This window comes from Gigantopelta aegis, chromosome 3 (genome assembly GCF_016097555.1).
Source record: "Gigantopelta aegis isolate Gae_Host chromosome 3, Gae_host_genome, whole genome shotgun sequence".
NCBI lineage: Eukaryota > Metazoa > Mollusca > Gastropoda > Neomphalida > Peltospiridae > Gigantopelta > Gigantopelta aegis.
The window spans coordinates 5,462,009-5,574,592 of NC_054701.1; the positions used below are offsets into that span (position 1 = coordinate 5,462,009).

The 112,584-nt window shown below is 37.0% G+C and overlaps 5 protein-coding genes across 9 annotated transcripts in view; 2 read left to right on the forward strand and 3 right to left on the reverse strand.

Moving 5' to 3' along the window:
• The first annotated feature begins 4,983 nt into the window (after positions 1–4,983).
• Positions 4,984–7,049, forward strand: LOC121367274 (adhesive plaque matrix protein 2-like). The gene is made up of 5 exons (XM_041491387.1): positions 4,984–5,728; positions 6,044–6,175; positions 6,275–6,376; positions 6,575–6,753; positions 7,014–7,049. The coding sequence occupies exons 1-5, from the start codon at positions 4,984–4,986 to the stop codon at positions 7,047–7,049; spliced, it is 1,194 nt and encodes a 397-aa protein (XP_041347321.1).
• A 4,407-nt stretch (positions 7,050–11,456) lies between these two features.
• On the reverse strand, positions 11,457–28,567 carry LOC121367432. Its single transcript, XM_041491599.1, has 6 exons — positions 28,454–28,567; positions 25,424–25,598; positions 23,792–24,063; positions 20,851–20,983; positions 17,234–17,485; positions 11,457–13,936 (listed from the first exon to the last, which is right to left on the reverse strand). The coding sequence occupies exons 2-6, from the start codon at positions 25,506–25,508 to the stop codon at positions 13,578–13,580; spliced, it is 1,101 nt and encodes a 366-aa protein (XP_041347533.1). The 5' UTR covers positions 25,509–25,598; positions 28,454–28,567; the 3' UTR covers positions 11,457–13,577.
• Positions 28,568–43,164: 14,597 nt separating this feature from the next.
• On the reverse strand, positions 43,165–71,993 carry LOC121367434 (filaggrin-like). Of its 2 annotated transcripts, XM_041491601.1 has the most exons (6): positions 71,856–71,993; positions 71,076–71,416; positions 56,339–56,583; positions 52,823–52,952; positions 51,720–51,932; positions 43,165–47,651 (listed from the first exon to the last, which is right to left on the reverse strand). In XM_041491601.1, exons 2-6 carry the CDS (start codon positions 71,155–71,157, stop codon positions 46,912–46,914), a joined length of 1,410 nt encoding a protein of 469 aa, XP_041347535.1. In that variant the 5' UTR covers positions 71,158–71,416; positions 71,856–71,993; the 3' UTR covers positions 43,165–46,911. The 2 variants fall into 2 exon arrangements, with proteins under 2 accessions (XP_041347535.1, XP_041347534.1); XM_041491600.1 differs by lacking the exon at positions 43,165–47,651 and having other exon boundaries at positions 48,569–51,932.
• An 11,783-nt stretch (positions 71,994–83,776) lies between these two features.
• LOC121367435 lies at positions 83,777–97,023 on the reverse strand. Its single transcript, XM_041491602.1, has 4 exons — positions 96,934–97,023; positions 92,098–92,310; positions 90,018–90,825; positions 83,777–86,542 (listed from the first exon to the last, which is right to left on the reverse strand). Exons 2-4 carry the CDS (start codon positions 92,265–92,267, stop codon positions 86,315–86,317), a joined length of 1,206 nt encoding a protein of 401 aa, XP_041347536.1. The 5' UTR covers positions 92,268–92,310; positions 96,934–97,023; the 3' UTR covers positions 83,777–86,314.
• A 517-nt stretch (positions 97,024–97,540) lies between these two features.
• The window catches only part of LOC121367436, a 47,903-nt gene continuing 32,859 nt past the window's right edge, over positions 97,541–112,584 (forward strand). Inside the window, exon 1 of one of the 4 annotated variants that reach the window (XM_041491606.1) lies at positions 97,541–97,919. The gene's annotated coding sequence lies outside the window, so the exon portion shown is untranslated. Of the gene's footprint in view, positions 97,920–108,821; positions 108,967–110,825; positions 110,948–112,584 lie in introns of those variants that run through there. The other 3 variants (XM_041491604.1, XM_041491605.1, XM_041491603.1) reach the window with 3 other exon arrangements.

Consider the following 112,584-nt stretch of genomic DNA (forward strand, 5'->3'; position numbering starts at 1 on the left):
CAGTGGTAAAGTGCTCACTTGATGTGTGGTCGGTCTGGGATCGAACCCAGTCAGTGGGCCCATTGGGCTATTTTCGTTCCAGTCAGTGGACCACAACTGGCATATCAAAGGTCGTGGTATCTGCTATCCTGTCTGTGGGATAGTGCATATAAAAGATCCCTTGCTACTAATCAAAAACAGTAACGTGTGTCCTCTTTTAGACTATATGTCAAAATTACCAAATGTTTGACATCCAATAGCATATAATTAATAAATCAATGTGCTCTAGTGGTGTCGTTAGACAGAAGAAACTTTAACTTTAATACATTAACAACCTGTTGACAGGTACATGTTGAACCAGCAGACACTAGATAATTATGGCAGTATAGTATAATACAGTACCGTAATACTTGGTTATAAAATGTGTGTGCCCCCACTATACCAACAACTGATAAAAATTGCACTTAATATTAATTGTAAATCACTATCACAACATATGAAACAACCAGTTTACTAATAGGTACTGGTACATTATTTATCTCTATCATGTTAAATATTAGTATTTACTCTATCCACTTTAGCCTACATAAATATCTGGAGGGAGATGCAAATGTGTATTGAAGGCACAAAATATGTATTGGGTAGTTTTCATGACTACCTCAATCTTAATACAGGTTTTAACAGAACTTTATTTATAGGCCTACAGTGAAACCTTTTTAAACCGGATGATGCTGGGGACCTAATATTTATCTGATTTAGTCAGGCTCCATCGTTTAGAAGGTTGCATTTTAGAATTTATAAAATTCAAGACCATGAAACTTGGCAAGTTTTGACAGGATTCCAGTTTGTTCCGGTTTAGAAATGTTTCACTGTATCTGACAGAAGGTGAGGGTTCAGGGGAGAGGGGCAGGGGGTGTTGAGGGTAGTTTGTCTATATCAGTTTACATGATGGTTACATAATCATTTATATCCTCATTTGTTTAACCGAATCTCATGGTCCTGCCGAGACAAATGTGACTTTCAGAAAAAAAGTAGAGGAGAGCTGCTGTGAGAATACAAATATTTTAACAAATGGTAAAATTACAAAGGTATGAGCACTGCTCAGCAATGATTCAGACAAACTATAGAATACATAACTCACTGTTGGTGGGAGCCAGTACTGAGAAGTCCCAAGTCTGATCAGATGGCTTAATCACCACACAAATCAACCACGAAGGCTGGTTACATCTAAGACTAACATATTTATATATTTGCTCACCTTATATACTGCAATACCACAACATATGTATAATAATCATGGTTCCTATTTTGTATACCTAATTTTCAATATGTGCAAGTAGTTTGCAAGATGAACAGTTGTGCATGTGGAATTTTGTGCCTTATTTTCAATATGTGCAAGTAGTTTGCAAGATGAACAGTTGTGCATGTGGAATTTTGTGCCTTATTTTGCCAAGCAAGTACGGTATGTTCTCTCACAACATTAGGTGAATTAAAACAATATCTTAATTACTGAATGTAATTAAGTTATAGTCATGGTACAAACACATCATGCAACGAATCCGACTAGAACATAGATCACAATGAAATACATACATGTACTACTAAAACAAGGATTCTTAATGTACAATACATTAAATATTTACATGATGAATTTAAGATGAATTTACAAAATATTAAGATGAATTTACAAAATATGGTAAACAAAAATACCAAGCAATGCTTGATTTAAGTTCTAGTTCACAACCCATATAGCTACTTCGTTTCATACATCATTAAACTATTGTTACTTCTGACACCAGCAATCCACCAGCCAGCTGTTTTCATATTTTTTTAAATATGAAAAACAATAAAAGTTGTAGACAAATCACAGTTTATTATTTAGGAGTTCAGCCACAATGGGGGTAACTTTTTATGTAACAAGCCATGTAATAATTTGATTTAGCACTTACTAACCAATAACATGGTCAGTACTAACCAATGCTGGCAAGCTTTCTGCCAGACAATAATTTGAGGGTATGTAATACAAAAACCCAGATCATAAGTGCCCCTTCTAGGTGGTTATAAGTTTGAAATCTTTTGAAATTGGATGTTGTATTTCATGTACGATACTTTGACAGATTGTAAACAGCAGTTCTCATACTATAATCTATCTAAAAACTAAAACCACTATATACAGTATAATATATCCAATGACACCCAACAAGTCAAAATTGAAAATTAGCAATTCAAGTTAAATTTGAATTAGGATGTTGAAATCCATATTTTAGCAGAAATAACAAACGACAACTGGGTCATCAATATGTATCGAAATTTAACATCTGCTTTGAAATTAGATACAAAATATTTTTACATCTGACAACCACTTTGTTCCATTAATTAAGAGTTATAAACAATACTATAGTAAATAATAAAATATCAGTGAATTTAGCGAGGTGCTACAAAATGCTAACCTTTAAGAAACGTACAACAGACTGTTTCAAAACAATTAATTGAATGTACAATAATGGTTACATGCTACTGATTAAATCAAAAAGATAGCAAACATTAGTTAGTTAGCATGCACATTACTGCAATTTTCTACTAAAAGTTAGTTGTTTGTAAGCTGCATAACATCAAAATTGATTTGTTTGGGGGGTTTTCCCGCTGATCCTACAACTTTAGCTTAATTTTATTTTCCGATACGAAAGAAAGAAAGAAATGTTTTATTTAACGACGCACTCAACACATTTTATTTATGGTTATATGGCGTCAGACATATGGTTAAGGACCACATAGATTTTGAGAGGAAACCCGCTGTCGGCACTACATGGGCTACTCTTTCCGATTTTATGTCCCTAATATGTCACTAATTTGGTTTCGCAAAATTTTAAGGTCACTAATATTTTATGATTTACAGTATATATAAACATTGTAATGTTTTGTAAGACCTATTTCAGAAATGATGAAACATAGGTTGCAATTTTTCCTCTCTTTTTTGTAGTTGCTTTGTTGAATTTTTTTTTGATATAATTAATTAATTAATTTTATTATTAAAAAAATCCAGTCATTACATACACCGTTAAAGTATGGTAAAACTAAAAAATATTCAGAACAGTGGGTCAGCATATTCTTTTTATAATTATCTTTTGCATGGCACTGGTCCTGAATTTTCAGACCCTCTGTAAACCAGAATTCCCTCAAAACAGGATGTGTTGGGGGGTTTTCAGTCCATTTTTAAATAACAGTAAAGGATATAACCCCTTAAAACCAGACCTTTTACCTGGACCTGTGGGTGTGTGGTTTAGAAAGGGTTTCATTGTAATATAATAGAAATGAGCATTAACAATTATACTTATAATAATTTAATACACACAAAACTACAATTATCATAATACTAATGAGCAATCAATTAATGGTTTTTTTGGTTTTTAAAAAAATCATTAGATGTATATGAATATATTTGTTCTTTTACATAAAGAATAAAATTGTAATAAAAAACCCCACCTAATTGAGCAGATACAATATTTCAAATGATTTATATATAATCCAAGAATCAATGGCAAATAAATCTCACTGAAATTTGTTTTAATCTGTTTTAATTTGCAAACTAAAACATTTGAGCAGTGGAAAATTATATTAGTAATGTGTCTGCTAAAATATTATACTTCTTAAAAATGTGTTTGTGTTTTTATCTAATTCAGGTTCAAGCACTGTATCCTCTACCATCTATGTAGGACAGGTTAATCAGGGATTGAATTCCACCAGAATCATAAACATTATGTAATGTATTAATCAGGCATTGAATTCCACCAGAATCATAAACATTATGTAATGTATTAATCAGGCATTGAATTCCACCAGAATCAAAAACATTATGTAATGTATTAATCAGGCATTGAATTCCACCAGAATCATAAACATTATGTAATGTAAGTATTCTGGGGTTCCATCTCATAATCTTCAATTTCTGATCCAAAATCTGGGATTGGCAGAAGCATGGAATCATGTTAAAAGTCTCCACCTGTTAATGGTTAGTGAGACAGAATGAAATCAGTGTAGTGGCCTTACACCTATTTACTGAGCTGTTAAAACTCACTTTGAGTTGAAGCTGGTACCAAGATGTGAGCTCAGAACATAACAATAATAAAGCAATGATGTAGCCAGTATGCCACAAAATGTTTTACAATGTAATTTATTATATTTAGTGATGTTCTTTCAAACATTACTATCTTGTTTAGTACGGTATAACCAATGATACAAATGTACCACAAATATAACCTTATTCTTGTAAATGTCCTCCAGGCTATAGTGGGAATACCTGTACGACAACCCCATGTACTCATAACACTTGTCGAAATAGAGGAACTTGTAAAATTAGTGGATCAACGTCTAGTTGTGCGTGTCCCACCGGTTTCACAGGCTCCCATTGTGAAGACACGCCATCTTCCAAGAACCCCTGTCAAAACCACGGCACATGTTCTGTTAAAAATGGAAATTATTCTTGTAAATGTCCTCCAGGCTATAGTGGGAATACCTGTACGACAACCCCATGTACTCATAACACTTGTCGAAATAGAGGAACTTGTAAAATTAGTGGATCAACGTCTAGTTGTGCGTGTCCCACGGTTTGACAGGCTCCCATTGTGAAGTTACGCCATGTTCCAAGAACCCCTGTCAAAACCACGGCACATGTTCTGTTAAAAATGGAAATTATTCTTGTAAATGTCCTCCAGGCTATAGTGGGAATACCTGTACGATGTACTCATAACACTTGTCGAAATCTTGTCTATGTCCCACCGGTTTCACAGGGCTACGCCATGTTACCCCTGTCAAAACCACGGCACATGTTCTGTTAAAAATGGAAATTATTCTTGTAAATGTCCTCCAGGCTATAGTGGGAATACCTGTACGACAACCCCATGTACTCATAACTTGTCGAAATAGAGGAACTTGTAAAATTAGTGGATCAACGTCTAGTTGTGCGTGTCCCACCGGTTTCACAGGCTCCCATTGCGAAGTTACGCCATGTTCCAAGAACCCCTGTCAAAACCACGGCAGCTATGTTCTGTTAAAAATGGAAATTATTCTTGTAAATGTCCTCCAGGCTATAGTGGGAATACCTGTACGACAACCCCATGTACTCATAACACTTGTCGAAATAGAGGAACTTGTAAAATTAGTGGATCAACGTCTAGTTGTGCGTGTCCCACCGGTTTCACAGGCTCCCATTGTGAAGTTACGCCATGTTCCAAGAACCCCTGTCAAAACCACGGCACATGTTCTGTTAAAAATGGAAATTATTCTTGTAAATGTCCTCCAGGCTATAGTGGGAATACCTGTACGACAACCCCATGTACTCATAACACTTGTCGAAATAGAGGAACTTGTAAAATTAGTGGATCAACGTCTAGTTGTGCGTGTCCCACCGGTTTCACAGGCTCCCATTGTGAAGTTATGCCATGCTCCAAGAACCCCTGTCAAAACCACGGAACATGTTCTGTTAAAAATGGAAATTATTCTTGTAAATGTCCTCCAGGCTATAGTGGGAATACCTGTACGACAACCCCATGTACTCATAACACTTGTCGAAATAGAGGAACTTGTAAAATTAGTGGATCAACGTCTAGTTGTGCGTGTCCCACCGGTTTCACAGGCTCCCATTGCGAAGTTACGCCATGCTCCAAGAACCCCTGTCAAAACCACGGCACATGTTCTGTTAAAAATGGAAATTATTCTTGTAAATGTCCTCCAGGCTATAGTGGGAATACCTGTACGACAACCCCATGTACTCATAACACTTGTCGAAATAGAGGAACTTGTAAAATTAGTGGATCAACGTCTAGTTGTGCGTGTCCCACCGGTTTCACAGGCTCCCATTGTGAAGTCACGCCATGCTCCAAGAACCCCTGTCAAAACCACGGCACATGTTCTGTTAAAAATGGAAATTATTCTTGTAAATGTCCTCTAGGCTATAGTGGGAATACCTGTACGACAACCCCATGTACTCATAACACTTGTCGAAATAGAGGAACTTGTAAAATTAGTGGATCAACGTCTAGTTGTGCGTGTCCCACCGGTTTCACAGGCTCCCATTGTGAAGTTACGCCATGTTCCAAGAACCCCTGTCAAAACCACGGCACATGTTCTGTTAAAAATGGAAATTATTCTTGTAAATGTCCTCCAGGCTATAGTGGGAATACCTGTACGACAACCCCATGTACTCATAACACTTGTCGAAATAGAGGAACTTGTAAAATTAGTGGATCAACGTCTAGTTGTGCGTGTCCCACCGGTTTCACAGGCTCCCATTGTGAAGTTACGCCATGCTCCAAGAACCCCTGTAAAAACCACGGCACATGTTCTGTTAAAAATGGAAATTATTCTTGTAAATGTCCTCCAGGCTATAGTGGGAATACCTGTACGACAACCCCATGTACTCATAACACTTGTCGAAATAGAGGAACTTGTAAAATTAGTGGATCAACGTCTAGTTGTGCGTGTCCCACCGGTTTCACAGGCTCCCATTGTGAAGTTACGCCATGCTCCAAGAACCCCTGTAAAAACCACGGCACATGTTCTGTTAAAAATGGAAATTATTCTTGTAAATGTCCTCCAGGCTATAGTGGGAATACCTGTACGACAACCCCATGTACTCATAACACTTGTCGAAATAGAGGAACTTGTAAAATTAGTGGATCAACGTCTAGTTGTGCGTGTCCCACCGGTTTCACAGGCTCCCATTGTGAAGTTACGCCATGCTCCAAGAACCCCTGTCAAAACCACGGCACATGTTCTGTTAAAAATGGAAATTATTCTTGTAAATGTCCTCCAGGCTATAGTGGGAATACCTGTACGACAACCCCATGTACTCATAACACTTGTCGAAATAGAGGAACTTGTAAAATTAGTGGATCAACGTCTAGTTGTGCGTGTCCCACCGGTTTCACAGGCTCCCATTGCGAAGTTACGCCATGCTCCAAGAACCCCTGTCAAAACCACGGCACATGTTCTGTTAAAAATGGAAATTATTCTTGTAAATGTCCTCCAGGCTATAGTGGGAATACCTGTACGACAACCCCATGTACTCATAACACTTGTCGAAATAGAGGAACTTGTAAAATTAGTGGATCAACGTCTAGTTGTGCGTGTCCCACCGGTTTCACAGGCTCCCATTGCGAAGTTACGCCATGTTCCAAGAACCCCTGTCAAAACCACGGCACATGTTCTGTTAAAAATGGAAATTATTCTTGTAAATGTCCTCCAGGCCAATGGGCCCACCAATGGATAATGATCCCTTACTGACCTCACATAAAGCGAGCGCTTTATCACTGGGCTACTCTTTATGTTTATATGGTGTCAGATAAGGGACACACAGATAACGAGAGGAAACTGCTGCTGCTACCACTCCTTGGGCTACTCTTTGCAGTTAGCAGCAAGGGATCTTTTATATGCACCATCCCACAGACAGGATAGCACATACCACAGCCTTTGTTACACCAGTTGTGGAGCACTGGCTGGAATTAGAAATAGCCCAATAGGCCCACTGTTGTTTGATCCTAGACAGACCACACGTGAGCGCTTTACTAGTGGACTACATCCCACCCCCGTCAGCCAGAGGTACTGTATAGCAGAATGTATCTTTAAATTACTGAACTTAAAATGAAAGGCAAATAATGGCAGACAAAAAAATTGAATTGGTGTATTCATAAGTCAGTCAGGATGTGATAGATACTATTTCCTTTACAGTTACAAGAAACAAACACATTGTTTAATAAACAGTACATGTATACAAATGAATAAAGTAAAAGTATTATGAATTGTTAACTCAAGCATCTTATGCATATAAGTAAACATAAAATATTATATCAATCTACATTTATACACACAGAAAAAGACTATCATTTATGATCGACCAATGATGATAATATGAATATTCAGAAAATCCTAAATGAAAATAATTAGAAAATGAACTTGTCCCCTAAAAATGTCATGTTGCATCACTAAACATACACACAAGCAAACTGGTAATAAAAATAAATACATTTGACAGGGCTTTCCAAATCCTGTTACCTGAGATACTAATTATAGATAGAGATCAAAGACTACATTATTATTCATATGGTTAAAAATAAAGTTCTCTAAATAAATTACTGACACATTGTTTCTCTATTTTCATTTATTTTCACGTTTATCTCAAACTACAATCAAAGTATCTTGTGCTTTGCATACACTGTGATTATTTGCACCATTAATAGGTTAATGGTTAGTCCTCAGTGAGAGTGAAGTATGTCCAGGATAGGTTAATGGTTAGTCCTTAGTAAGAGTGAAGTATGTCCAGGATAGGTTCATGGTTATCCTTAACCAGAGTGAAGTATGTCCAGGATAGGTTCATGGTTAGTCCTTAGAGTGAAGTATGTCCAGGATAGGTTAATGGTTAGTCCTTAGAGTGAAGTATGTCTAGGATAGGTTAATGGTTAGTCCTTAGTGAGAGTGAAGTATGTCCAGGATAGGTTAATGGTTAGTCCTCAGTGAGAGTGAAGTATGTCCAGGATAGGTTAATGGTTAGTCCTTAACCAGAGTGAAGTATGTCCAGGATAGGTTAATGGTTAGTCCTCAGTGAGAGTGAAGTATGTCCAGGATAGGTTAATGGTTAGTCCTTAACCAGAGTGAAGTATGTCTAGGATAGGTTAATGGTTAGTCCTCAGTGAGAGTGAAGTATGTCCAGGATAGGTTAATGGTTAGTCCTTAGTAAGAGTGAAGTATGTCCAGGATAGGTTCATGGTTATCCTTAACCAGAGTGAAGTATGTCCAGGATAGGTTCATGGTTAGTCCTTAGAGTGAAGTATGTCCAGGATAGGTTAATGGTTAATCCTTCGTATGAGTGAAGTATGTCCAGGATAGGTTAATGGTTAGTCCTCAGTGAGAGTGAAGTATGTCCAGGATAGGTTAATGGTTAGTCCTCAGTGAGAGTGAAGTATGTCCAGGATAGGTTAATAGTTAGTCCTTAGTGAGAGTGAAGTATGTCCAGGATAGGTTAATAGTTAGTCCTCAGTGAGAGTGAAGTATGTCCAGGATAGGTTAATAGTCCTCAGTGAGAGTGAAGTATGTCCAGGATAGGTTAATAGTCCTCAGTGAGAGTGAAGTATGTCTAGGATAGGTTAATAGTCCTCAGTGAGAGTGAAGTATGTCCAGGATAGGTTAATAGTCCTCAGTGAGAGTGAAGTATGTCCAGGATAGGTTAATGGTTAGTCCTCAGTGAGAGTGAAGTATGTCCAGGATAGGTTAATAGTCCTCAGTGAGAGTGAAGTATGTCCAGGATAGGTTAATAGTTAGTCCTTAGTGAGAGTGAAGTATGTCCAGGATAGGTTAATATGTCCAGGATAGGTTAATAGTCCTCAGTGAGAGTGAAGTAGTCTAGGATAGGTTAATAGTCCTCAGTGAGAGTGAAGTATGTCCAGGATAGGTTAGTCCTCATAGTGAAGTATGTCCAGGATAGGTTTAGTCAGTGAGAGTGAAGTATGTCCAGGATAGGTTAGTCCTCATAGTCCAGGATAGGTTAATAGTTAGTCCAGTGAGAGTGAAGTATGTCCAGGATAGGTTAATGGTTAGTCCTTAACGAGAGTGAAGTATGTCCAGGATAGGTTAATAGTTAGTCCTTAGTGAGAGTGAAGTATGTCCAGGATAGGTTAATAGTCCTCAGTGAGAGTGAAGTATGTCCAGGATAGGTTAATAGTCCTCAGTGAGAGTGAAGTATGTCCAGGATAGGTTAATAGTCCTCAGTGAGAGTGAAGTATGTCCAGGATAGGTTAATAGTCCTCAGTGAGAGTGAAGTATGTCCAGGATAGGTTAATAGTTAGTCCTTAGTGAGAGTGAAGTATGTCCAGGATAGGTTAATAGTCCTCAGTGAGAGTGAAGTATGTCCAGGATAGGTTAATGGTTAGTCCTCAGTGAGAGTGAAGTATGTCCAGGATAGGTTAATAGTTAGTCCTTAGTGAGAGTGAAGTATGTCCAGGATAGGTTAATAGTCCTCAGTGAGAGTGAAGTATGTCCAGGATAGGTTAATAGTCCTCAGTGAGAGTGAAGTATGTCCAGGATAGGTTAATAGTCCTCAGTGAGAGTGAAGTATGTCCAGGATAGGTTAATAGTCCTCAGTGAGAGTGAAGTATGTCCAGGATAGGTTAATGGTTAGTCCTCAGTGAGAGTGAAGTATGTCCAGGATAGGTTAATAGTTAGTCCTCAGTGAGAGTGAAGTATGTCTAGGATAGGTTAATAGTTAGTCCTTAGTGAGAGTGAAGTATGTCCAGGATAGGTTAATAGTTAGTCCTCAGTGAGAGTGAAGTATGTCTAGGATAGGTTAATAGTTAGTCCTCAGTGAGAGTGAAGTATGTCTAGGATAGGTTAATAGTTAGTCCTTAGTGAGAGTGAAGTATGTCCAGGATAGGTTAATAGTTAGTCCTCAGTGAGAGTGAAGTATGTCTAGGATAGGTTAATAGTTAGTCCTTAGTGAGAGTGAAGTATGTCCAGGATAGGTTAATAGTCCTCAGTGAGAGTGAAGTATGTCCAGGATAGGTTAATAGTTAGTCCTCAGTAAGGGTAAAGTATGTCCAGGATAGGTTAATAGTTAGTCCGCAGTAAGAGTGAAGTATGTCCAGGATAGGCTAATGGTTAATCCCTAATGCAAGGAAAGTGAGTGTAGCAGCTTCACACTCTCACAATCTGCTTGGAGTTGGTACCAGGATGCAAACCTAGGACTAGTAGGACCTACAAGCCTTAACAACCGTACCAGTGAGAACACGTTTTCTTTCTGTTTTGATGCACACCATACGATAAACAGATGATGTGTTGAGAAGTGAGAATATGACATGAGTGGACATTAGACATGAACTGTTTTATAACATATCTAACAAGCAAAAGCAAGATGGATGTTTTTAACAATGAGCTATAAGATAAATGGTGTCTAACAGACATGAATGTTAAATTCGGTTTCTTACATATCTTCAAAAACCAGGTTTAAAATACATTTTGCAACTAAAAATGTTTTATACAGTGCCTGCATATACAGTTAACTTACGTATCAGAGGAATCAATTAGATCATGCTTACTTTACTGGATGGCATATCACAAATAACACATGGGTTTCTCACAAACAGGGGTGTGAGAAGATATTTTATGTAACTCATTCTTAAAATGAGGAATAACATCATTCTTGATGTCACATTTCGTGAATTCTAAACAGCATGAACAGACACACACACTCTCTATCTCTCTCTCTCTCCCTCCCTCCCTCCCCCCCCCTCTCTGTATATCTCTCTCTCCATGTCTCTCTCTCCGTGTCTCTCTCTCTCTCACTCACTCAATATTTAGCACAAAATTTGGAAAGTCCTGCATATGAATTAGTATAAAAAGTTAAATAACCCCACAGGCACATCCATAAAAAATAAATTTAAGCTGCTAATCCATGTGTCATGCCCAACGATAAACTCCACACCAAAATATAATCTAAAAACATTTCTTTAATTATGCTAAGACAATAACACACTCAGGAATGTCAGTATAGTACAGAAACACTTTCACATACACTATCTACTACAAATCACAAGTCCATCCATTTTGTCACTTGGTCATCAAAAGACACCCTTTTTGTTCTGGTCAACCTTGACCTTCAAAATGAGCTACTATTATCGTCTACAGTAACACATTTGTCTCACCTACCCACTATAGCAAATAAAATGCAAAATAAATTAAGAAAAAAGTAATCCAATAAGGGACCATCACACATTCATTTCACTGCTCTCGCTTATATGTGGTCACACAAAACTATTTCCATGTGGGCGAAAAACTGTTCACCTTGTCACACACCAATATCACCAATTTATTTAATAAAAATTACTGTGAATTTGACACAGACAGCAATTGTTCTCCTACATAATTTCAGGGGAGCAGTTTTTTGCTCACTGTAAAAGTCAAAATGATCTTTTAAAAAGATGAAAACTCAATAGTCAAATAAATTTTCATCAATTCAGACCAAATCTAGTAGTGATGAAATGTTTTGTTTAGAATGAATTAATCCTTTCTCCTTTGAGCAATGACCTAACAACACATGTGGTATGTTTGCACGAGGGTTTTATAGCATGTGTACCTGTGAAATGTAAGTGAATCGTTAGTTAACTGGGTAGGAAACCATGTACACTACATCTATAGACCAGGGCTAGCTCTGGGTCCACACACAATTCCGCCTAATTACCTATCAAACTTCAAAAACATTCGCCAAATTAAAACAAAATTTGCCAGTTGTTTTTAAAATTAGCAGTTGTCAAATTTGTCGAGTGGCAGAGCTACCTCAGATAGACCCTTCCCATAATAGGGTGCTTCATATGGGACAAGAATTGAACTACAGACTTGTGATGTCAAAGGGGGACAGTGTGAATTGAAACACTATGCGGACAGAATGGTTATTTCCTGCTACACATTTATTATCATTTCTTCACCGCTACGGGTCCAGATAAAATGTTATGTATGTACTCGTTTCACCTACATATTACAAAAAAACAAGTGTCAACCCTTTTTTCTAGTTACTGTAACTTCACTTTAAATTCATTTCCTGTAAATGATACCATTTTTAAAACCGAGAGAGAAAACCATAAACTCATTTGTAATAATAAAAAAGTAAAATTATTTACACTGCTAGACTAAACAACTAGAATGCATTTGGGTGTCCATTAAGTTGTAAGTTTTATCTCTGTGCTTAAAAAGTTAAATTGTCAACATTTTGATGGTAGCAGCTAGCCACAATGCGTAGTTAATTAGATTACTTTTTACTGTGACAAATCCATTTGTCAGAAAATGTATCAATGACAGTATGTTCTAACTTTGAGCAGGATCTCACACCCTATGACATCACACACCGCAGCTGCCATCTTTATGAGAAGGGTCTTTACTCAATTTATAATCTCTATGCCCTGTAGAGAAACCTGATCTTGTGAACATGTGATCCAAATAGCACCTTGTAAACCATTCATTTAATTACATTAATTAAAACCTGATCTTGTGAACATGTGATCCAAATAGCACCTTGTAAACCATTCATTTAATTACATTAATTAAAACAAGTCTTTGCCTTAAAACTATCCACTTTAAAAAACACACAACAAAATAAAAAATAATATAAATGAAATACAATGAATATTTAAGGCAGAAAAGATTGAAAACAAATTTTCTTGTCTTGATAAGAAAAAAGTCAAAAGTTTATTTTGTTTAACTAGCGCACAATGATTTATTAATCATCTGCTATTGGATGTAATTCTGACATGTTGTCTCTGAGGAAACCTGCTACATTTTTCCATTAGAAGCTAGTGATGTTTTATAACACAGAACAACACATACCACAGCCTTTGATATACAAGTATGTTCTGATAACAAACCATGTTTGTGTGACTTAAAAATCAGTCCCATACTTCGTTTTTTTCGCATTATGGCTTTATCCATAATGTGTTAATTCCTTTGGACCGAAATTCACAGAAATCAATAAACACACACACACACACAATATCACTCAAACAGCTGCATTACGTAATAAACCATGGATCACACACAATTTACAAACATTATCCTATCCAGCATCACAGGGTGTCCACATTCATATAGTTGGGCGATTCCAAACTTTCTGGAGGTTTCGGCATCTCCAAAGCCTCTTCATACGAAGGTGGCAAATCGGATCCCTCCGATGATGACCCAACCTCTGTGACTCCCTCACTCGCTCCGCCAGGGTGGTCTGGGTGCAGGTGTGTGTGGCTGTTCAATGGTTCAAATAAAACATGACTCATCTCCTCGGGATGTGAAGATGATAAGCGTTCTTTGTTCGCCGGTAAGCGGGTCAGAAGTATGTGATGTTGACCGTGACCCTTCTTTGAAAGCAGATGTCCACCTTCCGGGTGGCTTGCGACACTTTCGTGAGAATCTTGCGAACTGTCATGATGACCTACAAGGAGAATGACAACTTGTTACAGATCCTCACTAACACAGTTAGTGATGGAAGTTAGTTTGTTTTGTTTAACAACACTACTAAAGCACATTGATTTATTCATCATCGGCTATTGGATGTCTAACATTTGGTAATTATTCTTTTGAAGAGGAAGCCCGCTACATTTTTCCATTAGTAGCAAGAGATCTTTGATATGCACATTCGCACAGACAGGATAGCACATACCGTGCCCTATGATATACCAGTGAAGGTGCACCGCAGGGCTCAAACTTAACAATTGTTGCCATTGTTGAGATATAAATTGCCATTGGTGAAGCTCAATGATGGCAAAATGTTCACACCTGGTGTACATTATCTGCCAATATATAACATTAGAACATTTAAAATATATCTACATACAGCAAAATAACCTTTCAGTCTTATTTATTTGCTGCAAAAGTCTTCTTTTTTTGCAATTGTCATGGACAGCCTTTAAATTGCTGTCGGTGGGCTGTTTTACCCACAGCCATTTGTTTTTAAACGGAGTGGGAGACAAATTCTTAAGTTCGAGCCCTGCACTGGCTGGAATGAGAAAACATAACAATCATTATCATACCCTACCACCACCATCATCATAATCACTACCACCATTATCACAACCCTGATAACCACCATCATCATCATAACAATCATTATCATAACCTACCACCACCATCATCATAATCACTACCACCATTATCACAACCATGATAACCACCATCATCATCATAACAATCTTTATCATAACCTACAACCACCATCATCATAATCATCATCAATCACTACCACCATTATCACAACCATGATAACCACCATCATCATCATAACAATCATTATCATAACCTACCACCACCATCATCATAATCACTACCACCATTATCACAACCATGATAACCACCATCATCATCATAACAATCATTATCATAACCTACCACCACCATCATCATAATCACTACCACCATTATCACAACCATGATAACCACCATCATCATCATAACAATCATTATCATAACCTACCACCACCATCATCATAATCACTACCACCATTATCACAACCATGATAACCACCATCATCATCATAACCTACCACCACCATCATCATAATCACTACCACCATTATCACAACCATGATAACCACCATCATCATCATAACAATCATTATCATAACCTACCACCACCATCATCATAATCACTACCACCATTATCACTACCACCATTATCACAACCATGATAACCACCATCATCATCATAACCTACCACCACCATCATCATAATCACTACCACCATTATCACAACCATGATAACCACCATCATCATCATAACAATCATTATCATAACCTACCACCACCATCATCATAATCACTACCACCATTATCACAACCATGATAACCACCATCATCATCATAACAATCATTATCATAACCTACCACCACCATCATAATCACTACCACCATTATCACAACCATGATAACCACCATCATCATCATAACAATCATTATCATAACCTACCACCACCATCATCATAATCACTACCACCATTATCACAACCATGATAACCACCATCATCATCATAACAATCATTATCATAACCTACCACCACCATCATCATAATCACTACCACCATTATCACAACCATGATAACCACCATCATCATCATAACAATCTTTATCATAACCTACAACCACCATCATCATAATCACTACCACCATTATCACAACCATGATAACCACCATCATCATCATAACAATCATTATCATAACCTACTACCACCATCATCATAATCACTACCACCATTATCACAACCATGATAACCACCATCATCATCATCATAACAATCATTATCATAACCTACCACCACCATCATCATAATCACTACCACCATTATCACAACCATGATAACCACCATCATCATCATAACAATCATTATCATAACCTACCACCACCATCATCATAATCACTACCACCATTATCACAACCATGATAACCACCATCATCATCATAACAATCATTATCATAACCTACCACCACCATCATCATAATCACTACCACCATTATCACAACCATGATAACCACCATCATCATCATAACAATCATTATCATAACCTACCACCACCATCATCATAATCATTACCACCGTTATCACAACCATGATAACCACCATCATCATCATAACAATCTTTATCATAACCTACAACCACCATCATCATAATCACTACCACCATTATCACATCCATGATAACCACCATCATCATCATAACAATCTTTATCATAACCTACCACCACCAACATCATAACAACCACCATTATCACAAACAAGATAACCACCACCATCATCATCATAACAATCATTATCATAACCTACCACCACCATCATCATAACAACCACCATTATCACTACCACCATTATCACAACCATGATAACCACCATCATCATCATAACAATCATTATCATAACCTACCACCACCAACATCATAACAACCACCATTATCACAACCATGATAACCACCATCATCATCATAACAATCATTATCATAACCTACCACCACCATCATCATAATCACTACCACCATTATCACAACCATGATAACCACCATCATCATCATAACAATCATTATCATAACCTACCACCACCATCATCATAACAACCACCATTATCACAACCATGATAACCATCATCATCATCATAACAATCTTTATCATAACCTACCACCACCATCATCATAACAACCACCATTATCACAACCATGATAACCATCATCATCATCATAACAATCATTATCATAACCTACCACCACCATCATCATAATCACTACCACCATTATCACAACCATGATAACCACCATCAGCATCATAACAATCATTATAACCTACAACCACCATCATCATAATCACTACCACCATTATCACAACCATGATAACCACCATCATCATCATAACAATCTTTATCATATCCTACCACCACCATTATCACAACCATGATAACCACCATCATCATCATCATCATAACAATCATTATCATAACCTACCACCACCATCATTATAATCACTACCACCATTTTCACAACCATGATAACCACCATCATCATCATAACAATCATTATCATAACCTACAACCACCATCATCATAATCACTACCACCATTATCACAACCATGATAACCACCATCATCATCATAACAATCATTATCATAACCTATCATCATTATAATCACTACCAACATCATCACAACCATGATAACCACCACCATCATCACCACTGTCATAGTTGCACGTTACCTGGATGCAGAGCACCATTACTGTCTGCCTGACATGGCAAGGTTGTGTAGGCGATCCCGTTGTGTAGTTCCTGTGAACTGTGGACGTGCAGAGCGTTCTCTATCGCGCGCTCCGCCCGGCGCTCTCTCAACACCGCACTCTTCATCCTCGTGTACTTGACCATGATGAATGCGATGATACAGATCAGGGCTAGTAACGCCGTCGCTATGCCGATGATCACTGCAACACTGGGCCCAGTTTGAGGTGGGCCATCTTTAAATAAAACAAGCATTCTGAGAATGCTGCTATAGCAATACATGTCTCCTACTGGACCTAACAAATGTTCATATCTTTTACATTCAAGAGCCATATCTGGATAAATCACTAAGAATGTCAAACTTGATCTGTAATAGGACATGGTAAAGCTATATATAAAATTTTATCTAAATATCTCAAGGCTCTTTGAAAAAAAACCATGTGGTAAACTATATGTGGGACAAATGGATGGATGGATAGATGGAGATGAAACCTGTAGTCCCCTCCATTTGGACCAGTAGGGCACTATTAACATCAAATGAAGACAGAGAGAGAGAGATCAGATGACTTCTAGAAGCTAGGTGTTGGTCTCATTATCTATATTACTCTCATGAAATAAATACTACACTATTAATGAGTTTAGGCTGACCCCAAAAAGGTATTATCAATATGGCGAATTAAATCAGAAATATGGAGTCAAATTCAAGTTTCATTTAGCCAAACAGGAAAAGTAGCTGTACATCTACAAATGACTAATTATAGGATATTAAACAAGCTTCCACTTTGTATCATGCTTATGTCCTGAGTGAAATAATTTTCAATTGTCACGAGGTTTAGCTTTAGAAATGATTTCACGAGGGACATAAACATGATATAAAATGGTAGCGAGTTTAATATCCTATTTATTAACCATAATCGATCTTAATTTATACCACTCATCTCGTGTTTTGTCGACGTAAGGTTGTAGTGTGCCAATTGATGACGTCATCATGTGACGTCCCTCTTGGCATTCTAGTGGGACGTATCACTTTGACATGTACCAAAATATTGTTAACCATATGGGCAGGGCATCTACAATTGTTTTGTTTTTAATCTAGCCACGATTAAAATTCACTAGCCCTACTTTACTTTAAAGGGACACACCCTAGTTTCAAGCCGTGAATATTAACACTAAGTTTAGTTAAAGGGACAGACCCTAGTTTCAACCCGTGAATATTAACACTAAGTTTAATTAATCTACAAACCTGTAACACATTTGGATAAAGTTACAATTGAGTGAAACATGAGTCTGTGACTTTGAAATGGTGAAATACCCTCTAAAAATAGACTAACACTTGACTCCATAACTGTTATTTCTCAGACGCACATGAGTTTTAAAAATATGAAAAATGCATTTTGTGATATTAAAAACACCAGGATGACCAAAAACACTTTGAATGTACGGAAATTGATAATCTAAACCATAAAATCTAAGTAAAGTATGATTTCAGTTATGAAAAAAGGCTATAATAGTCCTTATTGTTTAAAAACTAGGGTATGTCCCTTTAAGTTAATACAGTTTTACTAAATAATAGTAATAATCAGATATGTCACCTAAAGAGGGAGATGGAGCTTAAAAAGACTAACATTAGGGTGGAGTGGAGTCAGTATATTCATATTTACTAAATAATAGTAATAATCAGATATGTCACCTAAAGAGGGAGATGGAGCTTAAAAAGACTAACATTAGGGTGGAGTGGAGTCAGTATATTCATATTTACTAAATAATAGTAATAATCAGATATGTCACCTAAAGAGGGAGATGGAGCTTAAAAAGACTAACATTAGGGTGGAGTGGAGTCAGTATATTCATATTTACATTGAATATCACTAGCCACGGCAGTGGGGCTACGGTAATCTAGAAGCCCTCCATATGGGTAATAAATGAATATATCCACCAAGTTTATTGTCCTTTTGGTGAATAGCCTATTATATTATTAAATATTGTAAATACTATATAGTTATTTCTGTGTCTATTTAAAAACAAAAATCAATATATTATTTAACTGGCAGCAAAACACCCAATATAATTCATATATTTTCTCAATTTATTTTTATCCTATATATATTTTATTAAATGAACCTCCAGTAACTATAGACACATTGACAAAAGAATAATCAAATATAGACTTTAGTAGGATAGGCTATTAAGCAAGAAAACATAACTTTAAACCTGATGAACAGACAACATTCTTCACTATGGAAGAGTATTGTTATTTTATTTATACACTGACAATTGTTTTTACAAACTGCATTTGAAAATAGAACATTTTTGTTATTTCCAACAAACTTTCTTTTCTATTTACATGGAGCCAAACTAAAATAACTGAAAGAAAACACTAAAAAATGGAGGCTAGTACAGAGAATAAATTTAATCTTCAATAACTTTCATTGCAAGCCCAAAACAATGGGAATTATTGTGAAAAATCAATAAACGGCAAAACAAAACTGGAAACAATGAGAGAAAAAGATACAATTCTACCCTGATCAGACACTTTTTTTACAGTGTATATAAAACAAGAGGATTTTGTGACATACTAAAGCCCCATTGTGGCCACAAAATACAAAACAAAAGGAGAAAGAAAAAAACATGTATTAATTTCACAGAACATTCCTACATCATGTTAATTAAGTTAAATATAATTACAAAATTTCCATGTTTATACATTTATTTCCTCAATTCTGATTGGACGACATCGAAAAAACCCAGAATGTTATCCTGCTATAAACCTCAGAAAATGAGGTCATTACGCCAGCTGGAACGTCATTACGTAAAACAGGCCATGGAAAGGAAGCTAGAAGCTGATTTATGTGTATTTTAACTCACTATGGTGTGTCCAGGCGCTTGTGCATACATTTTAGAAGAGGGTGGGAGCTAAACTGTGGCTAGTGAAATTTATGTGTATTTTAACTAACTATGGTGTGTCCAGGCGCTTGTGCATACATTTTAGAAGAGGGTGGGAGCTAAACTGTGGCTAGTGAAATTTATGATGGGTAAAGACATGCTTCCCAGGAAAAGTATTGAAAAAAAGAGAACATTTGTTTGATCAAGAAGAGGGTTCGACTGCCGTAACCCACCCTCTGCAGAAGCTCCTGTCTTTGAAATAATATAAAATCTGTTTGTTATTTTTTAAATGAATTTATCAATGTACAACTGTCACAAACTGCATAAAATTGTGTAGTGTAGTGAAGATTTTAAACTAAACACCTCATAAAATAACGTCATTACATTAAATGGGATGTCATTACGTAACGCAGATCATGGGAAGAACGTTAGAAACTGACTGATGAATTATGAGTAGTTTTAACCAAATAAGTTTAATTGTTTGTAATTATAAAAATTGTACGTTATTTTTTGCTAATTTATTGACGTATAGCAGTCACAAATTTAGTATAAAATCGCGTAGTGTAGCGAAGCAATTTTATACAATTTGTGACTGTTATACATCGATAAAGTTGCAAAAAATAACGAACAATTCTTATATAAAAGATGTGAAAAATGTCAGTGAGTTCCGATTCATTTTGTAAGATCAGGTCAGAAACGACCCTATAAAAGTGTTTACCCGACAATGAAACATTAACTCGGAAGTTATAGTTTCTGAGATAAATATCTTCTCTAGAGAGGGTCACCCGGACACTGAAGTCACGAGATGCGTACAACACACCAGGACTAGGATCAGCACAACTCAGCTTCACCTGCAACAAAGTAACGGCCACATTTAGGAAAGAAAATGATGTGTTTCTTTAGAAACTCACCAGCACATTTTGTATACTACAAGTACAGCTTTTAGATGTCTTCATATGAAGCAACTGTGACAAAGGAAAGAAATGTTTCATATTTAATTATGGTTATATGGCACTGGATGTATCGTTTAAGGTTGACGACAGTCACTTTTCAGACTCTTGTTTTGGCTTCGTACACAATAAATAAAACATATTCTACGGTAATTTTTTGATATGATATATTTGACAAAAGGTCTTTTTATTTCTTTCATCTTTTAAAACTTCAAATTAATATTTGGTCCAGAATTATGAAAAAAACACAAAAAACCCTGTAAACAGCATTGTCTGTTTGTTATAGAAATTCGACAGGGGTCAACGTTAATAGACCAGTTTTTATTTTAATGTCGTAAAGCATTGTAATAATATAGCAGTGTTCGAAATAAGTACTTATTGTTTGTCCTGACAAGTGCAAATCTGCTGGGACAAGTAAAATGTACCTCAATGGTTGTCCAGTGGACAAGTACAAAATGTCCAATGCATTTTGTTTTGTTTGTGTTTTGAGATATTTTATTGATCAAAAAAGGAATCAAAAGGATTGCACAACAGGCAGAGCCTATATAAGTGGTCTCCCAAACAAGATGGACATCAGACAATATTCATAATCATATATATAAAACATAATAACAATGTCCAATGGCATAAAATATTTAACATAATGCATTTTCATTTCGAGTAGTCAAAAACATTGTCCTTGTACTTGAATAGAACAAACCACTTAATTGGACAAGGGAAAATATTGGTGGACAAATAGATTTCTAGATGTACTTGTCTGGTAGATGAGTGAAAAATGTTGCTCATTTCTATCAATGTATAGCTAATTTTGAATTTGAATGACATCAGTATTCCAAATGATGTCACTTTGCATCTCCTTACAATAACCATAACTGGGTACATGACGTTTTCAGTTTAAGAATGCTGGAAAAATTCCAATGCAAAATTGCTATTCAATTATTTTTTTTGGAACATTATTAATGCACCTGAATGTGTTTCAAGAAAATCCTGTGATTAAAAAAGTGTACCGTGTACGAAATATGGATTTCAAGTGAAATTACGGTAAGATATGCTATATTTATTGCGTACAAAGCCAAAACAATGGTGCAAAAAGTGACTGTCGTCGACCTTAGGACCACACAGTTAATGAGAGAGAAAACCTTCTGTGCTACACAACAAACAATCTTTTATATTCAGCATCCCGCAGACAGGATAGTTCTGGAGCACTAAAGTCCAAACCAAATTGTTAACAACTATGATAAATTACTCTCCTGCCTTCAATTACTGTTAGATTTTTTGTCTAAACAGAAATCATGAAAAAAAACATTACAGTGACATACAAGACTGTAATAATGTCATCGATATAGACTTTGCTGAGATCGCATACGGAAAACTACATAGTTTTTCACTGTGTGCCATTTAGCTTTTTTGTGGAATACTGTTCAAGAGGTGTGGAAGTATGTGACAGTTAATCTGATGTCATGATGAGTGCATTATACCCAAGCACATGTCATGACATTGTTAGATTACGTTATATCGACCCAACCCTTTTGAAGAGTATTCCATAAACAAGCAAAATGGCAGACAGCAGAAAACTGCATGTATTTTCTTCTATGCAATCTCAGCGAAGTCGATGTCGGTGACATCAGTACAGTCTTGCATGTGGAATCAGTGTCACTGTAATGTTTTTTTCACTATTTGTGTGGAAAAAATTTGGGGGAAATCTAACGTTAATTAAAGATAGAGTAATTTATCGTAGTTGTTAACAATTATGGTTCAGACTTTAGCAACTGCAACAAATGATCTCAAGAGTCAGAGAACAAACCTATTGCCACCACATAGGCTACCCTTACTGATTACAAAGGCTTGTTTATATGCAGCATCCCACAGACAGGATAGTACATACCACAGCCTTTGATACACCAGCTGTGGAGCACTAGCAACTGCGATAAATTATCTCAAGAGTCAGAGAACAAACCTATTGTCACCACATAGGCTACCCTTACTGATTACAACAAGGGCTCTTTTATGAACACTTTTCAACAGACAGGTTAGCCTGGGACCTGATTAATTAAACTCCTTCAACTTTGCGTTCTTGCAGTGCAGTACAAAAAGATATATACAGATGATGCAATGTTGGTTACGAAAGCATATGAGGGCTTGGTGAATTAAGTCCCAGTTATGCAGAAATGGTTGTGAAATAACCCAACAAGTCATCTAATTAGTCACAGTCTGCTCACTGGACAACCTAACTAGACTCATGTGTCAAAAATGGGCCTCTGTGGCATCGTGGTTAAGCCATTGAACATAAGGCTGGTAGGTACTGGGTTCGTGGCCCGGTTCCAGCTCCTACCCAAAGCGAGTTTTAACGACTTAGTGGGTAGATGTAAGGCAACTACACCCTCTTCTTTCTCACTAACCACTAACCCACTGTCCTGGACAGACAGGCCAGATAGCTCTAGGTGTGTGTCCAGGATAGCATGCTTGAACCGTACTTGGATATAAGCACAAAAATGAAACGAAAACAAATTTGTCAAATAAAAACATTTTTTAACCAATTCATTAATAGAATAATGCTTGAAAATTTAATTTTAAAAAATAAAATAAAAAATAGTTGAGAAGTTAAATAATAAATTAGGATGTCAATCTGTTTGGTGATATAAGATATGAACTGTTTTGTCTCTGTAACAAAGGATGTAGACTCAAGTATTGAAAGAGGCTGTCACTAACCAGTTGCTGAACGTCACTATTAAACAAGCTGGTAGACGACTGGGTGATGGTCAGTGTGATATCACAGTCATTGATGTAGAAGTTGTCAAACTGAAGCCGCAGCGATGAATAGCCCATGTCGGACACCGGACTGAACTGTATGGTACAGTTCTGGGCCGCTGCGGCACTGTTTGTTGGCGTTTTCTTGCCAATGATGACCATACTCTTCTGGTCCTCCACAAACACTTGGTGCACCGACTTCAACAAACACACCTTCTTGTCATCCATTCCATCTGCAAGAACCGAGCAAACGCAAATCACAGTTAATGAGAAAAATGTACAACTCGGTGAGAAAAATGTACAACTCGGTGAGAAAAATGTACAACTGTGAGAAAAATGTACAACTCACTTGTGACAAATAGGTAATTACAATGATTTACACAAAAATGAGAACAAGAATTCTATATGGCATGTTGTTAAAGAGACATTCCTAACTCTGTAGCTAATACATAGGGCTCATTCTGCCCATTGACAAATCCAATTCCTACATTTTATAAGTGGCTACAACATATATCGTTGAATTTACGAAGCCTGTATTTCATGAACACTGTCATTTATAAGCAGAAAACCCCCAATCAGCTCAATGGATCCACGGAGGTAGTTCGATCATGCTACGCAAGCACCTCAGACGAGCTCTCAACCAACTACGCTAAATCCTACCCACTGATCCTAGTTAATACAATGTGTAAAATAGTGTCGGCAATTACAACTTTTAGCATTTAATAACACATTCATTATAATGCCTAGCTTAAGTTATCACTTTTATTAAATCCAATGTATTTCTGGTCATCTTCATGTTTGTAGTACCAAATATTGTCATGTTTTAGTCGACTTTTGTCGATAGGCTGGCCCCTTAATATCTGGCACAAAAAGATTGGCAGCTGACATGATGTATACATTTTTACAATTCAATTTATTACAAATCAGATAAAAATAGTATCAAGTACTTTTCATGAGAAATACAAGTGCCTTGTAACATTGTTTCTCACAGTCTGTTCACACTTGTAAGTCCTATTGGAATTTTCTGATGTATTTGGAATTTGCCAATTGTTAACTGGTTTTGTACCATCTTTTCATTAGTTATTGATGATCATGACATTTTGTTACGCCAAACAATTATTTTCCTTTTAATAAAATGTTTTACAAAGCACAAATCTATTTTATGGTAATACATGTATGAATTTACATGTTAAAAAATAATTTTAGTTTGGCAAACATGTGGTTGTAGTCAATTTTCATAGTGACCATATTATCAATGATATAATGATTTTAATTCTGGAAAATCAAAAGCAAATGTTGAGGATTTAAACCAGGCGAAGTCTGGTGACACAAAGTCTCCATTCTGTCCATATCATGATCACTGCAAGAACATGTCACAGACTTATACACTGAGGAGAGGAGGTGGTGACAGTTGCATATACATCCCCCCAAATTACCAATGGTCCACATTTTTTCTAGCAAATTTAGATATTGATACATAAACAGGTGGGTTTTTTTTAGCAACTGTTAGTCCTATCACAGGAATTTGCACCCCCACCTCCAATTAAACACCCTGTGTACGGGCCTATGTGATCATCAGATTTCCACACTTACATGACGGCACACCCGTCCACACGTCTGTGACAACTGAATGCAGCAGGTAGACCAATGTTACGCAGGTGTTGTAGAGTTTCGTCATGTCCTCCGCTCAGTGCTTTACTTCTTACCATCTGTACAATAGTGTGGCCTCACTCTGGAACTTTGCATGATTAAACGTGCTAATTAGAGCCTACAGAAAAAATTGAAGTCGGGTTATAAAACAACTGTAACTAACAGGGTAGTCATAACCTGAAAAAAAACCCCAAAACAAACAGAATGACCAGATTCACAGTATTGTTTCTCATTGAATCACAGAAACTTTCCACCAAATTTAGTTATATTTAAAGTTTGTTTTGTTTAACTGGTACAAAATGTAATCACACCAACAATTTGCTGGGGAAAATGGGTGGAAGTTATGTCAAAAGATGGATTTGCCCATAGATATACCAAAACAATAATTACTTGGTAGAGGGCTAATCCTAAGTGCTGAAACAGTCAAAAGTCTTGCCAACTGATGATGACAGAAAAAAATCACATTTTTTACAAGTTCAGGAAAGATAAGAAATTTCTTCCTACTCCTAGGCCGAATTCTCTGCTGTTCGAGAACTAGAGGGACATTTGGACGGTTATAATTGCTCTTTGTCATCAGAGACAACTCTGAAAATGGAGGATTTTTGTCAGCTCGAGTGTCCTCTAGCTATGTCCTGTTTATGTATAAATAAACAAGCATTCTGAGAGTACTGCTAAAGCAAAACATGTCCAGGGCTAATGGGCCCAACAAATGTTCGTATCTCCCTAAGTTTAATAAAAATTTGTTTTGTTTAATGATACTGCTAGAGCACATTGATTTATTAATCATCAGCTACTGGATGTCAAACATATGCCATATAGTAATTTCGATATATAGTCTTAGAAAGGAAACCTGCTAAATTTTTCCATTAGTAGCAAGGGATCTTTTATATGCACCACCCCAGACATGATAGCACATACCACGACCTTTGATATAGCAGTCACGGTGCAGTGGTTGAAATGAGAAATAGCCCAATGGGCCAACAGGGATTGACCCTAAGTTCAAAGTACATATTTATGTAAAAAAATTAGAAATCCCCATGAAAGTTAAACTTGATCTGTAACAGTACATGATAAAATTATAAAGAAAATTTACACAAAAATGTCCAGAAAACTAATTTTTGTATCTTCTAAGTTGAAGGATGCATTTGACTTGTAGAAACCAATTTAAAATGGAGGAAGAAGAATTAACACCTGTCACATGACCTCACATGTGCCAGAACAAAATGGCCAAATCATATAATTTTTATGATTTTCATGTCCCCTTTCGTTAAATTATTTTTCATTTATTATATTCGATTTGCAAAAGGTATTCTGCATTTTTGTGCCGCTAATGTATAGCCCATTCAGAACTGTAAATAATTTTGAGTATAAATTGGTTTAATTAACAATCAGTTCATTACAAAACTGATATTTTACAAACTATTCACTGGTATGAACATATTGCCTATCTTTAATGGCGTTAAGTATTGTTAGCGAAAAGAGTGAACTGACTGTACAACAAAGTAAATTTTTCTTTTTAAAAATTATTAATCAAAGACTCATTTGAAGTGTTCACCCACTGTGCATACATATGTATTTTAAAAACATATTTTATTATCTAGCGGCTTTAAAAATCTAAACGTATATATGCCTGAACACAGTTAAAAACCAACATTCTTTTTATTTACTTGTGTTTACTAGAAAGGATTCGGATTACATCCATGTTGTTGATCGGTATATATTTTATTTAAAGCCGCACACCCTAGTTCCATCCAGCAAAAATAAATTATAATTTGGTTAATCTACAAACCTGTAACACACTTAGATCACATTTTATCAAATGGGGTGAAAAAGCAGGTTTTATATCGATAAATACCATGGGAATCCCCATTTCCCAGTTGCTTGAAATAATTTTGAAAGTTAGTATTCTGATGTCACCGGTAGATGTCGCTCGAAGCACAACAATGCCTACATCACGACAAATTTCACAGACTTGGGGTGCGTTCGTTTCACCTCTCCTGGACATGTTCCAACTGTTCTGTCCTGGTTGTATCCCCTCTCCAGATATCGTAAGACATAGCAAAATTATTGGTTTTACAGGTTTGTAACGTTTTGTATTGAGACACTTACTTGTCTGAACTTTATTGTTACTGAAAATGTTCACGAACTGTGAAGAAAAATCTCACAAATGAACAACAACAAATCGGATGTCGATTGCGCTAACCGTGCACGAGAAAACAAACCGAACCAAAATAATAACGGTCACGTGATATACCAACGTCTGTGACATTAAAAATAGATTGGACCTCGCTTGCTTAACGGTTTTTTCTCGACAACAAGTTTTGTGAAAAAATGCAAAAAATGCATTTCGTGGTTTTACAAACATCAGGATTACCAAAAAGCACTTCAGGTGAATGGAAATGTGTATTCTAAATAATAAAATGTAAGTAAAGTGCAATTTTATTTGTGAAAAATGGGGTTTAATAGCGAAAAACAACGCCGTAATGGTTAACAAATAAACGTAACTAGGGTGTGTCCCTTTAATATATTGTAACTTAAAAATATAAAATATTCTTTCAATAAGTATTAAGTATCATTATCATACTCATGTTTATGTTGTTATCGAATGCAGTTTGGGATGTTGATATTATGATTATGATATTATCACAACAGTTACACACACTACGTGACTAGACTACAGTCTTAGAGTCTACAGAAAAAAAAAAATCTTGACAGCACTACTTTTAAATAATTCTTTGGTTAAATAATAAATATATAGGTGGTAGGCAAAAATACAGCGTTTTTGTTACTGAGAGCGATTAAAACTGTCCAAACGTCAGTCTAGCTCTCGAACACAGTTCAGAACAGCAAACTACTCGGGCTACTCGCTTGGACTCAGTGGAATCGACCACCTAGCCCTTTAAATGACTCGACGTGATATTAACTCAAGAGAACGATCATAAACATTACGCCGAGGTGACCTTAATACTTCACCTGATATCCCACTGCTGATATACCTCAACTCAAAGCACTGATTTGCCGTGAAAACATAATTTACACGAGAGTCAGGTTCAGGAAAACTAATTTTGTAAACATGTAAAACACGCCACCTGTTACTGAGAAAAGGGGAATAATTCTAATTTCCGTTTTTTAAATTACAATTTTAGGAGGTTCCATTGTGCCAAATCAATTCCTACTGCCGATAAAGTTAACGTCGCTAATAAAATTAATATAATCAGCGTTATCAGCAGAATGTGTGGCATGTTATTTTTAATCTATCTGCAAGAAAATGGGAAAGGGATCATAAAAGGAAATTTACCCAGGAAAACTAGTCACATGAAAAGTTTGTTTTTGTGTTATTTCACTTATTCCTACCCCACCCCCATTTTTGTTTTGTTTTTGTTATGTTAATCAAACTTAGGTTTTGCCAAAAAAAAAATAACTTTCATTTTGGGATACCCTACACTGGTTTCAACTTCTAGTGTATACTGCATGACAACTGTATACTAACTAGGGTAGTAGTATAAGGGCCTGTCGAGTGTCATGACCTACTTTCCGTGACCTTGACCTACTGACCAGGCTTTGACCTACTTAGTCCCGCTTGGCCTGAATCCTCCTCGGCTCAGACCGTGAACTCAGTGCTCGCTTGAGGTGTTTGCGTCACAGCATCGAATCACCTCTGTGGATCCATTCAACTGATTGGGGTTTTTCTCGTTCCAACCAGTGCACCACAACTGGGCAACGGCCGCGATATGTGCTTTACTGTCTTTGGGATGGTGTACAATAGAATGTCCCTTGGGAAAGTGTTTTCTATTAATTATTAATTTATTTATAGTTAATTTATTTATTTGTTTTTATTTATATATTTGCTTATTTAATTATTTATTATGTTACGATTTTTTGTTCAAGCAGCCTCCTTTTACCATTGTACAATCAGCCTCTCTAACCTGCAGGGCGGGGCCTGTATAGGTGGTTTGTTTTGAAATTTAACATTTCATGTACGAAGTTTAAACAGCAGTTTAATTAACTTATATTAGATTTTAAGGTACATACATATATATTCACACTCCTATATATTGCCCCATATAAGGACATTTACGCTTTAAAAATGTACCATGTATACAGAGAAGATTTGATTACAACTAGTTTTAGCATGCCTTTCTAGATAGCTTTTATGTCACTGATAAAGATGTGATAAACTAACCATGCAATATCACTGCTACAGTAGTAAAAACAAAACAAAGTTGTTGGGTTTTGGGGGTTTTAAAAATTTATTTCTAAATTACAATCACTGGTCTACTGACACATATATAAAATGGACACACATTGGGTTACATCGATCCAGGAACGATACTGATTTAATTTAGAATTAATCTGTGGTTTCACATATCTTTTAGGATTCACCGACTGTAGATTTGTTTTCGTGTTGGGGCCTTTGTCAAAGTAATGTATAGAAAGCGAGAGTACGTGTCTTTAAATAACTTCCATTGCAATGTCTCCATGTTTCTTTCGATAGCTTCTTGGGACATGCTTTTTACTTCGTAGCGTTTCCTTTTGCTTTCGAAATAGTTACGATTGATGTCGAATTCACGCTCGACCATCAGAGGTACGCCTTCGTTTTCCAGATCGAGCGACGGCTCTGCTTCATTTCCCTCCTCGCACCATTAAAATTGCAGATGTCACTGCAAGTCGCTTTCGTCTTTAAAGACCAGACTACACGTATCGCAAGACTGCATCCTCTTGACTTTTTTCAGATAGGGTTTCTACCTCATCATCTTCTTCGTCGTCACTTTCGTAGGCGGGTATGCTTGGTAGTTTACACTTGAATGCGTCCCTTTGCGTGATTTGCATGTAGAGCTCTTTCTCTGACGGTGGTTGCAACTCTTCGGAGACATTCGCCGTTACGTTTGGACTTTTATATCATTCGGACGGTCCCGTCTCTAAACCATTAGGTCGAAGTCGCCAATGTTCGGGCGTGGTCGGTTTCAAATCCACCAAGAGATGTCCGTAGGGCCTGTGGGTAGCTTTCTCAAACCGTTGCATGAAATGAGTGTTTTCCAGATACAATCTGCCGTGACAACGTCAGAACTTGCTGCTTATCGATGGGGTTGTTGAACAGTGCCAAGTAATGGCAGTTTCTTCTCTGTGTCGGATCTTTGCTGTGATAGAAGTTATGGTTGATGGCAATCACTGATAGGTTTCTGTGGTGACTTCCTTCCGTGAACAGGTCGGTGATGCGAGAATCTTTATTGGCCATACACACCAAGTCGTTCAACACGATGAGATTTCTGACTAGGATCCGAATAATGATCCTTTTACAAATTCTCAGGTATGCCTTGAACGAATTTCACTCGAATGGTTGCCCCAATGATGTTGTAGAGGGGTTACCATCGTTTGTAGAGCCAGATGATGCGTTGAGGCGGTGGGAAGATTTTACCATCCCTTAGCATTTTGTATACCAAAAATGTCTTTCCACACGAAGTGGGTCCCAACACGATCATGGTGAACGGATGTAACAATCTTAGGGGATGCTGCTGCTGCTGCTGCTGCTCCTGCTGCTGCTGCTGGGAAGGTTTATTTTCAGATTCCAAGAGGCCATGTTTATTTTGTATGTGTCAAGTTAGGTCGTGGGTCCAAACATTTTTGTTTTCGCAAATGTGACACTGATTCATGATCTTGTCTGTTCATATATTCAACGTGAAATGACGTTGTCTGTCATGTCATGTCATGTCATGTCATGTCATAGGGTTTTACGTGCACATTCAGAACAAGCTGTTGTAGCGCACGCCTGTCGTGGGCACAAGAGCCGGCCTTGGCCGGCTCCTCCGTCCATGACAGGAAAGGTGGGGGGAGGGGAGATGAGGGATCGCCTGCACTGGCAGGTGCAAGGGAGCACCAGCAGCCTGATCAAATCGGTAGAAGGCGGGTGGGGGTGGTGGTGGTGCTATGGAATTTGAAAGGAGCAGTTAAATGCCAAAGAGAAAAGGGTGCGCAATTTTGATTGAGGGAATTTGGCGCAATTTTGAACGGTCGGTCGAAAGGTAAATGGCCGAGCTAATATAGGTTTTGATATTAGTGAATCGAGAGTAGCTCGTTAATTTTAGACCTTTACGATGCTGTGGTGTCTCCCTAGGTTGCCCATAGGGCCCTTATAAAGGGCCTGACCGCTTCTGGTCGAGGCATCACCAAGTACCAAGTTATTACCAGCAGCAAGTATTGGGGGTTTGGGTGGGGGAGGCCGATATTCTTTTGTTCAGCTTCCCCCGGGTGCATTGCAATTGTGTACTCGGAACGGTATTCTTTTGTCCGGTTCCTTATTCGAGTATGTGCTGGACCATTAAATGGGGGCGGGTGCATTGTTATCATTAGTCAATGCACCCTGTGTACTGATGCAGTGAGCGTGTAGTCTGTGTGTGAATCCTAGTTTTGTGTTACGGTTGTACCTATTGTCTTAAGTCCCTATTCTTGTGAGTTCAACGGTCATTCATGACCACCCATCCCCCTCCGTCCTTGTATAGCATTGAATACAATGACGGAGGGGGAGTTAAACTAGCCTAGCTATCTAATTTGAAGGGTTAAACCCTTATAGTGTAGGTATTGGTTTAAAAGCCTTGTGCTTGACATACTTAACTTTATTACCAATGCAATAAAACGAAACTAACGTTGGCAAGTAGCAATTGTATACATATATGCACCGATCTAGGTACTTAGTTGGAAGAATTTTGATTCCCGCCCCATAAATATAGGATTTTAGTAGGCTTACTTGGTTTGTCTTCAGGCTATCTGGATAGTTGGGTATCGGTTTTCCTGCATGTCTTTGCTTCTGGAACCCTAGATGACCTACCTTAGTTAGCTAGGATCGAATGCATCAGTAATAAAAAAAAATTAAAAAAAAATAAAACATGGTGCGGGTGCAAAGACAAATTCGTGCAGTTTATTTACAGACGTTGTCTGGCCCATGTGACTCCTTTTATAGTCTGTTTAGAAATTCTTCTGCCGTAGTAGCCAATTGCTAATTTTTGTATAAAGTGGCTACAGCATTTAATCTTTGGCTAATAAAATAGTTCTTTTATTAACCACATTTGAATCATTTTCAATGAAATACTCTAAATATCTGAACATTAGCTAGAGCAAAATGTGTTCCAGTGTGAGCCCTACATAAGGCATTTACATTGGGCGCCGTTTGCCAAGTTACTTTCTCATTTTGCAATAATTGTCTCCAAAAAAGTTCACAACGTACAAAACGAGTGAATATTTCCCAGGACCTCACCTCACAAAGGCGTATGAGCTCCTATTTGTGTGTGTGTGTGGGGGGGGGGGGGGGGGGGGAGGAGGCTGATTTTTGCCCGAATAAAACGAAAATCCCCGAATAAACATAACAACATTTATTCATACTAGCTTTACTGTCAAACAGCTATAGACCAAATAACTTCCGGCTGGGTAAAAGTTCGGTATAGAAGTTAATAACAAACGTCCTGTGATTGGCCATAAATGTGAGTGTGTTGGTTGTAAACAAAAAATGCATGCAGTTTTATTTCATCTAATATCACTGTGTCAAATAACCTTGTGCTTGAAACATGTATGGGGTACCTGTAAAAAACCCCAAAAAACTAGGGTAGTCACAGACGCTACCCGTTATCTCTAAAATGAGCAGCTTGACCCCATTTTTAAAAATTCACTTTATGTTTGTTAGTATTTATATCCGTGGTGTATATGTCGATTGATACGCTGCAGGTATGTTACTATTGTCGTCTATGGGATTTGATTTGGTGGTATACACCCTATAGGATCGACCGGCCTCAGTGGCGTCGTGGTTAGGCCATCGGTCTACAGGCTGGTAGGTACTGGGTTCAGATCCCAGTCGAGGCATGGAATTTTTAATCCAGATACCGACTCCAAACCCTGAGTGAGTGCTCCGCAAGGCTCAATGGGTAGGTGTAAACCACTTGCACTGACCAGTGATCCATAACTGGTTCAACAAAGGCCATGGTTTGTGCTATCCTGCCTGTGGGAAGCGCAAATAAAAGATCCCTTGCTGCTAATCGGAAAGAGTAACCCATGTAGTGGCGACAGTGGGTTTCCTCTCAAAATCTATGTGGTCCTTAACCATATGTCTGACGCCATATAACCGTAAATAAAATGTGTTGAGTGGGTCGTTAAATAAAACATTTCTTTCTTTCTTTCCCTATAGGGTCGCAAATTAATCACTACGCATTTTGACATGGATTACAACTAATATTGTAAGTATAATTATGGAAATACATGGTAAAACGGTTTCACGCCTGCTTGAATATCTCTATCGTTTTTGCCCAAATTTGAGATTTTCTCCATCACAGGGGTGAGTTGGGGATGGGGGAATGTCACTTCTATTATCGTAGCAGATCACAGTTATTTGTGTATCTTTAGCTGACATTCATACAGTACCAGCCCATGGCATCCTAAATGCCCACCTATTGTTTACAAATAAAGAAAGATACAGGTATTTTTAGTCTCAAGGAAATTACAAAAAGGGTCATAATTATAAAGAGGACTTATTTTAAATACTTTTAGTGACATGTTTGTGTTACTTTCATCATAATGTGTCCAAACCGCATGACTTTGGGTATATTTTTGATAATGTTCACACCAATACAAACCACACCCAAGCGGAAGTTGGCGGATATCACACATATGGAAACTTTGCTCATCAAACCTTACAAAAACCTTATTTGAATAACGGTTTAGCTATTCAATTTTTCACAAAATCAGCTTGTTTGAAAATTGCCCAAAATGATCACGTCCCACTTTTGTCACAAGGAAAACCCGGCGTATGAATGCCAAGTCTCATTACAGCTAAACCGTTTGCACTGCTGGTGACAAACCAATTGTTATTTTTAAAAAGAACTCATTGGCTATCAATAAGCTTAAGAATTTACTCCCTATTCCAAATAATTAGCCTTCAAACATGGATCTGTACAAAACCAAAAACCAAATTCTTTGTGCGCCGGGTACGCAAGGGAGCTAACTGTATACTGCTACCTATAGGCCCTATAACTTTTGCAAGGCGGTACCAGTCTAGCGGGCGATAGCGATTACTCGCCCTCCTGAACGTACTGCATACCTCATTCTTGGAGCATTGTCAATAAAAGAACAATGTCATGAAGGTATATTGATCCTCTTTACAAACATGTTATGAGCATAATATATGGATATCTTGAAAGAAGTGATCCGGAACCTTCTGTCGCGCTATAACCTCCTATCTGCACATTTGCTACAGAATTCCATGCCAAGCAAAATTCATAATTGAGAGAGGGGACACTTTAACAAGATATACAGCTACTGAAAAGCCAATTTGAAAGAGAAAACTGCCTTTGAATATGTTAATCTTGGGGCTTGCAAAATTGAAAACATGGGGCATTGATAACATGGACAGCACTACTGTGGCACAATATATAATAAAGGCAAACATTGAAAAATACAATCCTGTCTGGAGCATTGATAACATGGACAGCACCACTGTGGTACATTCTATAATAAAGGCAAACATTGACAGATGCAATCCTGTTTGGGGCATTGATAACATGGACAGCACCACTGTGGTACAATCTATAATAAAGGCAAACATTGAAAGATGCAATCCTGTTTGGGGCATTGATAACATGGACAGCAACACTGTGGCACAGTCTATAATAAAGGCAAACATTGAAAGATGCAATCCTGTCGAGAACATTGATAACATGGACAGCACCACTGTGGCACAATATATGACGAAGGCAAAAATTTAAAGCGGTAACCCTGTCTAGAACATTGATAACACAGACAGCCCGACTGTGGTACAATTTATGATAAAGACAATTTAAAGAGGTAACCCTGTCTAGAACATTGATAACATAGACCGCCCGACTGTGGTACAATCTATGATAAAAACAATTTAAAGAGGTAACCCTGTCTAGAACATTGATAACATAGACCGCCCGACTGTGGTACAATCTATGATAAAGACAATTTAAAGAGGCAATCCTGTCTAGAACATTGATAACATAGACCGCGCGACTGTGGTACAGTCTATGATAAAGACAATTTAAAGAGGCAATTCTGTCTAGAACATTAATAACATAGACCGCACGACTGTGGTACAGTCTATGATAAAGACAATTTAAAGAGGCAATCCTGTCTAGAACATTGATAACATAGGCCGCATCAGTGCACTGTGGCACAATTTATGATAAAGGCAAAACTTTTATGCCAGCTCTTAATAATTAGATGCACTTCGTCAACCCTTCCTTACAAAGTTAAATGTCATCATAAATGTTTCCTGTTGCAAATCGTGATACAAGAAATAGCTGACATTTTGTTATTAAGAACTACTGTATCTTGGATTGTTAATATCTTGTAACTCCAAACTAGATTTGTTAGTCCTGGAAGAAGTTATTGGGAACTTTAGATGTTAAACGTGACTGACATGACAGCTGTGGTGGAAGGATATGCTCATCTTTCGCGAACACATGATATCACTGTTTTGACAGTTATTCATGGGTACATTTTTTAAAGCTAAATTTATTACAATGAGCTCTGCCCTGTGCTAGTTTGAGTTAGTAAACTAGTCTGGGAGTGGCAGTCCTCTTTGAGTGATGCAGGAATAATGTGTTGTCCAGTAAAGGAGCTCCTCGGGAGTGGCTGTCCTCCTACAGACGAGGAACTATATAGAGATTCATGAAATCAAGCACTATTTTGGTTATTTCTCATTCAACTCATTCGAATTGTGCAAAGATAAAAAGCTTTTGACCACACATAACTGTTTTGTCGTTTAGATTCGCTAATGCTTAAAAACTAAATTTATCACTTCAGCTGTTTTCCTCGTTGTTTAAAATTATTAAAACTGTCCATGTTGAATCAGTAAGTGTTAATGTGTATTGAAAACAATATTCAGCCAAATTTTCAAAACGTTATTTGTCATAAACATGTGACAATTCTTTCATTCGGTTACTGATGGAAAAAATATTATAACTTTTTTTTGTTTGTAACTTTTGTTTTTGGTTCTGAAATTGTATGCATTATTTATTAGTCAGTTGGTCATTGATATTTTAAAACATTTCTCTGACTTTGGCCTTGAACTATTCTTATAAGTTATACTCCATATATATTATCCAAAATGTTTCATAGTCAATCAGTACTTGTTTTCCCACCGATCTTTCTGGCTTCGGGATAAAAAAAAAAAATTACCTATCCAATAAAAAGAAAACAATCTTTAGACAGAATTTCACTTGTACTGCCTTTTCTAGTTACTTGGAGCCTTTTTTTCCGTCTGGTACACTGTATATAGATGAATGCTGCTGATTGGGTGGGCACCTGTTAAGCAGCTTTCGTTTCAGCTGACATTCGTGTACCTGCTCAGACTCCTCAACGAATAAGTTGTTTTGTTAGTGTGTTAGTATTAAACGCAGTGAAAGCATGACCCAGTTACAAATTATACACTCAACATTTTAAGAACCCCACCCTAGTGAAATATGATGATATCTTGTAGAAAAATCTATTTTCAGTGTATAAAGAGTCTCTGTATAAAGTCTATGTTATTTAGAAGTATCATGTTTGTGCTCTACGACCCCCAAATTTCGTATATTGATATATTATACAGAGGTGTAAGTTCTAAAAATGCTAAATTAATTTATTTGGTGTACAAATTGTTGATATTAACTGAATCTAAGACTACTGTATTATTAAATATTAAGAGGGTCGGATACGTTTTGTAAAACTGGGTGGGGAGGTGGTGGAACATGCAGGTGAGTTTTCAGCTACTGACGTAGAGCCGATTTGGGCTATGGGACTAAAGGTTAATAACCGTGTTACGGTATAGAAATCCATGACGATACTTAACAAAAGACATGATCAACGGACTCGTTCTTGTTAGGTTTGGTGTACAGGCATTTGGTCTTGACAAATACGGATTTTAGTCTGGATTGGTTAAATGTCTTTAATTGACAAATCAACAGCCCACTAATAGAATCAATGTGGACTGTTAATTGAACATTTTAATATCTATACCCTGCCCGTCCGTTTCTCTAACGCTCAAAACTAGACATAGATCCCCCAGCCCCCCCCCCCCCCCCCATTTTCACAATTTCTACTTAAATGGTACATAAGTGGTCAATAATTTTTATAAACAAATGTCCAAGTAGACAGTACACAACCTGTATTTAGTGGACACATATATTTAGTATGCCTTTAAATAGAGATGCCCTTTTTAGTAAAAGGCTCATTTCAATACATAACTGAATAATTAATATTAGTATATTGCATACATATGTATTCATTAACGAGGATAATGTTTGATTATTATAAATGTTTTATATTGGGATAAAATACATTAAAAACATTTTTAGTATTGAAAGGAAAGGGTTAGTGAGCAATGTATATTTTATAACTAAATGATCACACATGTAAACCATTACTGCAAGGGAACAGTTGGCATTTAGCCTCTCTCTCTCTCTCTCTCAGTAGGGGATTATGGTGTGTGTCTTAATTAGCACCAACAGCTTTTGGGTTATTGCTTTAGCAGACGATCAGTTTGACACCGATATCTGGTAAATCCTCAGCTGCAACATAAACATTGGTCTCAGCTTGAAATTAATTGACTTAAGCTGAATAACCTTTGGTAATGTGTTTGTCTTTGTGGGGGAATGGCTTTCTGACTTTGTTTTTATGTGAAGGATATACATGTACACTAGAGAAGAAACACAACTTTACATAATTAGAATAGCAAAAAAAGATCATCAGGATAATATTAAAGTAAAAATGCACTTCTAATAATAGAGTGACAGTTCTTATTAAGTGTTTAGAAATAATCTATTTGGTATTATTAACTTGTTGCATTAGTGCCAGCCAAATTTATATGGGTTGAGGATTATTACAAATGTCTTATTCATGTTACTTCTTCTTGAAGCCATGGTTTAATGATATTGTGGAAGAGTGTTGATATTAATGATTATGTGTATTTGGTTTGATAGATGAAGCTTGGTTACTAATGCTGTTTAATTGATTAGCCTACACTTTTGTTGAACATGTATTTATATAACTGTTTTCTATTTTGCTAAATATTAGGACTATACGTGTGGGATATACACTACTTGTATATTGATTTATAGATCCTGGGGATAAATTATCCTATATGGAAACCCCAGTGTTCTAATTTCACTTATAATTATTTAACCCTATTATTAAAGCCCTTCAGATCCTGAACCTCGTCTTTCTTATTTATATTAATACATATTTACTATATTCATATTTGAGGGTGAAGGTAATCAATCCTTACAGAAGGAAGGAAGGAACTGTTTTATTTAACGACACACTCAACACATTTTATTTACGTTATATGGCGTCAGACAAATAGTTAAGGACCATACAGATATTGAGGGAGGGAGGGAGCAGCAAGGAAACTTTTATATGCACCATCCTACAGACAGGGTAGTACATACCACGGCCTTTGATATACCAGTCGTGGTGCTCAGTTGAAAAGCGATTTAAATATGGATTTTAATTAATATTTTGGGGTTTTATACACCGACAGTTCAAAACAATGTAGGTCATAATTCTCCATGTATGTATTTAGAAACTGTTCAAATATAAACATAAAGTTTGTTTTCATAATTCTCCCTCTCTCACACATTCACTCTGTCTCTCTCTACCTCTCTCTCTCTCTTTCTCTCTCTCTCGTCTCCCTTTTTCTCTTTCTCTCTTTCTTTCTCTGCCTCTGTCTCTCACATTCTCTCTCTCTCTCTCTCTCTCTCTCTCTCTCTCTCTCTCTCTCTCTCTCTCTCTCTCTCTCTCTGTCTCCCTTTTTTATCTCTCGATATCTTTCTTTGTCTGCCTCTGTCTCTCACATTCTCTCTCTCTCTCTCTCTCTCTCTCTCTCTCTCTCTCTCTCTCTCTCTCTCTCTCTCTCTCTCTCTCGATATATCTGTATAACTATTGGGTAGAAATAAAACTAGTAACTCAGGATGAATTTCATTTCATTATAAAAATTTATTTGATGATGTAATGATCAGTACAGCAGATAAATACAGTAAAATATGTTTGTCGTAATCAGTTAATAATCTACATATCTAGGAGTTATACTAACGAAGGGATTCTCCATTTAATGTCACTCATGTAACACGATTATCTATACATTGTAATAACTATAGTTTCAGCTCATCTTTCAAATATATTGGTTCGGTCCTTTCTAGGGGCGGATCCAACAAATATTTCGGGGACTAAGAGAAAAGGTGCACATAGATCAACTTGTGAAAAGGGTTCTCCAATAAAAGGCTCAGCATTACCCCTGAGAGAAAAAAAGAGAGAGAGAGAGAGAGAGAGAGAGAGAGAGAGAGAGAGAGAGAGAGAGAGGAGAGAGAGAGAGAGAGAGAGAGATTTAGAGAGAGAGAGAGAGAGAGAGAGAGAGAGAGAGAGAGAGAGAGAGAGAGAGAGAAATAGATGGAGAGACAGTGAGAAAAGAGGAAACATGCTGCCACCTGTGTTTGTATAGCTGCAGGAGAATTTTTAAAAACTCTTTCACATTATTCTGCCAAAAGTATATAACTCAACTGAAATCTGCAGTAAAACTATGAGATTCAACACTGTGAGTCGAATACATACTACAATGGAATCAAAGTGAGCTGTGTTCCATTAACATGGTCATTACCTGTGTTCTGCTGCTGGGATGGAGAATCCCGCCATGGGACAACCGTAGTACGTTCTGGCTGTCGTGATGCTTGCAATAGTGTCCGTGCCCATGAAGTTAACAAGGTGAGACATTCCACCAATCCCTGCAGACTGCAGTTACAAATAACATCAGCTAAATTATGTACAAGCACAGGGCAGAGAGTGAGTTAGCAAAGAAAAAACGGCACTTGAATATTTTTAGGGAGATGGATTCCTCTGGTTTCCTCCATGGATCCGCCTCTTCCTTCAAAATCAAGACGTTTGAATACATATAACATTGTCCAGTGGCGAATCTAAGGCCTCCACCCCCCCCCCCCCCCCCCCCCCCAATCCTCCCTAAATGTTGCTCTCTTTTTTCATTTGTTTACGTTGGAGAATCCGAGGAATCCCTTCGGGAACGTTTGTATCTTTTGGTCACATGTCATTGCCCCAGTGAATTTTCTGTATCCGCCACTATTGTTGTATTGATGAACCAACTGCATGTAATGTACTTAACCTTTCGTCAGATTGTTAACATGTAGGCACCAGTAAATAGCAGTGCTTTTCAAGTCAGTAATATTGGAACACGATGACGTAAAGATGCGGGAATCTAAATGGATTTTATGTAGAATGTCACAAAAAATAAGGCCTGGAGATAACTGGGGGTGGTCCTTATAGAGAGTTTCTAAAGTGTATGATGTTCCAATGATCGAATGTAATCGAAAATAAATCGGTTGGTCTTCCGATGTGATGATCGGTTATACACAATCTATAATCGACTGTCAAGGGAAATGTAATTGCTCCTATATAGTTTGTGTATTGGACTTGCTGTTCATATGTCGAGGGGGGGGGGGGGGGGGGGTGCTTTCATATATACACGTAAGTAAATTGAGTAGGTCTTAACGGTAAAACTGGTGATCTGTAAGATCTATTCCGGTAAACCTGACAAAAAGTGCATAGTTCTAATAATTAAAATCTTTCTTCAGTTCCTATAATTCTAATTCTAACTGATTGTGTAATCGAAAGTTGATCGGCACCGTTGGTGCACACTGATGATAACCTATGATCGCTAATGCAATTCCAACCGATTACTAACACTGTCTACAGTAATTATCTGCCATTACGATTTACATGTATGTAATCGTGCACAAAGCGCAACATATCCGAACAACAGTCTATTGCAGGTCATCGTTATAATCTGTTGATCATTAATAATACAAATAAACGATTTTGATTTATATGGACGGAATACCGTGCCAAACCTTGCTTAAAAGGTGAAAAATGTTGGGATTACTATTTACACAACGTATTTACATAAACGTAAATATTGTAATACAATACCAATATGTGTATAGTATTCGTGTTAGTAGCACTTGCTGTAGGCCTAGTACAAGAAACAGTTGATCGGAAGACAGGAAAACATACTCATATATATTAATTACTGATTAGAACCTGCATTATTTAGTCATCAGCAAAATATTGATATATATATATACAAGCGTATACATGAGGCAGTATATATGAAAAAGCTTGAATGTTATAGGAAAACATTATTAAATAATCGAATTTTAAAGATTTGTTTTCGTGAAATTTTATTTTACAAGACTACATTAGCCTACATTTATTCAGTTATTGAAGCCACATGATCAAGATAACTTGTTTTAAAAACAACTAAGTACTGCGCTACATGTGTACAATACATATTCAATTTAAACTTGTGGATTTTTCGTTCGAAACAAGACTACATTTTACATTTATTTTCAAAATTATTTTGATTTGATATCAATGAATTATTCTTTCTTTTGTGATTTATTATATAACTACCTAATAGGATATATATGTTTCGAAACTGTTCGTTTAAAATAGGTGAATGCATTATGGAAGCGTCCGCGTATGCAATTACTGTAAATTTCAAATATCGACCTGGTGTTACGTCTGTTTATAAATAAAATAGCTTCACCCGCTAAATATTTTGATCGTTGAGTGGCCTCAAATGCATTTTCTTAAAACATGGAGAACAAAATAATATGATTTTAGATTACATTTTTGTTCGTTTCAAAGGTGTGTTTATATATATATATATATATATATATATATATATATATATATATATATATATATATATATATATATATACAGTAGAATCTCATTGGCTCGAACGCCCAACGGTCGAACCTCCTGGTATTCTCGAATCAAGAACAATGTCCCGATTTGTTTTTCTATTAAACCCTTTTATTTTGGTGCTGATTGGTCGAATACCACTGGGGTCGAACAGAAGCTTTCTCTCGAACCAGTTTATTGGTCCGAACTGTAAAATTAAACATATTTAGCTCGAACGACTAAGTCTATCCGAAAAAATAAAAAAATAATTTTATGTACGAATTTGTCATCGACGTCAGTCACAACGTAAGTTATTATAAATTCGGAAGTGGAACGAATTAATTCTAGATAACATGCCGGCTTATCATGTTGTTTATTTAGAACCTATCGGCAATTATCTTTCTAGTACAGACAATTGTACTACGTAATCATTAGCTGAATGAACCTTGCATGTAACACCAATCAATTGGTGAACCTAGGCAGGCCTCGCCGGTTTACTTTAATCATTTTAATCGCTACTCTACGCATGAGCGTCGGCCTATTTTGTTTTTAACTTGAAATACAGGAGAGATCAATGTAATGTAGTGACTGCAACAATAACAGGTAAAGGACCTCCGCCTGTGCTTCATGCACTTTCATTTTTTCTCAACGTTGTTAATATGTCGCAAAAGATTCTACAACAGCATAATAAAGAACGATTTTTTAAATTAATAAATATTTATAAATACAGACTACCAGTGTGTTTGTTATTTGTTTATTTAACGGCGATAAATAATTGTTACAAATATGTATCTCATCCGACATTTGACGGCGACTTCGTTAATCACGAGTCAATCGGACCATCTCGCTCAAGCCAGTTTTACGGAAATATGCGAGGTGTTTCGATTGGTTTTTGTGTAGGAGAAGCACCCGACAACGGCCAAATGCATGGTTCGAACTACCCGATGGGTCGAACAGACTTTGATGCACCGACAGTGTTCGAGCCAGTGAGATTCTATATATATATATATATATATATATATATATATATATATATATATTTAAAAAGCCATATAATGAATGATTTAACAACATAATCTCTACGACAAAACCATTATCAGCCTTGATGTTTGTATTGCATTGTACTTTTCCCCACAGTTCTTTACATAATTACTAGTATAAAATATTAATTTATAATGTAAATAATCATATTCATATTTTAACCTTGTTTGACAGCCAATAACCGAAGTGTGTTTTTGTGCTGCGGTGTCGTTAAACATTCATTCATTCATTCAAAACCGTTATCATGATCAAAATTGTATTTCCGTATGCTGTACGCAATGCTGTTAGATCTACTGGCTAGACCCAGTAGAGCTAATTTTAATCAGATTGTGTATGTACATGTCTACAGTTCCGCAAGTACCGATGGTAGTATCCTTGATTGTGTAGTAGTTAGCTTTAAATGAAGTTTTAATCTAAAGTACTTTGAAATAACGATCACACATGAAAATATACGAGACACCACAAAGTTAAAATCCAAAGTTATTTTAAAAGAAATAAAGTATAACTAATATAACTGTTAACAAACAATATATAAAAATTAACTAAAATAATCAGATCAAATAAAAGCAATTATACAGTCTTTTAATATAGCAATAAAACCCCCATTTTTATTGCTAAAAAGGTATCTAGTGGTTAGAAAATAAAACAAATGTCTCAACTGGTTCTTAATAAGTTATAAAAAATTGAAATATTTTAAAATTATTAACAAATAACTGATATGTTCAAACAATTACATTCTGATACAGATCAGTTTGGAATGTTTAAACCCCAAAACATCAATAACTTTCAAATATTAATACAGTAACTTAGAAATCGAACGCTGAACTCGTTAGATTACTATAGATATACACAGTGAACTACTTGGATGCCATTCGAGTAGTTATGTTTTTTTAAATTCGTTTCAGGTTGACTTTGATTTGTGCAGTTTGTCATTATAATTATTATTAATTGTATAATAATTGTATAATGTAACAAATGAATAACTATAAACAAACAAATACGACAACATGCATATCTCAACACTATTAAGAGAGTGCTGGACTTCAACAGGAACCGGAAACTGTCCAGAAGCCGTTAATGACCAGCCGATGATGATACTAGAAACCATTATTTGTAGTCCGCCATTTTTTAAATTTTCTTTTACCATCGCATACAGTGGCACCTACACACAACCAAACCGTCGAAAGTCTGTTATTGGGCTGATTCACGACGGCTGAAAGTTTTAACAGAGGAATTTAAAATTACTTGTAATTTAAGGGTGGATCTAAAATGAGTGATCTGGAGGTCATCTTTCACCACGAACATTTTCTAATTTTCGTTTTAATGTGTGTGTGTGTGTGTGTGTCTGTCTGTGTGTGTCTCACTCTGTGTGTGTGTGATGGACTTCGTGGGTTAAAGAGGACCTCCATTTCGTAAATTCCAGGCCTGCCCTGGGACCCGTTCCACGAAGCGATCTTAGCCCTAAGACCAACTTAAGTGCATAGGGTAGCTATGTGCTTAAGGTAATCTTAGGGCTAAGATCGCTTCATGGAACGGGACCCTGGTCATTACCTAGTCACATGTCCGTTATATATCCATTTAGCCGCAGTAGATTTGCAACTGGAAGCATTAGTGTGTATCTATGCGGGCGAACTAGACGGTGTCCGGACTTAAAACATTTCGAACCATGGAGACTGATTGGTGAACACAAGTTGGCTGATGAAATGGAATCACATTTAACACAGTACATTGCCTATAATATATTACTATTACAAAACTCATTCAGAACAATCTATCATGATAAATGTTTTCTCTCAAACATGGGAAAATAATTGCGAAAATAATTGGGAAAAATCAAATCACAATAACCTACGTGTACATGAAAGTATTTGAAACATTCGGTTGGTTTACCTACAATCTAATTAAGCTCGGCTCCACTAGTCTGTAACTAGCACACCAGTAGAGCTGATCTCAGTGAGATTGGTTTAACTAAACCATATAAACGAAAGTAACGTAAATCTATTTAAAACTTGGGATGAAAGTGGCAGGACATGATGTATTAAGACGCGGTCACGTGAGGATTCCCTGCGCCTGGCCTCTGAAAATTGCGAGACCGATCGTTGTGTTCGCACGTCGTTCATGCAAATCTTTTGCATAACCTATTTCCCAAATTTGTTTTGGCGTCCTATCTGACATACAAACGATTCTTTGCGTCGCCACTCACAATGTTATACATGAAGGATGATAATCTAAAAGATACCCATGGGCGGATCCAAGAGTTTGTAAAGAGGGAGAGTCACACAATTCTAAAAGGGTAAGACTGGGTTTGCCAAAGGCAAATTAGTCGAGCTCCCAAAGGAAACATTTGAAATAAAGATGCCGAGAGACGCGTTTGTAGGACAATATTTAGTGTTGTATATCGTGGACGATGACCTAAAACAAACATCCAAACAAGTCTTTAAAAAGGGCTTTTCAAGCGTGCGGAGTGCTTTACGGGAACCCTGTGACCCTCTTCTCGATCCGCCAATGGGTGCAGGCTATATCTGTAAGTATAACTATTATATGGTTGAACTGTACAGTATGACTGAAATGGTTACTGTAACACGCCCAATCTTTTCATACATTAATTATTATTATTTTTTTTAATTTGACAAACATTATTTCCACAATTTTGCATAGAAATATGAAATCCAAGAATGATTAAACTACGAGATTTAACCAGCAAATACTGTTATTACCACGCGTGAATATACTAGTGACAGTCACTAGTCGCTAAACTCCATTCAGTCATTTTTCCTTCACTACCTAATCAGCAGATACTCCATAATGCTAGGGTTCAGTCTACCAACTGCCAGCAGAAAGTTGGCCAACTTTCTATTATCACGTCTGAGCACACTTACAAGTCGGGAGTTTGGGAAATTAAAACGAAACAGTCGAGTTGGCCAACTTTCTGCTGGCAGTTGGTAGTCTTTAATGTCACCAATGGCGTTTTCGACTATCACGTCACCGTCGCAAACATGTCTCATATATTGAACAACAACAGACTGCAGGCGAAGTTCATGTTTCACAGGGGTCAGCAGTGGTCAGTCACTCGTTTTAGCAGCATGTGTAGAGAGGCGATTTTAACGTTTTTTCTTACTCGGTGCTATTTACCGTCATGTGCCAGATTGAAGAACCTTACCTAGTTCATTTTCCATTTTCCATTTATTTTGTAGCTTACACCCAATTAAGATCCAAGCACGCTATCCTGGGAACACACCCCAACTGTCTGAACTGTCTATCCATGGATGAAAATACTTGTATAGTGAGAGAGAAGTCAATGTAGTGCTTTTACACCTCCTAATTAAGCCGTTTAATACAGTTGTAAGCGGAAGCTGGTACTGAGACCTGAACCCAGCACCGATTAGCCATAAAGCCGATAAGTTAACTACTATCCTACCGACACCTTCCCCTAGTTTCACGTGCGTTAATCCTTATTAAGATATCATGCACGTGCACGTCGCTATCATGACAAGATGAAGATCACACTCGACAACAAATCATCGTGTTAGTTCGTCTGCAATACCAGGATACTGATCAACAGAACGTCCTCGCGTTTATGTACTTTGTTCGGAAGTCTGTTGGAAGAGCCATAGAAAAATACTCAAATCGTAATGTGTACAAGCGAGGTCCGTGACTCAAACCTGACTCTGGAGTTCCTTCTCCCTGCCTGGAAGTCCCGACAAGTCATACGACACACGCTTACTGGCGCTTCGACTACTGCTCGTCGAATCGTCACTTGTTCTCGATTCTTCGTAACCTTTTTTATAAAACCTATACACACCGCTAGAGCCCATGGCATCTGGATCCACTGTGGGCCGCCTGCGTTCCGACGACCTTGATGACCCAGGCGACCTTGACCTATGCGAACCATGTCTACGACTGTGACTCCCACCGCTGCCACCACTGTGACGACTCGATCTGCTTCGCGGAGACTCCGATCCGTGATGGTGTCCGCCATTGGACGATCTGGGTCTCCGTCTGGCCGGTTTTCCTCTGGGATCATTGCCGTCACGGCTGGTCTCGCTCGCCTTCCGCTTCCGGTCGAGCGATCTGCTGCGCGCACTGCCGCTCCTCTCCCGACTGATGGACCCGGTGGTTGGCTGGTACTTGCTGTACTTGTGTCCTCCGCCAGACGTCTGGCTGTCCGAGGAATCGTACTCGGACGTCTCGAAGCCCTCGTTGAAGACGCCCTTCCCGTCATGCGCGTCTGGGTTGCGTCGTCTGCCTCTGTTCGTCTGCTTGCCCTCGAAGGCGGGATTCGGATACACGTAGTTGTTCTGTCCCTCGTTGGAAGACATACTCGAGTTCCTGCTGTCGGCGTCCTTGTTCTGCGCGTACCGGTCAGGGTGGGATGGGAAAAGCACTTGGGAGGCAGCTGAATTAAAAGAAAAAGAAATTATTAGCGGTTTTTTGGCTAAGGATTGGAGCGGTTGTTATATAATTATATTGATTAAATGAATATCATTTTGAAATTTCATCGTGCGTTAAATAATAATAATATATTTTTATATTTAAAAAAAAAATGGATACTGTATTATGAAAGCATTTTGTTTATACATTTTTCAGTTGCCTCCCAAATGCATTTTATTTATCACACATGCCAGTACCGATATATGATACTCTAAAAACTTATAAGCTAGGTGCTGTATAATTTCGATTAGTATGTCACTTTTGTAAGGGCAGACGTCCTGTAATAGAATACTGTTCCAGAAAGTGTAACTTGAGACAATATTTTCCACAGAGCCATTCACCAATTAAAATCCAGCATTGTCATGACTTGCCGTCCAATGGTAAGACCAGGAACTGAAGGAATTATACAGTTGTTATTTTGGAGATTTTTCTCACTTCCGTCCACGTGACCTTTTCAGGGAAATTTGAAACCAGATGGGTAACACGTCACTGTCCTGTTAATGATACACCGAACACTCCAGCCAGAAAGTCCAGGTTTTCAAATCAGAAATAAGGTGTTTTTTTCAAATATCTAAATAGATATTGATTTTCGGGTTTTGGCAGTGAGGAAAATGTAATAGATTCTTCGGGGCCTTGTCTGTCATTACAATTTGTCCGTTACAAACCTTTTGTGTTCCAGGAATGAACGTTGCTAAAATAGAATCAGCATTTTATTTATGTTCAACACCAAATTAAATACAAAAGTGTTTGTTCTGTCTGTCTGTCTGTCTGTCTGTCTGTCCGTCAGTCAGTCCATCTGTTATAAAGAATTTGAATAGTCAAATTTATTAATCTATGTATATTTTTATCAGTAACACGTTAAAATGAAACAAAAAGAAGAAAAACGGTACAAACAGGCGTTTAATTGTTTTAAAAAAAACATCGAACAATACGGAATGTACTAAAATTATTAACTAACAGTGAAAACTATTATTGTGGAATTTCTATGAGACTTGCAATGTAAAGTTTTACGTTTTGTGAGAGGCACCATGAAAAAAATAAACTATTATAACTACAGTAAGGTCCAAAACGTTACATATTAGTATATGCTTATGTTTCAAGAAAATAAAAAAATTATCAATAGAATGATAAATGCGGTTCCGCTTATGAAAGTGCGTTCATATCTAAATACACGTACATGTATATATGTTTCAGAGAATACCTATTACCAGAGATTATGTATAATCCTTGAACATTCCAGGTGATGTGTGTAATGTCTGATTCACCTATAGTCCGTCCCACAGGGAACGCCTTTTTTCATGCCAAGAAATTTACTACAAGTTATTTAATTCTGAGCTGATTGATATTTGTAAATTTGACACAAAAATAGTTTGTTTTTTTGTGGGGTTTTTTGTTATCACTTTTACTTCTCTTCTTACGTCAAACCAAACTTACATTATTTACAAAACACACTTTTGTAGAAAGATGGGACGGACTATAGGAATATGTATAATGATCACAGAAAAGTTCAGTTATTATACAAAATACCTGAAATTTAGTCAGTTATGTTATACATATTTCCAGAAAATGTTTCATCGACAATTGTAGATCAAAATGTTAAATTTCTAGACGTTTATATTTTTATGTCAGAGGCTAATAGAACATCGAAACACTTACATGTTTGTGTTACATAGATAAACGTTCGGGTCCTACTTCTTCCTTCGAGATAGCGTGACGTTGACAAAACGGTGTTCGAGATAGAGAGAGTTTATTGTAATTACACATTTATAGGTTTTTTGGTCTACAATTATGGATGAAACAATTTCAAGGAATATGTATAAAATCACTTTAAATTTCAGGTATTATGTATAACAACTATAATTGTCAGGGATTATACATAATTCCAAAGTGAATCAAACATTACACATATAACGTAAACCCTTGAGGGATTATACATAATTCCTGATAATACGTATTCCATGTAACATACACAAATTGATAATGTTAAATGACAGCATGTATGACGGTGAATGACATAAGAAGCAACTGTAAATAATATAAAACATGATTGGTAATCATACAAATATATACAAAAATACACTTTACAAAGGGTATATTGACGGGGTTCGAACTTACTGCACCAATTCGTATAGCATTTGATAGTCCGTAATATTAAATGTTCATCACCGTTCAACCAATGGAAATACATTTAACATTCTGGAAGCGCAACAGTTCTTTTATTATACATGTAGCCAATCGGATGCTTTTCTTGTGAACCAGCCATCAGCACTATGTTACTGTGTATACTAAAATATACTGAGACAAAATATTTCATTGGAAGTACTTCCAACCTATAAATATTGGCCCTTGAGCATGTGGTCGCTATATACATTGTATATTTTAAAACATGCTCTAGAATGCGGAAAAGAAATGTCCTTTGTATGGAGGTGGGTGTTATTCAATGTTTCCTTCACAGAGGTGTAACTGTACGTGTTTCTCTAAACATATTCATAACACAACCTCACATAATTATATTCAAGAAAGTGTCAGAATTGGGTAAAACAGAATCCTGATCGATATCGTTTGTTGGGTCTTACGTTTAGGTCAAGTTAACATTTCAGCCCGTGTAACGAAGAACTTAAATCTGTAGTCAAAGTGTTCCCTTTTGGGCAAATAACTAGACACTGTATGTGTACTCCTTCCTGTGAGCATTCCAGTGCAATCGTTTCCGATCTCAATGTTTCATAAACTGTAGACCTATTTTGTCTTCAGTGATTACAGTTTGACATTTTAAGACGTGCTCCTTTGTAATTTTCGCATAATAAAAAGGGTCAAACCATCGTTTGACAAACTATTCTAACGTATTGGTATTAGGTCAGTCTAACGCTTTAGACATTAACCACAACTGCCACATATTGCGTTGGCTAGTCTGATATTGTTTCGGTTAGTCTGATATTGTTTCGGTTAGTCTAGCGTTTTGGAATTTGACCACGATTGCCATATCTGGCATTGATGTTGAGATCACCAAGCGTCTTTGACTGTTTCTCTTTCCTGGAACCAGTGTCTCTATCTCTGGAAGAACTTCTCTCGGGGGTCTGTCTCCTGACACTGCCAGGCGAAGGTCGGGTTTCTCTCTCTGCGTGCCGCCGTGGGTGGCTGTTATCCCAGTATGGAGACTCAGTGTGCCGCCTTGGGCGGCTGTTATCCCTGTATGGAGACTGGCTTCGTCTGGGGACACTGCCTCCTTCTCTGCGAGAGTCTCTTCCAGCAGACTGACGCCTCGAGTTGTCCCGTCTCACGTCATCCTTCCTCACAGAATGCCCTCTTGACTGGCTGCCCCTTGGGAACTCGAAGTCTTCGTATTTTGTCGACGACCTGTCATCCCTTGTGGAACGATTCCTGGGACGGCTTTCCCGTTCTCGTGGGAATTCGAAGTCTTCGTATTTTCCCGAATGTCGATCGTCCCTTCTCGAATAAGTACCGTGTGGATAATCATATTCGTCGTATTTTGACTGTTGACGTTTAGCGTTGCCCTCCTGTCTGTAAGATCCCTTTTCAGAAGGTTGGCGCTTCGATGTTTCGCGCCTGACGTCATTGGTCACTGCTGACTGTTTCTTGTAATTCCTTCCATCCATGTCGTCGTCACTGGCCGGATATCGTCTGCTCTTTCCAGCAGACTGTCGTTTAGGATCTGCTCGTTTGAACTCCCCGCTTTTTTCAGACTGCGGTTTAGAATCTCGGCCTTGTCGAGCGCGATCGTAGTCGTCGTAAACCGGAAACTCTTTGCTCTTCTCCATGGAGTGACGCTTGGGAGTATCTCGTCTAAACTTGTTGTGTTCCACCGGGTACCCGCCACTGCTGCTGTCTCGACTGAAGGCGTCGTTTTTAAACGTAGCCGGATGTCTTCCATACTGATCCTTGACGATAAAAATGTCGGACTCTTTGTGATCGCTTTGAGAAACCTGGCTGTACGTCCTTGTTGAAGGACTGGGTTTTGGAGGGATAAAATCTCTACCTATGTGCACTTTGGAGTCATTGTAATATTTTTCCTTACTTGATGAATACACTGTTGATCCTGCATTGGTAGACCCTGCTTCCCTTTCCTTGGACAGTCTCTTCCTCCTGTGTTTGATGATACAGTAGATAGCAATGCCGACTAGCGCTAGAAAGATGAGACCACCTCCGATTGCTAGTCCAACAATGGCACCGATTGTAAGAGTCTGTCCATAGTATTCATTAACATTCTGCTCGAAGTCGATGTTTGGACCTGCAACAACAAGTAATTATTATTATACTGTATTCATACAGCAACCAAGACAGGGTTGTACCTAACGGGTGAAATATTGGCAAGAAGGCAATGGCTTCCTCCCAGAAATATATATATATATTTTTTAATCTGCCCATTAAACAAAAATATTATATTGCTGTGTCCCGATTTAGTTTTAGTTTTTTATTGCCCTCCACGGTCGCCCTAGTTATTTTCCGCTAGGTACTGCAATTAGGGCTGCAAGAAGGATATACATGGTCTTTAACTGCATCTATATTGAAGATATTTTTTCTCTCGTTCTCTCTGTGTTAGACATTTAACAGCTGTTGAATACATTGTACGCTTGGGGGAGAAAAATACTTTTAAAATGTATTTATTTATTATTTATTTTGTTTGTCATTAAAAACAACACTTCAGTTGAATACGAACCTTTAACAAGCAATTACCTACCTAAAGTGGCCATTTTGTTATTCTCTCAAAACATCTATGATTAAGCACTCACCTGTCTTAAGAGGTCACTTTAATATTGTCCCAAATTAATAATGTAACGTTGATTGTTTTGGTGGGGGGGGGGGGGGGATGCTTTATATTCGTGACTGTTTTATATAGAGTTCACTGTCATTTTAAACTACACATGTCTATATGTTGTCTAATTAATGTACACTAAATAACATTAAATTTGAACAATAGAACCATTAACATATTCACGCTCGTTTGACAGAATCCAAAGGATGTTTTGGACATGAAATGCATTATAAATTGTGTGTGTTATCGATACTTTAAATCCTCCATTATAGAAATATACATCGTTTGAAAGCGAATATATATATATATATATATATATATATATATGCCAAAGTCATATAAATTAAACTATAATGTGGTCCTACCTTGATCAGTTGTGACCATGATGCTGAATTTGTACGTCCTCGCCGACGTGGACTGTTTGACCAGTTCAAACATGACAGACGTTTTCAGCTCCCACCTCATACCTGGGCCATCATCGCTCGTTAGAACGTGCTAAAATATAGGTAAAACACATAGCCTATATATGTCGTATGTGTACATAATTATACAGAAAACCAACACAAAAATGTAAATAAAAATACAGTACATAAACGCATAACCCCAAAACATACTTAAAAACATACAACAAAAATATTTAACAATTTAAACTTAAAAGCATAACAATATAAAATATACAAAAACAAAATGTGTACATGAATTAAAAATCTGTAAACCTGACATTAAGAACCTAAAAGGGTTACATCTTACAATATGAACAGCTTTCAAAAAATGTAATCCCGAGAAATTATTAAAAACTGAAATTTTAATAAAACTGAAATTTTACGATTGTTTTTAACACGACGGTTGGTAGTTTTAAATGGATTTAATTTTTTAATGTGGATTTAAATTCACTGACATCTTAAAAACAATTTGAATAATACAGAGTACGTTTTATGTGGGAAGCCATGCTAAGAAGGCATGCTTTGAGTAAAGGAATTATTGATAGCTATAGGAAGTGTTTTCTTTAACTTTTTAAAGTATGTTTTCAATTAAATATTGCAGTTTAACACTAACACTATGTATATAACACTAAACCTTTCCAAGTGGGCCTTGAAACTTAATATTATCATACGTCACTCCATTTCGTTAACAAATATTTTATAGAACTGCATTTTCTTTCATATGTTTATCCCTTATTAACGGACTTTATCAAATAACTTAAAACAAACACAATTACATATAAGTAAAATATGCAAAATAATGTAGGCCTACTCATGGGCGTACATAGGATTTTGAAAAGGGGGGTTCCAAAATAGATTGCAGAGATATTGGGCATATATTTCTATGTTGAGTAAATATAATAATGTCAGATATCAATGTCAGATATATTAAATTATAAAAAAAGCGATTTCAGGGGGGGGGGGGGGTCCGGTCGAACCCATCGAACCACCCCCCCCCCCCCCCCCCCCCCCCCCCCCCCCCCTATGTACGCCCATGCTACTGTATCTTATAACGGTTTAGAATCAGTACAAATAGCCATGCAAATTATCATTTTTAAGTAATGTCATCATTGGATAAGGGAAATGTGAAGGATAATTGCAAACTACATAATATTTGTTGACTGCTTAAGTTCGCTCAGTAAGCATTGTCTAAAACACCCGATCTAGAGTGATCATGGAGATAAATAAACTTCAAGTATCGGTTCAAAAACTATCGTTTTGACGAAAAACCATACGCCGTCATATTTATCATTTCATGGTGATTAGTCTACTAACTACCGGTACGGTAAACGGTAAATATTCGACATTGCAAAAATATTCATATCCGTGATATTATCAGCCAGGCTGTCAGGTCTAGAACACGCTGGTCTGCTGGTTATATATATATATATATATATATATATATATATATATATATATATATATATATATATATATATATATATACACAGACAGATTTAATTGCTTCCTTGTTAGAGAATAATTGCACGTATTCACTTCTAATGATGACTCACAACTTATTTACTGCTTCGTGAATGGGATCTATAGATCTAAGATCAGCTACAAGTTGTCTCATGATACTTCATATATAATTTAATGTTAAATTCGTAGTTTAAATGTGGAGTAAGTTAATTTTGTATTGGATACCGTACAACACTTCATACCACACCACACAACACAATACTACTTGTTTAGTTATTTTCATTTGATGAAAATGATCTTAAATGCACACATTTGTGATTAAATGTTATTGGTGATGGTGATAAAGGATGCTTAGATAAAACATGTATTTGTCATTAGTTTCCTGCATGAAGGTGACTGAACGCATTGCCATGTTTGTTTCCGTTAATACGATTAAGTCAAAGTGTAAAGATACTATCCGCATATCTTATGCAGTGTGCGCATGCCTAGAACATTTCCCGGAAGCATAAAATCCAAACACAGCGAATATACTACATTACCATAAATGGTTGCATGCACTACTAGTAGTAGTTTATGACCACACACAAAAAAACCGTTCTATTGTTAAAATATTTCAAAATGTGCACAAAACATATTTTCTTCTCCAAAGTAGTCGTTTGTATATCTATAGGTAAAGTACCAACAGATGTTTAAAATGGTTGTACAGTTGTACAGTATACATCCCAGTGTGTTCAGAATATTTTGACATGAGACTTTGTACAATTTAATTTTTGTTATCTATTAATATAATTTTCAGCAGCAATAAAAATGATTTCTAACTGCATATGTATGTGTGCATTGACAACCAATCCCTTAATAACCACACAATTCAGCAGAATCTCACATTTATTTATTTATCACTTTTCACGTAATTGTACATTCGGGTTTGCCCCACAATCACAGAACCATGACAACAGCATACGACGAATACAGCCTACTAATAACTGTGCGACAGTATATTAATCACCACGATAACCGATCAACATGCAAGGCCAACTCAAATACTTTACATGCCTTTCTGTTTTGTGGCTGGAAACAAAATAAGAAAGAAATACCTAATTAAACGTTGTTCTGAAGATCTTGTTGGAGACAATCTGCTATAGTGGCGATATATATCTTAATCATCGTTCTCATTGTTATCGTGAATATCGTTATAGTGATCATCGTCATCATCATCATCGTAATTATCATTACAATCGTAACTGTCACCATCATCATCATTATGTTCATAATCAGCAGTATCGTGTTATAGTAATATACATCATCACATTCATTATCATCATATCCAAACATTTTACAATTTTTTATAGTTTGAAAATAAATAATTCATTATGATTTATTGAACTCCTGTAATACACAGGGTTTATTACACATATGATTAGTATTTATGACATAATTATATGTAATATACACTGTACGTTATATGCATAATTAATACCCCCAAACTACTCACTATACAGTAGATACAGTGACGCATGTATGTAATACACACTGTACATTTTTCACACACAATATGCACTATACATTATACATTATACCCTGTTAATAATACACACTGTACATTACATACACGATTAATACCCTGTAAATAATACATACTGTACACTTCAGAAATGATTAATATCCATGTAATATACACTAGTCATTTCATACATTATTAATAGTCATGTAACACACACTTTACATTGCATGCACATAATTATTAATACCCATGTAATACACACTATACATTACCTGTATTATTAATACCCATGTAATACACACCGTACATTACGTGCATTATTAATATCATGTAATACACACTGTACATTACATGTATTATTAATACCCATGTACATTACATACATAATACCCATGTAATACACACTGTACATTACATACATAATACTCATATAATACACACTACATTACAAACATGAATGACATCATGTCGCTTACCCTGGGATGGGCCGATGATGTGCTGTCGTACACTTTGAGTTGAATGCCGCGGTCGTTGAACAAGACGTCGGTGACGTAGACGAAGAGTCTTCTGTTTCCGAGCTCCGCCCTCAGCCTGATGACGCACCTATCACGTGACCCGGAGCCGGCGTTTTGAAATGGCGGATTTGCCCACACTTTGACAATGTCTAGGTCGGTAACAGTATAATCACCAGCATGGTCGCAGTCAGAGCTTTCCATGTTCACTGTCAGAGAAAAACAAAGGAAAGAAATGTTTTATTTAACGACGTACTCAACACATTTTATTTACGGTTATATGGCGTCAGACATATTATGGTTAAGGACCATACAGATATTGAGAGAGGAAACCCGCTGTCGCCACTTCATGGACTACTCTTTTCGATTAGCAGCAAGGGATCTTTTATATGCACCATCCTACAGACAGGGTAGTACATACCACGGCCTTTGATATACCAGTCGTGGTGCACTGGCTGGAACGAGAAATAGCGTAATGGGGCCACCGACGGGGATCGATCTCACACCGACCGCGCATCGAGCGAGCGTTGTACCACTGGGCTACGTCCCCCCTCCCCCCAAACCCCCCCCCCCCCAAAAAAAAAACCCCAAAGGAAACAGTGTATCACTTTAGGGCAGGATACGTTTTTAACTAACAGTTTGTAAGATGGAATGATTGTGACTGGCACTGGGGGGTGGGGGGTGGGGGGTGGGGTGGCCTTTAGGGTGGTTCTGGCATTGACCACGAACCTCTGTTAAGTAACTACCAAAGTGTGTCTCTGTGTGTGTGTGGGGGGGGGGGGGGGGGTGTATTTTAAACGAGGTAGATGCATCATTAGGGTCAGTTTGAAGAATAAAAATGTTTTAGAAGTGGCCGCTTGAGCATGTTTTACTGAAGTACAATAATATAGGGAATCAATTAAAACAAATACCTATAAACCAATTTCAGTTTGTACGACTGCACGTGCGATACTTCGCTATAATATTTATTTACTACAAATAACTATATATTAATCGATTCCATATATAATTTATATATAATTAACTCAATAATATCAAAATTGTAACGTTCTGCCACTTGGTGTAAACGGTGGTCTCTCTAATAATATCACTAGTTGAGAAAGACTTAGATATTTTTGTTAAATGTTGGCTAAAACCTATATAAATACGGTACTAAACTCTCTATAGTGACTAAGTCATGGGTTTCCTCAAGTGTTGTTAACCAATTTCTCAAGCCCATTGCTGAAGAAACGGCATCAAAATGACCATATAAACAAAATTCTGTTCAATAAAAATCCCATATAAAGAAAGGATAATTTCTGTATTCATTTCATTTCATTTCAACTTATTTTGGTGCTTATATCCATTTAAGGTTCAAGCACGCTGTCCTTGGCACACAACTCGGATATATGGATTAATTGTTAGTGGTTAGTGAGAAAAAAGAGAGGGTGTAATGGCCTTACACCTACTCATTGGGTCGTTAGAACTCGCTCTGGTGGGAGCCGATACCAGGCTGGGAACCCAGTACCGACCAGCCTGTAATTTATGTAATAACACCCACGACATGTTTTGGAATTAATTAGTCACTGAGAATCATTCCTAAAAAAAACCCACCGCTATTTCATAGGTTATTCCTTTTAATGAAAAACAGCACACACTAGTGACTACGGCCGCCTGTATGTGCCATTCGCAATGGTTGGAACGGGAAATAACTGTAAGGGTCTACCCAGTGACCCGCTGTTATTTGTGTGGAAGCTGTTGAAGCTCTAAGTTGTTGCTCTAAATTATTGTATTGCTGATAAGCTAATAGCTTAAAGCAATAAAATAACTGAATTGAAAGACTAGTAGTCGGTAACAGATTCATAAACTGGTGAGTCATTGCGTAAACGAAAGCACATTCACTTACAATATATCTTTATCTTCAAAGTGGGTCAACTCTTTAGCCACCGTGGAATGACAGCGAAACGTATTTGCTCTATATTTTGTAAACTTACACGTGTATAGAACGAACAAAAAAGACAAAAGAATGTTTAAGGAAGGATGGAATGTTTTATTTAATGACGCACTACATATTAATTGCGATTATATGGCGTCCCACGCAATGGGCTACCCTTCCCGAGTAGCAGCAAGGGGTCGTTTATATACAGCATCCTACAGACAGGATAGTACATACCACAGCCTTTGTTACACCAGTTGTAGAGCACTGGCTGGAACAAGAACTAGCCCACAGACGGGGATGGATCCTAGAGCCACCGCGCACCAGGCGAGCGTTATAGCACAGAGCCGCCCATTCAATAGTCCTTGGCCGGTACGTAGCTCATCGAGCGGCCAGATCTAGCTCAGTCGGTAGAGCGCTCGCCTGACGTGCTTGCGTCGTAGGATCGAACCACCTCAGTGGACCCATTCTCCGATTGGGGTTTTTCTCCGTTCCAATTAAAACCCCACGACTGGTATATCAAAGTATGTAGTATGTGCTGACTGACATGACACATTGCTTAAATTTAAACCAAGATTAAGAATGTCTGCGTAGACCCGCGTTTGTAAATATGCCTATTTAAATGTCATTGCTCATGTATTTATACAAACCAAGAACATATTATACGTACATGTACATGGGTATATTTGCATTCATAGTCAATAAATGATTGTTATTTTCGTTGCCTTAATAAATTCATAAAATTTAGACCAAGAAAATTAATACAACCTGCATGCACTTGGAAATTTAATACATTGCATTCTTAATTAGGGAAAACAATAACACTTATTTCTTATCTATCGTGAAATCTATGACCACTAGATAAACTGACTGATGTCATGATGTCATGATCTGCAGTAATTGTTTACGTTTAATGGTGTTAACACCGTGGGTCTACTGCAGTACCGTTATCTACATGTTTACCTGTCAGGTAAATATTTGTTGAGTAACGAGGCGCGGCATATTAGTGTGTTTATCTCCACTCATATTGTACACGTGTCATGTACTCTTAACTATTTCTGTGCTGACGTTTTGATCTTTTCCTCATACTTTCTATCATATACTCGACACAATTAATTAAGGGACATTAGGTATTCTTGGCTTTTTTAAAAATAAGTTGTTTTTTTAAAGCAGATTCTTCCTTTGTAATGCTAGGGTCAGACTACCAATTGTCAGCACAAAGTTGTCCAATTTTCTGCTGTCACGACTTCTACGACTGTCCAGTTGCTAGTCTGAGCGCTCTTACTACTCGATTATCGTCGTATAACCTATTAGTTGTTAAACTGAGCGCACCCGTCGGGAGTTGGGAAAATTACAACGCAACCATCGAGTTGTCCAACTTCGCCGTAACAGTTGACAGTCTGAGCCTAATCTAGTACGAACAGACGTGGAACGAATCCTAGGCGAATGAGGTGCAATGGTCCTTAGGTTCATTCCACCTTGGTGGACACAATGTTCGTTTACCCTCGTCCAAACCAGTGACCCAATTACCATGGTATGTGCTATCATGTCGGTGGAAAGCGAATGTAAAAGACCCCTTGTTGTTATTTGTTAAGAGTAGCCAGTGGGGGTGCATAATCTAAGAACACCTCTCTTGAATAGGTTCTGAGGTGATCGAGAGAAAGGGAAAAGCTTCTCGAATGAGACGACAGCTGTAAAAGATAAGATGTCGACCGAACCGTGTTCGCTGTAATAAATATGAGTATTATATCAATGTTAGAACAACCCGGCGATGGGAGGGAAGGATCAGCATTAAAAATGTTTTCTCTTAGCTTGCATGCTATATTCACTAGAAACTTATTGCTCAATAATGAAATGCTGGGTACGATTTTTAAAGTCGCATACCAACTCATGAAAATAACACTAAGTTTGGATAATGTACAAATCGGTAACACATCTGAACAAAGTTACAATAGAGTCTGAGACTTTGAAATGGGGAAATATCCTTTAACACACACACACACACACACACACACACACACGCACACACACAAGACGGCAATAACCAATAGAATATAAGTATTTGTCTGATTTTACTTATTATGGATGGCTCTGATAGTGAACAATCTGCCGTAGTGTTTAAAAACTATTGTCAGAGTAGTGGAAACTGGTGCTATATATAGCAGTTGATTGTTGTAAACGTACTAACACACTTGTAAGTCAGTCTAATCCATGTCCTAATTATACAGGATTGGTTATTAGTGCCATTGGACTAATTATAGTAAGTCATGCCAACTGACTAATTATATTGGGTAATTTGCTAGCTTACGTTCTTTTCAAAATAGATGTAGCCTACTGCTGTGTACATTATTATTAATATGAACTTACAGTATATTATTATACATCACACACACACACACACACACACACATACACACACACACAGAGAGAGAGAGAGAGAGAGAGAGAGAGAGAGAGAGAGAGAGAGAGAGAGAGAGAGAGAGACGTACAAACACGTGTATACACATACATACAAACACGTGTGTATATAGACAAACACAAACACGTGTACACACACAAACACACTCACGCACACACAGACACTGGTACGTACAAACACGTGTATACAAACATAATTTAGTGTGAAACACATGTCTAAAATTGTTATTTGCGATGTTGGCGTTGTGTGCATGTAGCCATCTTTAATTTGAAAACCTGGAGTTGTTAACTTAAAATTAAAACTTCACCAACACAGGATCCTTAAAGTCATTAAAGTATATTAAGAGTTCATCATGATCAAATCAAGCTATAAAAGTATATATTCTAACTTTCTTCTGTCTTTGTAGATGACTAATAGTGAACAACATGAACTTCGGGTAGGTCTGAGCCAAACAGCGTGTGCTCTCAGGTAAATATATATATACAATAGAAAACTGTTTACTTTCACAAGGTAAGTATTTACTGTCGGTATTTAGTCACTGTGTTCATATCTTTTAGGAGAGAAAGTTGGGGGTTTTTTTTTCTTTGTTGCAGGTTTTAAGGATATATATTTTAACCAGTGAAGAGAGATTCCACATATAACACTGAATACTTAAGTTAAGCATATAGCTTTCAACTCAATAACAATATCGCGAACGATTTTAAATGTTTGATATCTGTATACGATGAATATAGCACGAAGAATATGCAGTATATGTACTGCAGCGTGCTAACACTTTTTATTCAGCCGGTGTTTGATATTTTTATAGCCAGGTATTATTTATGCCTGGCTGAGCACGGGCAGCCTACATTCCAGCTTCGAGTGTTTGAAATCCACCGTGCTCAGTTACAAATACACCACTAGAGTGGCTTCGGGTCTTATCTTGTAACACAGGGCAGTGGGAATCAGGTTATAATAAATACACCCGTGTAGTGTGTGCGCGTGTGTGTGAGTTCACAAATACATCTATAGTATACATATAAACGGTTACTATATTATAATAAATACACCCGTGTAGTGTGTGCGCGTGTGTGTGTGTGAGTTCACAAATACATCTATATTATACATATAAACGCTTACTATATTATAATAAATACACCCGTGTAGTGTGTGCGCGTGTGTGTGTGTGAGTTCACAAATACATCTATATTATACATATAAACGGTTACTATATTATAATAAATACACCCGTGTAGTGTGTGCGCGTGTGTGTGAGTTCACAAATACATCTATATTATACATATAAACGGTTACTATATTATAATAAATACACCCGTGTAGTGTGTGCGCGTGTGTGTGAGTTCACAAATACATCTATAGTATACATATAAACGGTTACTATATTATAATAAATACACCCGTGTAGTGTGTGCGCGTGTGTGTGTGTGAGTTCACAAATACATCTATATTATACATATAAACGCTTACTATATTATAATAAATACACCCGTGTAGTGTGTGCGCGTGTGTGTGAGTTCACAAATACATCTATATTATACATATAAACGCTTACTATATTATAATAAATACACCCGTGTAGTGTGTGCGCGTGTGTGTGAGTTCACAAATACATCTATAGTATACATATAAACGGTTACTATATTATAATAAATACACCCGTGTAGTGTGTGCGCGTGTGTGTGTGTGAGTTCACAAATACATCTATATTATACATATAAACGCTTACTATATTATAATAAATACACCCGTGTAGTGTGTGCGCGTGTGTGTGAGTTCACAAATACATCTATATTATACATATAAACGCTTACTATATTATAATAAATACACCCGTGTAGTGTGTGCGCGTGTGTGTGAGTTCACAAATACATCTATATTATACATATAAACGCTTACTATATTATAATAAATACACCCGTGTAGTGTGTGCGCGTGTGTGTGAGTTCACAAATACATCTATATTATACATATAAACGCTTACTATATTATAATAAATACACCCGTGTAGTGTGTGCGCGTGTGTGTGAGTTCACAAATACATCTATATTATACATATAAACGCTTACTATATTATTTATTTACTCATGAATGTATTATCGAAGCCAGTAGGAATATGGGTGGAGTCACTGATGAGCCAGAAATGTACTTCTTACTTGGGGACTACAGACTTAATTCTTCTAATATATATAGATAGATAGATAGATAGATAGATAGATAGATAGATAGATAGATAGATAGATAGATATAGATATATCAAATGTTTATTATTTTATTTATTTATTAGTGAATAAATAAAAATAACTGTTAAAACAGCTGTGAAAAGTTCTCCCAAAACCACATCATCATGTCAGACGCTTCCTTCTCCGACCCCCCTCCGCCCTCCAGTTCAAATATTGTTCATTCTGACATGTTATCTTTTACCATTGACATATTCATGATACTGCACCTCCGGCGACCGCTCTGTCAGAGACCTACATCCCGTCCCGTGTGAATAAACCAAAAGGTGTAACTTTAAGCAATACCTTTGTCCAATACCTGTGTTCATTTATTCCGTGCAGTGAATCTGCTGTGGGGTCAACGTTTACATGTGCTGTGAATAGGCTATAGGGTTTAGAGGTACAGTGAATATAAGCGTGTCTTACAGACCGCAGACATTCGTCAAAGAGATTAGAAGAAGGAAAAACACCAGGTGATATGACGCGACCCGGAATCCCAACAACGAACACCACCTTCCTCGGACTCGCGTGTCTCCGCCAGTGTCTGTCGAGATCTGTACACAGACGTGTTACATCCACTTATTAAACCTTTTACACGTCTTACACTTACATCTACTGTTTACGTTTTAAAAACTAAATAAATATGTACATAATAGGCCTAGATCTACAACAACTTGTTCAGTAACATTCTCCATAGATGTAGATATAATGAAACATGGAATACGTCCTACAATAAGCTACACCATTTGGGCTTACTGCAAATTAAAGAGACATGCACGTAACTATATTATTCAAGGACATTTAGCATATGATACATATACCATAACCACATCAAGCGCAGTTTACACAGGCCTACGTTTACTGCATCTACTTGAAGGACATTCCACATACATGTAAGATATACAACTACTTGAAAGACAGTTTGCATACATGTAAGTTCTACAACTACTTGAAAGACGGTTTGCATACATGTAAGTTCTACAACTACTTTAAACAAAGTTTACATACATGTAAGTTCTACAACCACTTGAAAGACAGTTTACATACATGTAAGTTCTACAACCACTTGAAAGACAGTTTGCATACATGTAAGTTCTACAACTACTTGAAAGACAGTTTGCATACATGTAAGTTCTACAACTACTTTAAAGAAAGTTTGCATACATGTAAGTTCTACAACTACTTGAAAGAAAGTTTGCATACATGTAAGTTCTACAACTACTTGAAAGACGGTTTGCATACATGTAAGTTCTACAACTACTTGAAAGACAGTTTGCATACATGTAAGTTCTACAACTACTTGAAAGACAGTTTACATACATGTAAGTTCTACAACTACTTGAAAGACAGTTTACATACATGTAATTCTACAACCACTTGAAAGACAGTTTACATACATGTAAGTTCTACAACCACTTGAAAGACAGTTTACATACATGTAAGTTCTACAACCACTTGAAAGACAGTTTACATACATGTAATTCTACAACCACTTGAAAGACAGTTTACATACATGTAAGTTCTACAACCACTTGAAAGACAGTTTACATACATGTAAGTTCTACAACCACTTGAAAGACAGTTTACATACATGTAAGTTCTACAACCACTTGAAAGACAGTTTACATACATGTAATTCTACAACCACATACATGTAAGTTCTACAACCACTTGAAAGACAGTTTACATACATGTAAGTTCTACAACTACTTGAAAGACAGTTTGCATACATGTAAGTTCTACAACCACTTGAAAGACAGTTTACATACATGTAAGTTCTACAACTACTTGAAAGACAGTTTGCATACATGTAAGTTCTACAACTACTTTAAAGAAAGTTTGCATACATGTAAGTTCTACAATTACTTGAAAGAAAGTTTGCATACATGTAAGTTCTACAACCACTTGAAAGACAGTTTACATACATGTAATTCTACAACCACTTGAAAGACAGTTTACATACATGTAAGTTCTACAACCACTTGAAAGACAGTTTACATACATGTAAGTTCTACAACCACTTGAAAGACAGTTTACATACATGTAATTCTACAACCACTTGAAAGACAGTTTACATACATGTAAGTTTTACAACCACTTGAAAGACAGTTTACATACATGTAAGTTCTACAACCACTTGAAAGACAGTTTACATACATGTAAGTTCTACAACCACTTAAAAGACAGTTTACATACATGTAATTCTACAACCACTTGAAAGACAGTTTACATACATGTAATTCTACAACCACTTGAAAGACAGTTTACATACATGTAAGTTTTACAACCACTTGAAAGACAGTTTACATACATGTAAGTTCTACAACCACTTGAAAGACAGTTTACATACATGTAATTCTACAACCACTTGAAAGACAGTTTACATACATGTAAGTTTTACAACCACTTGAAAGACAGTTTACATACATGTAAGTTCTACAACCACTTGAAAGACAGTTTACATACATGTAAGTTCTACAACCAATTGAAAGACAGTTTACATACATGTAAGTTCTACAACCAACTACTTGAAAGACAGTTTACATACATGTAAGTTCTACAACCACTTGAAAGACAGTTTACATACATGTAATTCTACAACCACTTGAAAGACAGTTTACATACATGTAAGTTCTACAACCACTTGAAAGACAGTTTACATACATGTAAGTTCTACAACCACTTGAAAGACAGTTTACATACATGTAATTCTACAACCACTTGAAAGACAGTTTACATACATGTAAGTTTTACAACCACTTGAAAGACAGTTTACATACATGTAAGTTCTACAACCACTTGAAAGACAGTTTACATACATGTAAGTTCTACAACCACTTGAAAGACAGTTTACATACATGTAATTCTACAACCACTTGAAAGACAGTTTACATACATGTAATTCTACAACCACTTGAAAGACAGTTTACATACATGTAAGTTTTACAACCACTTGAAAGACAGTTTACATACATGTAAGTTCTACAACCACTTGAAAGACAGTTTACATACATGTAATTCTACAACCACTTGAAAGACAGTTTACATACATGTAAGTTTTACAACCACTTGAAAGACAGTTTACATACATGTAAGTTCTACAACCACTTGAAAGACAGTTTACATACATGTAAGTTCTACAACCACTTAAAAGACAGTTTACATACATGTAACTTCTACAACCACATACATGTAAGTTCTACAACCACTTGAAAGACAGTTTACATACATGTTAGTTCTACAACCACTGGAAAGACAGTTTACATACATGTAAGTTCTACAACCACATACATGTAAGTTCTACAACCACTGGAAAGACAGTTTACATACATGGATGTGGTGTATGTCTACAACTGATTAGACGACATTGTACACACATGTATGACGACATTGAACACACATGTATGACGACATTGTACACACATGTATGACGACATTGTACACACATGTATGACGACATTGTACACACATGTATGACGACATTGTGCACACAAGTATGACGATCCCGAAAATAATTGAGGAAATGATTAATTGCTCCCCTTACTTAGATTCTGTGGAGCCATTTAAAATAGATTACCATGTTGATACTATATAAATTCACATAGTAATGGGAACTAAAAATGACTCTCTTTCAACTAGTTTCAGGGGTGTAACCGTGTTCTGGGAGCGATAGTGGTTGCTCCCATTAAATGGCGAGGTGTGTGTATGTACTACAACTACTTCAAGGACATTGTTCATACATGTATAGCATTTTCAAAAGTAATTACATGTAATACGTGTTCCCCAAGGGCATGTACATACACGTTCTACAGATAGGTTACTTCGAGGACTTTTTTTTCTAGTTTGTCTCTTGTAAAAATGTCAAACGTAAAGACCAACAGAAATGAATTATAGTACATATCCACGCGAGCAACGCACCCACCGTGCCTGATTAAAAGGAAAATGAGACAAAGCATTGTCATAGCAAGGATTTTATAATGGCGGTAGGGTGGAAGACGCAACCATATGCGATGTATTATGGGGCAACAGAAAAATAAAAAAAGATAGTGCGGAAAAAAAAAAGAGTATGAACCAACAGGTTCCATTACAGACGCTTTGACTTTTATTAAATATACCAATGCTATCATTAATAATGCATGTATTAAGTAATATTTAGGAATGTTTAGAAAGAAAATTTACCACATGAGCAGGAATGTGGGACAATTATTGCCACTATTTTAGAATATAATTAGTTGTTAGTTTAGCGTTAATTGTTATTGACATTTAATAATTCGGCCCGGTAGACCGTCTCCCTTTCCATATGATCAACGTAATCAGTCCGAACTCCAGCATTTAAAATATGTTTATAAATCAAAATATGATCTCTCTCACTCTTCATGTGTATGTGCGTGTCTGTCCCTCCCCCCCCCCCTCTCTCTCTCTCTCTCTCTCTCTCTCTCTCTCTCTCTCTCCAACCAGTGATCCATAACTGGTTCAACAAAGGCCATGGTTTGTGCTATCCTGCCTGTGGGAAGCGCAAATAAAAGATCCATTGCTGCTAATCGGAAAGAGTAGCCCATGTAGTGGCGACAGCGGGTTTCCTCTCAAAATCTGTTTGGTCCGTAATCATATGTCTGACGCCATATAACCGTAAATAAAATGTGTTGAGTGCGTCATTAAATAAAACATTTCTTTATTTTTTTTCTTTTCTTCTCTTTTTCTACCCCCCCCCCCCCCCCCCCCCCCCCCCCCCCCCCTCTCGCTCACTCTTCTGCACACACCATGTGCAAATAAAATACGAAATGATGCAACAGAGTGCTTTCTAAATACCGGTCTTGCGTAATCCCACTAATACTAGGTAATCCGTCTGGTGTAGTTGTTCGTCCAGTTTACTTAAAGGGTCAGGGTAATGGTTCGTCGACCTCATTATTTGTTCAGTTGAGAATCAAGGTGCTATTTCCCTGACCTTGAATCTAAAGGTACGTTATCACTCGACGACTTACAGTAACATGTAGCGTATAATGTGTCTGTGATTAGCAGATGTGCCAGGAAGAATTGTAAATCCTGGAAGGTTTTTTTAATCATAGATGATTATAGGTGCTTTTTAGAAGGTTAAATTTATATCATATTTTAACAATGGAATGAGAAAATGTTTTACATCACGCCTCCAGTCGCCCATTCCACCCCATCCTCATAGTTTGGATCATTCGCAGGAAGTAAAAAACGATCCAGCTGATCAAGAGTTCAGAAATCAGAATGTAGATACAGAGCCACAATTAGTAGGTAACAGTTACCACTCACATGATTTTTATCAATGGTACCGTTTTAATGGGTTTAAAAAAAAACACACCAAAAAACCTAACCCAGATCAGAACATATCCATAGATTTTAGCATATCAATCAGGACAGTGAGGTATAATTATAACCTTCTCAGCCTTTTGGAACAAGAAGCTCTGATGAGACTCCATACGAACCACAACTGACTGAATGCTAAAAAAAAAAAACCTTTCAAGTCAGCACCTTTAACAGCTTGTGGCTGTGACCTGAAAGACCTACCAAGGGAGCACATGCTATATACAGTAAGTGTCTAGCCTATCAAAGACTGCGACAATCCGAGTGACCCATCAAGACTCTCCTGTACACCAAGCTCTGTGGTGACAGAGGTGAACTGGAAAAGACGAGTCATTTTATCCCACAGACTACTGGTGTAGTTTGTGAAAGAAGAAGAAAAGATAAGGAGAAGAAGAAGAAGAAGAAGAAGAAGGACACGAAGAAAAAGAAAAGGATAAGAATACGAAAAAGGCAGAGGAGAAGAACTAGGAGAAAGGAAAGAAAACGATGAAAAGAAGTCTAACATCTTCCATTTTCCCTCACTTCAACTGCCACCCAGTTGTTTCGTGTTCGCTAGGGCTGCTAAACAGTTGAGTATGATGTAGAGTATAGTTCCATCTGTATTTGGCATTACCGTATCTAGCATAATGTCAAAGAGGTTGTCCAAAAGAAAACAAAAAACCGGACCAGGGCTCAATTATACTGGGTGTTCGCCAGTTAGAACATATGCCACTTATAAACTAAAAAAAGTTAACATTTTCCTCTTTTTTTCCGTGGTGAGACAAGTCCTCCCTCTCAGCCACGCTAGGTACTCCCTGCATACGTGACGAAACGTTATTGTCATTTGACTGACATTGACGACCACTAATATAATACGTGTGAATCATACAATACCGTAAAACTGCACCGCAAAACGATATTTTATATATTTAGTCGTGTGTCATGAATCAGCACGCACTAATTTAACTTCCGTGATGAGGCGGGATGGGTTGTATATATACATTGAGGACATTCCCGCGACTCGGGGCGGGATGTAGCCCAATACTAGTGGTAAAGCCACGCCCAATCCCGTCGGTGGGCCCATTGTGTTATTTCTCGTTCCAGCCAGTGCACCACGATTGTATACCAAAGGCCGTGCTATGTGCTATCCTGTCTGTGGGATGGCGCATAGAAAAGATTCCTTGCTAGTAATGAAAACAAATGTAGCGGGTTTCCTCACTGAGACTATATATAAAAATGATCAAACTTTTGACATCCAATAGTAGATGATTAATAAATGGATGTGCTCTAGTGCTGTCGTTAAACAAAACAAACTTTTCTCAGTGATGCAACCCCAAACGTTGATACAAGTGATTCAAAAGCAAGTTCATTCAGTAATGGGTGCGACTGAGATTTGAAGAATGAATTTCATTGTGTTATAGTATGTCAGTTCGGGCGACAAACTTAATGTGGGGGTTTTACTTTTTTACTCAGATTTTAACAAATATTTTCACATTTAAGCGCTGGAACACAATCAGTATTTGTAGCAATAAGGGAAAAATTTATTCTGTTATATTATATATGTATATTTGTATTCTTCAGATGCCATCGAACGATGGCCCCGGGTGCAATAAAAGTTCTGCTTTGTTCTGTTCAGTTCTGAAGGGTCTAGTACTAATTATATTAACGTTATCATCACAATGGGCTGATTAGTTTCAATAATGAGCCCATTCAATAGGCGCCGACCCGACACTACTGGGTAACAAAGCATAACAGTATGAACATCAAAAGCAACATAATGATCTCCCAATTTCTAAAATTGTTGATCCGCCCCTGGCCATTACAGAATAGAACTTTATTCGCTGGGAACACCATCGGTGTTACATTTGAGGTGGTTTACAAACATTTCGGCAGCAAGTATACTGCTTAAAAGAATAATAGAATCAAACATTCGAATAACCAAATAACAGTGATTGATTACATTGCATGTAAATATTAAGATTAAGAAGGTGCAGCAGAAGAGAAAAAAACATAAATCACTTTTGCAATTACCTGTATGTTGAGTTTACTTATTAAATACACCATCTTACACCATATGTTGAGGTTTTGTGGCACACTAACATTATACTTCCCTATGTACTGAGAGGTGCAGTTAATAAATGATTGAATTACTGAATTGGGGACACATTTTCTTGAAGTTCAAAAGTAACTTTATAATCCCTCTTCAAAGGGTGGTGGCATTTAAGTACGTAAGACCTAGAGGTAACGTGAACGGAAAAGAATGTTTGTTTAATGACGTTGACACATTGTTTCGAGTAACCGGCGTGCAATAGGTGTCACGGATATGGCTGGTGTGACATATTGTTATTATATCACAAAGTGTGGTACGAGGGACGTATGCTACAGAGGTTATTCTAGCTCATAATGAATCACATTTTTATTTTATTTTTTGTTCTTAGATATCATATATTATTATTTAAGCTTAAGCACGTTTCCCTGGTAATACACATATTAGTGTCGGTCTAAGACGAGTTAATGATTAGACGATGGTATGTGTAGAGTGTGTGTGTGTGTGTGTGTGAGAGAGAGAGAGAGAGAGAGAGAGAGAGAGAGAGAGAGAGAGAGAGAGAGAGAGAGAGAGAGAGAGAGAGAGAGAGAGAGAGAGAGAGAGAGGTGGGATGTGTGCGAAAGAAGTGAAAGTGAGTGCCTTACAAAGGAATGTTTAGTCACTAAACCGTGAAGGCCGACCATGACTTGGTGACATGACAGCTACCTCTGCTAGATAGATACGTAATATATTACATACGTATGTATAACATTACGTCTGTAGTATTCACAGGTATTATGTGCACTCATACTCACATTCCTTTGTGGGTGTCGTATATCCATGAACCAGGCATACATGCACACACAACAAAACGATGGCTTTTGTTGTTCTATCCATAGTTTTTTTTTTGTTATCGTTTGTTTCCCCCTCAGTCTGATTGAATAAGCACCTCGGTGTTCAATGACCCAGTTCACAGAAATTGCCGGCCACCTCAGCTTGGCGGCATTTACCTCTAATTTACCTCCTAACGGAAGCTGACCATTGTGACTTTCACCTGTCCGCTCATAATTAATTGGTCACATGACTGGTCAGTCGTAAGCTGACAGATATGTCAGATTAGTGGTCACAACAATAACGGTTTCCGTTTCTCCGTCATCTGTAAGAATAAATAATCATAATTATAAACAATACAGGTATTGGCCACTTTTCATATAGCTGACGTTGTCAAAGGCCCTCTAATACTTCTTGTGTTATTTTTTATTTCAAACAATGACACCTATAGCTGAGATTTTATTCTTCTTGTTTAGTTATGGTAAAGTGTTAAGCAATTGTGTATATTAAACGACTAATGATAACAATCTTAAAATGTACTATATATGGATTCCAGTTGAAAACGGTTGTTTAGACTACTTAATCGTCGTACAAGTCATAGCTAAGTTATGTCAAGTAACTGATCCACACGAATGTTAAAAGTCACAGTTGACCTACAATGCCACAATACTCTCAAGGCATGTTTTTAAGAACTGTCACAGGTAAAATTGTGTATAGTACATGATGAGCAATCTGTGACAAACAAAATAAAAGTAAAAACTTACCTAGGGAAAGCTTAGAAATATTACTCTAACAGGAGAAAATGGATTAACAACGTAAGTTCACAGTTAAGGTAATATATCTATATTTAGCTTCACATTCGTTTCAGAGCGGGACGCGCCCAAGCGGCTGCTTTAATGACAACCGCGCCATCTGTCGTACAGGTAAGGTCACACGATCAAGAGAGGACAACTTACTCGTATTTTCAATATCACTTGCGATTTTACTTTCTCTTACGAAAAGAAAGGGAGGCCTCGGTGGTGTGGTGGTTATGCTGTCGGTCGTGAAAAGAAAGGGAGGCCTCGGTGGTGTGGTGGTTATGCTGTCGGTCGTGAAAAGAAAGGGAGGCCTCGGTGGTGTGGTGGTTATGCTATCGGTCATGAAAAGAAAAGGAGGCTTCGGTGATGTGGTGGTTAAGCTGTCGGTCGTGAAAAGAAAGAGAGGCCTCGGTGGTGTAGTGGTTATTTTGTCGGTCGTGAAAAGAAAGGGAGGCCTCGGTGGTGTGGTGGTTATGCTATCGGTTATGAAAAGAAAGGGAGGCCTCGCTGGTGTGGTGGTTATGCTATCGGTCGTAAGGCTCCCAGTTACGGTTCCCACCCAGAGTAAGTTTAATGACTCAACGGGTAGGTGTGTGATATTACTATGCCAACTGCTCTCTCACTAACCATAAACCCACTGTCCTGGAAAGAAAGTCCAGATAGCTGAAGTGTGCCCAGAACAGCGGGCTTGAGCCTAATTGGATATATACACGAAAATAACTATAAATGAATTAATGCTTAAAACAGAATCTGCCGTGTGCAGTATGAATGAATAAATGAATTAATGAATGAATTAATGTTTAACGACACCCCAACACGAAAACATACGTCGGCTATTGGGTGTCAAACTATGGTAAATGGAAAAATAATGGGATGATAAACATCAATATAAACATTTAAAAGTTAAATAAAAACACAGTGTAAAGAACTGTGCAAAAAATAAACATATCTCAGATAAATATGTGCAATATCACTACCATGAATCAGAACTCATAGGGCCCAAGACTGTTTTAATTTATTGATTTATTTTAACATGATATTGTTATCGTATTCAATTAAACTCGCTCTGTGTGGGAGAAAGTACTGGGATGGGACCAATGTTATGTCATCGATAAATTTGTGGCAAAGGTAATTCAAATCCTACGAGTTATACGCTAGAATAATTAAGCAAAATTACTTTCGGTGTCTCAACTGCTTTATTATTATTATTAATATTATTATTAATATTATTATTATTATTATTATTATTATTAGTATTATTTAAATCTTTCTATTGGACTAAATGGTGAACGTGAGCATGCACTGTTTGAAGATTACACAGCTGGCTTGAGGCCAGTCATGGGAGAGATGGTTATAAATCTTACATCACATTAGGAAGTGTAATAAATGTCTTATCACAGAGAAGCCACAACTCATATCCGTCCGAGGAAGATAATGGCGAGCGCACTGAAGCAACATCCGGGTTTTAATTTTTTTTAGTCGGTTATATGGCGTCAGACATATGGTTCAGGACCACACATATATTGAGAGAGGAAACCCGCTGTCGCCACTTCATGGGCTACTCTTTTCGATTAGCAGCTAGATAGATAACCAGTTTAACTTGCTCATATACTACTAGGGTTTCGAACACGCCCATCCAGAGTCCGACCTCCAATAAGATCGGTGGCCTGACTCGGGATGGGGGGTCGATTAGCAGCAAGGGATCTTTTATATGCACCATCCCACAGGCAGGATAACACATACCACGGCCTTTGATATACCAGTCGTGGTGCACTAGCTAGAACGAGAAATAGCCCGATGGACCCACAGACGGGGGTCGATCCTAGACTGATCGCGCATCGAGCGAGCGCTTTACCCCTGGGCTACGTCCCGCCCCTCTTTTAGTCAAGATCGTCCCTACACTCAAATTGTGTGTGTGTGTGGGGTGGGGTGTGTGTGTGGGTGGGTGGAGGTGGAGTAGGGGTGAAATAATCATTTTATTTTAAAAAGAGCATAGCAGTGTGAGGTCTTCTCTAGGTAGCCAACATGACCATTGGATGTAGACCTACGTGGATGGGATCGCGGGATGGCTGGTAGGTACTTAGTTTGCACCCCAGCACCGACTCCCACCCAGAGTGACTCAATGGGTAGGTGTAGGTCCACTAACCACTGGTCAGTTCCGTCTTATCATGTACCATGTGAGTAGTCCACTAACCACTGGTCAGTTCCGTCTTATCACGTACCGTGTGAGTAGTCCACTAACCACTGGTCAGTTCCGTCTTATCACGTACCGTGTGAGTAGTCCACTAACCACTGGTCAGTTCCGTCTTATCACGTACCGTGTGAGTAGTCCACTAACCACTGGTCAGTTCCGTCTTATCACGTACCGTGTGAGTAGTCCACTAACCACTGGTCAGTTCCGATTTATCACGTACCGTGTGAGTAGTTCACTGGTCAGTTCCGTCTTATCACGTACCGTGTGAGTAGTCCACTAACCACTGGTCAGTTCCGTCTTATCACGTACCGTGTGAGTAGTTCACTGGTCAGTTCCGTCTTATCACGTACCGTGTGAGTAGTTCACAGTTGTAATACCATTGTTTTGCTTTGTTTTGTTTTATTGTTGCATTGTTTTTAATTCTGCACCCTTATGAAACAGCTATAATGTCCATTGTACCGGCCTCGGTGGTGTCGTGGTTAACCCATTGGACATACGGCTGGTAGGTACTGGGTTCGCAGCCAGGTACCAGCTCCCACCTAGAGCGAGTTTTAACGACTCAGTGGGTAAGTGTAAGACAACTAGACCCTCTTCTTTCTCACTAACCACTAACCCACTCAGGGGCGTAGGCTGGGGGGGGGGGGGCGAACCCCCCCATTCCCCACCACCACCACCCACCCACCCACCCCACCACCACCACCACCACCACCACCACCACCCTCCCACTCCCGCTGATGCAAATGGTCCGCTTTCAGAACTATAACATACAGGTTTATACATACGGAGTTTCTGGTAGTGCAAAACAAAATAGAAAAAGGGTCCACTTGGTTCATAATTATTCCCCCCCCCCCCCCCCCCAGGTCCATATCAGGCTACGCCCCTGCCACTGGCCTGGACAGACAGCCCAGATAGCTGAGGTGTCTACCCAGGACCGCGTGCTTGAACCTGAATAGGATATAAGCACAAAAACAAGTTGAAATGAAATGAATGTGCATTGTAAAACAAGTGCTTGCATATATTTTAACCCCAAATAAACAGAATGCGTCAGATATATCGCTTTGCTCAGTTGGACGTCGAAGCAACGTCATATAAAGTTACACTAATATCTAAGATACGGAAATGCCAAAGCGAACAGTCAGTTACTGGAAAGTTGTACATCTTTGTCTGGAGGTCAATGCACTGTATCATGCTGTGAAACCAGTTATTTTACACAACGGCACAGACCTACGAGTTCTCCCCCCCCCCCCCCCCCCCCCCCCCCCCCCGCCTCGCCCCTGTTTTTTTGTAGGGGGAATATGATTTTTGTCCGAATTACCGGTGAACGAAAATTCCCGAATCTGGATAACAATGTTTATTCGTATTTGCATTGTTACCAAACAGCTATATTTGGTTGCGAACTAATCACTGGATATTTTCCCCATGAATTACAACTAATATTGTTAGTAGAATGATGGGCATGCATGGTGAAAATACTTAAAATGCATGATATGAGATTACCAAAATTTAAATTAGCCCCCTTACCCAAATTCGATTCAGCCAATTTGATTTAGAGATTCGGATTCAAGTGCCAAAAGATTGAAATCAAATAATGGAAGTATGGTTTCATTACAATTCGTTCCACTGCCTAATAAGACATAACGAAACCAGTGAGGAAGTGACGATTATAACCCGTAGTACTAATCAACTGTTTTCTCATATTTTGTTTTAACTTTAACGTGGTTTTTTTTTTTTTTTTAATACTTATATTCAATTATGTTCAAGCACGCTGTGTTTGGCACACACACACCGGCTACATGGACTGGCTGTTAACGGTAAATTGGTCAAGGCGAAGTATGCATGCTGCTATTAAACAGTACTCCGGTCGCAAAGAGACACAGTCAAAACTTTCAAAACGAACGTGTCTTTTTATATACTAACGGCTATACTAAAGGATCCTGTGTATCATTAAAACTCAGTAATACTTATATTTTTAAAATAAATCAAAACCTTTTGTTTGCAATACATGTATTATTTATCTGTTAAAAATACCAGTCTTGACTTCTGAACATAAAGTGCAGTCTACACCATGTCTGGTGTGCCGTCGTTGATGCAACAAGACAACATGTTGTTGAACAGTGGTGGTTGTTTTTTGTAAGCACGTAACCAGTTTCGCAGTGCTTCCACTAATTGGGATGTCAAGTTCAAGTTCTTTATTTGCCTTAAGTTAAACAAACTTATCAGCATAAATACATACATATATAATTACGGTATATATACAAATATACAAATACAGGTGTCGTTTCCAAATTATTTCGTAGGTTTATTAGCTTGGTATAGGCATTTTGCAAATGTGACGTCACATGTACTCTCCCTTGATAAAGAAGATCTCTAGTATTCCTAACCGTCGATAACATCTCCGTAGACACTGTATGGTGTTCTGATGAACACCACAATGTCGAACAACAACGTTTACTATCATTCCAACTTAAGCATACCAATCGCTCGAAGATGTCCATTTTCCGAGAGGCTTGACATCACCTTGATGACAATCGGATACCAACAAAAGTGATTTTCAGTGTCTTGAGAAGCCATAGGAAGGAAATGTTTTATTTAACAACGCATTCAACACATTTTATTTACGGTTGAGAAGCCATAGTCGTTTTGCAGTCCAATGATAAGAGAGGGGCGGGACGTAGCCCAGTGGTAAAGCGCTCGCTCGATGCGCGGTCGGTCTGGGATCGATCCCCGTCGGTGGACCCATTGAGCTATTTCTCGTTCCAGTCAGTGCACCACGACTGGTATATCAAAGGCCGTGGTATGTACTACCCTGTCTGTGGGATGATGCATATAAAAGATTCCTTGCTGCCAATCGGAAATAGTAGCCCACAAAGTGGCGACAGCGGGTTTCCTCTCTCAATATATATGTGGTCCTTAACTATATGTCTGACGCCATATAACCGTAAATAAAAGGTGCTGAGTGCGTCATTAAATAAAATATTTCCTTCCAATGATAAGAAAAATGACGCCAAACAGGAACATGCGCCCCAAAATGCACATAAGGCAAGCTGTGCACATAAAGCGTGCATAACACGTGCAATTGATAGAACACCTCTGGGAATGGTTATACAATAATTTTCTGAAGTTTTCATGACCAGACTTCAAGTAAATGCAATTTTGCAAACATACATTTGGTGCACAGGATCTTTTTTCCGCTAGTATATTTTAATAACCCTTGTAATCAAAACCTGCAACGGTGGTTTAATGATTAAGCCATTGGCCGGCAAGTGTGTTACGGCGTTGGCACGTAAATACCGGCTCCCACCCAGAGCAAGTTTCAACAGCTCAATGGGGAGGTGTACGGTCAAACTACGACTTCTCTCTCACCGACCACCCCTGCGCGTGCTGTAACCTCACCGTGGTGCAGGGGTGTAACATTCTCTTTGAGAATGGCCAATACAGCACAAATTGAAGTTTAGAGTAAAATTCGGTGTCCGTAAAATTCTGTGATATTTGTATTTGTATTTTTGGCACAGTTCTTTACACTGTTTTTGTTTAAACCTTGAATTTTTGTATTGATGTTGATCATCACTATTTATTTGCATTACCATAGTTTGACACCCAATAGCCGATGTATTTTTCGTGCTGGGGTGTCGTTAAACATTCATTCATTCATTCATTCTCTCACCGACCAAGCGCGGGAAGTAGCGGCAAAACGCTCGCTTGATCGATCCCCGTCTGTAGGCACATTGGGCGATTTCTCGTTCCAGCCAGTGCACCACGACTGGTAGATCAAAGGCCATGGTATCTGTCTGTGGGATGGTGCATATAAAAGATCCCATGTTACTAATGAACAATTGTATCGCGTTTCCTTTCTAAGACTAGAAATTTGACATCCAATAGCCGATGATTAATAAATCAATGTGCTCTAGTGGTGTCGTTAAACAAAGCAACGTTTAACTCTCACTAACCATTAACAACTAACCCGTCCTGGATAAACAGCCCAAGTAGCAAGAGTTGTGCCCACGATGACCGATGTGTACGCCCACGATGACCGATGTGTAGGCCCACGAAGACCGATGACCGATGTGTAGGCCCACGAAGACCGATGTGTAGGCCCACGAAGACCGATGTGTAGGTCCACGAAGACCGAAGACCGATGTGTAGGCCCACGAAGACCGATGTGTAGGCCCACGAAGACCGATGTGTAGGCCCACGAAGACCGATGACCGATGTGTAGGCCCACGAAGACCGATGACCGATGTGTAGGCCCACGAAGACCGATGTGTAGGCCCACGATGACCGATGTGTAGGCCCACGAAGACCGATGTGTAGGCCCACGAAGACCGATGTGTGTGCCAAGGACAACATCCTTGAACGTTAATTGGATATGAATGAATGTTTAACGACACACCAGCACAAAAATACATATCAGCTATTGGGTATAAATTGTAATGGAACGAAACGTGATTAAACCTGTTTAACTTCATGTAGCCCATCAAACATGTCATGGACAATGGACTCAAATTAAGCTCCACATAATTTTTAAAAATTAAATATTTACAAATAAATAAGTGTTTTAACCGTAGTCCAAATGACTACCAAAACATGACTATCCAACAAAAACAACAAATACAGTTTTAAAGTGTATTTCCTCGAAATGTGTTATACACAAACAAATTAGATATATCACAGTGAAAACCACATCTCAAAATGTGTTACATTATAAACAATAAATCAACAAGTACTTTCTTTACCATTTTGATAGTCTGAATATTCGGCACTTTTATACTTACTAACATTTTAAAAAAAAGAAAAAAAGAATTCTTATGTTAATACGTTTGGGACTGACCTACAGGCAATGCCTATATTAAGGTCCTCTACATTTTACATTTTATAAAACATTTTTAACTAAATATCTGTTCAGTAATTAGGTGGCTTATTGCTGTTACGTATACCCTCTTTAAATGAAGACCAACCTTTTAATACTCAAAAACTGTGTAACAAAACACAGACTTGAGAGAAAACAAACATTTAAATATTAAACAGAAAAAAGAACTAGTAGCAGAAAAAAAATCTACACATCACATTTAACACATTTTGCATTACTAAAACAGCCGGTCATCCCGAATGGCACAATACTGTGTTTCATGGTTTGCCTGCAAGTATTTACAACTGCTGATCATCTATCAAAAATAATTATTTCCATACTCATTGCACAATAAAAATAAATAAGTTAGCAGACGGCCAGGTTGACATCTTGATTTATCGAGCACATCAAGGCTGTATTCCGTTTTGCTCGTGTTAACTGGTAAAGCAGCATGGTAAATGCACACACCACTTCATGACACCAGCAGCATGGTAAATGCACACACCCGCATCATGATGCAGCCCAGCGGAAGAGGATTCACCTGATCTGTGACTAGCCACACAATCCAGCTGGTACCAGTGCTTCACAACTATATCAAGACCTTTCGTATCCTGTATGTGTGGAAAAGTACCAAAAAAAATACCCTTTATATATATATATAAAAAAAAATTATATGTACATTTTTTTTTTTAATATGTACTTTTTATATGTAATTTTGTTCTGTCTATGTATAGCAGGTTTGTTTTCTCATTCTTCAGACCAAGTGATATAATTCCAGAATGTAACAAGTGTCAGCCGATGAGTACGGCAAATGTTCTTAGATGTGTTTAGAGAAAATGTTTTCTTTTCCACCCACCATATCAAGTAGAGATTACGGTACAAACTTCTAATATATGGGAGGATAAACGTTTGCCATGTGTACTTTAAATAACTGACTGTTTTAATACTTTGTCTGGTAATGTGTTGGCATACCATTTAGCATCAACAACAAAAGTTTCTACTAAAATACCACACAAAAAATAATCTATGATTAATACAAAAATCGAGTGAATTGTAACAGACCAAACAGTATTGGTCAAATGTAATGATCTATGAAATTTAAATTAATATATATTAATACAGGTATTAAGTTTATTGCTACTAGTTTTTAATCAAAGTACATATAATATTGCTATTATTTAACTTCTGATTCTAGATAATATTTTAAAAAGAATCAAAATATCACAAAATAAATAAAATAAATAAATCTATAAACTTAACTTATTCAATACAATATTCCAAACCAACTGCTAGCAATGTTTTATTTTAAATTTGTTAGTTTGCCAATTAGATGCAATAACAAAAACACAACAATATTTATGCAAAGAGATGTATAAGGGATGCACTCGTGTACTGTTAGCAGTAATACTAAACTGAATCACGATGAACTGATTGAAATTCAATACTTGGCAGTTAACACCTTGGTCAGAAAGTCTCAGTGTCAAGGGAAATACCATAATAGTCATTCAAAATTTTAAACAGAAAAAAACAAAACAAAAACTTGTTCACCATTTTTAGAAAATGTTAAATCCAATTTTACTTTAAGAGCTTAAAAAAAGAAGTTTAAAATGTATGGTAGAGCACACATTTGAGGTTGTTAAAGATTATTTTTTCTAATGTTAAGGAACCCTCTGCCCCTCCCTCCAAGCCATCTGCATGTTGGACAGATAGATGTGCTACCATAAGATAATCTTAGAACGAAAAAAGTCATCCAAGTTCAAACATGGTAACAGAGGAAACGGACATATTCAACAAGTAGTTATTTAGTCAAGTTAATGGTTTTAAGCATCAAATGATGTTTCAATAAAATGTAACATAAGATTGAATGAGCTAGTAACTGTCTACAGGTAAATACACTCTCTCCCATGTTGAGCAAATGTTCTAGGAAAACCCAAAGTATGTGAACTCACCCTTGTAAATGTAAGTGAGGGTGAAATGAGTGACTGATTGTAGTTATTTCTTTCTCTAACAGGAGATACGAGAACACACCCTTGTAACTGTAAGCGAGGGTGAAGCGAGGGTGAAACAAGTGACTGATTGTAGTTATTTCTTTCTCTAACAGGAGATACGAGAACACACCCTTGTAACTGTAAGCGAGGGTGAAGCGAGGGTGAAGCGAGGGTGAAACGAGTGACTGATTGTAGTTATTTCTTTCTCTAACAGGAGATACGAGAACACACCCTTGTAACTGTAAGCGAGGGTGAAGCGAGGGTGAAACGAGTGACTGATTGTAGTTATTTCTTTCTCTAACAGGAGATATGAGAACACACCCTTGTAACTGTAAGCGAGGGTGAAGCGAGGGTGAAACGAGTGACTGATTGTAGTTATTTCTTTCTCTAACAGGAGATACGAGAACACACCCTTGTAACTGTAAGCGAGGGTGAAGCGAGGGTGAAACAAGTGACTGATTGTAGTTATTTCTTTCTCTAACAGGAGATACGAGAACACACCCTTGTAACTGTAAGCGAGGGTGAAGCGAGGGTGAAGCGAGTGACTGATTGTAGTTATTTCTTTCTCTAACAGGAGATACGAGAACACACCCTTGTAAATGTAAGCGAGGGTGAAGCGAGGGTGAAACAAGTGACTGATTGTAGTTATTTCTTTCTCTAACAGGACATATCACAGTACAACATCGGTGTTAATATAACTAGGAAAACCTGAGACAGTTGATCAGGAAGGTTTCATGACTAAACAAACCCTCTAGTGTTACACAAGGAAATTATAGTATAATACTGTGTTACTTTATTAAATAACACTAACTCATTCACTCACTCATTCTCTCGCTCTCTCTCTCTCTCTCTCTCTCTGTATGTGTGTCTGTTTGTCTCAATCTCTCTGTTTTGTCACTCTCTCTCTCTCTCTCTCTCTCTCTCTCTCTCTCTCTCTCTCTCTCTCTCTCTCTCTCAGAGCTAATAGTTACAGAGCTTGCTAAATTATAAACACTGTCACCTATACCCACCATCACAAATCATAATTATTTACATTATAATGTTTTAGAATATTTACAACATTCACAACACTTAGTTCACACACACTATATACATATGTTACATATTAAATAATTATGTCCAAAAATTCCTAACACTATCCTTTTTATATGCTTTCAGCTTTGGGTATCATTTCAACACACTGTTTTCTGGAGGTGGCATATTAGGTGCTAAATCAATATTGTTTGGCTATATTTTGAGAGAAAATAAATTAGACAATTTTTCTAACCCTAATACAATAGACTGTGCCTTTAGCAAAACCTCTCAAGTTTCTGTTGTTTTGAAACTGAGTGACATCCAATTTTTTTATTTATTAATAGTTTAACCAATGAAGTGGTAAATATATGCAATATTCTGATGGAAACATTCTAACAGATCTCTACAGTTACAACAACTACAGCAGATGCCCATCATTCACTAGAAAGCTAGTTAAGCAGTCTTCAACAAATACAACAAAAAGATCACATCAAAAACACTAATGGCACAAAGGGGAAAATAGGCAAAGCAATCTTGTAGTATAACTTCAACACCCACACACATATAGATATATATATATTTGATCTATATTTATAAGCTGGTAATAATAACAATGAGCTGCATGGCTACTTAAGAAACAATTCTCTACTTTCCTTCGTGTTTAACAGTCATTCATGTACTGAAATCCAAGGAAAATGCACCAGTTAGATTTGTAGTTGTAAAAATTATATGAAAAGAAATTAAGACATTAAGCTGATTTTGTATAACTGAATGTATTCTGGTATGCAATAAATAACCCTAAAGTTTAATTCAAGAGTTAGGTTTACTGCATCTTTTTATAGCAACTTCACACATGCAATACCAATAACTGAAAATTGAGTGATGCATTTTTAATCCAGTTCAATATACTTCCAATATCCAGACACAGAAGTAAACGAACATGTGTTAAAACATAACAAATAAGAGGTGTGTGTAACTTCATGTGTTTGTATTTTAAAGCAACATATTGGAACCAACATGACCGACAGTTCAACCCACACATTAAATGTAGGTGACGTCTTGCGTGTTAAGACAGGAATGATCAATCACCCGTTAGGTATAAATTTAACCAATGTCAGACGTTTTTTGTCACTGATCTGTCCTCAAGTAAGAAGCTACTTCTTATATTCAGGATCGATGTGTCTGAACAGTCAGTGGCTCTGGGCACATTAACACTTTCCAATCTTCTCTTTATTCTTGCCACCTGCTCTTACAAGCTTGGTTAAGAGAGTGTGTATGTATGTGTGTGTACTTGTATGAATGTACATGTGTGTACCCATGTGTGTACATGTATGTTGGAATGTGTGTGTGTGTGTGTTGTGTTATTCATCAAACATCCTATACACTAGTTATACCGTACACATATCTAACTGTATTTGTTAGTGAAATGTTTGACTAAAATATATTTAACACATGCTACTGTTTCCCCATGTTTGTTACAGATTGAACTTAATAAATAACAATACTGAAATATATCACAAATATGGTGTATCACATCAATGGCAACAGCCTCACATAATTCATATTCTAATGCTCCAGAAAGATTTGCTTTAAATCCATAACATATAAGAACATTTAAGAAGTCGATAACCCTTTCCAGTCCTTGTTTACTTGTAGATTTTATGAAATAAAAAACCCGTCTTACTTTAAAGTATATTTTTTTATAATTTGTTCAAAAAATAACTTTAATTTGTTGACCACCATTAGAGCACATTGATTTATTAATCATCAGTTACTGGATGTCAAACATTTGGTAATTCTAACATATAGTCTTCAGAAGAAACGTGCTACATTTTTACACTAGCAGCAAGGGGTCTTTTATACACAACTTCCAAACAAGGGATCTTTTATACACAACTTCCCAACAAGGGATCTTTTATACACAACTTCCCAACAAGAGCACAAAACATACCATGGCCTTTGATATCAGTCATGGGGCATTGGTTGGCATAGGAAAAAATCAATTAGTCCACCGAGGAGCAAGCATAACTTTACAAATGTTTTTCAACTTTTTAGTCACATTCCCTTTTTCTATTTCTAAAAAATGACCAATGTCCAGACGGTTCTGGTGGTTTCCCACCCATTCAACCCACCTTTCATGCCCCATCTAAAAAATATATATATTTATTCACACTTCAAAAACACCATCAAACTTTCAGTTCAAGGTTGAACAATGCAGTAATTATTTCATTTAAAGACAAAAAACCATGCTTCCCTGCCGCTGGTACCAACGATTTAGAAACCTGTGAAAAATCTGGTCAACAGTGCCAAAAATATAACAGAAGAATTATATATGGAGGTCATCATTTTCATGCATAATTAGCATTAGGGGAGTGCTCAAGGGACAATAAGTGTAAATAAATATAAACACATATAAGTATTGATCCACCCGTCAAACATTTACAGTCTGGAAAGTGTTAATGATAACTCCTGGTCTGGAATAGCTCTTCAAAGGTAATAATACAGACACCTGCATTTTGTAAGAGTCCCCAATGAATATTACACAAATATGGATGGCAGACAGTAACAAGATAAAATATGGCAAAATATGTGACATAAAACATCTCAAATTGAAAGTATATGTTCTTACAAAGAGCTGCCTTTTATGTAATTAAATTCATAAAAATAAAAGTAGTATTTACAAATTTTGATTCTACATAACATGTAATAATTTGTAATGGGACATGGGAAATAACTCTTGGTGTGACATGCAAATGGGGTGTAGTATGCAAATAATGGCTAACAGTTCATCTAATAAAGAAAACTCAAATGGCATTATTGGTTACAAGCAGCAAGATTGAACTCTTTGGTATTCAAAGAATGAGCAATAATAAAAACTTTCTGGAGCACTCTCAACATGTAATCATCATCACAAACATTTAAATCACAAAGTTATAATCTTTTACAAGCACTAAAATGTCTGATTTACTGAATCACATAACATATACATTCAATAAAATAAATAAATAAATTCATATAAAAAAAAGACAGTAAATTCTGGTTAAGCCAATATCTGAATAATCTAGAATTGATAAAAATTGATTTCAATATAGCAATTAGAAAAACAAATTTTGAATTTATAAAAAGCTATCACATATTGAGTCTTAGGGCAATCCTGAGGGGACGCGCAATGCTGCAAGAATACATGAAATAGACCACAAATATTGGTGGCTAAATATTTCATAGTGAAGACTTGTTCTTCTGTTCTTTTAAGCACTATCCCTTTGGGTTAGTATGTTAGCAGTTATAACTAGCCCAACTTGAAGAAGCATTTGTCTCAGGCACTGGGCTAGCTTATACGACAGTTAAGAATACACTCAAGTAATTAATATGGCATCAAACATAACAATCCTGTTAATTTTTCAACACTAAATAAGTTCAGAACAATATTTTGATAATTTTTTTAATAAATTGCAAGGACCTAGCAATTATGTGCTACAAGCAAGGTTACTGTCATTGTTACTGACACCAAAAAATGTTTTTAAAAATAAAATAAAAAAACCATCTAAAAAACAAGAGAGCTATTTTATATTTTCAAATCTAATTTCATGTTTCATTTATGTTCTACCACCCTTACCCCCGTAAAAACAAGAGTACTGGTGAGGTACATGATACCACTGTCAAAAGTAGGTCACCATGACCTAGTTAAGGTATCACTATCCCAAGTTGTACTTGCATGCAAGGTTTGATGATCCTATATGAATTGATATGGAAGATATGGCTTTAATGCGTGAAAAGTAGGTTGTAGTGACCTAGTTATGGGATGCGACACACCGTCATCCAGAGTTGTACTTGCATGCAAGGCTTGATGAATCTAAATGATGAGAAAGATATTCTCCAGAAACGAAATGTTTAAGGACGGACAGACGGACAATGCCATACCATATTACAACAGGCATATACACCCCCCCCATCCCCCAAAAACCAAACCCAACCAAACCAAACAAAGCAAAAAATTCACATAATTAGCAGTTTTAGTAGTCGTCCTTCGATATATACATTAGGAGAACTATGTCATGATTTGAAATGATCTAGCATTGACGAATATCATTTAAACACACAGACATTTGAGCCACAATACACAGATTACGAAGAAATGAAAGCCCAATCCAACATAAATATCACACAACTAATCGCGACGACACAAATGTTCAATCAAGCAAATCGTTGAGTTTGTTTCACACAACTGATCGTGACGACATGAATGTTCAATCAAGCAAATAGTTGAGTTCGTATCACACAACTGATCGCGACATGGATGTTCCATCAAGCAAGTCGTTGAGTTTGTTTCACACAATTGTTCACGACGACATGGATGTTCAATCGATCGTGACAACATGGATGTTCAATCAAGCAAATCGTTGAGTTCGTCGCGGATGGTACGTCGCTGACTGAGCAGCCTCCTCAGTTCGGATGCCACCTGTCCGAGTCGCCGGCCCAGTTCACGCACCTCGTCAAGCTGCTCCTGTCGCTGTCGTTCACGCTCCACGTGGATGCTGATCACTTCCTGTTGGTGCTGCTCCAGCTCACTGCCAAACGTGTCCATCAGTGCATCAAGGTGGCTGTGACTTTCCTACAAACATAGTTATCATAATTATAATACACATTTATAGACTCACTGCCAAATGTGTCCATCAGTGCATCAAGGTGGCTGTGACTTTCCTACAGACATTGTTATTATAATTATAATACACATTTATAGACTCACTGCCAAACGTGTCCATCAGTGCGTCAAGGTGGCTGTGACTTTCCTACAGACATAGTTATTATAATTATAATACACATTTATAGACTCACTGCCAAACGTGTCCATCAGTGCGTCAAGGTGGCTGTGACTTTCCTACAGACATAGTTATTATAATTATAATAACACATTTATAGACTCACTGCCAAACGTGTCCATCAGTGCGTCAAGGTGGCTGTGACTTTCCTACAGACATAGTTATTATAATTATAATACACATTTATAGACTCACTGCCAAACGTGTCCATCAGTGCGTCAAGGTGGCTGTGACTTTCCTACAGACATAGTTATCATAATTATAATACACATTTATAGACTCACTGCCAAACGTGTCCATCAGTGCGTCAAGGTGGCTGTGACTTTCCTACAGACATTGTTATTATAATTATAATACACATTTATAAACTCACTGCCAAACGTGTCCATCAGTGCGTCAAGGTGGCTGTGACTTTCCTACAGACATTGGAATTTTTTATATATATATATAAACTGTCAAAAGTGTTCTTCAGTGCATTCAGATATCTTTGACTTTCCTACAAACATGGGTATTACTATTATAATATACATACAAAGTTGGCTGAATTTTATGGAATTGATGAACGCTGATCGTCCTGCCTAGGAACATGATGTCATTTGGGTGAAGACATACTATGCATGCAAGATTTTGTATCACACATATATGTTCAATAAAAGATATTTTTCTTGCAAGGTCAGAATTGTCTTTATTATTATAGTAATGGGAAATTCTGCTTAGCAAGACTTGCAGAATTTCTCATTCTTCCCTTCACAGGATGAAGTTGATATCCTACATCATTAACTAGTTATTCTCTATTTCATTTCTAATTTTAGTCATCAAAAATGCCCCATATGTCGTAAACATATCACAAGGGGAGCAAATTCAGTATAGTTCCTTTGACAAAACAACTTCCTGTTGGAGTCTGGACCAGATGTTGGACAATATTTTGAACATCACCCCTGTGTACTTGAGATTGCAATTTTAACATAACAAGTTGAACATCACACCTGTGTACCTGAGATTACAGTTTTAACGTAACAAGTTGAACATCACACCTGTGTACCTGAGATTGCAGTTTTAACGTAACAAGTTGAACATCACACCTGTGTACCTGAGATTGCAGTTTTAACGTAACAAGTTGAACATCACACCTGTATACCTGAGATTGCAGTTTTAACGTAACAAGTTGAACATCACACCTGTATACCTGAGATTGCAGTTTTAACGTAACAAGCTGAACATCAAACCTGTGTACCTGAGATTGCAGTTTTAACGTAACAAGTTGAACATCAAACCTGTGTACCTGAAATTGCAGTTTTAACGTAACAAGTTGATCAGACCTGTATACCTGAGATTGCAGTTTTAAACAAGTTGAACATCACACCTGTGTACCTGAGATTGCAATTTTAACTAACAAGTTGAACATCATACCTGTGCAGGCCTTTCCCCAGGATTTTTTTAAGGCGCTTACATTTTTAACATCAGTATAACACAAATCAAACCAAAATAAGTGGGGTAGTGAGTTGAAAACAGTTAAGTGTTTGCCTTCAATCCAGCTAATCGTGCTCTATTTTAAAACTTTTTTTAAAGTAGCCCATCAATTCCCCACCCCGAACAATTTCATAACTTGTGCCATGTTGTTGCTGTTGATTTCTGCGTCGTGTTAAATGCTTGTTGTGATTTCTGCTTGTAAAATACCTAGGCTAAGAATGCCGACTTCACAGTATATTCCATTTACAAAAAAAAAAAAATAATAATAATTTTTTTTTTTAAATTTACAGTCTTTTTAAAATCCAGCTAAATTATTAAATGTCACCTCACATTCTTACAAATATATATCTAACATTATTTAATAAATATGATTATTGTAAACTAATTCAGTGTACGTTTAACTGCAATTTGTATAAATTTATACTGCATGTTCATTTCCCGCGATCGCATCTCTCGACCATAGGTACAAAATTAACAAAGACAAAGGAAATAAATGAAACTGCCGTTAGGTATTCATTGATGCAAACAACTATTGTTTTTCTACAAATTTACATCAAGATTTACTTCTGTGTAATCGTATTGTTCAATGTCCGCAACGAAGCCTCTTGACACATGGGTGTCAGCTGACTCTGAAGCGTGACGTATATTCGCGTCAAGAGCTTTCCTCGGTTCAGCCAACGAACGTTCTTCATAACGTTCGCGAACTATTTGATTGGTGTCCGTCGTGTCCATTTGGTTTAACGTGAAGCGCACAAACCAGTGTTTATGAACGTTTTGTTTTCGCTCGATCTGGCTGAACTCAGCTCTTGGGATAGCCTACATGTCTTTCGGCCCTGAATTGGCATGTGTACTCAAATTGACACGCATTGTCGGTTTGTTTTTATTACTTTGGTTCAAAGACTTTACAAAGTTCAAAATAACAAATTACAGATCTTCTAGAAATTGAATTACCATCACAATGCTGTCATACATGTCGAAAGCATGCCGTTAAAATTAATAACAGTGATTATTAAAATACACTGTATTCTGGATTTTCTCGTTACCTGTCACGAGATTGCTATTACGCTAATTGAATATTTGGTATTATTATTATGTCTGAGCTGTCGGATAGATTATGTAACCGTTTGTTCAGATCAGAAGATTGAAAATGGTTTAGCCAAAATTTTAGCCACTTGCAAATTTTATTAGCCTTTTTTTTTTTAAAATAGTTTTTAATTAGCCAATGGCTAATTTGGTTACCGACAGCGCGAGCCTTGGATGTTTTCAGTGTGGGAGTTTTGGGAAGGGGGTGTTAGGATAGAAATGACTGATTGCCAACTTAACTGTACTTTTAAAAAGTGCTTCACCTATCGTTTATTCAATTAAATGGTACAGTTGATTCTGTCAATGGGATCTTCTTTGATCGGCCTTGAAGCTTGATTGCTCAGCACGGGAATCCCGTTACGCGTAAGCGCCTTCCTGACAGATTAGCGGTCCCAGTAGATGCGGTAAAATTACTAAACACCAGTCGTGAGCAGACGACTGGTCTATTGTTAGGTATTTAAGAAGTGTTTTATCTTTCATAGTAATTAGGTGTGTTTGATATACTGGTACACAAGTTGTTTGCAAGAGGTAGTCGACTGCCACGCTCATACTTGTGAAAATTGTTTTTCTAAAGCACTTCAAATCAAGGCGTAGCGTCAAAGTGCTTACTTTACGGACCAAGGCATGTCGGGCCGCTACGCCTAACGGCCCTGGGGAAACCCCTGCTGTGTACCTGAGATTGGAGTTTTAACATAACAAGTATTTGTACTATACCTGGAGTCTGGACCGGATGTTGGTCAGGTTGTTATCCACCTGGTCCACCCTCTCTCTGAGCAGCTCGGGGGCCGTGCTTTCTGCCGGCCTCACCTCAGAAGAACCTGATGTAGCAGCGTCACTGGTGTTTGTTAGATTGACCCTTGACCTGGCAGGTCGCCGCAGCGCTGGAAGTGATGTCATTCTGTGCCGGGTGACGAGCCCTGCAGGCCTCGGGTTTGTAGGAGGACGGGGTGTCGTCGATGGGGCTGGACTCCGTCTGTCTGCACCGACACTCGTATCAACAGAGCTCGACACACCGCTATTTGAAGTTATGCTACTGCTACTGATTCGGCTGTTGTTGTTGTGGCTGCTGCTGTTGTTGTTGTTGTCATCACTCCTGAACCGGTTTCCCGACAGGCGGGCTCTTAGCCGTGTGTGGTTTGTTGGGACAGGCAGCCCAGTTCTTGTGGTTATTCGCTGGGAGTTGGAACTGGTTGATCGGTTGGCTGGTGTGGAGCGCCCAGACAGTAAGGGCAACTCCTTGGTTTCGAGCGTCACCTGCGATGAGACACTGTAGTTTGTGTGCTGGTGTACGCTGTGGTACTTCAACATCCCTGTCCACTTACAGCTCTTGAGCGAGCACCGGACTCTCTTGTTTTCAATCCTCTCATCGAGGTCCTTGTTCCGCTCATACCGGCCCTCGATCCGGCACACGGGACACCGGGTTCGGTTCAGGTGGCGGCCACTGGTCGACCAGACATAGATACAGGAATGACAGAACTTGTGTTTGTTGTTGCACTGCATTGCTTCCTTGAGGATTTGGTAACTGTCAATTACAAATAGAGGCAATCACATGTTGGCAACAAATAACAAATGTGTAAATGTACAAACACCAAATTGGAAAGGAACATTTGTGCAGTGAGACTCTAACACAAGTATAATCCATGACGATTACAGATCTCTGAGAACTAAAACGTTACGCAATATACATATATTAAATTTACACTACACTCTTCTAAATAATGTTCAAATATATTATATTATCATTATAATAATGACATAAGGAAAAATTGGTTAACATGAAACTAGACGAGCAAACAATGGGCTAACAAAACAATTTCTGTACCGTAATATACTTTAATTTTGTAGCTGTAAATTATTGCACAAAACAATTCGTACCCCCACTTCATCCAAAATGTCTTTTGTAATGATCACTCCTTCTAAAATTATGCAAAACTCCAGTCAATACCACTCTCATTTCACTGTTACTGTGATGTAATTTGACAATTATTGATTTTTCCTTTTATGTTTTTTTTCTTTCTTTGGCATAAATATACAATTGAAAAAAAAAATCATCTGTAACAGGAATATTGTCCACAATTGTATATATTTAATATATGAATAAAAATTAATTATGTTTACAACCCCTGCAATTTCAAAAAGGTAAAAAAAAAATCAATGTAGTCCATAGCAAAGAAAGTGATGTGAAGAATTATAACCCCTGGCACAATTTCCATAGCACTGCTGATTGCTGTGGGCAATTGCTGGGTTGAGTAACTCCTGACAAACTCCTCCATTCCTATAACATTTCTTGTATCACATAATTTCCCTCAGAGCTAGCTAGCTCTGGCACTTGCCATTAACAAATTTTAACAAAGAGTAGCAGTAAAGTACATGATACGCCCATCAGGAGTTTGATGGAAAACCATGGATATTAATGAATATGTTACGGTACGATTCAATTCTAATTATGTAAATACAGACAAATTATTTGTATCACAGTGACCTGGTAATTGTATGTGACACACCACCATCCCAAACTGTTCCTACATGTGAAATTTTATGGTCCTGTACACATCTGTACGCAAGATATGATGGATGGACAATGACATACCATAATACGACCCATCATAGACAGGTGTATAACAACAATTGGCAAAGTAATTTCTTGTATCAATTGATATTTTGTCATAAAATAACTGTTTCTGGCATTTTTTAAGTTTAATAGATAATTTGGTAAAATATTCTGCTCACCCAGAGCTAGCTGTGATCTGCCCTCTCCCCTAGAGTGTTATCTAATCGTTGATCGACCCCTTACCATATGGCACATTCCAAGTCATCCTTTTCATCTTCAGGCAGGCTTAAGAAGATATCTTCTGGGTAGCCACCCGGTTTGATGATGCCCTCCCTGGGGCGTGGGACCTGGGGCGCGGCCAAGCTCAGCACAGCCTCGATCAGAGCGAGGAAGCTACTGGCGTCCGTGTCCATGGCGATACCTGCAGCAGCTACACAGGTACTCGGTATTACATTCCTGGAAAATAATATTATCAATATATGATACAATATGACAATCAAACACGTTAATTCTACAATATCAGAGAAATTGAACATAAATTCATATATAAACAAGACTACCAGTGTGGTACATGATAAGCCTGTCATAAGTAGGTCATGACGACCTATAGTCCATCCCATCCTCCTAAAAAAATGTTTTTTTGTAAATAATTTCAGTTTGGTTTGATGTAAGAAGAAAAGAAAAAAAGTGTTTAGGAAAAAGACTATTTTTGAGTGTAATTTAGAAAACTATCAGCTCAGAAATGAATAACTTGTAGTAAATTTCATGGTATGAAAAAAAGGCGTTCCGTGTAGGGCTGACTATAGTCATTAGAGCTGCAACGATTCACTCACATATTCTGTGCACTGAATACAGGCTATCTGTGATACGTAATCGTTCCCAAACAACCAAATATATTCATGGGTTTAATTATTATTATTTTATTTTGATCTTTATTATTATTAATTATATCTATTTAGAAAGACCACAGTTTGCAAGCTGTATGAACACACAGGTGTATTTCAATCAGTTTACTATACACTACCCAACATACTCATGATTGCCAAATTATGTTAGTCATGCAATGTTTTTGGTATATCTTCTGTATAATGTAGTTAATTATTATTAACAACGTGAGAAATAAAGTGACATGTGATTACACTTGGCAGATATTAATAATAATAATAATATGTTAAACCGTTCATCACTGCTGTCTTAAATGCCAGCAATATGGGGTTTTGAAAACACTGCAACCAACTATTTGTGAAGAACAAATTCGCCCTCAAACTCCCCCCTCCCCCCCAAAAAAATCCCACCCAAACAACACCACCAACTCTGAAACTTTCATGAATAATAAAATATTGTAATAACACAATGGATGAGTCATTATTATATTATTATCATATCAATGGTCAAACTAGGTTTCTTACACACCTGTTGGTGAGAACATCATTCATTATTTTTATAACATACTTGTTTACAGATGTATGTGTGTTAACAATTTCAAGACATACAACTGGCTGCTCCTGGGTGATGACCAGGTCACTAATGCCATACATCCAATGAAAAAAACAGCATGATCGAAATTGATTACACTGTTAACCTGACAATCATTTGTCTGTGACGCACAAGTTATTTACAAATGCAAAGGCTGTAAATAACTTTTAGTCAAAAAAGATGTTAAAATTTGCTTAAAACCTGGTTTTTGAGGATATGTAAGAAATAGTATAATACATTTGTGTCCGTTAAATACCATTTATCTCACAACTCGTCTAAAAACGTATCAAACTTACTTTTGCTCGTTAGATACATTTTAAACAAAAATCATTGTAAAATAAATGGTATCTTACAGCCACTCATATACTATACTCTATGTACACATTGCAAAATGTTGCGGCATGTTATATCTAACTAATCAATTAACCGGTGGGAAAATTCTTCAACTGCAGTTACTGTAACAGCCGAAAGTAATGTAGGCTAAATAACATCCAAAATTTATTTGCAAAACCATGTGCAATGCTCAATGAAATAGTGTTAACTGTCTAACACAATCTTTAAAATTGAGCATTCATTATTCTTTTACATGTATTAAAACATAATAATAATAATAATAATAATAAAATTAAATTAAAAATCCAACATAATTTTGGAGATTTTACTATGTGTGTATTAGAGACGTTAGCCAAATTAGTCATGTTTTAATTTTTACAATTTGGAAAAAGTACCAGCTCTCAAATTCTTATTTGGATAAAATTGGAAATGAAAGAAAAAAAACACACCCCGTAAACATCCAAACACCTCTATATTTCAATGTTTCTATGATTTTATTGATAGTGAAAAGTTCAAAACTGACATTTATTTTACTTCTATTTTGGGTCTTGTTAATTTTCTTTTATTATTATTTTGTTTTTATAACTTACATTTAATTATTTAATTTTCAACGTCTAACATTCCAGAATTTAATGTTAAATACATCCTACTAATTAAATGCTATTTTAGACTATGTTCACTGGTGGGTTGCTTCAAGTCAGTAGTACAGTATTGGTAGATTCACTGTAATTATTGGTATTAAATGCTATTTTAGACTATGTTCACTGGTGGGTTGCTTCAAGTCAGTAGTACAGTATTGGTAGATTCACTGTAATTATTGGTATTCGTATTTATTTGTGATATGTATCATATTTGCTGCACCTCTAATAGTTATACAACACACCGCTATCCCAAGCTGTACTTAAAAACAAGGTTTGTTGATCCTATATGAATTGATTTGGAAGATATGGCCCACACAAGAATTATCTTTAATGAGCAGTAATGCATTAAAAGTATTTACGTAGTTATGATATTTACTATCCCAAATTGTACTTGCATGCAAGGTTTGATGATCCTATATGAATTGATAACAAAGGTATGCTCCTAAAACAAACAGTTTATGGAAGGAAGGACAATGACGGGCATATAACAGAGTGCTCAACTGTATTTCCAAAATCTGAATTTTATACACAATGATGAACTTTCTGCTAACTAGATCATATATAGTCATGCCATGAAATAGTAATATATATGTACGTAGGTTAATATAAGTGTTCTATGACCACACAATGCATAAATCTAAAGGAAATACTAGTGTTATGTGAAAATGCTAAATGTTTGCCAGTCACATAGTTCTTAAGCATTATTATGATAATGTCTAACATACAGGGATTCAAGATTATGGTAGCCCCACTCCCATGGCTAGTGATATTCAATGTTGAGCTAGTAAATAACTACTACTGCCATGCCCGACGGCTAGTGAATTTTTTATTTTGTTTTGGTCAAATGTTGCAGTCAAGTCCATTTTGTCAATATGAATATCCTGACCCCACCATCACCCAATGTTAGTGTTTTTATCGTCTATCTCCCTTTATAGGTAACATATCTAATTATTACTATTATTTAGTAAAATTGTATTAACTTAAAGTAAAGTAGGGCTAGTGAATCGTGGCTAGTAAATGTTTTAAATTGCTGACCCCATGGCTAGTAGATTAAAAAACAATTATAGAAGCCCTGAACATACAGTTCCTTTGGGTCCTAATATGTACTCAAATAATCGCAACGATTATTGAAATTGGTTTTATTCTAACTTGGGGATAACATCGACCACAAAGTAAAATTCTAAAAAACAACAAACAATATCAACATAATTATATAAAGAGCATCAGGCAAATCCACTACAATACATTGTTTCCAAAGCTTGATGGCACATAGCTTTATTTTATTATTTTCAACTTTTCCCCATGACATATAACGTTAGTACAAGTAGCAAATGGACACCAGTTCTCAGTTTTGCTTGACATATTTTTTATTCAATTATACATTTAAGACATCATTTGAGCAAAAAGGAAATGGAAATTAATATAGATTTTGTTAAAGAGTTCTGCACTTTTTGAAATGACCCTGAATAAACATTTATAAAACACACCAAAAATAGAACTATTGTTTTTTAGGTTGCGTAATTCTGAAGTTTGATTCCTGTTATGAAATTTCATGAAAGGCTTCAAATGAAAGTCAAGACATAAACATCTGCAACTTCGGTTTACCACTCTATTAACTTGTCACAGGGGCGGGACGTAGCCCAGTGGTAAAGCACCCGTCTGATGCACGACTGGTCTAGGATTGATCCCATTGGGCTATTTCTCTTTATAGCCAGAGCACCAAGCCTGTTATATCAAAAGCCTTGGTATGTGCTATCCTGTCTGTGGGATAGTGCATATAAAAGATCCCTTGCTACTAATGAAAAAATTTAGTGGGTTTCCTCTCCAAGACTATGTCAAAATTACCAATAGCCGATGATTAATAAATCAATGTGCTCTAGTGGTGTCATTAAACAAAACAAACTTTTAACTTGTCACAATTACACTGTCAGCTGGTACATAACAAAATGGCATTAACCAGCCAGGACAGGTGAATCATCACTGGTGTTCCCCATCCAATCTCGCCTGCAATGTTTTAAGTTTACAAGCAACAAACTGTTTACTGTGCAATAAAATGTCACTGATTTTCAGCTTGCCTTAATTTTGCTCATGGAAAAGACTGGAAATAAATAGTTTAAAAAATCAGGTTGTTTAATTGATGGCACATGGCTGGATTGGTGTCAGGCTCCTTAAAGGTCTCCAAACAGAATTTTCTAATGTGTACTGCTAAACAATGTTCTAATGTGCACTGCTACACTGTAAAGACAGGCACAAACGTTTTTGCCAGACTCGATTGTGTATCAAATTTCTTTGTCAACAACAGCACTTAATTAAATTAAAATTGTGTCAGGTAAGTAAATAATTTTCAAATCAAAGGTGTACTCTCCAATTGAAAAAAGCTTTGTGTATTTTAGACATACGACTATCCAAATTTGAAACATATGATATTTAAGCGGCGTACAAAAAGAGGAGTCTAGCTACCAGCAATACAGATAATGTCATTAAGTTTGCACCTCCAAGGACAAGGTCGGAACGGTCGGAAAGTTCAATATAAACACAACACTCTATAAGCTACACCCTGTCATTTTCCCGAAAAACAGGCGCATAAATATTGATCTAAGAAACAACTAGTAATAGAAAACAAAAATACCCATAGCTAGAACGTGTATAAATAAAGTTATTTTCTTCATAAATCTAGGAAATCATTTGACAGCGACATTTTCTGCTCTTGGACGACGGTGTCAACCTTAAAAGGCTACATGTGCTAAACAATCCAATTCACACTTATTTTAATTCTTAATAATGATTATAATGCTTTAAAACGTATACTGCAATATAATGCGCTTGTGAACTTAACGAACAGAAATTAATATTTCGATTCTGAAACAAAATTGTTGCAGACTGAAGAACTATACACAGAGTTATCGTATATACCGGGAACAATTTGAGTCGGGAATATGATAACGCGCACCTGTTACTAAGGCGCGCCCCCTATTGGATGAATCAAAAGTAATAAATGGTGACTCATCCTGTATAAGCTATTTGTAGTCAATATGGATTGAGTAATGATGTCAAATAAAGAAAGAGGGAAAGGAGGAAAGGAGGGAAGGAGAGAGAGAGAGGGAGGGAGAGAGAGAGAGAGAGAGAGAGAGAGAGAGAGAGAGAGAGAGAGAGAGAGAGAGAGAGAGAGGGGGGAGGGGAGGGAGGGAGAGAGGAAGAGATGAATGGAGGGAGAAAGAAATATATGAATGGCGGGGTTAAAAAAACACGAAAACAAACATTATTTAAAAAAAAAAATTACATTTTTTTTTTTTTTTTTTTAAACATTAAAAAAGGAAAAGAAAGCGATGTCATCGTTACATCTTATTTTAACAAACATTTACAATACGTCAAATATATAGTTCTATTTTTTGCCGCGGGTTAAAACTTGTATATAATTAAATCATGAATGATGTGAATTGTTTATAATTTAGCGTTTTTATCTTGTTTTTAGAAACACGATCTGTCTTGAAAGTGCTCTACGCGTGCGGTTGCCATATTTAGAATACCATGTGTTACATGGCGGCACGTGACCTGAGCGTCATCTCCTTGGAGAAGAACTGAATGTACCGTTATCCGTCAGATTGCTTGGTCAGTGTAAGTAAACGTCTTCATTCTTTACAATACCTAACACATTCTTTTCACTGGGGAACTTTTCGTAAAATATATCCTTTGTTTTATACATCCAAATTATATACAATTCAATTCTTAAAGGCGATTGTTGTTTAAAAACGACAGAAACGCTTAGTTTTCAGCGTCTTGTATCCGAATCGATGGCACGGGAAAAAATCAATAAAAGAGAAAAACAAATGCAGACTAAAAATGATGTGGAAATTTCCTTAAGAATAAGAACACAACTTAAGTTTCTCGAAAACATTAGGAAAGAAACATTCAAGTAGGCCTATAACTACAACAAAGAAGCAAATGCTCTGTAAAGGGGGTGGGCGCGTTTAATTGTTAGAAGTTGCTCGTATTCGATAATTAAAAGCGAAGATGCAGGTAGCTGGCAGGAATGGTGTCCTGTGTTCGGCCCCGCTCTGACGGTGGCATTAAGGTATTTTTGGAAGCCAGGCCAGTGATGATAAGAGGATGATATAAGTAGGAAACTGCGCTACTTGCCGCCGTCTTGGATGCGATGTTCAAACGTCTTGGTGATTTATAAGAACTGACGGAGCAGACGATCATTTTCCGTTCGCACGCGCATCACTAGAACTCCATTCTCGACTGACTGCACATGTGAGTTACTTGTAAGGTGAACTAAACGTATGAAACTATCGTGTTTGCTTTATTATTAAGTAGTATATAATATTAGTTTATGACATAGTGTGATATGAATTTTCAACATGCGTAGGTTTTGCAGACATGACCAGTTGGAAGACAATTATGATGGCATGGCGCCCTAAAACTATTTTCTTCCACAGTCGTAATGAGGCTACTTATAATGTGTGTGTGTGTGGTAAATACACAGCTACTAAGGAATACCCCACCTCATATTAACTCCATTTTATACAATAAGACAGTGATATATTAAGAGTTGATGGCATATCATTGATGGATGGATGGATGGTTGATAGATGGTTGATGGATGGATGGATGAATGACTGAACAAATGGATGGATAAATGGATCAGTAAACAAGTTGATGATTGAGTGTTGGATCAGTAGTTAACTGGATTGATGAGGGATGTTTGGGTTGATGAGTGAATGGATGGATGGATGGATGGATGGATGGATGAGAAATCTGAGGTGGATAGAGAGATAGATGGAAGTATTAATTGATGTATGTGCAATTGGCCAAGTGTTCAGCATCATACCAAAGCTTAAAATAAGTGAGATGGCAAGACAAACGAAGAATGGACACAATGCTATATACAGTGTTCTCCATATAAACGAAAAGGGCACTTCTTAACAACACTGATATTTTTAAAAAGGTTGTGGTGGTGGGAGAATTTCCACCCTCTCACTGTGATTGCAAGCTCTGTCTTAAAAATCTTCATATGTATTTCACTAATATAATGTACTAGTGGGAAATGGAAAGGACTATAAACAGATTCTGCAAAACCTGCCCCCTCCCATTGAACTTTAGCCAGTATTAATTCCTGATAACCTCTGTATGGCACCAGCAGGATGGCCAGTCTCGTTTGTTCAGGTAGGAATAATGACCTGACATTCTCACAGGTTAACAACTAGATAGATACACCAGTGTACTAACACAAACAGATGGACTGTTGTTTACCTGTAATTGTTCTGTCTAGTAACACACTGGTTGGGAACTGTTTTCTATACTTATTACTGGTGAATATTTAATTGTTCTGTCTGGGGACAGTAGTAACACACTGGTTGGGAACTGTTTTCTATACTTATTACTGGTGAATATTTAATTGTTCTGTCTGGGGGCGGTAGTAACACACTGGTTGGGAATTGTTTTCTATACTTATTACTGGTGAATATTGTTCTATCTGGGGGCGGTAGTAACACACTGGTTGGGAACTGTTCTCTATACTTATTACTGGTGAATATTTAATTGTTCTGTCTGGGGGCGGTAGTAACACACTGGTTGAGAACTGTTTTCTATACTTATTAGTATGAATATTAAATTTTTCTGTCTGTGGGCGGTAGTAACACACTGGTTGGGAACTGTTTTCTATACTTATTAGTTGTGATTAAAAGAAAGGAGTGTTTCTTTAAAAACAGATCATCACTGTTTAATTAACAGATGATAGATAAAGTCAAACATACAGTTGTGGGTTCATCCTGAATTGATCACCTGTTGGGGAGTGGAAGGAGGGTGGAAAATAGATCCTACATAATGATAAAAAAAATGGGTTTGAACTTGACAACAAACAATCTAATCTTTCTGTATTTTACACCTTTTCCAGGCGCGGATCCTAGATTTTTTAATAGATGGGGCCAAAAACCTGTTTTTGTTTTTGAAAATTTAATTTAAAGGTCCTTGAGAGGTGGATGGAATAAGTTTGCATTTTTTTTGTATTCTCTAATATATATTATTTGACCAAAAATAAAAGAGGGGCCAGGTCTGTTTTCATTATTTCCTCATAGACAACATAAACATGAAAAATTAATTTGTAACTACATGGAGGTTTTTGGAGGGATGGGGTTTTTTGGGGAAATTTTGGCTGATGCTTGTAATGTATTGATGATTATGAAGCTGAAACAGATAACTGCTATGGCTGTTTGGACTGTAAGCTGTTTGTGATATACTTATCATACAGACCACGTCTGTGTTACATACATACTCAGATCTGCTACAGGCTATCAGATGTGTAACGCTTAGTCATCCGGTAGTCAGCCAGTTGTGAATGAATTAACTAGTGTTTACTATTGGTATCCAACAATTTTATTTACTGGTGCATCTACCATTATATGATAGTATTCAATTAGTCAATCTGTTCCTCCATCCATCCATCCTTCCATCCATCCATCCTTCCATCCATCCATCCATCCCATATCATTCCATCCATCCTTCTATCGACCCATCCATCCATTCATCCATCCATCCATCCATCCCATATCATTCCATCCATCCATCTATTCACCACCCACCCACTCACACTCATCCATCTATCCATCCATCCATTTCACCCATCTCATCCATCCATCCATCCATCCCATATCAATCCATCCATCCATCTATCCATCCATCCACGCACCCACTCACATCCATCCATCCATTTCACACATCTATCAATCCCATCTCATCCATCTCATATCAATCCACCCATTCATAACCCATCCATCCATCCACCCATCCATCCATCCATCCATCCATCCATCCACCCATGCTGTTTGTATTAACTTCATTATTAATGTTTACTATTGATAGTCTTTTCTGTCCATCCAACAATCCATCCCTCCATCCCTCCATCCATCCCTCCATCCCTCCATCCCTCCATCCATCCATTCATCCATTCATCCATCCATCCCCCCATCCATCCATCCCCCCATCCATCCATCCATCCATCCATCCATCCATCCATCCATCCATCTATTGGTCCTTCCACCCAGCCACCCACCCATGCCACAGACATGTACCATAGTTGTTACTTTATATTTGACCAGTGATACTACATATTTTCCAATTACTGAATCTGATTGTGTTCTATTATCAATATTCTTAAGCTGATTATGCTGGTATTTGCTTTTTCTGTCTGACTAAGCGCTGGCAAATAAACATGATGAAATTAGCTGTGTCAGATAATCAATTTCTGCAGTAGTATGTGATATTACATGGGTATGGGCTACTCTTCTGTATTATATATACATGTATATAATAATTACGTGTTATTGATTTGTATACATTGTACATATATCTGCTGCATTCAGTAATGTGTTGATGTGGACCATTATTTTCAACCGACTAGCCTCAGTTTTCAGCCCTAGTAAGACTTCTGTTTGTTCCGTCTTGCTTTTTCTGGGGGGTTTTAAACATTATTTTACCTTAACATGCTTTAAATATATAGCATTTTATGGATAAATACATTTGGAATGATGAGTAGCCAAATTATTTCAAATGGTGTTTGGCCATTGAAAGAAATAATAAATTCATACATAGAAAATTATTTGAGACAAAAATCTGTATTGAGATACTAAAAGGCATTACAATGTCCAGAAAGGCATTGGTTAATGAGTTTTCATATTCAAAGCAAAAAATTGTATGGTATACAAATTGTCATTTTAACAATATAAAAATATTTTAAGGAACATACCAGAATACCAGTTATAACCTCTTGAAATATTAATAATGATATTTTTATACAATAACCCAGTTTTATGATAACATTGTTATACAATACATAATAAACAGTTATTTTGCAATCAGTAAAACTGATTATTTCATAGTGCATCTCCTATATATTATTTCATAATATTACATTGTGTCTGCCTGAGATTTATTTCATAGTATTACAATATATATCTCCTACATTATGGTTTCATAATATTACATTGTGTCTGCCTGGAGATTATTTCACAGTGTTACACTGTGTATCTCCTATATATTATTTCATAATATTACATTGTGTCTGCCTGGAGATTATTTCACATTGTTACATTGTGTATCTTCTATATATTATTTCATAATATTACATGTGTCTACTAGAGATTATTCTACAGTGTTACATTGTGTATCTCCTATATATTATTTCATAATATTACATTGTGTCTGCTAGAGATTATTTCACAGTTACATTGTGTATCTCTTATATATTATTTCATAATATTACATTATGTATGCCTGGAGATTATTTCACAGTGTTACACTGTGTATCTCCTATATATTATTTCATAATATTACATTGTGTCTGCTAGAGATTATTTCACAGTGTTACATTGTGTATCTCCCACATGTAACACATTGCCATGCTTGTCTGAAACCTGAACCATTTCCCTGCACATGGAATCAGTCACCAGGGATTTACTATGGTCGGCATAGCTGTCTATATGCGGTGGCTTTGTTGTGGAAATCAAGCCAATTCCTGCAGAATCAATAAAATATTCTCAATAGAACATTACATTTGTGTTGCACACTTTATTCAGGTGCTGTTAGTGTTAATATCTTTCTATTTCATATGATGTGCCATGAACTTTACCAGGGCTGTATCTGGGGTAAAAGAACTGGGGGTGGGTGGGAGGGTGACCCAAGGTGCAGTATGAAAATATTAGGGTGTCACATATACTACCAGAGTTAATCGTACTACCAGAGTTAATAATTATTTTAATAATTAGATTTTTGTATTGTATTGTACCTTTCCCCCCACAGTTCTTTACACTGTGGTTTTACATAATTATAATATATACCTTTTGTTTTTGGTGTAAATAATCTAATTCATTTGCTTTGTTTTTGGTGTAAGTAATCTAATTCATTTGCTTTGTTTTTGGTGTAAGTAATCTAATTCATTTGCTTTGTTTTTGGTGTAAGTAATCTTATTCATGTGCTAACCTTTGTTTGACACCCAATAGCCGATATGTATTTTTGTGCTGGAGTATCATTAAATATTCATTCATTATTTTGATTTATATTACATTACTTTGATTTAAAATCCCATGATACTGAAAACAGCAACCAGAAAGTGTAAAAACTGATAATCGGCCCATGATAACAATAATAAACATCACTGAATATTTTTAATGTAGCAATGTCCTATAAACAGGGACATTATTGTCATATTTGTTGTAACCTTGTACCCCTCACCCTGGTGGAACAATGGCTTGTTTGGTGTCACAGACAGTGCATGATGATGTATGAATTCACTCAGAATGGGAGTTGTGATGACAGATGTAACATCTGTGTTTTGTTTTATTAACATCACCGATCTCTATCCATAAATTACTTTGTCAGATAAGCAGTTGTTCCTTTTTGCTCTCATTTAGTTTGTTAAGTGTAAAGGTTGCAGTACACTAAACTGGATGTTTCTGTTAAATAACCACCTTTTTTTTTGTAAAGGACAGATCCATCAGTATGCATTGTATTCTTGGGGGTTTCTTCATGCTTAGTACCATGTAAGTGACTCGTTTTTCTAGTGATCATGCTGTTTTATGCTAAATATACAGAGGTGGAAATTGGCTGCAATTCCTGTCGGATATTTGGTCTAGCAAGCTGCAAGTGCCAGTGGTGATGTTGTCTGGAAAACAATTATCGGGATGGCAGTATTTTGACTACTGATGTAGTACTTGTTTCAAAATTCACAATAAATATTTCTGACCCATCCCAGTTTAGTGCCATCCTATAATATTATTGCTATGAGCTCCTATGGTATTAAATAATTTTAGAGATTAAGGTGGCATCCAGAGAGACTGTAAAGCTAGGATTCTATGTACACAGTTGCGGTCAGCCTACGCGGTTTGTCTGTGTAACAGGCTAGTACAGTGTGCTCTTTGTCCGATTCCATATACAGTGAAACCTCTCTAAACCGGACCCTGAGCAAACCAGAATCCAGTCAAAACCGGCCACGTTTCACGGTCCCATATTAAAAGCGACCCTGCAAACACCGGATCCTGTCCAAATTTAGATCTCCAGTGTGATATAGTTTAGACAGCTTTCACTGTGTATATATAAATGTGTTTTTATTTAACAACCTCATATCCCAAAATAACAACCTCGGGTGTAATCTTGTGGTTGTATATATACTCAACCAAATAAATTAAGGGCCAGTAGATATTTCGAAATTTTTTGTTGTAATATGATACAAACTTTATTTGTTTTTATTGTTATAAAAACATACAAATTTGGAGCTTTTATTCTCTGTTGAGACTGCTAGTTGTATGGCAAATTGACATTGAAAAAGTAAAAAAAATAGTGACTGACAATGATTTGAAACAGAACAACTCTTCAAACAATAACACTTTTCCGTTCAGGAAATTACTGTCAATAGCGTGTGTGACCTCACGTGCTTGAATTACTGCTCGGCATCACCTTGGGAAGCTTTGTACCAAATTTCAAAACTCGGCTTGAGGAATTTGGTGCCATTCTTCTTACAAGGAGTCTGCAAGTTCTTGAAGTGTATTTTTTGTAGTCGCTTAGAAATTCTTTGTTGAAGAATGTCCCAAGCATGCTCTATTGGGTTGAGGTCAGGTGAGTAAGCTGGCCAATCCATACATTGAATTGTTTCCCTGTTGAGATAGTCATTCACCAATCTTGCTCGATGAGGTGTGGCATTATCGTCCATTAACAGGAACCCATCTCCAATAGCACCAGCATACGGTCGAACAATTGGATCAAGGATCTCATTTCGGTATCTCATAGCAGTCAAACTTCCATTTGGAATGACGTATAGGTCTGTAGCTGAAGACAGATGGTTTCATTTTGCCCATCAACGTGATTTGTCGGTCCTGAGAAGCTGTAGTTTTCTTTGGACAACCAGTTTGCAGTCGTCTTTTGACAGTTCCAATGTTTTGGAACTTATTCCATAATCTACCGATTACACTGTGACTAACGCCAAACCAATTTCCAACCTGACATTGGGATGAACCAGCTTGCAATAAACCAATGGCTCTAGCAGTATCTTCGGTTGTTTGGTGACGACGTTGTGGCATTGTTCCGATTTAAACAGCAAAAAACAGCAAGCAAAAGGATGTGGGTCATACGGGATTGCCATAAAATGAAATTAACAACAGCCGAATTTGCAACATGTGTTGGGATATTCACGAACTAACTGCCCTGTGCACGATTTTTGTGTGCACCATGAGTTGCAATTTACTCACGCACTGTTTAGAAATCATATCTGGTCAACACTTGTTGAAATAATATAATATGAACAAAACTCTGTCCAAAATATCTACTGGCCCTTAATTTATTTTGTTGAGTATATATATAAAAGAGTAAAGGTAGGACACAATTCGAAATAAGAATTTACAAAGTTCATTTATTTTTAAAATCATCAAATTTCATATATATAAACAAATTTCAGATCTAATAGGCATTGATTAAAGAATGTGTTGAGGTGCTGATTAGGATTCTTTTGTTATTCATTATAAAATACAATGACCTCTGCCTTTGCCTTCAACATACTAGGAAGCTGATTGTATTTCAGTGGTAGAGGACTCACCTGAGGTGCGAGTGGTCAAAGGATCAATTCTTCTTGGTGGATCCATTGGATTACCATTAGCATAGCTAGGATTTTATATTGTGGGGGTCGTGGTGCACCCACACTGTTTATGAGCTGCGTTATGGGGCGACAAACAAATTATATAAAAGGTTGTGGTGGAAAAAGCGAGTTATAACTGGGGGTAGAATGGCCCCTTTGCCTCGCTCATGACACCAGTGTGAGTTACTTGGAGAAGGTGGGATGTAGCTCAATGGTAGATCATGTACCTGAGGTCAGTTCTTCTTGGTGAATCCCTTGGATTTTTTCCCATTCCAACCAGTGTCCTGATGGACATGCTGTGTGTTTTTCTGTATATAAGTAGGGGCAGGATGTAGTCCATTGGTAAAGTGCTTGCCTATTTGGCTATTTCACATTCCAGCCAGTGCAACATGTTTGGGATGGTGTATATAAAAGATCCTTGCTACTAATGGAAAAATGTAGTGGGTTTCCTCTCTAAGACTGTATGTCAGAATTACCAAATTTTGTACATCCAGTAGCTGATGATTAATAAATCAATGTGCTCTAGTGGAGTCATTAGACAAAACTGTTGTAAGAATATACATACCAGGTACGTGTAAAAGATCATTTACTGCTATTTGTTAGGAGTAGCCTGTGTTGGCAGTAAGATTTTCTTTCACTGTCTGGACCAAGTGCTGCAAAAATCATATTTGGACACCAAAATTTAGCAATAACTTGGGTGCCTTTAAAAAACCAAAACATTTCCTATCGAATCGTATTCTTTTTTGCCTGCTGATAGTCATGAAACAAAGGTTAAGCTGTACTAATTAGAGATAATGTTTATATGCATTGGTCAGTGGTCTGAACAGTAAAAAAAATATTTTATGGTGATCGCTTCTCTAAATTTATTGAAGAATCGATTCATGTGAAAGGCCATTAAGCATTTACCACATGCTTGACATACACAAATCAATAGCTGTATAGATGCAGCATGCATGCGACATTGATTGCAGGGAACACCGGAACATTAAGTCATGTCGTAAGAGAGACATTGTTATTTACTTAAACCAGTCACTGGAATGACATATGATAATTGTGACAGGTAATGAACATTAGAAATAAACTTTGCCTGGATATTTGTAAGTGCTTTTACAGGTCTGCAAAACAGAGGGATGCAGTGACCATAGCTCCCTCTCCGTACTTTTCTCCCTTATTATGCTCGGAATGCTAAAATACCAGAACTGAACACATAAAATAAAAAAAATTCTCATAGAATTGTACCTTAAATTTCCGTCCCTCAGGCTAATGGACTGGTAGTGCCCGCCTCCCCCCCCCCCCCCCCTCAAATATACTCTGTGGGCCCTACTTTAAGCAGAAAAAAACTTTGATAGAATATTTGTAATAATGTTAGTGCTTTAATCAGAGTGTATAATTAAAAAAAATACCCCCACTTTTGATTGGATATTTGTGACAACGTAAGTGCTTTAATCAGTCCATATAGAGTATAAATAGATAACAAAAATAAACATGTAAATTTATCACAAAATATGGCAAAGGTTGTAGCAGAATGATGTTTAAATAGAGGGACTGACAAGCAGGTGGAAATGTGATCATACCTGAACCAGACTTAAAAGTTAGAGAAACCAACCTCATACATAGTAGCAAACATTTAACTCACCTCAGGTAATAATAACCCCCTCCCCAAAGAATACAGTTTATTAGAAAGATCTGCTCTTTGTCCTGAAAAAACCCGCGTTGGTACTGCAATTGTTACTACCCTCTACCTGACCTCATCCCAACTTGTACGTCTTTGTGCTCATATCAGTGGTAGAGTGCTTGCCTAAGATACAGTGGGTTGCAGGATAGATTGACCTTGATGGACTTAATCGATGGTCCATGACTGTATATCAAAAGCTAAGGCAGCAACCTTTCTCGTGATCAAGTGTTAAAATAACTGCTTATCATTAATCAAACATTCTCATCCTTTTTGGCAGTCGGAAATAGCTCAGTAGTAAAGTGCTTATCTAATGTTCGGTTGGTTTGGGATCGATCCCCCTCGGTGTGCACATTGGGTAATTTCTCTTTCTAACCAGTGCACCGTGACTGGTGTAACAAAGACCATATTATGTATTCTGTCTGTAAGATGATGCATATAAAAGATCCCTTGCTGCTAATCAGTAGCCCATTAAGTGGCATCTTTGAGTTTCCTCTCTAATTATCTGTGTAGTCCTTAACCATATGTCTGATGCCATATAACCATAAATAAAATGAGTTGAGTGTGTCATTAAATAAAACCTTTTTTTTCTCTTCCTTTTTTTTTTACCCATGAAGCATAAATGTATTTTTTAACCCTTGTGCAAAAAGAGTGGCACCAGGAAATTTCCTCTCTAATTATGTCTGTTGTCCTTTATATGACCGACGCCATATAACCATGATTAAAATGTGTTGAGTGCATCATTAAATAAAACATTTCAGGTTTTTTCACCCATGGAGCATAGATGTTTTTTTAACCCTTGTGCAAAAAGAGTTGTCCATTAAGTGGCGCCAGTGAGTTTCCTCTCCAATTATCTCTGTGGTCCTTAACCATATGTCCGACACCATATAACCTTAATTAAAATGTGTTGAGTGCATTGTTAAATAAAACATTTCTTTTTTCTCTCTTTTTTTTTAACCCATGCAGTTTTGATTTTGTTTTACCCTTGTGCGACTGATGGAGAACATTGTGAAACGTACAATCAATAGATGTGTATTTCCTGTGAGGACTGTGTTCCAGGGGCATTCCCGAACATTAATTTGTGTCATAAGAGATATACCACTATTTACTTCATGTCGGACGGAGCCTAATGGAATCAATAAACTCTGTGCACAGCTGGAGGAGAAATATACAGGCCATGTGATGAGATGAATACTCGAGAATACACAGTTAGATATATGACAATATAGAAAGTGTGATCGGCTGAAAACACAAGGCATACTGACCAGTATAAATAAATAAAGTTTTAATTTTGTTGATGAGGCCTGTTACCATTCATTTCCTATACCTGATGACAATATTGTTTTGAAATAAGACATTGGGGTATTCAGGTAAGTAGTAATTAATGTTAGCTACTTAGTGTTGATTCAGTGGGGGAGTCGGTTGTAAATGCTTGGAAGGGAGGGTGTCATTTGTACATACTTGGGGTAAATGATTGAGATGTTAAGTTGTAAAATATCGGGGTGTTAATTGTTACTGCTTGGCGTGACTATTGCACATGCTTGGTGTGTCAGTTCCAAATGCTTGGTGTGTCAATTCCAAATGTTTGGTGTGTCAGTTGCAAATGCTTGGGGTGTCAGTTGCAAATCTTTGGGGTGTCAGTTGCAAATCTTTGGGGTGTCAGTTGCAAATGCTTGATGTGTCAGTTGCAAATGCTTGATGTGTCAGTTGCAAATGTTTGGTGTGTCAGTTGCAAATGCTTAGGGGTCAGTTGCAAATGGTGTTACAGTTAATTCTGTGACATTTGAAACCATGTTTGTTTGTGTCATTTTGAAATTATGATGGGAATAAAGAACTCCAACCACTCTTAGGATATATTGCCCTGCTTCCCATTATAGAATTGTCTTCCCAACACACACATACCTCTTTGTTATTAATCAGAAACAAAGTAAAAAGCAACAACCCAAAACATCCATTGACTAAAACCATATTTAGAGACTACATCACTATATTTCAATGTTTTGACAGCATCACATCACCTTCATCGGGGGAACATAATTTTCTCTCTCGATAATGTAATGTCAATCTTCTCTTAGGAATAGCTGTTTAATATTTTCTTATAGAGCATAAATTTAGAAATATTAAGTATTACTCTGATTGTGGGGATCAGATACAGGCATGTTCTACATCCCCACTAACAACTAGTTAATTGTTAAACAGCTTTTACTTTTTTTAATTTAATTCCTGTACAACAGGTGTGCAAAACGTAACATTTCCTTTAAAATCATATACGGTAGGACTTTAATGCAATATATATGCTTTACTTAACTAACCGTGTAATTATTGAGATTAAATATTGCATTACGCTTGCATGTAGAAAATAGCTTACACAATGTTCCTATTGTTAATACTGTAGTAATAATTATACATGTTTTTTTTGTGCACAATTTTCCTGCTTCTCTGATTACCAAGATATGAAATGTTGAGATTGTATCTACAGTAGTAACCTTCACCATGGCTACTGGTTCATGTAGAGAGGTTTCTCTAACTTAATCACACTTTTCTCAGGGGGTCAGTAACGAATTTTTTAAATCAAAACTTATTCATTGTTAAAAAACAATTAGGGGTACTTTAAAATATATATTATGACAAATTTGCTACAAATTACACTGATGTTCAGTTACACCAAACATTTAATTTGCCTAACCACCTCTGAAGAGAAAAATTGTTTTAGAACACACTACCACATATATTAATAGGTCCACTTTGACAAAATTAATACAATCTTGATCTTGGTGATAAAGGGTCACTTTGTCCAAAAAATTCACCCCTACACAACAACAAAAAATTGCAGCTTAATTACTTCACTCACCAATAAACAATTAGGCAAACAGGTACACATCACTTACAATTTGTATTATTTTGTGTGACGTGTATTACATACAGCAAATAAAAAGTGAGTTTTCTGGTAATTATGCTGTGGTTTGGTGTGTGGACTATCAGCAGTATCACACGATGGTGTAATATATCGCACATGACAAGAATCAATAATAAGGTGCTAACACGGTGTAATTAAGGTACAGTTATTATTACAAACAGTAATATAATTATTGTTGACAACCTGTTGATTGAAACACACAGGTGTATGCAGTTCATACAGCATCAGCTAAGGATTTGATTGGTTCCAGTCCTAACACATTATTTAATTTAAGGTTATGCACACACAAAAACCTGCACATGTTATTATTGATAGTTTCATAATACTATGGACTGCTCTCATCATTTGAATGCAGGACAGGTCTGTAAGTGAAAGTATAAAGCAGGCTGTACTATCTAGTTAATTTTGCTCGGATATACTTGTAAAACGAACAGGTAAATGGTTTTTAAAATATAATTAAAGGTAATTATTTTGTGGACAGTTGCTATTGTTGTTAGTTGTTACTGTAATGATCTTATTAGGTAATCCTAACAGTTGTCAAAGATAAATATATCGGAGCTTGATGTTGAAACATATTTTATTGATTTTGAAGTGAAAGGGCTAGAAACTGTACTAGGCCATTCCATTTGTACTAATACCAAGTACAAGGAAGGAAGGAAATGTTTTATTTAACAACGTACTCAACACATATTTTTTTATGGTTATATGGCGTCAGACATATTATGGTGAAGGAAATGTTTTATTTAACAATGTACTCAACACATATTTTTTATGGTTATATGGCGTCAGACATATTATGGTGAAGGAAATGTTTTATTTAACAATGTACTCAACACATATTTTTTATGGTTATATGGCGTCAGACATATTATGGTGAAGGAAATGTTTTATTTAACAATGTACTCAACACATATTTTTTATGGTTATATGGCGTCAGACATATTATGGTGAAGGAAATGTTTTATTTAACAATGTACTCAACACATATTTTTTATGGTTATATGGCGTCAGACATATTATGGTGAAGGAAATGTTTTATTTAACAATGTACTCAACACATATTTTTTTATGGTTATATGGCGTCAGACATATTATGGTGAAGGAAATGTTTTATTTAACAATGTACTCAACACATATTTTTTATGGTTATATGGCGTCAGACATATTATGGTGAAGGAAATGTTTTATTTAACAATGTACTCAACACATATTTTTTTATGGTTATATGGCGTCAGACATATTATGGTGAAGGAAATGTTTTATTTAACAACGTACTCAACACATTTTATTCATGGTTATATGGCGTCAGACATATTATGGTGAAGGAAATCTGCTGTCGCCACTTCATGGACTACTCATTTCGATTAGCAGCAATGGATCTTTTATAGCACCATCCCACAGATAGGATAGTACATACCACAGCCTTTGTTACACCAGTTGTGGAGCACTGGCTGGAATGAGAAATAGCCCAATGGGGACACTGACGGGGATCGATCCTAAACCCACCACGCATCAAGCCAGCGCTTTACCACTGGCTGATAACAAGTACAATACAATGATACATTAAGCTATTTGCTGTCTAACTTATAAAAGGAAATGAACATTTTGTATAGCAAGGTTGTACATCAAATATCTCACTTGTAATTGTTAAAGCTATACAAGTTACTGTGTTCAGAATTTACAGAAAATGTAGAGTTAATAAGGATGATAGCCAGAGGCTGTGTTCCATATGTAAAACTGTGAATTCAATAACACTATAAATAGCAACTATTCATCCAGAAAACCTATTTGTTGTGCATGATTTTCTGTTACTGATATTAAACTTTGTATCTATTTATGTCTGTATATACTATAGAGACATTAATTTTGAGGTCATGATGCATGAGTATATATATTTATTTGTTACATGTATACAATCCTCTGATGTTATCGGTTGGTAGCCTTGAGGGAAATTTATAAAGATCTGTTTTGTTCTGTGAAACCAGATTTATGCTGAAAAACCAGATTTATGCTGAAAAACCAGATTTATGCTCAAAACCAGATTTATGCTGAAAGCAAGATTTATGTTAAA

Bases quoted from the DNA above. Each gene is read 5' to 3' on its own strand.
- LOC121367274 (XM_041491387.1), top strand. From the start codon at position 4,984: ATGTTCCAAGAACCCCTGTCAAAACCACGGCAGCTATGTTCTGTTAAA. The intron at 6,176-6,274 runs GTACTCATAACA...CCCATTGTGAAG, and splicing joins TACCTGTACGACAACCCCAT to TTACGCCATGCTCCAAGAAC. The intron at 6,377-6,574 runs GTACGACAACCC...AATGTCCTCCAG, and splicing joins AGGCTATAGTGGGAATACCT to GCTATAGTGGGAATACCTGT.
- LOC121367432 (XM_041491599.1), bottom strand. From the start codon at position 25,508: ATGACGAAACTCTACAACACCTGCGTAACATTGGTCTACCTGCTGCAT. The intron at 24,064-25,423 runs GTAAGTGTGGAA...CGGTTCTTGCAG, and splicing joins GTGGACGGGTGTGCCGTCAT to ATGGAATGGATGACAAGAAG. The intron at 20,984-23,791 runs GTTAGTGACAGC...ACTTTGTTGCAG, and splicing joins ATAGTGACGTTCAGCAACTG to GTGAAGCTGAGTTGTGCTGA.
- LOC121367434 (XM_041491600.1), bottom strand. From the start codon at position 71,157: ATGGATAGAACAACAAAAGCCATCGTTTTGTTGTGTGTGCATGTATGC. The intron at 56,584-71,075 runs GTGAGTATGAGT...TTTCTCTGACAG, and splicing joins TACGACACCCACAAAGGAAT to TGAACATGGAAAGCTCTGAC. The intron at 51,933-52,822 runs GTAGGACCACAT...TTGTTGTTGCAG, and splicing joins CATGGTCACAACTGATCAAG to GTCCAAACATCGACTTCGAG.
- LOC121367435 (XM_041491602.1), bottom strand. From the start codon at position 92,267: ATGGACACGGACGCCAGTAGCTTCCTCGCTCTGATCGAGGCTGTGCTG. The intron at 90,826-92,097 runs GTAAGGGGTCGA...TGTAATTGACAG, and splicing joins GACTTGGAATGTGCCATATG to TTACCAAATCCTCAAGGAAG. The intron at 86,543-90,017 runs GTATAGTACAAA...CTATGTTTGTAG, and splicing joins ACATCCGGTCCAGACTCCAG to GAAAGTCACAGCCACCTTGA.